This window comes from Glycine soja, chromosome 3 (genome assembly GCF_004193775.1).
Source record: "Glycine soja cultivar W05 chromosome 3, ASM419377v2, whole genome shotgun sequence".
Classification (NCBI taxonomy): domain Eukaryota; kingdom Viridiplantae; phylum Streptophyta; class Magnoliopsida; order Fabales; family Fabaceae; genus Glycine; species Glycine soja.
In genome coordinates this window covers 36,259,427-36,380,140 of record NC_041004.1, presented here as the reverse complement: position 1 = coordinate 36,380,140, position 120,714 = coordinate 36,259,427, and the positions used below count along the sequence as shown (strand labels likewise).

Below are 120,714 nucleotides of genomic sequence, written 5' to 3'. Positions count from 1 at the left end.
CATTTATTGTTATTTTGATTTTTTGTTTACTGTTGTTTTTTAGTGTTTACTCGTATCTCCTTTTATATTCTCTCTTATTTACCCAACTAACGGATGAAAGATATTATTTTCTATTTAAGTACCAAACAAAAAATAATGCTTCTTTACTTTAATGTATAGCCGTAACTTATTGTTTTCGTGTAAAATACTAAAATAAATAGATGTTTGTGTTTCGGTGTAAACCTGTTTTGAAAATTTGTGGTAATCAAATTTGGGGAGAAATCAAATAAATGCTTATTGAGTAAGCTTTTATCATATAAAGATTGAGTTTAATGCTTATAGACTTGCACTGATAGTCAATTAAAATTTCTATTTCGCAACTAGCTAGTCATATTTCCATTTGATTTAAAAAAAAAATACACTATTACCATTATAAAAAATATATATGACAGAAATGTGTATATGGAAACTGTATCAGTGGAAAAGTGGATAGTTAATTTAAAAGAATGGACAAAAATCAGAGTAAATTACGTACAAGAACTCCACTAAGGCAACAACTAGATTAGTATATGATGGATGAAAGGTATTGTTTTGGCTTTGTTATGGATATTTATTATTTTTACTATTGTGGTTAACAGTACGTATATCTCTTTTGCTTTCTCTCCTATTTATCAAACTGACGGAAGAATGATACTATTTTCTATTTTATTTGCCAAATAAAAATTTAATGTTTCTTATTCTATGGTGTATATCCATAACTTATTGCTTTTCATGGTAAAAAAATATGTTTATAGGTGTTTGTTTTTCGGTGTAAGCCGGTTTTGGAAATTTGCAGTAATCAAATTTTAAGTTGATTCAGATAAATAACTTAATTAAATAAGCTTTTATGTGAGTATTTGCATTATAAACTTGATCATAAAATTTATAATGATGAGTTAAAAAGTTTATTTTAATAAAATTTATTAAAAATATTATTCATGTAAGCTAAAAGAAACTTATCAACGCAAAAAAAGAAACTTATAAGAGTTATAAACTATTTTTGTAAAATCAAAGTTAGCCATAAGTTTTTTCAACGTCTTTTGTGGATCACATTGTTTGTGTTAAGACTCAAGAGGAGACGGAAATAGAGTAGGTGATCAATCAAAGGCAATTTAATGAGAGTGAATCCTCTCATAGAATTTTCACTTAGATTTTTCCAGTGAAATTCTTAAACTAAGATTCATTGGAGAGTAATGTCTCATGAGAGAATTTAAACCCTGATGTAACCTAGCTTAGACCAATTAATATATAAATAAGTTAGGACAAGAAATTTTTCTAAAGTTTTAAGTTTATATGAAATAATCTAAGTAAATGAAAAAAAATATAATCCTATTCATAAATAACAAATCATCTAGTCTTATATTACGAATTTGAATACATGCTTATATACAATTATATATTTACGGATTTACCAGTTATTTTATTTCTCATTATTTAACTTGGCTTCTTTTGTATTTAATACTTCAATATTTTTTATTTCTTCCAGATAATACTGCTTAAGTTTAATTTAAATTTTAAATCATGACACATCAGATCAAATTGAGTATATATCAATTTCTAAAATAAATTAAAATACTACTAATGCTATTATTATTATTTATGTTTGCTATTGAATAGCAACACCAATTTCTTCTTCCAAGTTTTTTTATTCACAATTCTTTGATTATATATATATATATATATATATATATATATATATATATATATATATATATATATATATATATATATATATATATATCACTTGGAAGACATACATTCATCTCTCTTAAAGCTTCTATTTATGCTTCACAAGAAAGCCTTAAAGATGAGTGCATATAACCTAAGTGGGAAATTTATAATCAATAGAGTTTGTGAAGCACAAGAGACAATACAAGGTAACTTGTTGAAAAGAGTTGGTGTTCTTATTAGATCAAGCAAAGACAAAGATAAAGTGCAAGCAATTTTTTGGCATGGGGATCCTTTTTTTTTTCACAGAAAAAGTATTAATATATTAATAGCAAGGCTTTGGCACAAGAAGTGCAAAGATCAAGTAGAGTATTACAGAGTTTTAGTTTTAGCAAGGTCCAAGAGTTGCATATCAATAACAACCACTCAAAAGTAATGTACCCTGTACCTAGGTGACACAAAACATACCTGAAAACTAATGATACTCATTCACATAATACAACACAAATACGTGACATCTAACAACAACCTGACCCACACCACAACTTAACTAACGAATTTGCATATGACAATTGGGTAAATCTAGGTGCCGTATATACAATGATAGCTTAAAGTCTTTCACGTAGGCATTACACCAGCTCCAGGCTTGATATTTAATAGAATCTAACGCCTTCTCAGCGTCCAGCCTTGCTTCGTTGAAGATGATATAGTTCCTACGATTCCACAACAACCATATCACTGCAACGCACATAACCCCCCACACACGTCTAGCCTTTGCCCCACGTAAAATTCTGAAATGTTGAGAGTAATGCTCCTTACACTCCGCATGTGACACCTTTATTTTCCCTAACCATACATAGCATCTTTGCCAATGTTCATGAGAGAAACAACATTCAAACAATAAGTGTTTTGCAGATTCCATGCTTAGGTTGCAGAAAACACAGTTAAGACTAGTTCCATCTTGTAGTACATTCCTTATCCTTAAGTTATCTTTAGTTTGAATCCTGTTATGTCGTACCCTCCATAACAACCCTTTAACCTTTGATGGAATAAGTAAGTTCCATATTTGGTTAAAAAAAGGAACATACATCCTCCAACCCATATGTAATTAATGATGCATAAACCTCTTTAACCATGAAGGTTTTCACATCATTATTCTTCCACAACCAACTATCTTCTTTGCCCACCTTTGGCTCCCAACCCTCCAAAGCCTCCTTCAATTGTTGCACAATGCGCATTTCCCATTGGAACCACGACCATCTCCATGAGAAGTGCCACGACCACATTCCACCACACCAATCACCAAGCTCCACAATATTCTTGCTTTTTTGTTCGGAATTAAGAAAGATCCTATTGAACTTAGAGCATAATCTCACGTCTCCTAATCATTTTGCTTCCCAAAAAGTCTCATTATTTCCACAACCCACTCCACTCCCTAGCCCGATTGGAACCACCCAAGCTCTCAATCTCATATTTTTGTATTAGGTCATTGATAACAGTTAATTATTAATTATGAGTATATTTTGATATTAAATTATATAAGAATTTATAATTTTTCTCTTCTAATTTTTTCTTTTTGATCAAATAATTGTTAAATTAATATCATTTAAGTTTTTATGTAGAAAATATTAAAAGTGATAGATTTATGAAGCTTAGTGAATAAAATAAAGTCCAAAAATACAGGAATAATTAAAGAAAACAAACTAATTGAGGAAAGAATGACTAATTAAGAAAATAAGACTAATTGAGGAAAGAATGACTAATTAAGAAAATAAGACTAATTGAGGAAAGAATAACTAATTAAGCAAAGAAGACTAATTGAGGAATGTAAGACTAATTAAGGAAAACATAATAATTAAGGAAAGAAGACTAATTAAGGAAAGAATAACTAATTATGGAAATCAGACTAATTAAGAAGTCCGCTAATTTGCACCTATAAAAGAAGAAAAGAAAAGAAGGAGTAAACACATAGTAATTCCAAGAGAATACAATTTCTTATAGAAAGCAAAGACTAGAAGAAGAAGAAACAAACAATGAGAGTCATTCCTTCCCTCCATTTCCTTTCTTATTCTTTCCCCCTTTATTAAATATTTTCCTCTTACAATTGTAAAATTTCCATGATAATGAGAGGCTAAACCCCCTTTGTTGGGAACTTGACAACCAATTATTCTTGATGTAATTTCTCTTCCTATCTATTTATGAATATTACATTTGCATTATCTTTTTCTGTGCTTAATATTATTGCTTGCGGCTTGATCACCCATTTGCATGGTAAGTTTTAGGAGTAGCATTGCGAAACGTTATTTTCTAATAGAACTGGGAAATAGTATCTAAATAAAGTCATCGCTAGGGATAAATTAATATTTGTTTAGTCTGTTATACATCTCTATTCTTAAAGCAATGTACTATTTTAACTCTGCAAAGGGATTTGAGAGAAAATAGATAAATTATGCTCTTTCATGTGGAAGACCAAAGTTAGAGTATATTGGTAGATGCATGTATAAATTGGAATAATTATAAATAGAGAAAAATCATTAACATTACATCAAAGAGTAGCTATGGTAGGCTAAGTTCTCAACATTTTCATCTTCTAAATTTCCTTCTATAATATTATTGGGTTTTCTCATCTTTTCTGTCTTTAATTAATTAATTTAAATTCATGTTTAATTCTTTTTCTTTTCATCTTCTATAACCTTTTCAAATTTTTTTTCTTAATCAAATATTCATCTACATAAATACAAATAAAGTCCATCTGGATACGATACTTGGACTTCCGTTTTAAATTTACTACTCATGACACATTGGTGCACTTGCCAATTCATCAACCGTCCTCTCTCAAAAGACCACTCTTCTCACTCAAAAGCCTCCATAACCATTTCCCCACTAAGACCCCTTAAAGATTTCTAAGTCTTTAATTCCTAAATCCCTATACTCTCTAGGTTTACACACCACTTCCCATTTAACCGAAGACACTTTTTGTTCCTCACCTTTAGTCCCCCAAAAAAAGTTCCTTTGAATCTATCCTATTTAAAATACTTAGAACCTTCTTGGGAATTTTGAAAAAAGATAAAAAAAAAGGATAAAGAAGATTAAACTGATTTTACCAAGCAAATGTTCCCACCAAATGATAGTTGCCTCCTCCTCCAAGTCGTCAACTTACTTCTCATTTTGTCAATCATCGGTTGCCATGTGCCAAGCTTCCTTGCATTCGCTCCAATTGGAAGGCTCGAGTAGTTGAATGGTGATAACTGCTAAATATGAGTTATTTTGATAATAAAAATATATTAATAATATCTTTAAAAATATTTATTTAGCATTATTTTTGACTTAAATATTAAGATTTGATATTTTTCTTATTTATGACTTGCAGATATGAAAATGAGAGATTAAATGAGAAAAAGATCCAGAAAATATACAAAATATCAAAAAATCTCAAGAAGATATGATTACAAGCAAACTAAATCCAAAAGATATCAAAAAGGAAGATTTTTAGTATCAAGCTCAAGTCCACTACAACAACTATATAAAAAGAGAGTCAAGCCAAACAGAAAAAACAACACCACAGAACCCCCTTTCTTAGGAGTTTCATTTACTCCCTTGCTTTCTTTCACTCCTCTTATCTCATCACTTCTTATACCTCATCCATTGTAAAGTCCTCAACGACCATAAGTGACTAAACTCCTAGTTAGGGTCTGACAGACCTAAAAGTCAATCGATGTATGATGTACTCACTATTTATCAATGCAAAGGTGTTTTCTATTCTATTATCTTTTCTGTTTTTATCTTGTATTATTCATCTTTATATTCTGTTAGGGGTTAGACCGTTCGAGAGAGGGTAACTTCTAAATAAGTTTCAGAATTAGAAAAATCCATTTCAGGTATAGTCTATCCATTGCCCCTTAATATTTACCAGAATTAATTTGGGAGAAATTAAAAACTTTTCAATGAATGTTATGCAGACTATCATGCGAGCGTATATATTATCAAATCAAGAAAGTTTAACTTAATTGATTACACATGAATATTCATGTAAATATTTTTTTTTCTAAATGTATCTATTTAAGAAACTCTATATGTAAAAAAACTGCACATAAGAAAATTTGTTTGAAATGAAATCACCCTCCAACAGTTTCCAAAGACTAATTGGTAACATCGCTTGTTATCCACAAAATTGTTAAAATGGTTGTACTATTAATCAATTATGATTAACATTTGAGATGAATTAAGTTACACTAAAAAATGAATAATAAAGATAAAAAATAATTTTCTTAAAGTTAATTTTGATATAACTTAATCCCTTCTCTTAAACATTTTTACTTAGAACTTAAGTGTCATTATCTAACTACGAAAAAAATGTTGTGGTCAAATGCCTCACTCTATTAGCTATAATGTAGCCTATAGATAGCCTAACACCATTATTTGTTTAAATTTTATTTAAACAGCATAATTTTTTCTTGAAATATGTGCTAAAATGTGATTGGGGGATAAAAAGTCAGTCATGACTTAACGCGCTTACTTAAGGACACGTTTTGTAGTGTAAGTTTGGAGAGGGAAACTAAAGATGTTTTTTTTTTTAGAGAATTATATAATATTTGGAAAAATAAATAAAGTATTAGAACATGTGCGTCTTAGTTAACCTCTTATAATTTGACATGAATTTTAATAGTTTTAAGAAACTATTAACAACCCTAGCAATTAATTAATTTTATAATATTGAAACATGAAACCTTATTTCCTAATTTTGTGAAACTTTGGAAAAAAAAAACATCTAGGAGTTGATTGAGATCGAAATTAAAACCTAAACCCATGAGAGTTGTTGAACCCCAACTTAGTGGTTGCCGTGAGATTTGCTTACCCATGGTGATTAAGATTAACACTAGAAAGACTTTTCACATGGTACACTCCATGGGGCCTCATAGTTTTAACTGAAAAAGGATCCATGAACCCAACCTTATATGATCCTAATTTCAACCACTGACAAATTAATTTCTTAGAAATTTTCTCCGCAATGCAACTGAAACAACAACAAAAAAATCAATGATAAAGAAAGACTTGAAACTAACTGAATCAACAACTCCAAACACTAAAAGGATCAAGGACATAAAGAATTAGCTTATCAGTGGCTTGGAGAGGGAGCTTTTGCGAAAACTAGACTCACAACATTGTTTTATGTAATTTATTTCTTAAGTTTTCTTTTCTTAAAACTTAGTATTTTTAATTCTCTCGAATCTTGCGCCAACTTGATAGGCAAGAGTTGTTGCTATAGAAAGCAATGCTAGTAGCTCTTCAATGAGTTAAAAGGATTTTTTGGAGAAAAATGTAAATTATATTAAACCCAAAATGATATAATAATAAACGGGGCATGTTAAAGAAAATCAAAAGTCTCCCTAATACAAGAAGACCTATATCAAGATGCTAAAACAACTGACACTTGATTTTATGATTTTATGTTTCGAATGTAATTTTTAAAGGGTAATAGTTATAACTTCCACACCAAAAATTGATTCTCTCCATCAATGAATTTGATTCCATGTCAAGTATGTACTAACATCGTTTATGACTTTATGTGTTTAGGATTTAATCAACAGTCAATGAAAGGTTCATCACGTAATTTCAATCTTCTTCTAAGATTTAACAAAACAAGGGAGTCAATTAGGGGTGAAACTGGGGGGCATGCCCCCCTGACTTTTTTGTAAATTTTAAATTCAATAGAATATGCCATTGGAAAGTTTCAACAGGAAAATGGTAGCATGCGTTAAATTTGTTAACCACAAAATATCAATAAAGTGAGGCACGTACTAAGCATGTTCTAAAGAGCAACAGTAACGTGGAATCATTGAATTGACATCTAATTTGGCTATAAAATAGTATATTATTATTTATTTTTTAAAAGAAATTTGATCTAAAAATTATATTTGGCTAAATTTTAGTTATTATATACTATCAAAATCAAAACCAATAATAATCTTATCTTTTTTTTAGAAATCTTATTTAAATATACTATTATATCAAATTTTAGTCACTGTACACACATTTTTTATCCCTGATTTTTTAAAATTATAAAATCGATAGTGATCTAATCTTTTTTCAAACAAGTTTTATTTGAAGATTATATTTAATTAATTTTAATTATATATAATTTTTTTTATCTCTAGACTTTTTTCACACTATAAAATCAACAACAATCATGTCTTTACTTTTGTTAAAAGAATTATTCAAATATTATATTCTATCAAATTTTAGTTATTAATCACTATACAAATGATTTTCCTTTCCTAACTTTTAAAATTATAAAACCAACAGTAATTTATCTTTTTGAAAAGAAATCTTATATAAATATTATATAATCCATTTTTATGAATATTTTGCATATAAATTAATGAAATATATTTTCTAAATGATTTTTTTATGATTGGTCCCATCATTAGAGTCTGTATTCGTACCTAGAGTCAATCTAATCTAAAAACATTTACTTAAACTAAAAAAGTTATTTTAAAAAAATTATGTGACATAATGAGATGACTAATTATCAAACACGTGTTGTATTATTGTTGGTTTACATAGTAAGGGTTTTGAAATCCTTCCAATTTTGAAGGCACATAGAATTTGTCCTTTTGAAAAAGGGAAAGCAGTGAAATTTGTGGAAGAAATCTCCCTAATTGGTATGTCTTACTTTGCGTTATTGTACGGTCATGTGATTTCATTGATCTTCAAGAATTGTCATGTTTGTTGTGAAGATATGCACGAGCTATGCACAATGTTCTTCAACTTCTTCTCCTTGTAGGCATGGCAATGAGATTCGAACTTGTGGGACGTGCCTCGGATTCATCCTGATTTTAACATAAAAAATCCGGGATTAGGTTTGGATTTTTTTTAATAGTTAAAGTTGGGTTCAGAGTTTGGGATGCGATTATTAATATTCAATCTGAACCTACCTTCGAATCTGTCCCGTTAATAATTAATTTACAAAAATATATCATTATATATATATATATATATATATATATATATATATATATATATATATATATATATGTTATTGTTGGATTGAATTTTATATTGTCATATACAATTTAAAAATATGCTTGCTATTTAAAATTGTATTTTCATTCTATGAAAAATTATATTTTTTATAAATTTTATAAGCATGTTCGTCATGGAAACTAGAGATAAATCTACATCCCATTTGGGGATAGAGGCGAGAAAGTGAGGAGTTGGATGTGGGGATGGAGTAAGCAAAATCCGTCCTCATCCACCCGTTTCCACCATCCACCCGTTTCCATGTCCATTGTGAGAGTTTATCAAATAGATCAAGAAAAAGGCAAAAAAAAAGAATATCTTTCAACATTGTGCCAATGGCAAATACAAAAAGAATACCGGTTAAGACTTTAATAAATAAAAAAAGCAACAATACAATTATACAAACTCAGAATTTTTGTGATTCATTTATGAAGATGATTAAACTCGAAAAAAAAAAGGAAACTGCATCAGTTCATAAACATCAAGTTCTAATCTTTAACCCCCTTTCTTTTGTTTTATCAACCAACAACAAAAATCACAACAACTCCCTTAACCCATATGACAAGCTGCCTGAATCGTTCCTCCATTGGGCTACACACATGCATTGGTTAAAGAGGAGTTTGGGCTCCGATTAGTTTGGGTTTTATAGTTGTTGGGCTTTAATACGAAATTTGTTTGCAGTTAAAAAAATCATAAAATGTGTCACCATAAAAATAATATCAATATTTTACGTAATAAATTAAAACGGGTCTTCATGACTTCTCTTTTTCACCATAAAAATAATATTACTCCCTCACATAATAATCATTCGGTAAGAAAACAAATTATTTCAAAATAATTATTATTTTAATTTTTTAATGTAATATTAATTATTTTGTTCAAGTATATCGCTTATAATATAAATGATATGATATCGGCTAAAAAATTAAAAATTAATTAACGATGATAAGATTAATTTTATAAAATTATTATTCTTTTTTTATTTATTTATTAATTTTTTTATGTGTGTAAAATAATTTATCTCGACCACTATAATTGGGGGCAGGCAATATCAATATTTTAAAGCCATCAGATAGCCAAACTAGCGATTAAAGCTGCCTTTTGACAAATGTATCACTCATAATTAGGCTTCACATGAATAAATATTTTTACACGTGTATTATTATATCTTTAATTAAATGTCAATTTTATTTTTAACATTCGTCCAGAATCAGTGTAGGCTAATTTATAGTCAGATTTGAGTAATAATGTTTTTTAATAAGCAGATTTGAGTAATTATTGATGTATCCAATGCTCTTATTGCTGTTAATACGTAGGCTTTGTACATCAATTTTGCCATCTATACATCTTGCTCAATATCTGTTTCGTAACTAGTGGGAGAGCTGAGGTTATTTTGGGCCGTTCTCCAGATATGACTAAAGCCCACACCAAAAACGAGTTGTGAGGTGGCAGTTATGTGTAGCAAAGATTTGGGCCATTTCTCAGTGGGGCTAATAAGAAGGCAAACGTGTTTTTGGACACGAGGGGGAGCAAACAACAATTAGGGTGTTGCTAGATGCACCCAGCATTATTATTGGTGCACCCATCACTTAAGGTGAAATGACGAAAATATCCTTGATCCGTAACCTATTTAAGTTGATCCGTAAAAGTCTTACGAATCAACTTGATCCATAATATTTTTACGGATCAACTTGATCTGTAGAAGTCTTACGGATCAACTTGATCCGTAAGCTTTTTATGGATCAAGTTGATCTGTAAGACTTCTACGGATTAAATTGATTCGTATTGTTCCGTAAAAGGTTTACGGATCAAGTTGATCCGTATCAACCTTACGGATCAACTTGATCCGAATGATTTATGGATCACCCTCACACACACCCATAACAAATGCGAAAAAAGCATAGAGGTAATTTTGGTATTTTAATAAAATGTTGGATCACCCCAACAATTAATAGATGCGGAAAATGTGCAGACATCCAAGTAGGTAAGTGAAAGTGTACCAATGGAGGAAAATGGGTTTTTTTATGGAGGAAAAGTGAGAGAGAAATGAGAAGGTATGGTGCGGGAGATGCACCATGTAAATTTTGAGTAAGATTAATCCAATGATTTAAAAAATTATACATCATACACAAATTTTTATACTACCACCCTAGTTTGCATCATTAATGAAACATGTGGTCATTTATCTTTTATCCTGTTGTTTTTCGGTTGGTTTTTACACTCCAGTGGGATGTTGTTATCAAATGGTTACATAACATTTATATATATATATATAGTATGGTATACAAATGTTCAATAACCTTTTGGGGGAAGGCTTGTACCGTTGTACGTTTCTCTCTCATTCTCTCTCTTTTTTTTTCTCTCTATGTTTGTAATTCTACATATATATTATATTGATTTTGCCGATAAAAAAAATTGACCTCGCTCATAATCAATTCGTGCAACTTATGTTAATTTTGCATGCGTTTCCAACTCTCAACTACGTGACATTTGCTATTAGATGACACCTACGTGTATTCTACACTGTTGAATGAACTCACAATTTGCGTGTATCATGTTTCAATCCAATCTCCACCGTCTTTTAAACACATATATCCACGTACCTCATTAATTACCTTGTAATTTAAGACTATCCCATCTTTTTTTTTCTTTCTATTTTTCTTAAATCAAATATCTCTCAATTCGCTTCATTTCACACTTATGAATTTTTCATCTATTTGCCAATTTTTTTAGTCTGTATAAAAACATTAATTATTATTATGAGATGGACTTATTTTCGCATGTAAAAATAAACTCCACATTCCAATGTAAAAGTTGATAAATGTTATGATTGAATACAAATAATTAATATATTTAAATTAAAGTTAAATAGTTAGATATTATTTTAGTTTAATTATTGGTAAAAATGACTATTGATCACGATTTTATTTAATTTCTTATCAAACTTTAAATTAGTAAGAATTTTTTTCTTTTCATGAATTAGAGAGTTAAAAAAGAGAGTAAGTAGACATTTATTTCATGAATAGATTTTTTTTTTGGTGTGACATATAATATTTATAATTTATTTGTTATTTATAGATTTTATAATAAAGTCGTTTGTATTATAAAAAAATTGAAGACTACGTGGTGGAATATGCTCGGCACTGTAACAAGTTGGTGTAGCGTAAAATTAAGCCACAGGCAGAAACACTTCTTCTCTCTTTCCGTAACCTCTGTCCTCGTCAGTTTTTAATTTTTCTCCATTGAAGGTCAACTTCCAATCCCTAATCTCTCTCTCAATTTACAACTGCAACTGCTTTTCCCTCCAACTTCACCACACATGCATGGGGATTCATTGATTTTCATCTTATCTCGCGTTTCCCGATTCTGATCATAGGGTTCCTCATCCCCCCAACTTGATTGTTTCCTCACGCCTCTTTTTTCTATTTTTTTATCTGCAAATATTAATTGTTAGTTAGTATTTTTTTGTTAGCAGGAAGGATCGAACTTGCAACTTTTTCTTCTTCTTAACCACTCAATCAACTTTATATCTCCCTCTTTTCGTTGATCCCACCTTTTCCGCTAAAGCTTCGATTATTTGCTTTTATTTTTTTAGCTTGTTTGTAGTTTGTTTATATCGTTGCGTTAGAGAATTAGGAATCTTCGATTTTCTCTGTTTGCTGTTAATTATAATGGTTCTGTCGTGTGTATGTGGGTGAAGTTTCGTGAGAATTTTGCTTCCTTTTTTCTGTCGTGGTAGTTTTTGTTTTGCAGTGAAACTGAAGCAGTGCAGTCAATGGTTGTTACTAATCTATTTTCCTGTGTTGTGATGTTTTCAGATAGTTGTTAACAGAGTGTTTTGGGAGCTTTTGATATGTCGAGTGGATCCGTGAGACGGGTTTCCCGTCAAGATATTCAGTTGGTAAGTTGGGATCTCACTCCCTCTGTTGTGGATTCTGAGGATGAAATGATGTTTGTGTAAATAACTTGCTGTCTAGGGCAAACTTGTTTAGGGATTATAAAGTTTGATGCACTCCCCTTGCATGTAAACAAGGTTTTAAATTGCGATCAAAGTCAGTTTTGTCGAGTTCCTTGTACTGGGGGAGATTGCAGACAACTACAGTCGCTGACACCCCCAAAAACCTTGACTTTGCGGCCAAAATTGTGTTCACGGACCTTTTTCTAAACCTTCATGTGAACATGTCATAATTTTATTTTTTTTTTGTTGACTCGGGAACGAACTGAATAGTTATTTTTTCATGCTTTCTTGTTACATTAATTTTGAGATTCATTTTCATTATTGAAGACTATAGGGATATCATTATTAAGGTGTTATTAGTTTAGGGTTTTTGGAAATATGTCGTATGTATGGATTGGGGATTTATTCTCGCTAGGCTATTAGTTTAGAGTCTTTTCAAATTGATGTCATCACTTGAGTTGTTCTGTTTGCCCTGTCTTCAAATCTTCCCCATCTCCCTCTTCCAAATCTCGTCACTTTTCCCTATACTGTTCAGTTCATCTTACAGCTACCAGAGTTTGCTGACCATAATTTCTGTTTGGTTTACTTGCCTGGTTACAGGTGCAAAATCTCATAGAACGATGTCTACAACTGTATATGAGCCAGAAAGAAGTTGTGGAAACACTACTAGCTCAAGCAAAAATAGAGCCTGGTTTCACTGAACTAGGTAAAGAAAACTTTTATTCTCTGCCACTGGCATTTTTTTTTCTTTTGTATTTTACTCCATCTTCACTTGGTCAGACTCTTTTGATGTGTTATACAGTATCTAACATGATTAAAAATTGTAATTGATGTACTTTTGTAATATTTTTCATTTCACTGTGGATGTTTTACTTTTATAATCTTGATTGTCAAACTTGCTTTTCAGAACACAACTTGGCTTATTGAAATCTGATTAAGGTTTGAATTTTGAAGCCTAGTTATAGTATAGCTATCCAAATGAGCATTTAATGATGCTTTTTTAATGGTTGGAATTGTTAGCATCACTTTGAAGGGGGTCTTGTTGCCATTACATATGTCTTGACGGGATTATGTTTACTTCTCTGTTATGTTTTGACATTTTAAAAGGGAAAACCCCTTTCTCGTATGCTGGAAATCTTATCCTCACTTGAGTTGTATTTTTCTCTTTTTATGATAGTAATGTTTTCTCTTATATCTTTTAAAAAATGAAGACATTCAGGTTCTGTCTTAAGTTTTATAAAATTCTTAGAGGCTTTGTCACATTGTTTGCACTTAATAATGGAGTTGTGAACTTATGGCATGAAGTGTAACAAACAACCAAAATGTTCTTAGGACTCAGGAGCATTGGTGATGATGCTGGTGTTCTGGTTCATATGGTTGCATTGGCAGTTCTTGAGATTTTTGTATCATCCTTTGTTGTATGGCTACCTTTTAAGTCAGCAGTTTTCAAACCACTAGTTTTTGGATTTGTTTTGTGCAAAAATGTCAAAGGACTTGATAGTTAGAATTTAGATAAGGGGCATGTTTTTGTTAGGGTATAACTGTTGTTCTTGATTGTTTGTTACGTATTCCCATTCTATTTATGATATTTAGATTTCTGTTAAAATGACAGAGAGGAATGATAAATTTCCAATAAAGTCGCATGGTTTGGTGTTTGAGAATCTGAATGGGACCATTATTTATTTACTTAACCTTATATGTATAAACTTTAGTATAGCCACCACCCTGCTATTGCCATTCCACTATAGTATTTTTGGGGTCACTCACTCTGTGCTGCAATTCAAGATTGATAACTATGATTGAGCTAAATGGAAGCTTAGGTCACTCAACTTGGTTAAACTTTAATACTCTATATTCTTTTTTCACCATAAAGAGGCCCCCCCTTCACTTAATTGTTTTCAACCTTGTCTTGCTCTGCCAATGGGAGTTGTATTGGTTATTTATATTCTATTTGTGACGCTATTCAATTTTTGTAGCATGTTCCAGCTGCTCTGCGACATGATTCAGCGATCGTGCCGCTACAATATGGTAGAAAAATTAGCTCGTTTGCTTTTTCTACTTAATTATACCAATAAGCTAAAAGAAGCATGCCTGTATAAGATACCTTTAGAGTTCCGATTCCTGAACTATCAGAAAAGTTTTCAATTCATTTTTTCTTATTATAACTCTTCTATTATTGTCTTCGAGCAATGTTGTCCAGATTGAGATCTTATTTAGGATCCAGAGGGGGGGTTGCAAGATCACAAAAAGTAGGATTGTAACAAGGAGTGTAAGATCCTACCAAAATGTAAAATTATACATTATATATATATATATATATATATATATATATATATATATATATATATATAAGAGGACAGAGAATATGAAAAAAAAAAACTACAACTAGAGATATGCAAAGATGTGTAGGCCACTGGGATTCAGGGAATCAGTGAGACAGCAGAAGAGAAGGTCAAGAGAGATGGGGATGGGATTTCAAAACCTGAAAGATGTCAGTTCAAAACTAGAGATGTAACTGCAAAGAGCTTGGGCGCAGCTGGAGAGGCTTGAATGAGAGTTGGGTTCTGTTTAGGGAAGGAAGAGTCACATTTTAGGGCACAAAAAGGATTAAAATCAAGGTTTATGTGAACCGGATTGTGCAACCCAACCAGGAAACCAGCAATTGCAGGATTGATAAACTTGCATGATCTCAATACGAGCTCTCTACATTCTTACTATGATCCTATGAAGTTATGATTTTAGGTGCAATCCAGATTGGGACAATGTAGCAAGATTGAAAGGTCCTGCAATCTTATGATCTAGATCGTGATTTTAACAAAATGGTGTCATTTATTCTTGCTGTAGTTAATTTACATTTGCTATGGTTTAATATTTAGAGTTCCCTTACAAGGAAGATAATTAAAGTTTTGATAAAATAAGCCAAAACTTGGAAGTTTGTGATATGTAAACTTCATGTGATTGCTTGTTTAGCTGCTGCTTCAATTAGTAGTATCATTTCACCTATGCTAATGTATAACCGATGCAGTGCATTTTCCATTTCTCTTCTTATAAAAGCCATGATAGTTTTGATACTTAAAATAATACTGGACTTGGGGATTTGAGTAAGATTTGGTAATTGATAGTTGCTGTTTACATTGCTATTTAGTTCTGCTTATTGGGCATTGGTGTAAAAGAACAACTGTCATCTATCATTTAGTGTTCTCTATTTTAAGTTTCTTTTCTTTTTTTCCCATCATTTTTTCAGTTTGGCAAAAGCTTGAAGAAGAAAATGAAGAATTCTTCAAGGCTTATTATGCAAGGTTGGTTTTGAAGCAGCAAATAATGCAATTCAACAAATTGCTGGATCAGCAAGTGCAATTAATGCAGTTACACTCAAGTGCTGTTGCATCACTACCTATGTCTAACGGGTCACATATCCCTGCAGTGACATCACTACCTAACTCTAATGGGTCACATATCCCTGCAAGTAAGTCTATCTCTGGATGTTTTTACCATCCCTTTTTGCTATAGATTGTTTTGTGCAGTTGAAGTCTTTTTTCTCACTGGATATTTCATGGGCTCAGTCATATGGTCTCTTTCTCACACTTAGATGCAACCCCCGCTACTTTCCTAATGTGTTATGTCCTGGTTGCTTCTAAGGCTTGATAAATATGGGATTGAATTGGAAAAAAAATTGTTGGATTTCATCATTTACTAGTTTCAAACTTGAAGAAGTAAAAGTTGAATATGCTTGAAAGTTTGTTCTCTAGTCATATATATTGTAGTTTTTCTTGTCTTGTTAGCATTTCCATTCATCTATATTGCAAGTTGAGAAGTTGGTTTAATGGTAACAATTTTTGTTTCTATGTACTAAGAGTATAGAAAACTATGAAAGAAAGATAATTAAGGTAGATTGCACCTGATGTAGAACTAATTAAGAACCACCTATTTTGGTTTTTTTTGTTAGTTTGGGGACTTTAGGGGGGAAATCTTTGTTGTAAGTGAAGAACAGGGACATAGTTCTCTCAAGTTTTAGGCTTTTTGGTTAAGGACTGAAGGTGGATGATGCATTCAGGTGCTGGGATTGGTTAGTGGAGATGTTTTGTTGATGATGATATTGATTGGCTGAGGATTGTGGTTGTTGGAGGCTTACAAGTAGATGGAGTTTAGGTTAAGAAAGCAAAAGGCTTAGAGGGAGATATATATGGATTTGATGGTAGGTTGGACATGTGTGTAGGAGTAGAGTTGGTCTCTGTCATTACGAAGCATGAATTTCCTGGAATATGAAAGAGACTCATGAAATAATTTTATGACTGTTTCTGCATATATTCTCTGTTTAATTTTTGTCATTGTAAATATTCAAATAACAGATTTTACTGTTCTATAGTGATTATGGAAATAAACAGATGAAAGTGGGAAACTAACCTGCTTTGTTATTCTATACATGTTATTGAATGTTTGATTCCGTCCATTTTTGTAATTTTACATCAAATATCTCTTTATGTTACAGTACCTGAGAATCCAGCATGCTACACTTCAGACCGAACCCAAACAAGTTTGAAGCCAGAAAATATGCAACATGCTGTTGATTCCAGATTATCTAATGTGTTTAATAATGGCGGTTCATCATTACATACAAGTATGCCTGCTGCAGTTGATATGTCTGTTCATGGCAATAGGATTAATGGCCCTGCTAGCGTGCTTTCTGCTCAAAGCGCAAACATGGGTCTGATACAAGGAATGAATGGTGGCGGAATGATCAAATCTGAGCCTGGATATTCTGGTTGTTCTCCTTATATGTTTAGTACTGAAGGAAATGTCCTGGAGACACGCCCAACTATTGGTGGTGCTTCAGTTACGTCATTCACTAATGTCGAGTCCAACTCACATTCTCTGAATGAGGCAGTCCTAGATCCAGACACTTCTTCATTTGGATTTCTGGGGCAGATTCCCAGAAATTTTAGCCTTTCAGATCTGACTGCTGATTTTTCTCAGAGTTCTGGTATGTCTTCTCTCATGTTTGTGTGGGTCCTTGTGTGCATCTGCATGCATGCATACTACTCCTCATCAGCAAAAGTGAATCTTTGCTGATGGTGATGTAAAAATGCCAGTAAAGCTTTGTTTCATGTTGATTTTTCAGTTTCAATCCATTTTTCATGCTATTACATACAAAGTGTATCCTCAAGTAACAACCTAGATTGGATAAATCATTAGCCCTAATAGTTTAGCTTCTTATTTGACAGATATACTGGAGACCTATTCTAGGTCACCCTTCCTAGCTACGGATAATGAGAACTTCCTTGACAGAGGAGAACAAGGTAAAAAACAATCTCACTCGCCTCACCTGTATTCTGTTGTTTTGTGCCTCAATGCTAATATCAATTGTTGTCTTGATTTTAAAGTAGACAACAATAGGCTGGACTCCATATCAGAAGGCTTGAGTTATGAAGACTTTGGGAGTGAGTGAATAGTTGAATACCATTTAGTCATCAAACTTTCAGGTGTGTTCTTCTATTGTTAAGGATCAAGTTGTTCGGAAACTACCATAAATGTGCAAAATTTGCAATTGAATCAAGCTATGATTTTTAATTTTGTTAGATGCACACGTAGTGACAAATATAACTGTTTTAAACTACAGAGCTGATAATTGTTTATTTTGTCTGCAGGTTGAACAAAATGCTTAAAATGTTGTACATAAAACTTTAGAGGTTTTGAAATTTTAACTGTTGGATGAACATATGCATTGGTGTGTAGAACGTGCATTCACCTCATTCTTGGTGATGGGAAATGAAAGTTGGAATGCTTGCATGGAAGGGAAAGACTTGGTGCAAATAAATAATAATCTTTTTTCCCTTGTGTGTTTGGCCTTTTGTACTAATAAGCTTATTCTACGTTGTGTTGATACTAGAATTAATATAATTGTGTTTTGTTGTTTGTCCGAGATTATACTGCATAAAATTTGTTTTTTAGGAAAATAGAAAACAGTATACTTGATCTGGTTGACTCTGGTAAAACTAGTCTGATTTTTTTTTTTTTTAAAGAAAAAAAAAACTCCCAATAGTCCAAGGATAAACTGTCAAATTTTAACAAGAAATTTGTTGAGAAGGGACCATCATGGGGTCAGGCAGACATCACCTGCTTGCTATTACAGTTTTCCCAAATATTGAATATTGACTTTTAAGCCTCCATACTATTCTATTAAAGAGTTTAATGGTCACATTAATATTGTAAAACATTTTTATATTATAATCAATTAAAAATTACTAAATTATTGATGTAATTTTTAAAATAGTTATTATAAAAGTCAATAAATTTTGGATGTATAGCCTAAAAGAGATTTCAAAATTGCGGTTTGATCCTGCAATAAAATTGCCAACTCTTTCCATCTGTGTAACATTATCAGAGCCAACTCTAGGAAATAATGCCGAATTAGAACTTGCTTCAAATGCTCAAATGGCTGAAACAAGACTTCCCGCAAATGTCTTCGATTCATCCTGTCTCTGATTAAAAACTTGTTAAACTCTTGTTATGTCAATTTTGTATTGCAAGTGCCCAAACCTGGTTTGTCAGCAACTCAGTTGCGCGGATGATGTTTGAGTTTGACTTGACAACTAACTTAGGTCGTATTTTACTATCATATCTCGGTTTTATGTTAATTATATACTAAAAATATATGCAATACGAGGTTTAATCAGTTTGACTTGTGGCATGTCCTGTTGATAGTGTCAACTCATCCCCTTCAACTATTTTGATTGAATTGATGAATATAATTGAAGAATTTAATTAAAATCCTAATGGATAATGTAAACCTTTTGCCCTATCATCCAATTGTGTATGCTATTTTTTTATTGATTTTTATAATAATTATTTTAAAAACTAAATATTTTTAGTTGACAATAGTATATAAAATTAACCTCATTTAAAATGTGTTACAATTAATCTTCGAGGAATTGATTCCGGATGTAAAACAAATAAAGCCTAACATATGTTTGAATGAGAGGAAAGAAAGAGAGAAAATGAAAGTTTGAATTTTTGTTTCTACAAGTCAATTTCTTATCATTTTTCATTTGCTTTTTCTCCAATCAAACGAATAAAAAGACATCCTATCTGTATTTTTTTTTTTATCTCACTTTCATCCCTTCCAAATTGCTGATAGTTTTGTGTTAACATAATCCAACCAAAACTAATAAAGGATATATTTCATGTAGCTTAATACCGTCAATTGAGTGTGACTTCATTGCCTAATATGCCTACGTTTGACATCACATGAGTATAATCAATTTATAGAACCAACATAATTTTTTCATTATCAAATTCTAACATACACCATACTGATACACAATCTTTTTTCAAAACTACTTCTAACATACACTATTGATAACTACAAAAATAGAATATGAAACACAGGCAAATGAATGTTTAATTCCAAAAGCAGTGAATGACCAAACCCAAGAGAACGTGAAAACCTGGAAAACAATGAACACAAATTCACAAACACAACTTATTTTTTGACTTTTTCTATTCCTCTACAGCTTTACTGAGAGGAATTCTTCTTTTTGAATTTTTTTTTCTTCCTCTCCAGCTTTATGAAAGGAATTCTTCTTTAATCAATCGTTATACTTTTTTTAATCGATTGGACACTGATTCTGGAAATTTCTACACAAAGTTCTACTTGGATTTATAAATGGAACCGGTTATTTTTGCAATGATTCATTTCAATACACTGTTGTTTCTATTTCATGATATGTAAGAGAGGATGTTATATACACTTAAACTCACCTAGTGGTTGAAATAATTCTTAAACAAGTTAATAGGTTTCCTTAAATTAGAGAACAAATGTAACCTAAACAAACCTATAGATCCTGTTAGTTTGATTGTGATTCGTGAATGAATTTAACAACTTGGACGACATGATCAAAGCAACGAATAAAGATTGAGAGATTGTTCAGCCTTTTCGGAGGTTAAATATTCGATCAAACATGATAACAGTAATAAAAAGAACATCACAACAAATAGAAAACGAGGCCAACATACTCTTCGATATTCTTTTCTATTAAAGGATGAACTCCTACACTGAATCCACATATAGAGAATAGACCATATAGTTATTTAATGAGCCAACATAACATTTCACTTGTTGATAGTAATAGAGTAAAAAAATGCCCTACTAAGTGTGTTCCCCACATACCTTATGCAATATATGAAAGGCAAAATTGATGATATATAACCAAATTCAAGTTCAATGACAGAATAAGGTATATGTAGTCCAGCTAAAAACAATTCAGCAACCATTAAACAATTATTTTTGCCATTTGGCCAAAATATTCAAGAGGTTGCGGGTTCGGGTTCGAATCCCCAAATGACATTTCTAACAAAACTAATAAACTAACATGCAGATAAAAAAAAAACTATGGATGAATCATGAATCTAAGCAGTCAATTTAACTGATATAACTCTACCATGACCTAATCAAATAACAACAGAGAACCAACCGATTGTGTTAGCATTCAAATTCATCTATCATCCCTAAACAAAGTGTGCTACGAAGCAATGAACAAGCTATACAACAACAAACAACCTTAAACAAGCAACCTCCCAATTCCTCAATTCAAGGAAATCCAATCAATCTCACAACAAACACATTCTCCTCCAACACCCAGAACCACCCGCTCCCCCCCAGCTCAAAACACACAAGCCAGACTATAAAAAAATAGATTTTGACTCATACCCAGTACATCAAATCAAGCCTATTTTGAAGGGCGATCGAAAATTACAAAACTTGCTGCATACCCAGTAAGTAAAGTACCCATCTTGGAGGAAATAGAGAGCGTAAATGGATCAACCCACATGAAAGGGGCCAATATCGCCAGAGCGTAGAGAAGAGGCGAATTCGTCAGCGACAGTTAAACAAGAAGAAATCCAGCCACTGAGAGCAATCCATGTCATCTTCACGATCCAGAGTGCTGCGTCTAGTGCCATTGCCATGGGGTTATGTGGCTTCAGGGAAGAGGGTGATGAAGGAAACCCATCCAAGAACAGAAGAGGGGATTCTGGAAGTGGGAACCGCGGTTGTGGTTAGTTGGTGTGGATTAATTCAGCATAAAAATAAAAGGACCTTCATACTAAACTATTATGGTAAAATATGTAAGGGTAAATAGCTAAATTTATATAAATTAGTCATAAAAATGAAAATATAAATTTAGTTTTTGAATCTGAAAAAAAATGTGTTAATTAATTCTCTAAGTTATATTTTTTAAAAATTAATTTAACATTAAATTATAATTTAAGAATTAATTTATCATTAAATTATTTATAAGATTTATTTATTATATTTTTTTAAAGTAAATTTGATTTTTGATCTTTTATCAACAAATTTATCATAATCTTATATTTTGGTAGACAAATTTAATTATTTTTATCCCTCAATTATTTAAGATTTTTATTTTTAGTCTATCAACTAAAAATTAATTAGTATTGATCTCCAAATTATATTTTTGTTTGTTTTTTTCATTAAATAATGGTAGATTTGTGATATTTTTTTTCACCCCCTTGATTAAATATTTAAAATGTATTGTACCGTTTTCTAGCCGCTAGAAACATCAGAAATTGAATCCGTAAGGCTTTAAACAGATATGAAAAAGTTGCTCCATTGCTACCGTTACAATCAATTTCCATTAAACATACATTCAATCACAAACCAACAGTTTATTTGAATACATTACAAACAGTAAGTTATTGTTTAGAAGGTTTACATGGAAGCATCAACTTTAAAATAGGAAATAAAATAAAAAAAATGTTTTTCAACACCCCAAAAGCATCATTTGATGTTTTAAAAATAAGATCGATTATCTCCGTTAAAATATTAAGTCAATGAAATCATTAATAAAATCAATGGATCAATAATTAAATTAGATGAATGGTATAAGTAATATAATATTTAAAAATATGTATATATTATTTGTTATATGTTAACTAAACAATCATTAGGGTCTTCTATTATTATCTTCAAATTGAAGACCATAATAAAAGAGTAAAAAGAGAATGAAAGAAGAGAATATAGTAAAAAAAAAATCAAAAGTGTCAATAATTAACTTTGGACACACACCTTCTTTTTTGTTTGGTTTGTTTCGCATCTTGATAGCTCTCTAGATGGATGCCTCTTTCTCTTTTCATGCATTTTGTATCTCAGATCATAATCCTTTTTGTTTTTAATATTACAATAATGTCATGAAAAATAGCCTATTTTTCACATCTTATTCTTTTCTCAATGGAGAAATAAAAAAAATACAAAATTAAACAGTTAAAAATTGCTTCTATTTTTAATTTTAAAAATTAAAAATAAATAACAATTTTATAAACTAACAAATTAAACAAATTTTTAAATTTGTGATTGCTAAAAATTAAAAAGTTTTTTTTTTAAATAGTACACAAACAAACACTCGTTTTCACAAAAACAAAAATAAGAAAAGAATAGTGAATAAACGAATGAATTTCCTAATAAATTCTTAGAAATCCCCCACAAGCCGAAATGGTGACCAAATGCAAAGGCGGCATTGAAATTGAACACAATCCATGACTAACACAAGCGCAGACGACAACATAACACTGCTCCAAACATATCAATTTCAATAATGTTTTCTTCTGCAATTTCTCCGAAGCCCTTCCTTCGGTCCCTCGTCATTGATCGTTACGCTCAGGTAAAAAAAACCTTTCCCATTTTCTTCTTTCTGCTCTTCATTTGCTGTGTATATTCCCATTGTATTTGTTTCCTGAGAGAGTACAAGAAAATACACTCTTGATTTTGGAGTAAAAATGCTAAAACGAGAAAAAAAATGCAGTCTTTTCTAGATATGAGAAGTGTGAACTTTCACCCCCATGATGTTTGGAAACTTGATTTCATTCCCCTTTTGCTTCAAGAGCTCAAAACATGCTTCAAAATCATTTTTTTTTCACTCAATGATGTAACCCATTTTCATTTGTATAATGATTCTCATTCTCTCCTTGGCATGGTGTGTTTCAGAGCACAACTACTGCAACCAGGTGTGAGTGCTTGGGGTTTAACAAGTCAGAAAATTTCAGTACCAAGAGAGAGTTGTGTGCTGAGGGGTTCAAGCTGAATTGCTTGGTTGAAAATAGAGAGATGGATGTGGAGTCATCATCATCATCATCTTTGGTGGATGATGCTTCCTTGAGCTTAAGTGGTATGTGCTGTGTTTCCTGGGCTGACACCAGATATATATGGTTTTTGTTGTGTGTAATTGCTAATTCTTTCTGTTTGCAGAAGAGGATTTAGGGGAGCCTAGTATTTCAACATTGGTGATGAATTTCGAGAGTAAGTTCGATCCTTTTGGAGCAATTAGTACCCCTCTTTACCAAACGGCTACTTTTAAGCAGGTGAAGCTTTGATTTTGTGTATTATTATGTGACAGAAGTCCCTATAGCTGGATTTGTTGATTTTGTGTATTATTATGATGAACAAATGGATATTTAGTGTATTTGGCATCCCTATTGAATACCTTTCTTTTAACTTCTTTATGTCTTATGCTCTTCCTCATGCAGCCTTCTGCAATAGAAAACGGCCCCTATGACTATACCAGAAGTGGAAATCCTACACGAGATGCTTTAGAAAGGTTTGATCATGATGTGAATGATTTGTGTTTTGTATTGCAACTATGGATGTTCCATATTATGTTTTTTTGTCTATCCTCTTTTAATTTGCATGTTTTATGTTCTCAGTTTACTAGCAAAGCTTGATAAAGCAGATAGAGCCCTGTGCTTCACCAGTGGAATGGCTGCTTTGAGTGCTGTTGTTCGTCTTGTTGGAACTGGTACCTTTTCTTTCTTCAGTGTGAAAAATTCTGATCCTTCTTCATTGTTAATTATTTGAATTTCGATTGACTTACTAAGCATCTACGACTACAAGGTGTAAGGTTACTTTTATTAAATGTGTGATTAGATTATAATTTTACTATGAAAATATTAAACTGGTGCACAATGTGACATAGTGTAACATTATTTTTAAGCTACTATGGGGCTTCAGCAGGGTGGTCTCGTTACTCTTACAATTTTCCCTTGATTGTTACTGTGTTGGATTCATAACTAAACTAGAACATAGAAAATTTACTAATCAACTGTGGGGCTGCAAGCAATGTATTCTTACAGGATAGCTTTTTGTTTTTCTTTTTGATATAACATGATAGTTCTTTGTTATTTACTCCTGACAATGTACATATAGGCGAGGAAATTGTCGCCGGAGATGATGTATATGGTGGCTCAGATAGGTTGCTGTCTCAAGTGGTTCCAAGGACTGGAATTGTGGTGAAGTTAGTCTGATTTGTTAGTTGTGCTTAGTTATTTACTATATATTGAGTAATTATATATACAAACAAACCAGCCAACTTTATTGGTTCTGTGGAGCATAAGTCTATTAGTGATCTTACTTCAATTCTTGTTTGTGCAGGCGGGCAAATACATGTGATCTAAATGAGGTTGCAGCAGCCATTGGACCCAAGACTAAGCTTGTGTGGCTTGAGAGTCCAACCAATCCTCGGCTACAAATTTCTGATATTCAAGTAAGGTGTCGTATTTTGTAGTTCTGATTTTCGGAGTGTCAATAATATTGATTAAGTTTTTCTATGGTGGTTGTTGTTGTCCATCTTCTTTTCCTAATTCAGTGTCACACGTTAGAAACTGTTAGGAAGTTTTGTAATTGGTATCTAAATTTGAAATCTCAAGTGCAAAGGAATATTTATGTCTTAGCATTCAGGAAATGGTGAAATGCCGTGGAATTTATGTCTTTCAATAATGCACTCTGATGCCCCTTCCCCCTCCCTTTTCTGAAAATATGAAAAGAAAATGATATATTGTTACTTCAGGAAACATGATGCTTTTTTTTTTCCTTTATGTTTGGAGTGTTACAATTATGAATAATCCCTAAATCATACCTTGGCTTTAATTTCAATCAGGTTGTATATCTATGATTACCAGCAATAAGTATTTTTTCCATCATTTTTTTTCCTACCAAGATACAAGGGTACTTATTGATTATTAATCATGTTTTCTCTCTTGGCAATAACTTACAATTTCAGATTATATTAGACACTTGTCCTTCATAAATATATAGGAGTTTTCTTTCCTGAATTACTATTAGCTTCTCTGCTTTGTCATTGTTGTGTGACTTATTTATTTGCAGATATCTAATATAAAACATCAAAATTCAAATCCTATGACATGAAGTTCTGATAAGAAATATTGTTAAAATGGTTCTCCTCTCAATAATATAAAATTTCTTTTTCTTTCTCCTTTCTTAATTTATGTCCAGAAAATATCAGAGATAGCTCATTCACATGGTGCTCTTGTGTTAGTGGACAATAGTATAATGTCACCTGTGTTGTCTCGGCCATTGGAACTTGGAGCAGGTATAAGTATTGTATGCTAATGACTACAAATATATTTACTCCTTTAAAACATGCTTGCTAACACAGACTGGAAATTAAGGATGGAATTTGGGGAGTGAATTATTGAAAACCATTTCCAATTCCTCAGTGACAGTGAAAAAAAAATGCAATATACTTCATCATTGGTGTACAGGCTTTTCTGCATTTGTGTCTCATACCAAAGTATATGTATGACAAAATTACGTATCCATTTTGATTGGTTGCTTAGCACTATATTTTCACTGTAATGTTTACTCCATTTTCATTTGAGTATAAATATTTGTAAAGGGTATGATGAAATGCAAACTCCATTTTTCATTCTTATTTTTTAATGTATAAAGGAATTTATTAAGAACACCTCAACATGCCTAGTTCTACTCAAAGTATACTCAGACTAGTACTTTTTGTGCTGCAGATATTGTCATGCACTCTGCTACAAAATTTATTGCTGGACATAGTGACATTATGGCTGGTGTGCTTGCTGTGAAGGGTGAAAAGTAGGTACCCTTTTAATGTTTCTCAGATTTTCAGATATTAAAGATGTGAATTTGTTGTTGTCATTTGAACTTGTCAGTCTATCTCATTTTCAGTAATACTGTGATTTATATTTAATTGAAGAGCATCTTTTTATTTATATTTTATGAGTAAATGCTTTTATCTGTTAATATAATAAATGGATCCGTAAATTTTGACAAGCTCTTCTACAAGATGGACTGATGCATATTTGAATTGCTTGTGAATTGTGTGAATTATTTTCGTAAGATTTATAGTGAAAAGTTCCATGAGCTTGGTTTTAAATCAAAGTTTAGATTATTATGATTTGAATTTTTTATTAGAAAAGTCCTTTCTTATTGCAAACCAAAGGGAGAAGGAAGTAATCCCTTTGCTTTGTTAAATTCAATGTGCTTGAGCTCCTTTAAAATTATTTAATGATACTTTTGTCACTATTTCTTTCATTCCTTTTTTAGTCTTTTATTTATAAGCTTTATTTAAGCCAAAGTTGAGTTAAAGATTTTATTCTTTCAAAAACTACTTGCAATTTTACTTCTAATGGAATTGTCATTTTTATATTTATTCTTTTTAATTACTGTGGTGTTGATCAGTACTCATTACTCATTTTGCATCCCCTCTCGGATGGTTACCTCCTTTTGTCAATCTTAAGGTTGGGAAAGGAATTGTATTTCTTGCAAAATGCAGAGGGTTCAGGCTTAGCACCATTTGACTGTTGGCTTTGTTTGCGAGGAATCAAGACAATGGCCCTGCGAATTGAAAAACAACAGGTGCTACTTTCTGCTATTTATATAATAATATTGGGGCCATGTCTTGCTTGTCACTATATTATTTGTGAGAGTAGTTAAAGATTTTTTAATGATTAGTCTAGTGAACAACTGAATGCAACTGGCTGAATAAGTTCATAAGAATGAAGAAGGTACATAAAAAGAATTCAGAGAGACAGTGACAGAGTGCTAGTTATTTTAATTAGGGATTCATCTCAGGAGTTTGATTGTACACAAGATGTTGGTGTGACACCTATCGGCAAAAGAGAGAACAAAAAATCTGTTAATTGCTTTTATTCCTGAGAGAAGGGGAGGGAAACCAGAAAGGCCATTGGAGGAATTGATTAAAAGGGATCTCATGGTAAATAATATACTTGATTATTTGGTTTTTAACCAAGCCAATGGTTTTGTTTGATCCATATAGCTCACTTTACCTAGTGGGATAAAGATATTGTAGTCGTTGAATACTTGTATTCATCTTGGGACTAGGGTTTGAAATATTCAGATTTTAAATTTTATCAGTTAGGAATTTTATCCTTTTTCTTAAAGAAAATTCCTTTTGCAGTCGATTTCTCATTTTGATATTATCTTATTTGTTAGAATTAGTTTTGTAGAGGGATATGAATATCCCTTTTTTCCAACTCACGAGTCATTTGCTTGAATATTTAATGAATTTTCAGAATTTGCTTGTGCTCGGTGAATTGGGTTATGCTTCACATTATCCATAATCTCTTATATGATTGGCTTTATACTTCTGATTTTGTGCAGGATAATGCACAGAAGATTGCTGAGTTCCTTGCCTCCCATCCTCGAGTGAAGAAAGTGAATTATGCTGGCTTGCCTGGTCATCCTGGTCGTGATTTACACTATTCTCAGGTATGGTATAAGTTGAAAATTTAAGATTGTTGTTACTATTTATTATCATGAGATTCATATAGTCTCATTGCAGGCAAAGGGTGCAGGATCTGTGCTTAGCTTCTTGACTGGTTCATTGGAACTTTCAAAGCATATTGTTGAAACTACCAAATACTTCAGTATAACCGTCAGCTTTGGTAATAATTCTTCCACATAATGCTCTAATGAGAGAATTGTCAACTTGTAATAATATAATTGTATTTGATAGATTCTCCAGGATAGCAGTTCTTAAATGACAATTCAGATTGTATGAAATTCTACAATTCTTTAAACAAACCTTTTGATTCAATTTAATATATGAACACTAGTTTTCTCTATTGCAATTTGCAAATATAATTTAGTTCGCAGAATAACTGTAAGTTAATATTTTATGTGGGGATTTTAATTTTCTGGCACTGAAATTAGTCAGAATTAAAATAAAAAATTGAGGGTAGGTTTCTAACATACATGTCCAAACATAATGGTAGACCCAAGGGTTTACTCACCTCATATTCTAGGTTCTTGAACAATGAGCACTTATCTTTCACAATTAGGTGTGTAAAATTTGAAATCTCAAACTTTATTTTTCTTTGGAGAAATTAACCCCTTAATTGTATGGAGGTTGACCCTGACCCTGTTGACCTTGTTATTTTATGTTATTGGCAGGGAGTGTGAAGTCCCTTATTAGCATGCCATGCTTTATGTCACATGCAAGCATACCTGCTGCAGTTCGTGAGGCCAGAGGTTTAACTGAAGATCTTGTACGTATATCTGTGGGAATTGAGGATGTGAATGATCTCATTGCTGATCTTGACAATGCACTTAGAACAGGGCCTCTTTAATGTTTTTTTTTGTCTAAATATTCATCCTTAGGAAGTTGCATTGGCAAGATGTTAGTTAGCATGTTGAGGATTTGAGAGCATGCATTGTTATCTTTTCTTTGGATTCTTGAGAGTGGAAATTTGATGTGTTTCTTACGTGCATGTAATAAAATCCGTATTTCCTGTAATTTTCTTGTTACAATTGTTATCCTCACCTTCAAATATCGGGTCATAAGTTATTAAAGAGTGGTAAAAGTATTGGCCTATGAAGATTGACAGAGCCTAGTACTAATTTGTTGTCTTAGTTCTATTTATCACTATCACTATATTAGGATTGAGGAAACTTGTATGGAAAATTTTAATTTGCAATGTCAATTTTTAAAAAATAAACAAGTACTTTCAAGATAATCAATTGATGAGAATGCTAAATTATTGACTTTACTCGAATCTTCGTATTTAAGAAAATAAGATTATACTACCACTGGTCAAATTTATAAGTAAGAAGTGTAGTGTATTTGTTAATAATTTATTAGCATGATATTCAAGGATGGATTAGTAATTCACCAATCAATAAAAAATGATTTTTTTATAAGTTGATTTTAATTTATTATTAAGGTTATTAGTTAAATTTTGAATTAAATACGTTTGAATTAGTAATCTGTAACTAGTACTCTTATTGGTTTAATTAATGATTCAGTTTAAAATATAGTTAAAACTAGAAGAAAATTGAGAGTGAAAAATGGTTAAAATTAACATTATGAAAGCTAGGGGCACATAGTTGCATTAGTGTCAGGGCACACATTTTTAATATTTTTTTTTCTTGTAAATATTGAAGCTCAAAATAATAAATTGTATTATCCTAGATATCAAAAAACATAGTATTAGTAATGAAATAGGACATATAAAAATTTGGTCAAACAAAAAAATGCTTTCATCGGTTTCATATTTTTTCCCCTCAAATAAGCAAAGCAAAACTGATTACAATAAAAAGAGGTTATTTAAGTCTGTCAGACAACCGTGTGACCATCCCAGGCACATGAAAGTGTCTAAGAACGATCCTCTACAGCACAAGATGAGACACCTTCAAAGAGAAGCACATCAGGCCGTTAATCACGCTCTGATCACACGGTCATGATTCTTCATCCACCAGACGTAGGTTCCTGTCTCCTTAGAACTCAAGGACACAGAGGTACGAGCCTATAGAACAGATCCTGTTCAAGTAAGGTCGTGACCAAAGGTCTCAGCGTCCAGTAATATATATGCGCCTGTTTTGTTAAAAACACTCGATGTGGGACTAGCATCACGGCCTTTGTGTCATTTTTCTAACAGAATTGGTCTGAGTATTGCACAAGGATACAAATACAATCTTCCTGCCACGGTGTTTCCTACATAACAGCAGCAGCATTGATCCCAAATATTCATCTTTTCTAGAAAAAGAAATACTCATTAGAGGCTTTGAAAGCTCTTATGATGCTTGATTCTATCACTACAAGATTATAAACACCCTTTCTCAGGCTAGCCCGCAGGGATAGATTACTTTCGGAGAATTAATGTGAACCATATCCATACTGCTGTATACTGTAGTAGAACGAGGGCCAAAACTTTGTGCATGAAAAGATAAACTCTAATTCCAGTACAGTACCCATTTCAAGCAAGAGCCACCTAAGTACACAGCTAGGTAGCTAAGCTATACTCTTTTCTTCCTTGTATTTTTTTTTCTTCTATTGGCTATGATCATTGTCGCAATAATTGCTTGATTACTTCATTAACTTCTCTGAATTCTTAGCAATTATTTTGATTATATTTCTATCATTTTATTGACGATTCTAGCCACCTAATTGTATTGACCTTTGAAGTTGCATTGCATGAATGAAGAATGCTAGCGATATTATCTACTCTCTATGACGTTCTCTTTTGAAAACTCTTTTTATGATTAGTATTTATTGAAAATTATTGATTTTTGTAGGTTTTGCTTATCATATAATGTATCTTTTTCCTGATTTATATTAAATGATAAACAAAATCTATTTTATATTAAATGATAAACAAAATCTATTAAAATTGATGATTTCTAATAAATTTTAATCAATCATAAAAAAGTATTTAAAATAATGTTTACGCTAGTATTTCTCTTGCATGAATTTGTAGTAGATGCTCATTTCAATGTTAGCTTTCCTTAAAATAGTGAATAAATTTTGTAAGCAGACTTGGGGTTATGTAAGAACAGAATATGACTTGCAAAAGTTATAAAGGAAAAATGAAAAACGTGGTTTTCACATGTGTAGCATCTCTATAACAAGTGCAGGGGAATTTAATTATGAGAGATGGTGGAGCATTTTTGGTGCACCATGAAGTAAACTACATGAAAAAGGAGCATTGCATAATAAATGAAACTGACTGAAGTTGGTTATTCTTGAACCATTTTTATTTTTTCTACTGTCATATTAACGTCCATTGCCACATTGTCTCCAGGATGTGCCTTTTTCTTATGGTTCCAAACAGGTTTTTGCACTTTTTGGTTTCCAAACAGGTTCCAAATCTCATGGTCATGTAAATATCAGTATAGTTGACCTTTTTGTCAACAACAATTTGAACAAATTTATTGGAACTTAAATAGGCTTTTTTCCTTGTATTTAAACTACTAAGAGGAATGAGTATATGTTATGCGCTTGCCTTGTATTTGAGGTCAAGGCTCCCTCCCAAGCGACAAAGTTACGAAAACGGAGTAATATGTATTTCTGCATCTTATTCATTACATTCAACCTATTTAATGCTACTGTCAGTCAATCATGGCAGCCTACGTGCACTCGCTGGAACCTTCCATAGTGGAAGTTAGCGCTAACAGAATTTGATTAAAAAAAAAACCCTAACAACTTGTAACAAATATCTTGGTGCATAACAACCAGCTTCACTCCCTACTCTAATTCGTAGTCCACGAGGTGCTTGGGCTTTTGGGTAGCTCTTTTGGGCTTGATTGGCGGGTTGCTAAGAGTATAGGCAACTGGTGGGCACTGTTACGCGCACCCAACAAAATTTCTGGTACACCCAGTAATTTCATATTTTTTCCATTTTGCCATTTCGTAAAAGGATCTGTATGAGCTGATCTGTATAAGTCCAATTCGAAAGTTTTTTTTTATTTTTTTTCAAAAAATATTTTTACAAATTAATGGCCTAAGCAAAAATCAAACATGTGTCTTTTAGGTTGTTAACACAACGCTCTAATCAACTAAGCTAATGAGTCAATTACATTATAAAATAAATAATGTTATACATAACACTAAAATTTATAATGTATATTTAATACCCGTGTAAATTTAAATAATAAATTTTGTGACAATTAATTTTGATATAACTTATACGAATTATTTAATCTATATATTTTTTAATAAATTAATTTATTAATATATTAAATTTTTAATAAATACGAAATGGCTGGGTGTACCAGCAATTGCTGCTAGGGGTAGAAATGAGCTGAGCAGTTTGTCGAGCGCCTTTGGCTCGGCCTATGTGAGGCTCGGCTCGGCTCAACTTGTTTACTATAAAGGTCAAGCTCAAGCTTTTGAAAAAGCCTTTTTTGATTAAAAGGCCAAGCTCAAACTATAAAAAAAACTTGTTAAGCTTGACAAGCCGGCATGTTTAACTAACAATAACAACAACAACAACAACAGCAATAATAATAATAATAATAATAATAATAATAATAATAACTTTATTTTATCAAATCTTATCTTATCCAGATTTTATTCCATCTAGATTTTATTTCGTCTAGATTTTATTTCATCCAATCTTATCTTATCTTGTCCAAATTTTATTTTATTTTGTTTATGGGCTTGGACTTAAAATATATTTGTGAGCATTGGGACTGATGACTTATATAACAGCACCAAGGTTTTAGTTTAGGGAGTTTTTTTTCGGATAGGAGAATAATTCTAGGATTTTAGGATTCCAGTTTTTATTACTGTTCATGCACACTGTTCACATAGAATAAAATTCATTTTCTGCAATTTCGTTTCGGCTTCAATCTAGAGTTTCATTTCTACTGATTAATGGAAGGCTAAGTCTCCAGCATTGTTTTCTCTTGAGGGTCAAGCACAACTCTCTTTGAGGTTTTGTTATTACTATTGAATACAGTTTTTCCTCTTCACCAATTACTTTTTGTATTTGTTGTTATTAATCCATGCATGCTTAGTGCTTGATTAATTATCTTTGCGCTTAATTTACGTTCATGCTTAATGATCAGTTTCGTTCACGATTAATTGGTGTATGTGTTGTTTAATCACATAATGACAGTCTTATGTTAATTTTCGCTTAGTAATTTAATTTAGGGTTGGATTAAGTGGTTGAACTGATTAAGGATAAATTCTCGTAACCTAATATAAGAGACTTGCTTGTGAATCAAGGGGAAACATGTTTTAATTCTGTTATTTTCTAATTCAAATTTGCTTGTTGTTTAATTTACAAAAACAAACAATCCCCCAATTTGTTACTGTTTGATTACTATCTGTTATGAACGTTTGGTTGATCATTGCTCGTTGGGAGACGACCTATGATCACTTCCTAGATATTAAATTTTTAATGTTCATTTGATTCGGGTACGGCCTCAATCAATAGTATATAAGATATGGCTTGAGTAGACTAAGATGAAATTATTGTAAATATATTTTTTAAAAAAATATTTAATATAATTATATATTCAAAAATTGGATTAAAAATTGTTACTTTAACTAATAATAATTTTTGTTTGGTTATATTAGTGTAAATCATGTCTAATTCATACATTTTTTAATATTATGCTCTTTTTATTTTCTTTTTATATACTTTCTGCTTTAACGACTTGAATTCAATATGATTTTGTTTATCAATTATTTTTGAATTTGTACATTACTTATACGAAATTTATAAGTTTTTTTTAGTTAGTATTTCACTAGGTTTTAAAATAATTAATTAATCAAAAACGTCTTTAAGCAAGCTTTTAAATAGGCTCGTGGACCAAGCCAGACTTTTATGTAAGCCGAGCCGAGTCTAAAAAAAAAGCCTATGACAGGTAATGAACCGAGCTCAAGTCTTACGTATTTAACTCAAGCCGAACTCAAGTCTAATAAAGCTTGACTTGGTTTGACTCAATTCCACCCCTAATTGCTGCCCAAAACAACTCCCCACAGTATATGCATTTGCAAGTTTTTTTTTTTAGTTGAATTATGCATTTTCGAGTTAATACAAGGGAATATGATCCGTGGCATGATGGAGCATTTTGGTGCACCATGAAGTAAACCACATGAAAGGGGACATTGCAAAAACGTATAATAATGATTATAATACATAACAAGATATTCATATGACATGGCACATCAATGTGTAAAGTTTAAAAATTATAGGGCCTAACATGATTAAACAGGAACTCTCCATGGGAAAGTCTTGAAACAATAAACAAATTTAATCGGAAGGACCAAGACTCCAAGAGGGTCTATCGGTTGGACGTGTGCAAGTGTTATAAATCCTTGATACTATCTTCGATTTCAGATTTTAAAAAATAGAATCAGAAAGAGAATTAAAAACATGAACACCTAATTGTAAATTTAAGGGACATGGAAGGCGGCATGGTCAGTTACAACATTCATAGCCCTTATGGTCTGGCAACAAGGATGAGGTTGGGTCTGTTTTTCAATGATGAAAGAATGTGCAAAAAATTTTAGGGTATAAAATGTTTCTTGGATCTGTCAGACATCTATGTCACCATCCCGGATAAGTGAAACTGTCTGAGAACGATCCTCTACAGCCCAAGATTGAGACCCCTCCACAGAAAAGCTCATCAGGCCGTTAATCACTCGCTCTGATCTCACCGTCATTGTTCATCCACCAGACGTAGGTTCCTGTCCTATGAAGCACGGACACTCCAACCCCTTGCCGTGTCCGACACGCGTCCGCGTCCGTGTCAGTATCCGACACTGACACGACACTCGTATTACGTTCTATATTTTGAACATTACAGGTGTTCACATGTCCGTGTTGTGTCCGATGTCGATGCTTCATAAATCCTTAGAACTCAAGGACACAGAGGTTCGAGCCTATAGAACAGATCATGTTCAAGAAAGGTCGTGACCAAAGGCCTCAGCGTTGAGTTATATAAACCTGTGTCTTAACCTAAACTTTTCCGACTACCAGTGTTAGTTACACGAGGAGCCATGGTTGTCATAAATGTTTGATCATTACTGGTAGATTGTAATATTATACAAATACATGACCAATCCGAAAATGAATGGAAAACAATTGTATTAGATTAATTGTAACAAGAAGCTGAACCCAACATGATTTAGCTATGGATCTGTTCCGTACCTTATGTCTGGTGGGTTGGGTTCTTTGAATTTAATCATCATTATACTTTTTCCAAATGCCATGTAATTTTGTCCCTTAATCGTTTATACGTTGTTTGGTTGGTCTATCTGCAGCTGTTAACTTTGACATATATTCAACAAGGTAGCATAACTACTGGTACTAATCAAATAATGGCTTCAATTTTGTTGCTTATCCAATAATGGCTTTCCAATCTCTTGACATGACAATGATCTGAATCAAGAGGAACGAATAGATGCATTTTTGCAACACATGGTTTCTGTACAAATGAAATAATAGTCTATAAAATGATGGAGCATTTATGATGCATCATGGTTCATTAAGAAAACTACATGAAAGATTAGTATTCTCTGTAGGGCATAAGCTGTATTGTGTCTAGGGAGGTGCCTTTTTCCTACTGTTCTTCCTCTTGGTTAAAAGTGTTTTTGTGCCTTTTCATTCCTACACATGTCAAAGTAATTTCATTTTTTCATTCCTACACATGATGCCTATTTCGTAACTTCTCAATTTGATGGGATACAACTGGTGAATTGGTTTTTTCAAATTGAATCATCTATATGCTTTCTTAGTGGTTTATACTGTTCTGCATAATGCTGGTCGCGTAAGTTATTGGTTGGTCTACCTGCAAGTACTAACTAGTTTTGGCATATTCAGTTAAGATAGTATAACTACTGCAAACAAGGTAGAATGCAACTAATCACTTCAAAGAATTTTATTTATTTGGACCTACAAGGTTGCAACTTGCAACTGTGTTGCTTTAATCGCTCCCGATCCGCTAATATGTCATGACATGACTTAAGAGAGGAACAAAGAAGATGCATTAATCAGTTCTTGACTTTCTTCTGTATTAAGGGAATATAATCTATTAGATGATGGAGCATTTTTGGTGTATCATAAAACAAACTGCAATTAAGCAGGCATTGCATACTAATCGTGAAGTATGCTAATATTCTCTCTCACACACTGTTGTCATTGTTGCTGCTTTCATACTAGCTTCCATTGTGTTGTCACATGATCTGGAATGTTTCCAGGGTGCCTTTTATTTACTGTTCCTCAGGGTTAACAAGTGCTTTTTATACTTTTTTGCTCCTAAACATGTTCAGGTGATTTAATTGTTTTTAAGAGATGGATAGAAGAGTTTTGAGGTCCATTGTCTTTATAAACTAAAGACAAACTTTTAGGTTCCAGCGAGTGTAGTCTGAGACTCCTAAATAAGTTGGTAATCAGCTATATATTTGTCTCATCTTTGATAAGTCCCACACCGCAAAAGCACAAAGCATGTTTGCAAAAGCTAACAATAAAAGATAATCATCTGTGAATGTCTGATTTGATATGTGTAGCTCAGCAACTTATTATTTTGGTGCTATTATCCTATGGATGCTCAAAGACTTAGACTCAAAGTACCATTATTTTGTACCCTATTAATTTGTTGGATTTAAATTCAGATAAACTTTCTTATTGCTGCTTTGGTTGTGAAGACGAGAGCATTTGGGAGATATGTTGAACCATATAGGTTCTGTGAAATAAGTACCATATCCAGAAAATTGAGTAATTTATCCTTGGCATTAGATTTCTCCTAAATGTGAATTTGGCAGTAGGAGAAAAAATTTGCAGTTTTTCTTATTTTGCTGTTATGTATTGTAATAATATTGCCTTTTAGTATGAGCATGTAGATATTAAGGTCCCTTTTCAGTTTAAAGACTGCTTCAACAACTGTACACAATGTGAAACTGCAGTGCTCTCAACAACTGTACCAATTGGAAACTACAGTGCTCTTGATAATCTTGAGATTATCAACTATCCAATCAGAACTTTAAGGGCTATCAAAATTAATAGCTCTACCAGATTGGCTCATTAAACATTAAAGGTCTGTCAAAAGTTAATAACCCTAGCAGATTAGTTGGAATTCTATGAAAGAACTCTGCCATGTCTGTCCAGGTGCATCAATATCATGGCACAACCTGAATGCCTAATTATGTGTTATGCAATTGGAATGTTACTGAGAATTTGCTAATTGCCCAAGATAGCTGTGATGTACCAGCAATTTATGTTAGCAGAACAACCCCCTCCCTAACTTTATTTTAGCTTACAAAAGTTTGTTAATTTACTAAAAGATCAATCTTCAATTTCAGGAAGGTAATATTCTTATTTATGAGACGAGATGAATTATGATGTTCAGATAATGATATACATAAAAAACTATTCTAAAAATATCCAAGCAAATTATTCTCTGTCCTCATTTTGTTCGTAAAGCTTAACTGGTGATCTGAAAGCTACTATGCCATTCGAATTTCACCTTCTCACAGGAAACATTCTCTAAAACAATGGCTGTAACATTTGGCCTTTTCTTTTTAAGTTTGAAAAGAGTTATGATTAAGCAACAATGTAGATGAGACAGCTACTTTAGCAGCTGAGAACCTCAGGGACAATGAAGTTGTGGCCTGTGGTCTCGGTGGTCCTTCTCAATTATGAAATGTCTGTTTCAATCTATTTTAAGAGTTGAAATATGATGGCAATATCCTTCAAATTCTTCAGTTTGTTTCGATCATTTCTTACCAGGCCACATTGTAATTTTGTCATTAGCCTGAACTATGAAATTGTAATTATTGATGTATGTTTTTTTCACAGTTTTAACGTCTGATTTTTCTAGTTTGTAACTCTACCTTATCCTTACCCCGGAAGAATCAAATTTGACATAATATCTATGGGCAACAATTTAATTTTCCCTTTTAGCTTTTTGTTTTTTTTCTTCTTTTCTTTATATGAAACACTGCGTAGTGTCACAAGGTCAAAATCAGTTGTTAACTGCCAGCTTATCTTGCCAAATTGCATCTGATTGGCATGCAGAGGATAACTCAACCAACAAATACGACAAATTAAGGAATGATTTTCAATAAATTAACTTCCATTTATAAAGTAAAGGCATGTGGATCGAAAGTCCAAACAAAGCATGCTAGCTAGACAATTGAACAATGTAGACTAAAACTGTTATGAACCAAAATCTTACTCAACTCAAATAGGGTTGTACTCCTACATGATATTTAAAAAATAAATTAGACCATACCACAATAAACCACTTTGTACAAGGTTTTCAATCCAAACTAGATTTTTTTTTGTGATGCCCAAACTAGTATATTATTTGACAAAATTGATTAGCTTTTTTACTAAACAATTTTGATCCAATTTAAAACCAATTCAGTGTAGAATCAGTTTTAATAATGAATGTGCAAAAAGGTATAGAATGGTTTAAAAGTTTAAATCTGTCAGACAACCGTGTGATCATCCTTGGCACATGGAAGTGTGTCTAAGAAAGATCCTCTACAGCCCAAGATGAGATTCCTCCAAAGACAAGCTCATCAGGCGGTTAATCACGCTCTGATCACACGGTCATGGTTCATCCAGCAGACGTAGGTTCCTGTCTCCTTAGAACTCAAGGACACAGAGGTACGAGTCTAATTGTGATTTTGTAGACAGTCTAATGTCTTACATTCTCATTAGACTGAAAATATCATAGATTTTCTAATTTTGCTTTTAGAGTATAGCATGGGATTTCCAATCTTTCCCTAATGTTATAGATGGAAAGATGCAAAGTAATGAAATTATTCATCTTGTCTGGTAAGAGCCAGTTTGACAAAACATTTTTTTTCCATCTATTTTACAAATAATGATAAAATGCCACCTTATTTTTCATTTTCTCTCCTATTTTTAAATTCAGACAGTTTTAATCAATCAATTTTACAGTTGCATCATCTAATGAGAAATTCCATGATGCAACTGTAAAATTGATTGATTAAAACTGTCTGAATTTAATTAGAGAAGTAACCAAAATATATTAAAAATCAGCATAAATTCGTAAATGGATATTTTCAACATCCTGATATTTAAACTGATCAATGTGGTGAAGATACTTTAAAAAATGGGGAGTGTGAGGGGAGGAAAAAGAGGTTCAACTTTTCAGGCATATAAGCCCACATGAGGTCCAAACCTAGCCAATGGCCATCGCCACCCTTTATTCTAGCTTCTTGAATATTACGAAGAATAAATCTTTCTCATTACTCGTTTTGTTTCTTTGGTGAGAACCCACTTTACCTTTACCATGTGCTTGTCAATAAAATGTATGAAGAGCTTTCACTTCAAAAAAAAAAAAGTATGAAGAGGTTCATCTTTGTTTTTTTTATTATTATTATTGTTGGCACTTGGCAGGGAGTGTGAAGTCCCTCAACAGCATGTCATTTCATTACTTAGGCCATGCTTAGATTGGTGAAAGAGGATGAAATGAAAGAAAATGGATAATGATATTATGTTCCATTGTTTGAATAAGTAAGATGAAGATGAAATATAATGAAAACTAGTGGAACTTATTTCATTGTTTACCTTCATTTTTATCTTTCCCCTCAATTTAGGAGAAATAAAATGGGATGGGAATTTTGTTTCATTCCATCATAACATATCCAAAGAATCAAATGGAGGTTTTATTCCATTCCATTCCATTTTAATCCCTTCCATTTAATATATTTCATTTTATTCCATTTCTTTCCTTCAATCCAAACAGAATTATCAAGTGGTACATCCACAATAGTTTCGAATTCAGCTAACCACAAGTACAAAATTTTCCTTTTTGGTTTTATATAAATAATATAAGGATTTTTTCTTACTAATTATACAAACTGTCCACAATCTCTTCCCATCTTTTTGTCTTAAATACGTTATATTAGATAGTTTGCATCAATTAGAATTATCTTATTGTTTTTGGCCTGAAACTAATTTTGATGGGTTCCAATTTTACAAATTAAACTCATTCTGTGTAAGTACCAACCTATAGAACAGACAGTGACACTATTCAAACAAACTGATATTTCTTAATTCTGAGTTTAGTCATAAAACACCTGTCTTTTTCAATGTTTCCTAATGTGGAACTCTAATTATATGTTGCTAACCGTTGCATCTTTTGACAAGGTAGTTATCATGGTCTGCCATATTCTTACAGGAATTTGTCCAACATGTTCCTGGCATATGGGGTTCTTAACTTTTCAAAATTTCCTAGATTAAAGATGAAATTTGAAATGTAAATGGTAAACCTCTGCCACAAGTGTTAGTTACAGCCTCACAGGTTCTGTCCTGAATAACAAATGAATGCCAAAAAAATATTTAAATTGTAATTAGAAAAAAGGTAGCCATGATACCAGATTACCAGTTTCATAACTCCTCAATTTGATGTACAGGTAGATAGAGTATTGCTGGTGAATTGGTTCTTTTGAATTCACTCATCTTTATACTTTCTTAATTTGTTTATACCATTCTGCTTAATGCTGGTCGTGTAAGTTATTAGGTTGGTCTACATGTAGCTACTAGTTTTGGCATACCCAACAAGATAGTAAAATTTTCAGCTAACAAGTTAGAGAGTGAGTGAGTAACCAATCACTTCCAAGAATTTTATTTATTTGGCCCTACAATGGCTGAAATTATGTTGCTTTAATCGCTCCTAAATCTCCTAATAAGTCAATGAAGTGAGTTAAGAGGGGAAAGGGGAAGATGCAAGAGTCATTTTTTGACATTGTGTACACAGGGAAACTAAGATGGAGCACTTTTGGTGTATCATAAAACAAACTGCAATAAAGTCATTGCTTAATACATAAAACTAATTGTGAAGTTGGTTAGTATTCTCACACACCATTGTCATTGGTTAATGAATGTTTTTTATACTTTTTTTTCTTTAACATGTCCAAGTGATTTCAATTTTGAAGATAAGGATAGAAGAGTTTTGTGGTCTATTGTCTTTGTAAGCTGAAGACAAGCTTTCCAGTTCCAACATGTGTAGTCCTAAACTCCTCAATAAGCTGTTAATCAGCTCTACAATTTATGTTGTGTATTTCTAACATCTTTGACAAGTCTCACACTGGACAAGCATCAACCACATGTGCAAAAGCCAACAAAAAAAGATCAAGTACAGCATCTATTTTTTTTTATCAATTTAATATTTGATATGTGAACTATTTGGTTATTAAATTTATTTTTTTAGGGAGAGGGCCCTTGACAGTAGCTTGCTACTTGGATTCTCATGTGTTGCCCATGCCTTACACTAAAGTAGTGGCCTGGCACATCCCACCCAAATCACTTTAAATCTTGAGTCAGAAAATGTAAAATTTCAGTGTGATGTTCAAAAACTTCTTCTGAAATTGCAAATGGTTAAAATAGATTTATTAAAAGAGGAGTGCTAGTAAAACTTTCTACTATTGGTTAAAATAGTTAGTTGGGTTTAAACGATTGAGATTTTGAAGATTGGAGCATTTGAAATTTCATTGCACATATTTGTTCTTAAGCTAAGCCATTATGTATTGTAAAAATCTTGCCTTTTATTCTGACAGCATGGTAGCAATTAAGGCCCCTTTTCAGTTAAAAAACTGCAAAGAACAACTGTACCAAATTTTAATTATTTGCTGAATGTGTGAAACTACAGTGCTCTTGATAATATGCGCAAGCAGAACATAAGGGCTGTCAAAATTAAGTATTTCTACATGATTGGCTCATTAAAAACATCAATGGTCTGTCAAAGTTAGTAGCTCTATCAGATTGGTTGGAATTCCATGAAAGAACTCTGCCATGTCTGATCAGGTGCATCAGTAGTATCATGGCATAGCTCTACCAGAATGCTTTAGTTATGTTATGCAATAAGAATGTTGCTGAGGATTTGCTAATTGCCCAAAATAGCTCATGTGACGTACCATCAATTTATGTTTGCAGAGCAACCCCCAATCCCCTAACTTTATTTTAGCTTACAAAAGTTTTTTAGTTTACTACAAGATCAATCTTCAATTTCAGGAATGTAGTATTTCTTATTTATGAGATAAAATAGTTAAATACTATGTGCAGATAATGCATCAAAGACTATTCTTAAAATATCCAAGCATATTATTCATATATTATAAGCACACTAACAAAAAACTAATAACAACAAACATTAGCTGATAAAAAAACTAATAAGCACACTTCAAGATAGTTTCAATGACCTCCCTTTTGTTGTTTTTAAAGCTCAATGAGTAGTCTGAAAGCCACTATTGCAATTCCAATTTCACCTTCTTACTAGAGATAACAAAGCCTGGTAAATAACGGATATGTATTTCATGCAGTTGGCAAATTTCCCCATTCACCCATTCAGTTGATCGGAACCTTTAAATATATAGATTGGACCACTCATAATTTATCTCGACAAATTTAATTCAAAATATCAATATTCATTCAAAGGTTCAAATTTAGGAATGTGTGAATGCAGAGAATCTATTTCCGTAAATAACACACAGGTAACAGTTTTTTAGAACATATAATAAAGGTTGTAACATTTCATTTCCCCTTTTCTTTTGAAATTTGAAAAGGGTTATGAGTAAAGCAACAAAGTAGATATGAGACAGCTACTATAGCAACTCAGACCCGCATATGAACAACGGAGTTGTGTTGTGGCCTGTGGTCTCGGTGTCACCTGCCCCGGGTTGGCTACCTTTTGTGGTCCTTCTCAATTATGATATGTCTGTTTCAATCTATTTTGAGGGTTGAAATGATGGCAATTTCATCCAATTTTTTTTTTTCAGTTTGCTTTCATCGTTTCTTACCACGCCACATTTCAATTTTGTCATTAAGCCTAAAAGCATTTGGTTGCTATAAAGGATGTAGTGTCACTTTAGAGATTGTAGTATGTAGTTATAATCATTGATGCATGTTTGTATCACAATTCTAACTTTTTGATTTTTCAAGGTTGTAACTCAACACTTTAATCCTTACTTAGGAAGAATCTAATTTTGCCAACATGCTTTTTAGTCATTTATATTTTATCATGCAATTTAATTTACTTATATTCTAATCATCTTTATATGCAAAGCTAATAGTGTCATAAGATTAAAAAAATCGTTTATTAACAACCAACCAGCTTAACTTGACATGACTCCCATAATATGACATGTGATATCCCCAGATGTTGGTAGGTGTTATCTGTTGATGATTACAATAATGATTTGACTTAAATCGACATGAGAATTATATCATTCACTATTAATTGGATTGGATGTGTATCAATAAGGACTATGACAGTTAGTTATGACCTGTGGCTCACGTTATAATCTTATCTGGATTTGCTATATTTATCTCATTTATATTTATTATCATGAAAAACACATTAATTGTTGCCAGGAGGCAGGACTCAACGAAGTAAATCGTTTTCGAGGAAAATGAAAATAAACAGGTACTAATCTATCTTTCTTTTTTCGATTTTTCTTTGAATAATGCCAACCTCATTAATGAATACTATCTGATATCTCTTGAAGTTATATTTATAACTTTGAATTAAGTAAGATGACCCAAAATACTATCTCATATCTCATCATTCGCTTCCCACTTTTATTTTGTACATTTTTATATTTTAATTTTACTGTGTTGCTGCAATATGAGGTGATATACATTTCCTAATTGCATCATTCAATTATTTTCTCCCCTTCTAGCTGCAGAAAATCGACGTCATTGTTTCACTTCCCTTCTTTCTCTTTCAGGTGAGGCATACCCTTTATCACCATAAAGGGATATCAAAAGATATTAAGACACTCACCCCCTCTCCACCAAAGGGATCTATTTTAGTCCCTATTCCAATTTAATAAGATCATTTATTTATATCAAAACACGACCCAATTTATCAAAATTAATATTATAAATAGTTAAATTATATAATTAAAATATATAAAATTAAAACTAAAGTGCATTTCATACATTTATTTTAAAATAAATAATACTAATATAAACACACTGAGATATTATGTGAAATTTTATTTTCATGTTAAGAATTCTTCCTATTAATATATAATTATTAAAATATAAAAATATAAAATATCAAGTCAGATTAGGACAATCTGAAACATTAAACAAACTTGTTCTCAAAATATATTATATCTAATTTTGTAAAATTCAAATATCAAAACTAACTTCAATGAGGAAAAAAATTAATAGTAAAAGACAGGTTTAGAACACCTTGATCATAAGGTTTCAGATGATGAACCAACCTTTTGTTGGTTGCTTGAATTGACCTGGTGAACATGCATTGGCTTTAAAGGTGAAGTTTCTAACTGCTTGCACTATCGACTTTATACTATATTGATATGCTTTTCTAGATCTCTTTGTTTTGAGAGAGGTTGGATAAGTCCAACCAAGTCAAGCTCTCCACCAAAATGAAAATCAATGCTTATGAATATGATATACAGCTTGTGAACTTACCGACCGATGAATATTTTATAATTCTCTTCACTTGAAAGTTGAAATTGACTCGTTTATGGCATTAAATAAAGAAAAATGTACACTTCACATGGGAACTGAAGGATAATGGGACTTTAGGTTAATTTCACCAATATTCATCTGTTCAAATAAGCAAAGTATACCAAAAAAAAAAAAGTGTAAGAGGAGATTTGTAATTGTAATTACACGTATTATAATGTGATTTTATTTCACACTCAAATTTTATTTTACATTACATCACATCATTGGAGTATTTATCATTTTCACTCTCTTTCCTTGTAAGATACATACAACCTTAACAAGCACCACTGCACCAGCTTTCTTTTCTAATTAATAACGAGGCAAAATACATCCAGTAAAATCCAAAGATTCAAGTTCCATTGATTGTCGGTTTCTCTTTTCTCTGGCAACAATTCAAAGGAATTTAAATGCACGGTAGGTCGCAAATAACGATGTGCATTATTAAATTTCGAACTAAACAAAAAAAAATGTTGCTACTAGCAACTTGCTAGATTTAATTTAACATCTGAAAAACCAGGGAGGTTGGCAGATCCAATTTAACCATGTTGTCTCTTCTTTGGTTCTTGAAAGTCAAATACGCTTGTGTTTTTACTTTTTACATGTTAAAAATAGGTTACATTACAATACTTAAAAGAGGCTTTAACTTGAGTAACCTTGATACGAAAAATGTGTATACCCTACAAAATTGCACAGGAATCTTCCAATGCCTAGTGTCCCTTTATATTTTCTTACCACTTTATTCTCCTAAAAAAAACAAAATGGTCCCTTATGACCTTATCAATATTCAATTCTCAGTAATTTTTAAAAAATGGTCCTAACCTAACCACTATTGGATGCTCATGCTCCCAATTTCATATAGCATTGAATATTGATGCTCATCAACCCTCCCCCCTCCAACCCAATTGAAAGCACCGTTCCACCACCTCTCACCACAATCATCCTTTGCATCTAAGCCTCCAAGACCCTCTCTCTCACACATCATAATAATACCTCAAAGGACAATCATTATTTCACAAAGGTCTTCCAAAGAAGAAGACTTTCTTCACAAAGCCAAAAAGTTTGGAGAGAGAAAGGAAGGAAAAAAAAAAAAGAAAAAAGTGTTCATTTTTTTTTTATCATTAAGCAAAGGTAGTAGGCAAGGCAAGCACACTACTTATTGTTGTTCATTGTGAAATCATCATCATCATGGGTTGCTCAGCCTCAAGAACCATCACCATAGTGGCCAACAACAATAACCAAGAGGATCCATCTCCTTCTGCTTCTCTTGCTTCTTCTTCTTCTTCCTTCTCTTCCTCTTCTGCTTCACACAAATCCATCAACTCTGCTTCTTCACCAGCAGCGGCACCAGTTAGAAGAAGAACTCTTTCTCTCCCAATGCCTCTCGTTCATCATCCTCCCATCAAAAAGGGTGACTCACACCACCTTGTCTCTCTCACCTCCACCACCTATGGCTCCCTTCTCCCCATTGACCAAAAAGACTCAAACTTTACCCAAAAAAACCAACCCCACATAACCAAAACCTCAAACCAAACTGACCCAGAACACTCACTCTCCCCGGACTCAGTCATCAACACTTGGGAACTCATGGATGGCTTAGATGAAGAACAAGAACAAGAACAAGAAATTGCAAATGCCAAGAAGCTTCCTTACGCTTCCATTTTGGACAAACCAAGTTCATGCAGGTACACAGCATTTGATGGTTCTGCAAGGAAGAAACTTCTAGATTCCTTTGAATCAATGAAAACTTCACAAACAGCAATGGAAAAGGACTTAAACTCTTCTTCTTCTACATCTCCTGCACCAACAACGAAGAAGCCACTTTGGCAGCACTTATCTGAGGAAGCTTTGCTTGCTAAGTTGGATCCAAGTGTGGCTTGGAGTTACAGAAGAGCATTATCATCAAGGAATCTAGATAGAAACATTCTATCTAGAGATGTTAGGTCAATGGGGTCTAGCCCTTTGATCTTTCATTCTTCTTCTTCTTGTTCTTCTTCTTCTTTTTCATTTGGTAAGAATAATAATATTAATAATAGTTTGTGCCGTTTGTCTGGCACTGAGGACAGAATAGTGCTTTATTGCACTAGTTTGAGAGGGATCCGAAAGACCTATGAGGATTGTTGTTCGGTTAGGATGATTCTGAGGGGCTTCAGAGTTGCGGTTGATGAGAGGGACATCTCAATGGATTCGTCCTATAGGAAGGAGTTGAAGGATTTGCTTGGTGGAAAAGCAGCAGTGACATTGCCTCAGGTCTTTATCAGAGGGAGGTATGTGGGGAATGCTGAGGAAATGAAGCATCTGAATGAGTCTGGGGAATTGGCAAGGCTTTTGGAGGGTTTTCCCACTCAGGATCCAGGGTTTGTGTGTGACAACTGTGGTGATGCCAGGTTTGTGCCATGCCCCAATTGCAGTGGTAGCAGGAAGGTGTTTGAGCATGAAGATGGAGGGTTGAGAAGGTGCCCTGAATGCAATGAGAATGGCTTGATAAGATGTCCAGGTTGCGGCTCATGATTCATGGAAATTAGTCATCTAAATCAGGTATACCCCGATTCACGAGGACTAATTTCTCTAAGTATTAAGATTCATTCAAGAGATTGTATGATATCTCTTAAAGCCTATGGATCGGATTCCTGACCACAAACTTAAGAGATGATTGGTTATCTGTCAACAGTGTTACGCAACATTGATCATGTTGGTCTTGTGTTTGTTTATTGGGGTAGAATTTGTCATTATAAATTTTTGACAACTACCAAGAATGCACATTTCAGTTTCGTCCTTTGTTTTTAGTTAGTACTACTTTCAGTTGTTATTTGTTTGTGTCAGACTTTTGCTTTATTAGCGTTCAATTACCCTTGTGAACGGCAGAAAATAAAAACTGACAAGGTTATGCGTACATGCTTAATTTTCTGTGAAGCTATGTTGCGTGTTTTTTAATGGCATAATATGCAATTATCAAGGAGGCTAGTAAAGGGTCACTGTTGAAAACAGTGAAACCAATAGAACAAACTACAAGGCCTTGAATGAACAACCGCACTTGTGCACACCATGGTTTTTAGCAGACACACACAGAAGCTGGGGTTACTGGTTTTGGCATTGTGTTTCCGTGTTTGTGCTTTGTCAGTTTGAGCTAAAATTGGTTTTTTTTATCATGGGGTCAATATCATAAGACTGAACCATGTTGCTGCAATTGGTGCAGTCTTCACGTTCACGGCATTTTGTGTGATTGGGTCTCTGGTTTCCTGTGTTTGATGAATTTAAGAAAATAATTTACTGCATCATAGGCTAGGTTAAACCATATCACTATTTGCCTATAATATATGAATATTTTGCTTGAAGCAATAGCTAAACATTTTAACTTGAATAGTATGACATTCACCTTTTCACACGGCACCTACAGGGGTTCTTTATACGACCATATTATGTTACATAGAATCAATTAATGTTAGGCTGATATTGTTGACATATGTAAGATTGATAAATGTTCGTAAGAAATCAATGAGTTAAACCATATTATTTGTCTATAAATACAATATATGAATATCTTGTTTGAAGCAATAGTTAAACATGTTGACTTCAATAGTATGACATTCACCTTTTCACATGGCACGTACAGGGGTCCTTTATAAGACCATCCTAATCCTAATGATGTTACATAGAATCAATTAATTAATGTTTGTCAGTGAGGCTGATATTATTGACATGTTTAAGATTGATCAGAAATGTTGGTGAAAAATCAATGAGTTAAATTAGTAGAAAAAGCTTGATAGGCTCTTACAATATGAGTCAAGAGAAAAAAAAAAGTTAAATAAATGTTATTAAGAAAAGGTACAAGAAGGTCACCTTCATATATGATTGATTTAAAAGCAAGTTTTCTCGTATGAGAAAAGAAAAAAGTACTAGCGTAAGTATGCCACATTATAAAAGAAAAACACCATCTTTTAGTAAAAAGTCTTGAGAAGAAAAAGATTCCTTATGTTTCTAATTATGAAGGATGTACCTTGGAATTTATAAGAATTTAATTGGCATATAAGTGATTTTAAAAATTAAGCTCTATTTATTGATTGATGTATTTTTTTTTGTTGAAATAGAATATTTCTTAGTTGAAAGTTAATGACTAATTATTTGAAGTATTGAGATTTATTAAAGAGGTTTCAACAAATATTTTATCATATATATGAGTTAGGAATTAAATTTATAATTGTATATTTAAGAAATAAAATTATCTATCAATCATATCACATTTTATTGATATTAATCAGTGTAATCTAACATCGAGGAAATTAAATCTAATAAAGCATAATTCACACATACAAAATTTCATTTATTTTTTTAAAGACAAAGGTGTAATTTAATATATATAGAAAGCAGATCAGTACAAGAAGTACATCTGCATGACTACATCAAAAAATGCCTACTTCATGGTGTGTGAGGTGTTAGATAATATGTACCCAATAAAAACCCTCAGCATCTACTATAAATTAAGACAGGGCAGAGAGTTGTTACACCAAGTAGAGAAGAAAATCAGAGTTGTTCTTTCTTTTGTATAAAAACCATTGCAAAAAAAATAGTTTTGATCTTTTTCAGGATTTGTGAGAGGTCGAATTGATGGTCCTGTTAGAAAGTGTATTAGTTTTTTTTTTTTTACGGGAGAAAGTGTATTAGTTTCATTTTAATATTTTTAAAAAAAATTGAGATTGTTTTGACCAACATTTATAATATTTATTAAAAAGTTTTTAGTTCCACAAAAATCATTGCCTCAACTTCTGGCCAGCCGAGTTTTACGCACCCTAGAGAGAATTAGAAAGTATAGCCCAAGTTTTTCCCAAGGAGAAAAAAAGAGGCCAAAGTCTCTTTTTCTTGTTTATGTGAATTGTTCTTTGTAATTTCAGTGTTATCCTGAATAAAAAAAAGTTGTTTTTTTTTTCCTTTCAATTCATATAACTATTTTGAATAATTTTTTTCTTAAAAATTCAAGAAGACATTATAGAGGATAAAATATAAAGTTATAATCATTGATTTATTAGTATATTTTTTAACCGTTAATTAAAAAGTGAAGTATCTCTTTGATTCATCTTTTGAAGTATATTCTTCAAATCACCTTTCTAACCTAAGAGTAAAACTAGGTACAGGACTCAGCACCTTGTTCTCTTGTTCCTCTCCATCTATTTTCTTCTTTTTATAATTCTTGGATGCCTTTGGTTGGTTATTGGCTTGTCACTCTTTTACGTTTAGTCTATTGCTAGAAATTTTCGTGTTAGTTACCCTTTTCTTAAAAAACAAACTATCAATCGTGGCAATATATTAAATTAAATCAAATGATAGATGTCAGTACATAACGAAGAGCAATATACTAGTAGCAAATAACAGCAAGAGCTTCTTCATCCCGAGTAGTTTATGCTTTTCATGGTTTAAATTACTCATTTTTTTTAAAAAAATTGTGTGTAAGACAATCGTTATAAAAACAAAAATTGTGATAGAATGAACAGAAACGACGAAAGTAACTTCCAACAATTGAATGTTCGAATTCTCTATCATAGATTGTCCCACATTCATTTACAATCACTGATGACTGATAATATGTACCTTAATCAAGAGGCAGCATAACAAAAAAAAATATTACAGAATTACGGAAAAGACAATCTTTTATCTTTTTCAGTTTTGTCTTCTCGCTTTGAAGAACAAAAAATAAATGTCCGTTGATTAAAAAATTTAAGAGAATAAATTAAATAAATTTATAACACATATACAAACAACATGGTTAAATTTTTTATCGTAAATTTGTTTTAGAAGAGCGTTTTCTTGGGTCGATTTTAAAAGAGCTCCATTTCATAATATAAACAAGCATGAGTACTACTTGCTGGGCTTGGGCCTATGGGCCCGGCCCATAAATTATGGAGTGGTGGTCCCAAAAAAGTGCAGTGCAATTTAAAGCAAAGCGTCTTTTTACGAGACACAAGATGTGAACGCCAACGATTTACTGTCGCATGTTGTCGGTAACTAGTTACTTGATGGTGATTTTGCTATGCTCACGCGTCATTCTTTTATAATTAAACTCACCCGCAGAAGTACTTCCAAATAACAAGTCGTCACAGCCGGTAACTCAATCAGTCTCTCCCTTCTCAATGTTAAACAATTCCCAACTTCGAGAATTTTTTGCCTTTCTGTACGGTAATTCATCTCAAGAAAAAAATTTGTAGGTTCGAGTTCTCACGGTTTATTATGGACACATATTGTGATTTCTGAAATACTCCTATGTTAAAGTTAATAACAAAAAGAAAATGTTAAATGGGTTGTTAATTGTGTGCAAGCAAAAAAATCTAGTAGTAATTTTTTTAAAGATTAATGTTATTTATTAATTTGTTAGTTTTTTTAATGAAAATAATCTAAACTCACAATTTTTTTCTCTTTTCTTTTATGGTTCGTATCGTTGGAAAAAAATTAAATTGAAAATGAAATATAAAAAAAGAAAATTTTAAATTTTTGTTTCTATGAGTAAATTTTTCTCTTTCTTTTTGTTTTATTTTCTCTCCAATCAAACTAAAAAAATATTTCTTCTGAGTTTTTTTTTCTACCAAATATATTAGGATAAGTTTGGAATGAGTGAAAGGGAAAAGAAATTAATAGAAAATAAAACACATATATTGAGGGATGGATTTAGGGGGGCAAGTAGGAGTCTTATCCTCTCTCCCTAAAGACTCTTTTGTATATGTATGAGAAAAATAAAAAATAAAAATGAAAAAATATTTATTGTGAAAAATGAATAAGAAAAATATGATATTTAAGTTTATAGTTGCTTAATTTTATCATAACAGTGGATCCTATTTAATAACAAATATTTTATAAAACTCATTATTTATTAAAAATTAATATTTAAATTATTGTGGAAAAAAAATCGGTCCCTTTAATACATTCCTAGATATGTCCTTGCATATAAAAATATCTTGTCTGGTTGAAGAAAACAATATCTTTTCATTTGTCTGGTTGAAGAAAAGATGAAAGAAAACTCAAAAGAAAATTTAACTTCAAGAAATAAAAAATTAAATTTTCTTTCCTTTCATTTTCCCTCTAATTTAAATTTTAAAATTTTCTTTTCTTCTTCAATTTCTTTCCTCTCTGTCAAACATAGGGTTAATCAAGTTAATCTTATAATTTCTAAAAAAAATAATTTATGATATTGAAGAAGATTAGTTAATTTTATTTAATTTTAGAAAAAATAAATTTTCGTCCTCCTATTTTTTTAAATTTGTACTTTTAGTTTTCTATTTTTTAATTAAGACATTTCAACTCTCATTTTAAAAAATTTGTAATTTTAGTCCCTCATTTTTTTAAATTGAGACATTTCATTCCTTGCTTTTAAAAAATTCACAATTTTAATCCTTTTGGTTAATTTCAAACATTTATCTAGTAACGTTGATTGACATATGTTTATTTATTATTCACATGATAAATGTTTTTTTAAAATTATTCAATTGTTAACAAGTTTAATTTATTAAAAAATAATTAAAAAGTATACAACCAATAAGTTTAAAATTGATCAAGGGGACTAAAATCACGTAATCTTTTAAAAGTGGGAAAAAATTTATCAATTAAAAATAAGAAAACTAAAATCGTGGATTTTTTAAATGTGAAGATAAAATTTCTTAATTAAAAAAATAGGGGACTAAAATCACAGATTTAGAAAAATAAGAGAACAAAAATTACATTTTAGCCTTTTAATTTTTAATCTTATTTAAAAATGAATTTTATTTTTCATATTAATTAACAAAAGCTGTTATTTTATGAGAATTTATTTTATATGGAAATACTCTTTTTCAATTTTGAAATTTATGTAGTTAATATCGCAATAATCAAATGGATCATTGAAAATATAATATAAATTAAATCAAACTTATTTTGAAAATGATCCATTAAACAAAATTAGCTAAGTTTTATTTAATTTGCTTAAATTTTATCAAATTAAGGTACTACAAAAGACAAAATTGATAGACAACAAATTATCGCCGGTGCTATATTGTTGGAATTGCTTAAATTATAGTACTAGTATTTAATATTTATGGTCATAGAGTGCATTAGAATTTACTATTTACCTATATTTTTCTATATTCTTTGAAACTACAAAAAAAAATTATCATGTATATTTTTCTTTCTCACAAAAGCTCTTAAATTTTTGTACAATTATCTCTACAATAACATGCATATAAGTGCTTTAAAACAAATAATTTTAAAATAAAATTAGCAGAAAAGAATATGTCATGTGACTATATTATAAACAAATAAACTAATCTCATAGTTTATCTAAACAATCGAAGCTTGTGCAGACATTTTAAGGTTCCACCAAAGAATCAATGACCCTAGATACGATAATTACCAAAAATAAATAAATAAAAATATAGAAATTGAGACGTTTTCATTGATTAACATCAGTTGTGTTAATTAATTATTCTTTCCTAATGAACATTAAGAGTATCTCACATACGTGAAACTCGTAGTTTTATGATGCAATAATTTATTGTAGAAGATAAATTATTAAAAGAAATTCCGTAAAAAAATTAACAAATATGTCAATTTTATATGGAATTAACTTTTTTATAGGAGAAATATTTTACTTGTTGCAAGTATTTGCAGAAAAAAGTGTTGATAGTATAAATATTTATTTAGTTGTTGACATCATTGTTGTAAGTAGCATTTGTTTATTGAAAAAAGGCAAAAATATGTAAATAATATTGAAAATAAGTAAGAATCAAAATTTTGAGAGTCATATACTATGGTTAGTGGTACCTGTATAAATTATTATACTAACACATGCAATAAAAAAATTATATTTGTTTAGTAATTATGGTAATTGGAGATTCTGATTTTTAAGTGGGATCCCTATAGGAATGAGCATAACCCAACTCAACCTACTAACATAGTCAGACCCAAAGTTAATTTGGATTTTGAAAATAGACCTGGTGTATTTTTTAAGACAATTCAAGTTGTGTTTTGAGTCATCCTAACTTGATTTAAGGTTAATATTCTCTCAAAAAGTTCAAGTCTATTTTAGCAATTTTGTATTACATAAAACTTTTTTATTTAACAGATAATGTTTTGTGTAACGTGCAATTACTTATTTTAAAATATAAATATACTATAATTTAAGTTACTTCTTTTGTTTTACGATTTAACTATACACAACGTTAAAATTGATGTATTACATTGAAGTGATCGAAGTCTTATTAATCTTCTCCACTCCACCGGCTTCTCAAATATACTTTGACCAAGCTTGCAAAAGTCTGCACCCACTACTTTCCATTGAAACCCATTTAAGCTCAAGATTTTATAACTACCCATATTTTAAACAATTTGATAGATTTTTTTTATAAAAAAAAAACTTTTATTTCAAGATCTTTTTTTTTCCTATCATCTTCCAAAACTATAAAGACATTAGTCAACTCAAAATGAAAGTAACCCATGATCTTGAAATAAGTTTTAATAATAACTAGTGACCATCTTTTCTAGAATGTCTCGATTTCCATCATCATATTTAAGCATTTCATATTTGTTCCTTTTCTCCTAATAGTTGTAACACCATGGATAAAAAAATCCATTTTATAGATTTTTGGAACCAAAATAAGTTTTCTTCAAACTAAAACCTTTTTATACTCTTTCTAAGTTTATTTATATTCACCTTCCAATCTTGAATCAAGAAACATACCATCTTGGGATCCAAATGATGAAGCTTATGCAAAAGCCTATGTTTCTTTTGATGGATACACTTATACACCTCTTTATTCAAAATTATCAAGTCATCAATAATATTAGAAATGTTACCAAATGAAGAAGAAAAATTAAAACCATTTTTCTAGTAAGTGTGGATAAATGAAGGAAAATCTTTGTGAATAGGCCAATGCACGTCAAACCACAAAGGTCTCTTCACTACTAAAAATGTCTTTTTTCGACGCATATTTTAAGACGATTATGCGAAATCGTCTTAGAATGTGACACAGTGACATTTTTATAATAAGGAAAAATTATTTTTCTTTTCACGACTTACATTCTAAGACAATTTTGTTAAACCGTCTTAAAATGTAGGATGGTGGCATTTGTGTAATTAGGTGGAACATAGACTACGACAGTTTTATCTAAAGGACCGTTGTCGATTTTGTACCCAAAATTTCTAAATATTATCCCTAGCTAGTTATCTAGTGTGCACCTTGCTCAACCTCACCCAGAGTCGCTGTCAATTTTGCCTTCCTCGCTCGCTTTGTGTCCTCGGTCCGTTCATCCACTCACTAGTTGTTGTACCTATGTCGTGCCGGCGTCGTGTGCGACCTTCGTCAACCAGGTAAGCAGCCATGCTCCAAATCGTTCCTCTATTTTGTTGGACAACTAATTTGTCTTTAACTAATTTGTTATTTGGGCAACTGATTTTTGGTAGAGTTGAATAATTAATTATGCCTCTATTTTGCTCTCTTTGTTACAATGGTGGGTCCATATGTTGTGATAATTTGTAGAAGTTCAGGCAGTGGGTATGTCTAGGCTTTGACAAAAAAATGCAGGACTTGTTTAGGAAGCAAATCCAATGAACATGGTTTATGAAGCAGTTTTCCCCAAAGCTAAAAATAGTCATGTTAGTGAAACATTGTGTTTTTAACCAAATACAAACAATCAGTAAAACTTTGAACTAGTGTCTAAAACACGTCGTGTTTGTGCCAATATAACACAAGAAATGGTAAAAGCATGTTGATTTCTAATCTTAGGCTTCTCAAGTTTAAATAGTAAAGGCATGTGATCAAAGTTCATCAATCCCAAATGAGAACCTCTTGCAAGACACTCTTGAAAGCCTTCATAATGATTATCCCAAAGAACCTAATGTCTAGGTACAAGTTGAGTCGAGTTACTAATCACATCAACCTTCCAATTAACTAGATTCCACAACACTATATACCCCTAGAATAATCATTGGCTTATTAAACAAAGCAACCTTGAAGCCTAGTCTTTTTTAATAATCCCTTTAGCTCTCACACCATTAGTATGAGTTTTTGTACCACGACAATTTCAACTGACTATATTCATAATGAACTGGTAACTTTTATAGCCAACTCACTACCCAACAACTCTTATGATATCACCTTTAATCCTGCTGAACATTTCAAAATCTCCAAAGTTATTTCCTCATTAGATTAAGAAATAGCCTTTAAAAACATTAATTCTTGTTTTCCTTTACACAAAGCTACCACATCTAGATCAACATGAACATGAACTAATGGTAAAGACTTAATACTTGGATCAACACATATTCCATTCACTTAAAGATACTTCATACTTTCTAAAAACTAAATCATCAAAGGCATTCACCCCTTCACACTTAAAAGTTCCTTCTTGTCCACCAAGGCTTAACTTGCTTGTGTCTTACATTTACTGAAGGAGTTGAAAATCTTTTTAAAACCTTTCTTCCTTACCACACAAATATCTCCTTTTTTTCATTTCCTTGAGGATTTTTACCATGCATTCATTACTCACAATCTATTTGGGACTAGAATCATGAGCAATCACATTTTTATTTAGACCCTCCAAATGACAAACATAAACATTTCCTTTATTTTCCATAACAGTTGCCCTTTTTGACTCAATCATGATTGATCCACTCTCATTAAGCATCAAACTTCCTTATTTAGAATACATTTATTCCCTTTTAACAAACCATTATAAACATTTCCAAAAATTGGTTCCACATTGTCCTTCTTTTGTAAAATCAAGAATCTCGTCCCTACTCCTCCTTTAATGGTAGCATCTTGTCTAACTTTTTTCTTCCATTCAATTTCTGAAATTCTTCCATGGATGCCACTTTTGCATTTTTTATTCCATCTATTATGTCAGACAATCATTCATGACCGCAATTGTTATTAGCATCATTAATGGATCGAGTAGCATTCTCAACGAGCGTGGGTAAATGAATAATAGGGCTGATGTCAGCCCTAATCTTCTACTGCAATGACTTATCATTCTTTACCTTTGATGTGTTAGAAACCATTGTCTTTTTCATCTGAGAATTTTTTGAGCCTCCTAAAAACTCCATGCATTGATATTTTTTTATGGCCATAACATCCACATCTAAAATAAATAACATGTAAAACTTTGTGCTCCAAATAAAGAGAATATCATTTAGGTATAATATGGGTAACCGAAGGCTTATCAAGATCAAAGTTCACACAAAAATGAGCAAATTTTCCTCATCAATGGATAGACATTAATCAATCCACTTTCAGAAAACTCCCAAGCGTTATACCAATCCTTTTAAGGAAAATCTCATTATAGAGGTCAACTGGAAGATGTTGAATACACGTCTAAACTGTGACCTTCTTTAACTCTATAGCATGCATCAGAAAGAAAGACTTCTAACGTTGAACAATGAGATAGTAATCCGCTACTATCCAAGGGCCTTGAACAAGGCAAATTTATAACCCTCCTTATTGGTAAAAATCACTTGCAAGTATCATCATGCATATCAATGATTTGAATCTTCTCATTCTTCATCCCTCCTCTAATGCTTCACCTCAATAGTCTGAAAATTAACCTTTTTCCCAAAACATTAACTACCAACATAATTCTCCATGGTGAAATCCAACTCACAAGTTCCTCTTCAGATAAAGGAATCATTTGACCATCACATAACTTACATAGGTTCAACACAACATCTTTAGGTATGCCTTCAAGCAAGTTCTCCTCCACATTCATTTCTACATCACCTATCCATAATATACTCCCTGTTAGAGGTTTCAAAAGTTTATCTTTATAAGCACACAGACCACCCTCCTCGTGTCCGACTACATAAACATTCTCCATGGTTACATTCTCAACCCCCACCTTACCCTTTTTCTTACTATGATGCAACAAATCTTCCTCTTGATTAAAAAAAGCTTTACAAATTTTTTTTCCTTCCAAAATCTTAATAGAGCTCACCATGTATTAATTTTTGTTTACACATAAAAAACATTAATACTATTTTCATAAGCAGCTTTATGTCATTCTTCAACATAAACACAATATTATAATAATTGTTATACACATTATATTTTTATTGATGACTTGTTACATTTTTTTGTCTAAATAATGTAAGTTATTTTTTTAAATATAAGGCTAAAATGAAATGTTGTCCTCCAATAATGTCTAATCCATAATTTGCACTATCATCTTAAATCTAGACATTTAGGGAAAGTTTGGGAAGTTTTTTCCCTTCATTTTCAATTGTTGCTAAGAAAAATAAGTTATTTATAAAATAAGTTAGATGTGTGGGACATAAGGTGATTTTTTTTTTTGAAAAATAAGTTATTTTCACGAATCTAAAAATTGTAGCTTATAATTATTTTTCAATACTTTTTTCCCTTTTAACACTTTTTCTTATGTAAAAGCTCATTTTTGTTGCATCTAATGTCGACCCTTCGTGATCAAACATTAACCATAATGTGGGCATGTGGCTTATTGATGATGAAAATATTTTTTATTAATAAATATTAATTATTAATTCATTAAATTTTGTTAATGATAAAATTTAAATTCACAGTTTTTTTCTTTTTTCGTTCATCATTAAATCAATCGTATATTTCCTAATAACATAACACTTAGTACATATGTTGGATGAGTTGTTTTTAAATGAAATTGACTTTCATTAAAATTTAATTTAAAATTTAATTTAAAGATTTATGTTTGAATGTCTTTAATATAAAATTAAGTTAAAAATAAAATTAAATATAAAATTTTAGACCAAACATAAAATCTACTCAAAATTACTTTAACATAAAATCAATTCTAAATGATAATCAAAATTTGAACTTTTATCCAAAAATAAAATTAAATATGTAAAAAATTATCTAAAATTAATTTTTCAAGTAAAATCAAACATACATTCAAACAATTTTTTGAAAAATAGAAAAAGTGAAATTTTGAAATCTCAAATAGTAAATGTTTTTCTTTATACGTATCATTTTAATTTAATGCTTATTAACCAGCAATCCATTAAAAAGACAACATAATTTGGAACAGAACCGAAGCGAAAGAGCAGCACTCACAGAGAGAGTGAGACAGAGAGATGGCAGCAACAGAGATTGGGTTGTTGGAGTGGGTGAGAGTGGGAGGGGAAGAAGAAGAAGCAGAACAAGCAAAAGGGTGTTTGAGCAAGTTCGTCGATAATGGCAGCGTGGAGAGTCACAGATACTACTTGTCTCGCAGAACCACTCTCGAAATGCTCAAAGACAGAGGCTACTCCATTCCCTCTCACGAAATCGACCTTTCTCTCTCCGATTTCCGCGACATGCACGGCCAATTCCCTGACCCTGATCGTCTTCGTCTCTCCCTCACTCATGCCACCAACTCCTCCAAAAGGGTATCTCTTTTTCTTCTTCTTTCTCTCGTTGTTTCAATGTCTTTCCCCTAGAATCTTAGGGAAAAAAACTAAACAGATACTTGGATCGCATTGGGATTAAGTGTGTGTTTGGCTTCCCGCCGAATTACCCAAAATCACTTTGAAATATCAGCTAATGTGATTTTAGGTAGATTTCACATGTTTGGTTTCGTGTTGAAAAATTGATTCTTGGTCCATGATTAATTTTGAGTTGAGGCAACTTTGTTAGCTTTTGCTTTGGATAAAAAAAAAAAAATACACTGAATTTTACTATTAACTTGTTTTTAAACATAAATCACATTACTTTAGAATCAATTTTAACCGAAATCAATTTTGTCAATGGCACCCAACACATGGGCACTGCTACTGAAATTTTTTGCATGCTTTGTGCTTGTTTTTGTGTAAATGTTATATAATATGGAGTCCTTGTCCTTGATTGTTGACGATTGCAGATTTTAGTCATATTCTGTGGGCCAGGTGTTGTGAAAGTTACTGCCATTCGGAACATTGCGGGGCAGATAATTAATAGAGATACTTTGACTGGCCTCATATTGATAGTGGAGAATCATATTACTAGCCAGGCCTTGAAAGCGGTCAATCTTTTCTCCTTCAAGGTTGAAATTTTCCAGGTTTGTAATTCTGTCTCACACATGCTTCTGATAGCTGCTCTAAAGATTGGTTTTGTCTGATTTGCTTCTTTTTTTTGTTGGATCACAATGAAATTGCATGTCGGATTTCTAACAGGATCAGTTGACACTAATTTTTTATTATTGACCTCTGCACTGCACAATTTGAAATAGTTGGGGTAACCAGGTTGAACATGTATCTGTCAAATATTTCATGGTATTTGAGTAATTGTAATATTCAGTTCAGTTATGCTTGCTTAGCTGTAGTGTTGTTAAATAATCGCTATAGCGCTATTGCGTAGCAGAATTTCTCGGATCCGCGATTTTGACTCTGTCTGCTATTGCAGCCACTATGAGTGTCGTGGTTGCAGCATGCATCCTCTTGTCATCTCTGGCAAGTCTCCAGCCAATTGAACTTTGGGGTTAATATTATGCTAATTTTTATGTATTCTATTTTTATATGCATACAACTTAATTTTTTTTTATACATATTGATATATATATCATATATTTTAACCATTATGAGACTGCCGCTATATGCCTGCGACTCTATCCACTATAAATTTTTTTTGGTGAATTCTCTATCCGCTATATAATATAAGTGGAACAGAATCTGAGGTCGATTTCTATGTCCCAACTATAAGTGTAACGGAATCTCCACATTTCAGTAAGTTCATTCAGTTAATGATTTCACGATAGAAGGTTTCTTTGATTCTCTCTCAGTTTTAATTCATTTTCTTTTGATTTCCATTGGTTTCTCACTGCTTCTTGATTTCTTCAAATTAAGAGCTTTTTCCTCAACCGAAAACCATGGCTTGCTCTCTTGATTTAGTCATTTTTAAGCCTGTCTAGTAATATGATCATAACTCGCTTATGCTTGGCTATCAATCTAACCCACAGACACTCTGAAACTATGTTGTTAGAACCGGACCGATCATTGACTTGGTCAAGGTACCAGGTTAATTGGTCATTGGTATAAATATTATGAACCAGTATAAATAACATAAATATTTAAATGTGTATAGATATTAATTTTTGCATATAAGGACTAAAGAATTGGGGTGGTTTAGTGGCAAGTTTCAGCATAGGGACCTCTCTTGTTCAGGCTTCGAATCATGCAGGCATTAGTTTTTCTGTATTCTTGGAAAATCTAGGCTTGCATGCAACAACCTCCCTTGAGAGTCAGTAGTTCACCTTGGGTTGCACATGCAAGAACACACCTTTCCACCTAGGGCTGCATCAGCATAAACCACCTTGGATCATGTGCAAGAACTGTTCTTCTCAGTATGGGTTACACCGGTTTAGTCTGATTTGATGATGTCATAACCTAGTCGGTAGCATATCTGATCCAATAAGTGACTCGACCTGGACATAGATCCGGTCCCGGTCGGTCTAAGCCGGGTTTTAAAACACTGCTCTGAAATCTGAATACTCTCAACATTTTTCATTTTGTTTTTCTTTTATTTATTTTTTAGTATTTTTACAAACACAAATGGAACTACTGTGTAGTATAATAATTAGATAAAATGATAGTAATTTACTTGCTGATGCTAACTTTCTAATCATTGATTCTCTCTTTTAAATGCTAATTTTATACTAAATTCATATGCTTCCATATTTTTGTCATACCTTGTCATTTTCAAATTCTCTGCATTTCTATGTTAATGCAGTAACATGTCTGTGTCTCACACCGTATCCAAGCTTCTTGGATAGGAGTTCGTCTTAGAGTATGTGTCTATAGTTGCATGAAGATGCAACTTCAAGTAATAGCTAGTACTATTTAAGTGGTAAAGAATAACAGCTGTAGTTGGAAATTGTTCCTCATGGAAGGGAAAGAAGAAAAAAGTGAAAATGATTCCTTATACTCTTTGAAGTCGGCAAATGTTTAAAATCAGATTAGAAGCCTGGAAACTTCCTAAGGATTCCATTAATTAGTTCATTATTGGGAGAGATCCAATCATTATATAGCATAAGTAGTGATACAATCTTCCCCATTTGAAAATTTCTTCATGTCATAGAAAACTCTTTTATTTGAACTGTTATGATAATTTAAAACAGATATCATAAATATGGATATATATGTTCTGAAATCCCTATTTGATCATTCTTCAAATATATCTAATATTGTGTCATGTATAAACTGGGAGTTTGTCAACAAAGAAACCTTTGACGTTCAATTTTTGTTAAAGACAACATCGAGTTTTGTGATGCTTATATATCTTGAGTAACTACGGAATCTCATCATAAATGGCTTCATTTTGTATCCAGATTTGCTTCAGTGGTGATCCACTAATTAATTATAGTTGCTACAACTTCGTTATGTTTTTTTTTTGTTTTTTTGTTTTATTGGCAAATGTTAGTTTGTTAGTTTTGTTCGAAATGTCAGTGGGGGGATTCGAACCCATGATCTCTCCCCCTCCCTTCACCCTTAAGCCTGTTATTTTTTTTATGTAATACTTACATCGTGAATCATGTGTCTGTAATTTTGTTTTTCCTCTAATATGAAACTTATTGACTGGTTTTCTTATCTGTGCTGACAAAAATAATCAATTTCATGCCCAACAACTCATGGAAACCTTTTTTTCCCTTCTGTTTAGATCACAGACTTGCTTGTTAATATTACAAAGCATGTATTGAAGCCAAAGCATCAGGTGCTGACTGATAAGCAGAAGATAAATCTCCTGAAGAAGTACAATATCGAAGAAAAGCAGGTCAGTTGATATAAATTGGGAAAAAAGCCTATATCTGGCACAGATTAAGTCTTTTGAACTGATTAAGATTGTGCACTTGAGATTTAGAGTCTTGCGTAGATAAAATAACTTGCATTTTTTAAATTACCAAAAGAAACCAATTTCTGTTGGGAATCAGCAGGAACAATTGATTTCACATTTAATTCATTGACTCAAATTTTGTGTAGAATAGATATGTGTTACATTACTGTGGTTACTTATATAGCATGCTAGTATAATGTAAACTTAATAATGGTAGTTGACTTGTCAGCATAAGCACACCATGCATGATTTAATATGATTTGTTAATCTGAAATGCTAACAAGTGAAAAGGTATAAGTTTTATGCGTGGAAACATGTTGGTTATGATTAAATGTGCTTTAGAATTTAGATCATCCAAGTATTGCTTTAAATTATTTACGGTTGATGACTGAACAAGATCTTACAGTAGCCATATGAAATACTGAGATTTTGTATTCATTCTTCTATTATGTTACATATTATAGTGTAATTTGTATTCTATGAATCTTAAATTTCAGGGTTATTTTTCATATTCCAACGCAAATTAAGTTTTGTTGTTCTAAGCTTCTCCATGCACTACAGACAAATTCGATTGTGTCATATTATGGACTTCAGAACATATTATATTATAACTTGTATTGCATGAGTCTTAAATTTCAGCATTAATGTTCATATTCCAAGAGAAGTATTCTTATATTAAGTTTTGTTGTTTTCAGCTTCCCCGCATGCTACAGACAGATGCAATTGCAAGATATTATGGACTTGAGAGGGGGCAAGTAGTTAAAGTTACCTATAGTGGTGAAGTCACCCAGATGCATGTCACATATCGATGTGTTTGGTGATAGTTTCTTGTGCTCTCTTGTATTTTGCTGGTTGAACTCGTAGTACTCAGCTTTTGTATTATGCTTAAGTTTATATTTGCATGAGTTCCAGATAATCAATCCTAATGATCTGAACTCTGTAAATTTGGTTCTGTTATTTCTCTCATAAACTTTTGAAGAACAATCCGCATTGAACAACTCCATTCACAAATGTTTCGTTTTTCTTTTCTTTCTCTTTTTACATTGACTGTGCAAGTTTAAGTTCAATGGTGTTGTGCAAATTATACTGTCGATCTCACCTAGTGAGATAAGGTTTTTGTTGTTGTTGACCGTATCCTACAACATTCACAGTGGCTGCCTCTGTAAAAGAAGCTCTAATTTTACACATGAAACCTCGTTAGTTATAATTTATTCAAGAAGTTCTTAAACCTGCCTTTCTTTTTTCTTTTTTTTATAAAAAAAGCCAATTCATTTATTGAGACTCTTATTAAACATGCCTAAGCAGCTTTATTATCCATCCACATTAGCTGGTGCATTATTTGTGAAGAAAATGTGTCAAGTAGCATTTTCATCTGCAATTAAGCCTAACATAGTAGTGTAGCATGCAGTTCTGATGCCTGCTATTGTTGATGGCTCTATTTTTACCATAGTCTCAATCCATATTAGAAATTAGCGCTAATAAACTAGCTTTTATATGGTCAAATTTCATTTTCATATCATTAGTCTAATGTCACAGGCAACAAGGCTTCACATTAATGGCTAAATAACTAAACGTGAAAGTGAGTAATCAATGAAAGCCCAAATTGTTAGTTAGCTTCAAAGATGGGGCTTTTGTCTCTTTCATTTTCATCTTTTATCTAATGTATTTCAGAAATCAAAGAAGCACAATAGTTCACAATGTTGATATGAACGATGAATATCGTGTGGATAATAATAATGCCTTTCATATTTATCATCCTATTCCAGTATCTATGTATTTTACATCAGTTACAATTTACGTTGCGTATTAACTCAAACGCACATTAAGCATCTCTACAAAAAGTATGTCTTCAATGGCAAATCGATAGACGAATTTTACTGAGTTCAATTGTTTAAGCTTCAAAAAGTGTTTTCAATAAAGTGTAATGTAGCTTTTTCTTTAAATCTTTAGATATTACTATTTACTTGTGAAAAAATATACTCCCTCCATTACTATTTTTAATATTCAAAATTAAAATGATGTTTATTTCTTTTTATAAGATTCAATCTATAATATTATTTGTATTAATTATTTTTAGATTAGAAATATTCATCAATGTATTAACAAATAATTAAAAGAGATGAGTATTAATGAGAAAGATAATTTTTAAAAAATTATAAATTCAAGTCAAATTTATTATTATCGATTAAATTAATTATTTTTCTTAATCTTGATGGATTAGGTAATTGAATCTTATGTATAATAAGAAAGGGAATATATAAAGTTCTTTCAATTCTTTTTCAAAAAGAACTTAACGATTGATGAAGGATTAAGAATGGATGCCTCAAATCCAGGCTGCGCCTGCCGCAGTCAGCCTGCAGCAAAAAAAACAAGGATTCGGCTTCTAAGTGATTTGTCGAAACGAGATGTACTATCAAACGTTACCATTTTATGCAAGATTCCCCCCCATTTATTAATTTATAGATATACATTTTTTTTTCTCAATAAACAGCAAATATATTTAACCATTTTCATATCCAGTGGCTTAAAGTTGGATTAAATTTCTCAGTTTGGTCCGTAAAATTTTTGGAAATTTTTAAATAGTTCTCTATATTATTTTTGTAGTTGAATCGCTAATCTAAAATAGGCCTGTGAAACTAGTTTGTGATTACAAGAAGAAAAAAACAGCCAGAGTTAAAAAAAAATATTGCATTTGAACAGGAAAATGAAATCAGCTCTTGAGTAAAATTGCTCCTTCAACAAACAAAAAAAAGAAAGTTGAAACTCTATTTGCCACTGACTTTAACATGTTTCCAGAAGAAAGTAAAATAAAAAAGAGGCTAAGCTCATGTTCGGTTGAGATTATTTTTGAGGAAATAACCATTTAAGATTCTCAATTCCTCCTGGCCAGTGCCGTAGCAATGCCACCAACTATAAGTCCCACAGCTGTTGCAGTGATGCCAATTCCTATTACACCATCTGCATTGATACATATTACATTTGCAATTCCTTAGTTAATGCAATAATGAAGGGATAAAAAGCTCAAGAAACAAAGAGTTATACCTTTAGCAATTCGATCTTCAACTATTTTCTTAAGGGATAGTGCCTGCCTCCAATCAGGTGCAATCTGCAAGAACAAGAGGTCAGAATAAAATTCAGAGAAATAAAAAAAAGGAAAAAGGCTGAAAGAGAATCGTTCATGTTAGACCATGGATGTATAAGTATAGTATCCCAAACATGCCATGGTGATAAAATTTTAATATGTTTATGATAGAGTTTAAATTTGACCCATTGTTTGTATAAGACTCTCTAGCTTTCAATATTCAAGAAAGTACCACATCATTGTAGCAACTAAGATATTTTACAAAAAAGATTATGTACATTAACTGATTAAAATTAAATCTGACGTCTGATGATGAATACTGGACTTATATATATATATAACCCACCAATTTGCAAATAATAACATATTAATAAGAAAAAACAGCCTCCTAATAGAATTTAAATTTTCAAAAAATGGAACAAAAACGAAAGTAATAGATAGATTAAGTATCACTATCAGCTAAATGAAAAGAAATTCAATTATTGTCGAAAAATAACTCCCAGCATAGAATCAAAACAATGGATACTGGATATCTTATAAGGACAAACAATGGGTCTTCACATTCCTAAGTTCCCACCAGACTAACACAATGATCCATTATCTATCTATATTCTATAAGATATGCAATGAACAAAATTACCATCTATCACTTGTGGACAGTATTATAAAAAGAAAAATAACTATGACAAGTTCTATGGTGGGTTGTTGATAAAAATCCACTATCTATAACAAGAAGCATTATATGAGATGGCCATCCAGCAGGAAAAGTAAGAAAATTAGTTTATAGATACTATCTATAAGTGAGAAAGACACACCTCCAAACATTGCTCCACAAGCTGCCGGCTCCTTCCATAGTCATTACTTCTATAGTAACCAACAGCCAGAAGATAAAGCTTCTCTCTTTGATGCAAAGGACTTTTATCATTGCCCAAGGAAGCTGCAAATCATAATTAAGGATGTAAAAGGTTAGCCATGCATATAAATGTCAGAGTACTTCAACATCAAACATCTCTGTGTAATGCTATACAAGGAAAGCAATAGAAAGAAGGGAAGAGGCTGTGGCCATAGTGGCAATTGCCAGAACTCAGTAACATAAGCATCTCAAGGCTATCCTTTTATAAAACAGAAAAGAAAAGAAAAGAAAATTTAAAAGGCAAAATATGCTGTCCTTTAATGAAGAAATCTCAATTTCATTGTTCAAGGCAGGTTAAACCACAGAACAATATTTTCAGTGATATTTATATGGAGTGAACAGAGATAGTTGTAGAAAATTTGAGAGATCTTAAAGGCCTTGTTTAGATACGAGCCTTGGAAATGCTAGTTTAGTAAATTCACTGTCTTACATTAAAGTTTGCATGCTAATCACAGAAACCGCAATGATCCCAGTGACAACTTCAGAGTGATTTTGGGGACCCAGTCAATAATTGCATTGCATATGCTATTTTGGTGAATTTCAAATTCTCCATCAGGCTGGCAGAATAATCAGATAACTCACAAATGGGTTGTTTTATGCTCACAGTGACATTACATTAATTTTGGCATAATGAGCCGAGAAATCCGAGCTAGTACCCAAGACTAGTACATTAATTATATATTATAGTTTTGAGATGTCATGACTCATGAGTGAAATCCAAGGGATAGAAAAAAATGGGGCATTCTGATAAGATGATTAAGCTCAATAAATGGAAAACATGAAATAACAAGATGCCTTTTAAACTGGTGTACCTATGCAGAACCTTTAGAATAGAATCTGAAAACATGCAACTGATTTTTGAAGCATCAGAAAAACAGAGAATATAACTTTTCTCAAAAGTTTATAAAAGGCTTAGTGCCAAAAGAATGAAACAAAAATATTAACTAAGTATTTTTTAAATAAAACAATTTTACAAAAGCAGATCAGAATGGCATACTACAAAAGACATATAATTAAACTAAAATTAGTTCTGTAAGTTACAGTACTTTCAAGCATGGCTATCCCGCGCTGAATATCTTCCTTTTGCCTTGAATGAACAAGAGCCCATGACAGCCTCATTATACTCTCATTCTTCCGCTCCTCAGAGTCACCATTAGCAGCCTCTGCAACTTCTCTCTCACAGCCCTTCAAAACATGCCAACTAGTTAAGAATGAAAGAAGGAAAACAAACTGCAGTACCGGCAAGCCCAATTCATCACAGCACACACAATAGCAAACCTATGGTAACAAGTCAAACAGTGCATTAGCCATCCCCGCAGCTACCATTACTACCACAAGGAGTGTTAGCAACATACTCTATAACACACTTTCCTATTTATTAAAATTTATTGAAAATAAAAGTATGGGACCCACACAATTTTAAACCAAAAGAAAAAGGGTTGCCAGCATTTCTCTTCATGCCTTAACTGATCAACAAGACAACAAGAGAATTTTCTCCACTTCCTTTACTTAATTTGCAGTTTGCTAAAATCTAATTACCAAAGATTAAATAATCCAGAAAACAAAGATCAAATCCAAGATCAATTTAAGAAAATGTCTAGGGCAAAAAAATCCATTGAAAGCATCCAATTAGAGATTAACGTAAAACAAATCAGCCACCAATTAACACACACACACACACAAAGCCGCCAATCGACTCAAGGCGCAATAATGTTGAGGTTCAAGAAAAACAAATCAGGATTCAAAAAAATCATCAATCTAACATATTCGAATTCCTGAAGGCAAAAACTAGGGTTTTAAAATACAGAAACAAATAATTAAAAGCAAAAATAATAAAAAAAAAAAAAGGAAGGAAAGTTTGGATTTGAGATTAATGGGAGAAAGGAAAGGGAAATGAATGTGAGTTACAGCGATGACGTCACGGTCACACCACGGGATCTGTTCACCGCCGGTGAAGAAGTTTCCGATGGATTCGAAGAGGCTTCCGAACTTGGCGTCCATTAACAGTTACTATCACTTGTTACAAGCATTAGCTTGTGAATTTATAGAGGTGCTTAGTATTTATAGGTTTGGGCTATTTTGGAATTTTGCAGCATTTTTAGACAGGTGGTACAAAGCTTGGAAAATGACAATCATACTACTACTACTACTACTATTATTATTATTATTATTAAGTTTTCATGTTAAATAAATGCTACTACTATTACTTAATTTAAAAATTTAATATGAAAATGTAAAATAAATACATTATTTCTTTTTCTACGATAATATGGTACCGATTATTTATTCTTCTTTAGTTTTTAGAAATTGATATTTCGAATCTACTAAAACAAAAAGGGAAAAAACAACTATGTAGAAGGATTTATTTTGGAATAAGTTAACTTAAGAATTTTGATAATATTTTTAAAACAAATTAGAAGTTTACATTGATAATTAGCACTATCAACCTTATATATGTTGAATTTTAATGTGCAGATTACTAAAGTTAAACTTAAATTTTGATTAAAAACAGAATTAAAAGTATTTAAATTATTACAAATAAAAAACATTGTGTCTACTGCACAATCCGATTTGGTCCAAAACAATTTTAAATCATTATTTTTTTAAGAAAAATAATGATAATTTCTCTTCAAGGATTCAATTTGTTTGTTTAAACTAGGCGCCAATTTCATTTCTTACTCATACTTTTATTCATATTTAACACAATTGTATATATAAAAATTAGTTTTTTCTGGTAGAATTTAAGTTTTTCATTTCATCCTTAACGGCTAACCTAAGGTTTTACATTACAGTTAACAATTACAATTATGATGACCCCTTAAAAAAACTGCAATTATGATGACGATATTATAATTTCAGTAGATATTTTCCAATTACAACCTCAATTTAAAACCTTAAATGCTTAATACAATGATTCATTTTTTTTGCTGAATAATACAATGATTCAAATAGTATCAATGAAACTAAACTATTTGATTATTAATGGATAAAAGTGTGTTACTTGTTCCTCCTCCACATTTGAATATATTTTCAGTCATTATTCCCTACTTCCAATCCTAAGATAAACTGGAAATTTTGGTAATCTTTTTATCATCTTCACCCCAACCAAGTTTATGCTTTTGAAGCACATCCTCCCCAAGAAGTTCCACTCCTTTCTCCTTAGTCGACTGACACTTTATGTAAGTAATTATTACAAAGGATGAAGTTGGTGTATCTATCAATTATTACAAACTGTTGGTATATGTAGATGTATATACAATTAAATTATCAGAAATAGTTATCCATTTTCGACAATCTTTATTAATAGTTAAGTCATCAGTCATTATTATTTTTAAAAAATATAAAAGTTTTAAATTTAATTGTAAATAATTTTCATTTTACATTATATTATATGTTATATTAGTAAATAAGATAAAATTATAAATGACAAAAAAATAAGAAATCAAAAAAATATAAAAATAACAAAATATTATTATAATATCTAAAAGTATATAATAATACAATAATAACAAAAAAAAACTGAGATTGATTGAAATTTACGGAAATGTGACTCACCAAATAAATAAGGAATGAGATTTATATATTTAATGGGCTCCATGTAATTTCATAAAATAAGAGGGATGTATCATAAACAAAATTTTGCAAATTGTGTTACTATATGTGGTTGGTTTGAATAAGAATTTGAATGTAAAATTAGATTTGGATGTAGATGAAGAAATAATACGGTTAAAGTGTATTTTTTTTTTAAAAAATAATTATTAATAAAATTAATGAATATTTCACACAAAAATATGATAAGAATAAAAGTGTTAGTTTTATTCTCAGATCATCAAATCAATTATGGTTGTGCATTCATGAGATGGTGGTGGTGTTGGTGGTACGTGTGGTTGCTAATACAATCCTTGCATTGTCTGCACTGTTGGATTTGTGGTTACCCCTTTATTCTATTGGCTGTGTATGAAGTTCAACGATCTTTGAGTACTAATCTTAATGGGTCTTGGAGTTAGAGCCTAGAGGTAGCGGATGCAACTTTCAAGTTCAATAATTGTTGCATAACAATATCTTTTAAATTTAGAGTATAATCAGCCATGGGTTAGAATAATAATCTTTCATTATTTCCTTCAACCAACTTCGAATCCCTTTGTTTTTTTGTGTAAAATACTTGCTTATATCCAACGGTACCTACTCATTATCCTTAGTTTTCTCCCTTATATTCATAAAATTATTTAATATGTTGTCAAATTTTTTCTGCATACATCACGTTAAGATTGTCTCAAAAGTTGTCTTTTCAATATGATAGATACCAAAATATGTTATTTTTATCCAATTGTGCTACTTTTTTAAAACCTGGTAATTTATCCACCAAAGTATACAGCATCCAGGCCTTACCATCGTATAAATTAATGGCATAAAACACATGCAAATCTTCTAGTTTTATATATAATTCCATATTATTTATTTTGTTGCTTCAACTTTCAAGTGATGTAAAAACAATCTTTATAATATGATATTGCTGGCGAATAAAATATTAATTTTACTATAACCTGAATCCAGCAAATACCTTAATTTAACATCATTAAAATAAATTATCAAGTATTTACTACAAGTACTTTTCTATCAAAATTTGGTTGACACACACAACAAAATTTATCAATACCAAATTACAAAATTAACATAGCAAACTAAGGCTCAACTCTTTCCAGATAAGTAGGAATTGTACCCTTCGAATTTAAAAGCTTTTGACTTAACATGAACGCAATTCAATAAAATTACATTATTCAATCAATGGATAAACTCATAAAAGTTGGTACTCGTCACATCTCCCACACAGTAAAAGCAACCATTTGCATATGTCTTTAGGAATCCCCTGTTCTTCCAATTCTCAAATAAATTGGAAACTTGACAACTTTTTTAGCATCTTCACCCCAAGCAAGCTTGAATTTTTCAACCACATCCTCCGCGAGAAGCTCCACTCCTTTCTCCTTAGCCGTCTGATATGCTGACCATGATCTTATGTAGGTCAAGAAATCATCCAAATCCATCATTGTTTCCGTCACAAACTCAAAGGGTCCTGTGTGATCAGCTCCATCCACGGGCTCAAATGGAAAATCAATGCTTCTATAATTGTCATCAACCCATTTACGAGCTGGGTCCCAATAAGGGCTTACATTAGTGGAATAGAATTGGTCAAAGACAGTGTCAAATGCATCACTAACTCTTGGCAAATAGTAACACCAAGCAGCAATGATTCCATGAGGTTTCTTGAGAACCCACTTCACTTGTTCGTAGAAGGTTGGGCGGTCAAACCAATGCAGGGCTTGTGCTATGGTCACAAGGTCTATGGTTCCCTTAGATGCCACCATTTGTTCAAGCTCGGCCGTCGACATGGTTGAAGGGGTGTGTTGGTATCTCACATTTGGGAGCTTGGCTGCAAATTCAAGTTGTTTGTCACTAGCATCTGTGGCTATCACATTCTTGTATATTGCAGCTAACTGAAATTCCAAAATAGTTTTGGTTAAGAGGCAGAGACAATGCTATATTTCTGAGATTAAAAGTTGTACACTATTTTTTGGTCTAGATGATAGGTGTTTTTCACTAGAGAAAGAGAATTTTATGTGAATCAGATAAAACCTCCTAGTATTTAAATTGAAACAATTTCATGTCAATTAATGCAAGTATTCAGTGGTAAAATATGGTTAGAATGTAAAAATAATGATATATTTCTGAGATTAAAAGTTGTATGTTATTTTTTTTAGTTTAGATCAGTGGTATTATCCACATGAAGTATTTTATTTGAGTCACGAATCTTTCTTTCCAATATTTAACACAGTTGCATATCAAATATTTAACAGAGCTGCAGCATATCAAGAACTTAAATTCGAAAATCTAGGTTAAGCAGGATCTCACGCCCGTGTAAAATATGTGAGAGTGCTTGTGGAAATTGACCAAGAAATATATATATATATATATATATAGGTGAAAGAATTAAGAAAGAGAAGGAGAAGAAAGAAAATTTACAGATTTGGCAGCTTGGCCGCTCCCAGTGCCGACGTCCCAAGCGAGGTTGTGAGAGGGAGTCTTGGAAGCAATGAATTGGAAGAGTTGTGGAGGATAGCTTGGTCTTGCATCTGCGTATTGCTTTGCCTGTTTCAAAAATAGCTTTGCCATCTCTATTGTATCTTAGGTCTTCAATTTCCTAGCAATAATAGTATGTATATATACAAACAAAAGCAAGAACCTTCCATCACTCTTCAATCATTTATTCTGTAATAACCATGATGCCATCACCCCCGTTGCGTCCTGAACATGGTCTACAAAACCAATTTCGATTCCTCTCTATATAAAGAGTGGTGAATAACAAACCATATTACTTAGTGGCTCAAATTATTGGTGCAGACTACCATGACTACTAGATTGTGATGAGAGTTAGTCGGAACCTTCTTAATTACTCTTACCACTTACTTTTATGGTGGTCCAGTTTGTAACGATTACTAGATATATTATTTAAGTTATTAATATGAGTTAGGTGGAACTTTTATGAATTATTTTTAAGAGTTTAATAACTATATTCTGTAAAATAATTTTATATTATTATTTGTATCACTTTTAACATAATAATTATAAAAGTTATCATCTATAATTCATCGTGGTTGAATAATTGTGTTAAACTATTTTTCATTTTGAATGCATAACTCTCTTTTTTTTCGCTATTTTTAATAAATAAAAAATAGTATTAAGGGAGTAGATAGAATTTATGCATTTGTCTTTGTCGGTATTATATTTTTAAAAAATTATAATGTATTATCCCTTAACGAATAGTGGCTCTGATATATTTTTTTTACGCAAATAATACAATATAATTACATAAATAATAGTCCTTCCAGATTATTTACACAACTAATATCAATACATCATTTACTGTTCAAGTAGCGAACTTGATTCTCCCAAATCCAATTTCTCACTCGGCTTTTTTTCGATGTCGTTGAGAAATTGGGATTAGTCAACTCGATTTCTCAGTGTGATTTTGTTTGTTTTATTTTTATTTTTCTGGTTTCTAAAAATAAAATAAAAACTCAATTCTAATTAATTATGTAATTATTTGTGTTAATTAATTTTAAGTTGTTAAAAATAAAAAAGTATGATTAAAAATTATATATTGAAATTAATTAAAATGAATATTACACAATTGACTTGAAAGTGAAATAAATTAATGAATTTTAAATGATGAACTAAATTCTTTTATAATTAAAAATATTTGACTGTTTGCTATTTGTGTTAGTTAAGTTACTATCAAGTTACTGGTGATGCGGGACTGAAGTTGTATGAGCCTCTACTCTCATCCCCTTAACTTTAGGGATTCACCCTTTAGAGTGTTGAGAAAAAAAAGAGCATATTTTCACCAACATATTACATTGGTTAAAATATATTTTTTATATCGATATGTATATTTCTTTCGCATCACTATAAAAATATCATGAAATAGATGAAAAAATTTAGATGATTGTCATTTGTGATATAGTCTTTTTTGAACAAACATTAAATCAATAATGTTGACATATAATGTATTGATAAATGCATTATATGTCAACATATAATGTATTATATTAACATATAATATATTGATAAATTAAGGTGAATAATGGTAGTATGATATATTATATTAACACATAATGTATTGATAAATACATTTCATATTTTGTATAGTAATTCTAGTTTCTATTATCAAAATAAAAAATGAAAAATATTAAAATAATAATATACATATTATATATTATTATCTGTAATTATAAATGCTATAATAATTGCAGTTTGGTTTCATAGATACCAATCACAAACTAAATCAAACTGCACAATTTAATAATAAAACAATTCAATTGAATAAAAAAAATATTAATTAGATTTGGTTTTTAACTGTAACAACCACAATTATATTTATTAAAGGGATTTAATTTAGTTACTTGAACATGATATGTGAATTATTGTAAATCCTAATACGATAAAAAAAATATAATTATGACCACACAACAACTAATATATTCATAAGTATAATAATCATTGCTAGTTTACTTATGGAAATGGAGCAATAGGAGTCTAATCTAATGATTTTTTTTGTTAAAGTTAATAGCTATAATTTTTTTTACGAGGTATATTGCATTATTATGTAAACTATTCAATATAGCATAGTAATAAGTGTTATGCATACCTAATTTGTAAACTTAAATAACATAGTAATCCTTTAATTTTTTTCTCTTTTAATGTTTTTTTTTACTTAAAAAGATAAGAATTTAGTTTCTCCTGAATTTTTAATTCGAGAATGCTAAAGTGAGTAATTTACGGTATTTTGTGTTATTTTTTTTGTAGAATTTTGATATATCAAAAGAGGATTGGAAGATGTTGAAAAATTGGAGAAGTGCGCTCAAATGCATGCTCAGCGCAAGAAGCCAAATAGGAAGCCAAGAAGCCAAATAGGAAGCCAACTGTATTGTGTGTGGGCGCTAAACGCGCATTTTGAAGCTTAACGCATGGTCACTTAAGTCAATTTTACTTTACATGTGTGCTTAAAGCGCATATGCAAGCTTAGTGCATAGTCATGTTTGAAAAACATAACTGCGCAACATTTTGAAGAATATAAAAAGGGTTGCATTGTGCTTTTGGAGGGAGTCGACAGCAAGGGCACATAGAAAAAGCAAAATACTCACTTTGGAGTTCTTTTTCTTCCATTTCTATGTTTATCTCTTGTTTTTGTGTCTCTCATGACTATAAGAGACTAAATTACCCATTGTTGAGGGATTTGGATACTAAACACTTTTTTATGTATGTAATGATCTTTAGTATTCATTTAATGTTTTTTCAATATAAATGCTTCTTTTCTAAGTTTATTGTCTTGTTTATGATTTGATCACTCATTCACTTGTATGTTATAGGATTTTAATCATTGAGAAATATTTTTACCCTAAGAACTTGAAGGAGCTTCTAGGTAATCCATGTCTAATGATAAAGTGATGTTATTCAACCTTATTTATGCATATTTAGTCTTAAAGCAAATGACTTGATTTAGCTCAGGAATTAGGAGTGAAATTAAGATATTTAGACTCTTTCACATGGAAGATCATAATTAGAGTAGTTTAATTGATGAAAGTAATAGTTAGAATAACTTTAAATGGTAAAAAATATTTAACATTGTATTAAGAGTAATTTTGGTAAGTCAAACACCCAACATTTCCACAAAAAATTACACCAAATATCATTTTCCATTTCCACCTCAAATGTTTGTTTGTATTGTCTATTGCATCTTGCTCTGCTTACCTATCCTTTGTTATGGTCTATGGTCGAAGTTTATATCTCTGCATTATCACTCCGAAAGATATTTAGTTTTAGTCATTTATTTGCTTAAAATTTGATATATACAAACTTTGAGTACAATCAAAGTCAATGTAGATTTGATACTGGGTCTTACCATTTAAATGTTACTTTGATAAATTAGTACACTTGACAAGGAGTTAACACACAACCAATTGTAACATACAATATTTTTAATTTTTTAGTGTAATAAAAAATTTGAGTATATCTTTTTTCTGAATTTTGATAACTTTTTTTGTCTTTGGTATAATAAATTGATATTTATAATAATTTTTAACATTTTATGATGATTTTTTTAATACTTTATGACAATTTTAAAATTTAAATTTATGCAGCTAAAAAATAAAAATTATTTTATAATGATTAAAAATCACTTCAAAGTGTTAAAGAGACTAAAAATAACTTGTCAAAATTCAAGGAAAAAAATAAAAGTTTTAAATTTTAGAGACTAAAAAACACACATTTTAAATTCAATGACTAAAAGATTAATTAATCCTAATTACATCATAAACATTTAATAAAAATAATAAATTATTATCTATAATAAAACAACAATATTTTTTTAAAAAAAAAAATACTATTATCACCTTATCGGAAGGAAAGAAAGCGCATCCAATGATGCATGATTTCATTGATTTGTTGTATTCAACAATGACAATAGAAATACTAATATATTATATATTGTTAAAATTAATGTTGCATCACACAGAATTAAATCACCGAAAACACAAATAAAAAATTAGAACTAGGATAAATACTCACGTGGGCTCGAATGTCTTTCAATGTCCGTCTATTTCAATTTTTATCATAGGTAGTACAAAAGAATAATAATACCAATTGTACTCCAATTTAAGATCACATCCAAATTAGAAAAACAGATACTAACAAAAAAAAAATCAACATATTATTGGTGCTAATGAAAATAAATTTAGATTAAAAGATCTCCGATTCAAATCTCATAAATAAATAAAAAAGACGTGGTTAAAAATAAAAATTTTACTAAAAATGATAAATCATTTATTAATAAAAATTAATCATCAATAAAATTAATAAATACTTTATATTAATAACCTAAAAATGATATAAAAAAATATATTTGTTTAGTATAAAAATTTGGATGACGTGTCAGACTTTCATCTAATAAAAGTTTAGGTGATATGTTTATCACTTTAGTATCTTAAGCAAACTATTAAAGTATAAATAATTCACTTTAATCTCTAAAAATTTTTCTCTTACATAAAACTGATTCTTTTTTTTTTTTTAATTTTATGTACTGACGATTTTAATTTTGACCAAAGTAACACCTCTCGATTTGTTAAGTAGTTTATAAATTTAATGTGATTAATTATAGAAGGACTAACTTTGAGGACTAATTTTGAAATAAAAAGTTTGAGAGATAAAATTATTATTTTTTATTAGTTAAAAGTTCATGTGAGTTAAGTTTTCGGGACTCACTAGTATGAAGATAGACATCAAATTTTTATTTTATTTTATTTAAATAACTTTTGATAAATAGTCTATTTAGTCTTTCAATTATGTATTTGCTAACAATTTAGTTTTTTTATTTTTAAAATGACCAATTTAATTTACAAATGTTAAGATAAATTACTTCAACCATTAAACAAATAACAATTTAGTCAAGTATCTATAACTATTAACAATGAGAATTATCCTATTTGGTGTCTATATTTTATTAGACAATTTTACTCTTAAATTCCTTTTTAAATTTTAAATTTTTCTAGATTAACTTTCTACTACTTTTATATTGTTAGTTTTTTTTTATTCATCCATTTTTTATTAATTGTACTTAATTTCATTTTTTTATTATTTAAATTTTTGAGACCTCTACCCCTAGTGTCACTTAACTTCAAAGTGGTCCTAAAATTATACTACAAATGTTACCAAAAATTAGCCTAGCTGATAAATATATTGACAATTTAATCCTTAAAATATACCACTTTTAATGTTAGAGTAATCCTCAAACTATGCTACTAATACTTACTAACTAATTAGTTCATAATATACATGACTTGTAATAAATGATTGAACTAATTTGTCACAAGATTTGAATATATACAGACTAAAATGATCATTTACAAAATGTAAAAACTAAATTCTCAATTAATAGATAATTCAGGAACTAAATAGCTATTTATCAAATTATTATTATTATTATTATTGACAAGAAAAGAGTTTGTTACGAGCACCTTTCCTTCACGTGATGCCAAGTTGAGTATGCAAGTGAAACAAACCACTGCAAGGGAAAAAGTGGCCAAACATTTCTGCGTGACTGCGCCACTTCTTTCTTTCTTTCTCTGCTTCCCTAACCAACTGAACCAGCAACAACATCAACACTTCCGCTAATCGAAATTGATTTCTCTGCTACGTAACCAAAAAAATGGAAATCGTTCCGATTCCCGCCGATTCCTACAATCTCGGCTTCATCGGCGCCGGAAAAATGGCCGAGTCCATTGCCAGAGGCGCCGTCCGCTCCGGCGTCTTGCCGCCTTCTCGCATTCGCACCGCCGTCCACTCCAACCCCGCCCGCCGCGACACATTCGAATCCTTCGGCGTCACCGTTCTCCCCTCAAACGACGACGTATTCATGTTCCCTCTCCTTTTTTATTTTTTTCTCACTGAAACAATAACAAACGCGACGCCGTTTTTACATTCTTTTTTTCCTCGCTCTCGAAGGTCGTTCGCGAAAGCAACGTCGTCGTTTTCTCGGTCAAACCTCAACTAGGTATTTTTTTTTTGCGTCAGTGTTCATTCATGTTTGACTTGCGTTTTCTCTTACGTGCTGTGTTGTTGCAGTGAAAGACGTGGTGTTCAAATTGACGCCGCTTCTGACGAAGAACAAGCTTTTGGTTTCGGTCGCTGCTGGTACCAAATTGAAAGATCTTCAGGTTATCGAATGCAGCATATTTTTTTTCCTTCCTTTTAATTTATGTATTTGTGCTGCTTTTGGACTACAATTTGAGTAAGAACAACATAAACAAAACAGAAAATAATAAAAGAATTTAATCAAACGCACTTATAGGGTGTGCATGATTCCCCGAAAAATAAGGGAGTTGATTGTACAAAAATATTTGTTCAACATTGATTTTAAAGAATACAATGATGGACATTACAAAATATAAGATTGATTTTAAAGAATACAATGATGGACTCATGGACATTACAAAATATATAAGAATGATGGAGGATAATGTCTAACAAAGTAAAAGTAAAATACAATATTATCCTTATTTTTTAACTTTTTATTATTTAATACTTTTTTTTATATGGGCTTTCTTCTCTAAACCTCTCTCACCAAACATTAACAACTTCACCGCCCTCCTCTCTACTGTGTCATGTCAGAGTTTTCCCAATTCACCTCCCTCCTCGCCTTCGCCACATCCCTTGCCGCGGATCTATTGGACCGCTCCTCCCTCTCCATTCTCGGCGTCCCCAACATCTACCTCGTCGCCGACAATCACCTCTCCCCGGCTGTCCTTGCCGACATCCTTCGCTACATTCCTCCGGTTCCTTTCCTGGTCCCCGACCTTTGCACTCTCTCCCCCTCTAGCAAGCTCATTACCATGCTCCTTCAAACCATTGGCCGCGCCACCAACAACTTCGGCTCGAACCTCATCCACGACTCCCAATCTGGTGTCATCTCGTTCCGCTCCCCTGCACCATACCCCCCTTCTAATGCCACCATCCTCTCCTTCATAAAGAAGTGCGATGGTGCCGGAAAACCACTAAGCACTGCTGTGCTGCGACAAATCGTGTTGAACTTCCTCCTCGCTGGCAGGGACATGTCGGTGGCGCTAAGCTGGTTCTTTTGGCTCGTCATGAACCACCCCACCATGGAAGAGAAGATCCTCGCGGGGTTAACGACAGTGCTTACTTTCACTCACAGCGGCAACCAACGGTGCTGGACGTAGGAGACAGTGGACTTCGAAGAAGCAAAGAAACTTATTTACTTAAAAGCAGCGTTAGCTGAAACACTACGTGATAATAAATTTATGTTAAATGATAAAATAATTTAAAAAGTTTCAAAATCTTGTTTTTTATCTTTTCTTAATGCAAACCAAACATTGCACGGTATATGAAGAGTATTATAGTAAAATTTACATTATTTTATCCTATACATAAAAACATTAAACAAGATACAAAAACAAATATTTTCTCAAATTGACATATTTAACATGGGCTCTGCATGTAGCTTTTCTCCTCTTTTTTAGCCTAGTAGACATAATTAGGTTGCATATTTTTTGTGGAAAATGGTTGTTTCATAAAATGTAGGAATGGGCTGGGAACGACAGATTTATAAGAGTGATGCCTAATACACCTGCTGCTGTAGGCGAGGCAGCATCAGGTATTATCTTTTTTTTTTTTTTACTTTTAAAAGCATATTGTAATTTGTTCCTCAGTTACTTTTTAAACGCAGAGCAGAATGAGAATGGATACTGCGTGAATTATTTGTTTAACTTGGAAATTCCATAATTGACTCTGAATTCTAAATTGTCAGTTATATTTTTATACTTAGTTGCTCTGTGTTCATGTTTTGAAGAGTTTCGATTGAAAAGTTATTTTGTGATTGTCAGAATTATCTGATAAAAGACTTATTTAATTTCATGATGCTAACTAAGGTCCTGTCTTGTGAAGTATACAGCTTATGTCGACAACTACATTTGGAATTCGATTGACCTTTAATATTTATATTGGATGGTTGTTATACGTTGTATTATTATGCATTTTTTATGGTTACTTTGAGAGGAAGATGATTATTAATTGACTTTGAGATTTGGGGTAGACGAATGAGGCTCTTTTATATACACATGATTTATTATAATAGTCTGTGATAGTGGTTTTGTTCTTCATTTTTATGAAGGGTGGGGTTGAAAGGCTCCCAAAAGTAGTCTCTGATATGTACACTTGTTACAGTTTGATCTTGTAGTCTCAGCATTTTATTTTTAATTTTTAGTTTGAATGCATGAACTGCATGGGCAAATAATCTCAATTATGAAGAAGGCCTTCCTTCCTAAATTGCAATGTCAAGAATGCCTTCTCTTACATATTATGGTCATTCGGTACCTTGTATGTTATTCTACAAAACAATGAATACTCCGTATTGCATTGCTCTCTGTATTAATTTGCATTGTTCTAAGATTACAGACTTGAATGAATAGACCACTAAAGTCAAACTTTGACAGTTATGAGCTTGGGGGGATCTGCAACAGAAGAAGATGGAAATATTATAGCCAAATTGTTAGGGTCAATTGGCAAAATATGGAAAGCTGAGGAAAAGTATTTTGATGCTATAACTGGCCTGAGGTATGTAGATCTCATTTTCTAAAATCACAGAACAATATTTAGATATTATCTGAAAAATCACACGAAATTGCACTTCATCTTTGATGAACATATATTTTCTTGGGAGGTAAGTGATGATACTATCAGAAGGTTAGAAGATAAGGATAAGTCTGCCATTTCCATGCAATTTTTTTTACATTTGGGAGAACAAAGGAAGAGTGTCTGGGCTCTGAATGTTCTATTGGGTGTTTATTGTTTAATGCCTTTTTTTTTTTTTGGTTTTGGGTGTACATGAAAATTGAACTCAGAACTCAGGCTTCTACCCTAGCTCCATACCTCTCATTCTCCTTCATGCAATGCTTGTACTTTCAGTCCCATTTAGCATTGTAAATTGATTCCACATGTTCAAGTGATTTGTGAACCATTCCCCTATTTTTCACATTTTGTCTTAGTGTAACGTCTGAGTGCTGCAACGGCTATTCATCATCATTCTTGAAAGCCTTATATATCCCTATAACTTATATTTCCTAAAGCTTGATTTGTTTACTAAAACTTATTTTATTTTTCCTAAATTGTTCAGTGGCAGTGGTCCTGCTTATGTTTATTTAGCAATAGAGGCTTTGGCTGATGGAGGAGTAGCAGCTGGTTTACCACGTGATCTTTCATTAAGTCTAGCTTCTCAAACTGTAAGTGAAGTGAAATACTATCCTTTGACCATTTAATGAAGGAAGTTCATACTTTATTTCTCCGAATGTTTATAAATCTGATGGTTGCTTTTGCATTGTCTTATACTGCCATTTTGCCATAAATCCAGATATATAATAATAAAAACATATTTAAGACGAGTCAAGTATGTTGCAATTAGTGCATTTTAAATTTCATGTTTCTATGGCACGGTATTTCCAGTTTGCCAGGATAAGAACTTCTGGCTTTATAACGAAGTTGAAGATTGTTTGAGTTTCAGCGTTATTATTAGCTTTAGTGTGTATAAGTCCAATAAACAGACTTCCATCTATACCAAGTGTCTAACAACGAATCAAAAATTGGATTCAAGTAATTTACCAAGTGTACCTCTTTGTTGCAATGTTACTAAACAGGTTGAGCAAATTAATCCACCATCTCCGGTTTTAGAAAATTCAGCTACTACTACACTAGTGCATCCCAATTGCGTTGATCCATCCTTACATTTGGCCCCAATTTTTTTACTAGTTTTAGTTAACCAACACGTATCTGCACATAGGCATGATATACTAGTATTGCAAAAGCTTGAATATGGAAGCAAATATCCTACAGATATTTTACCTTACCTACATTTGAAATCTCGTTTTTATAGTTGTTTTCTTGACTTGTCTATTCGTGTATTTTGCAGGTATTAGGAGCAGCATCAATGGTCATCCAGACTGGGAAACACCCAGGACAGCTCAAAGATGACGTTACTTCTCCGGGTGGGACAACAATTACGGGCATTCATGAGTTAGAAAATGGCGGGTTCCGTGGGACACTGATGAATGCTGTTGTTGCTGCTACTAAGCGCAGCAGAGAGCTTTCCTGAATCAAGAGATTAGGATTCTACTTTTTTAGGCCAAAATCTGATTTCGGTAGAATTTTCAGTTGCTATTATGAGAACTTGGGACTTTTCTTCGAGATGAATTTTTTTTCGGAAAAAATGTAAATTATATTAAACTCAAAATGATACAACAATAAATAGGGCATATCCTGCGGCTAGAGAAAATCAAAAGTCTCTTTAATACAAGAAGACCTATATCAAGAAGTTAAAACAAATGCAACAGGTGCGCTTGTCTATACATAAGAAACTTAATCTTGTTAATAACCTCTATTACAGAAAATTGATAATCTTCAAAAATTAGTTTGTTCCTAGATAGCTAGGTGCAGTAGACTGTAATTGCTATAGTCAGACAACAAAATTTTCCTTGAACACCTGATGTGGATCTGTCCCTAATTAAAGAGTCAATAATGCGCTGCAAAGAAGTGAAACGCCTGTGAAAATAAGTCAAATCTAAAAAAAGTAGCTTTGTCAAGAGTAAGCAGCCGGTTCTTTTTAACAAGTCTGAAAGACATTTTAGGAGAAATTGTTGGGTTTCACATAACAGAACACCAACTAACAGTATAGTAGATTTGACACTTCTAATGTATTCATAGACTTTGAGATGAATCTTGCGATAATGTTTGATCATAGCAGTCATTTCGGGCTAGCCTAGCATTATGAATGGGTGTTTACGAATGTCAAGGATTGATGTTTCTTTGCAATGCAAAAGAGGAGTACTAAAAGTAAAATAAAACACTTGGCCACTAAGAGTTGAATTCGTGTCTATATGCATTGTTCCTAATCTTTCCACATTTCTTTTGTTTACACGCCGAACATGATATGGTTGAAAGGTCATGAAGATGCCGCTCTCAAATCAGATGTCAAACCATGTAATAACAGCCACGAGATGATTTTGTTTTATGTAGAATATAATTTAGGTTATGTTTAGTGAAAACAGCTGATAAATTAGTCAAAAATTAAAATGTTATTTGAAAGTTGGTAAGTTAATTTTTTGAATTAGGAGTGGTTGGTAAAAATAAAATTAACTATTAAATTAGCTTATAGATATAAAATGGTGTGAAAAATATATGTATGTGATTTTTATGTATTTTTAAATTTTAGACAAAAATATATTTTGATATTTATAATTTTAAGTTTTTTGAAAATTTAGGACTCTTATTTTTATTTAAGATAAATTATTTTATAATAAATTATAAATAAATAGTTTAAGTAGTGTAATAATTAAAATAATAATAATAATGTAATATAAAAGACATTTTTTATATTTTAATAGTGTGATATCAAAAGAGAAAGCAAAAGAAGATCTTTATTAAAATATTGAGGATAAAAATATAAGTTATAAGGTCAAGCATTATTTCAAATGGTATGCAAAAAAAAAAAATTGTTACAAGCTAACAAGATAAATTCATTTATTAAACACTTATTTTGGCCAAATAAGTTTAGCTAATCAACCAACTGAGTTAAATCTCTTCAATTTTTAAATTTTAATTTAATTTAACATGGTCTTAATTCATTTGACAATTTAAGGGCGAGTACACTTAATTTAGAGATGATTTCACTTTAAATGCTTAACCTCTTTATTTACCAATAGTATTATACCTATTTCCGATCCCCTACAGTGCTAGTGCCTAGTACTTGTTTAATCTACTCTTTTATCCGATGTTATTTAGAAGCTCCATGCCATGAGACAAGTCTAGCTCTGCTTCATCTAAGTAAAATGTTGCTAGTTGAGTTCACTAACCGAATCTGCTGTGCTGATTGTAAATACCAATAAAGGATGATGGTTTCTTGGAAAGCAGACAAGATTGAAGACCGCTGTTCCTAATAAAGAAAGAGGGGTCAACGGCAAAGGTTAGAAATGGTGTCCACATCTTGAGGTGGAAGCTTAAATTTCAAGAATGAGGTATATACCACTATTTCCTTCGCACCATCGTTCTTGGAAGCCAATCTGAATAGACTAATTTGAGAGAAAGGCCATGAATAAGCAGGATCAACATTTGAAAACATGGATCACATAGGTTCATCAAAATGAATCACAGTAATCACTTGTCATTGATCACAGTTATAGTTTATTAAGACATTAATACGTAGAGGGTAAGGCAACTTGGTCGTGCTGAAGTGAAGAAACCTCATCCAATTAATAAAAGATTTCGCCCAACAGCATTCCTTAACAAGATAAACATTAACCAACAATAGCCAACCAGTTCTTTTCCTCTTATCCATTGCAAATGCAAACAATGATAGGCTTAAAATAGAGAAAGTTTGGGAACTTTTTCTCCAAAGTGAATTAAGGTGAGCAAAGAATAAATAAATATACACAATTATACATTATCAGAAATCTATAACATGAGTAGAAGGAAGTCGTCTTATTCTGTATCTTTTACCATAGGTAGCATACACAACAGAATAGAATGAAGTCTATTATTCTGTATCTTTTACCAAGTTGTTGATCATGTTTACCAAAGGAAGAGTTCCCTTTGCCATAATCTCTACCCTAGATGTATTAGAAGCATAAGAAAATAGAGAGAGTCCAAAAAATAAGAGCTCATGAAGAAACAGTCTTGATGATAAGAATCCATGCCAGTAATGAGGTTCCAGATCAAAAAACGCATCAAAAAATCTCTTTGTGCCTGGTAAATCAAGCTTGAGTAAGATGTCCATACCAAAACAGAAGAACTCCCTTTGTCGCCTCCTTTGGATAGGCCATAAATCTTTCCACACTTGTGCAGATATTTCATCTCCTGAAAAACCTCTATCAGAACCAAGGCACTGAACAATAGAATTAGCAACAATAGGAGCCGCAGCTAGGGTCCTTGCTACCATATACCCTGTTGAAGGATGCACCATTCCTGCGGTACCGCCAATTCCAACAACTCTTTGGGGGAGAACTGGGAGGGGGCCACCCATTGGAATGACACAATGCTCATCTTCTTCAATGCTTTTCACTCTAATACCCAAGTGTTTCAACCTAGCAGCCATTCTTTCTTGTATATCATCCATTCGCAACCCAGGGCGTGCCACAAGAGAAGTTTCTTCAAGAAATATCTTAGTGGATGAAAAGGGCATCGCATATAGAAAAGTGGGTATTCTACTATTTCTCTGCTTCAGTTCCATGTCATTGTCCAGATGTGAATCTCTCCAGTCCATAAAAAGCATTTTATCTACATCAAATGGGTGTTCATCAACCTCGGCCAAAATCCCATAAGCAACTTGGTATCCCGGATTATACGGTTTATCATACTGAACAAGGCATCTCGAAAAGCCAGTTGCATCGAGAACCACAGTGGCATGAACAGTGACACCATCATTACAAATCAACAAAGATTTGGCCTCCTCATGAATAACCTTGATAACTTTCGCTTGGTGAAACTTGACGCCATTCGATATGCATTTCTGCAGCATCTTGGACTTCAGCAGCTTCCTGTTGACCCTCCCATAAGGCCTATCTAGATCCTTCTTTGTTTTGTCGTCAATGAAGACAACCGCGCCAGACCAAATGGTGTCAAGGCAATCAAGCAAATCCATGGCCTCAAACTCATCCACCCAAACCCCATAATTATTGGGCCAAATCAATCTAGGGTTTGGATCAATGGCACAAACCGAAAGCCCCGCCTCAGAAACCTGCTGTGCAACTGCAAGCCCTGCAGGGCCCCCTCCCACAACAGCAAGATCAACCATAGCACCCTTTGAGGAATCATACAAAGGAAGTTCAAAATCCAGATTCTCCTTCTTGAATTCAGGAACAAGCTCCAAAAGGGCACTGCTACTAGCCCTCAAGTTACCACATTTACCCCATCTCACAGTTGGTTTCTTGGAACCAAACCCAAAATACTGATTTTGCACCCTAGAGGAACCTGAACTGCTCAATTTTTCCGAGTAACCGTGAAGTGGGTGCAAAAACTCAAGCTTGTTGGGTGTTTTGAGCAAAGTATCCATATTTATCATACAAATCTCTCAAAATACTGAATGAATCTCAAAACAAATACTCAAAACACCATCTGGGTCACACTAATTAACAAGCAACAGGGAAGTCACAAAATGGAATTGCAATAATAATAATTACAAGAACCAGCAATTGTTGTTATTCATGCTCACCGTGGAGAAAAGGAAGCATTGCAAGAATTCACTTCACATGCAGAAGCTAAGAACAGTGGTTTTGCCGCTCTAGTAGTGGTAAAGCTCGTGTGGCCACGAGACACTCCTCGTCAGCGACAATTCCAAGTGGGTCATTTTTTATTTTCTTATAAAAATGGAAATTGGTGGTGTTGGTTTATCCAATGGTCACCATACTTTACAACTACAGATGCCAAATAGCAATTGGTTCAACCATCAACGTTGTCATTATAAAGTTTGCACTCTTCTGAAGACTCTATTCTTTATTTTTTCTTTCAGTTTTTTTAAGTACCCATTTATATATATATATATATTATTCTTATAATTATATTCATAAATTATTATTTTATTTTTATAACTTTTCTCACAAATTATCTATTAACTTTTATTATCTTTCTTATAAGTAAATATATAATATCAATAATTATATATAAAGAAAATTGGATATTTTAATGTGTATATTTTTATATTTATTTTATTCTTATAACTACATTCATAAATTATTATTTTATTCTTATAATTTCCTTCCTAAATCATCCATTAACTTTTATTATTTTTTTATTAAAAAAAATCATGAAAAAAAATTAAGCACGAAGTGCCTGTTTCTCCTATTGACAAGAACTGAAATTAATATAAATAAATGAGATTAGTCAAAGTTAATATACAATATTTATTTTATACAACCTTTCAAAAACAATATTTTATACAATGCACATAATAAAATACTAATTAATTATATTTATGCCAAAAATATCAATCTGTGATTATGCCAGGAGCAACAGACTCTAATTCTAATGTTCAAGTCCTACAATATTTTGGTATTAACAATTCTAATTAAAAAGAAAATCTTCATCGAATCATGCACTATGAAATATCACAGCACAAGGGTAACCTTTCTGCCATGACCCAATTATACGGCTAACACAATTTGTAGGTTGGACCACTCATTCGTAAGAATTTTAGAAAATGAAAACAACTCAAGGGTAAATTTAAGTCACGAATTTAATTTATATATATTTGACAAGTCTATTTTAAGTATAACTTGATTTTAAAAAAAACTTAATTTCTCATAAAAGCATATTTTGTAATATAATCTTTAAATTAATAAATTAGATTTAAATAAGTTAATTGGTCTAAATTTTGTGAGAGACAATAAACTAAGCGTATATTTAAAATGATGCTACATTAAAAAAATATTATATTTCTCAATAATTGACTTGAATTGAACATTGAATATTCAAGTTTAATATTATTTTTTTGAGAAAAAATGTTATCACATGAAATTATCTTTTTGAGAAAAAATATTGAGGTAGTCCTATGTTACATGAAACTTAAATGAATAAAGTTTTTTTTATTATATTAAACCATATTAGAATTAATAAACTCGGTTTTATCTAGTCTATTCATGATCTATTCTCATGACTTGTTATTTATTGTAATACCAATGAATGGTCTTAGGTTCGAGACATCACAAAATTAGAAAACTTAATAAATATAACTCAATTGATATTGAGTTTATTAGAAAATATATATGTTTAATATCTGCAAAATACATTATTAAAGAGAGGTAATAAACTTAAATAAGGTGAGAAGAACCAAATGTCCTAATTAATTATCTTGGTTAAAAAATGTATCAGAATTAGGAGAGAAAGAGTGATTCTATATCAATCTAATTCTCAAATACTAATATGCTTTTAAAACAATTACTATTTATTGTGTAAAAAAAATTATATTTATTACACGTGGTTTATCAGGCATGACCGTGTTATTGAAGAGTAGGGATAATAGAATCCGTATCGTAGCAAAACGCACGAGTTAGGGGCGGCGATGGGAGGTTCATCGGAGGATTTCTCGGTGGTGGTGCTGGCGTCGGACCTCGGCGTCGATGCGCGACCTTTCCTCGAACACGATCAACAGCAAGAAGAAGAGAATTGGCACGACTGTTCCCAGTACCTCTCCCCCGACGAGGACTTCTCCGATCTCGATCAGTTGCAATTCCTCCGCCTCCAAGGCTCCGACAAGAACTCCAATCGCATTCTCCGCATCGTCGGCAAGTACTTTCCCGGTACTCCTTCCACTCCTTCCTCTACTCAACCAATACTCGTAATTTCATGTGTTCTCGATTTTGCTTCTCATACACACTTTTGGATGCTCTTCAGAGTAGTTTTCGCAATTTTGCTGCAAAAACATCAGGTTTCAATACTTCAATTATGCTGAATCACTTATGTATAATCTGTTATGCAATAACCCTATCATTTCACCTTCTTTTAGTGTCCTCTCTGCCTGGGGAAAAAACAAAACAAAACTCTAGCTAGGTCACAAAAAAAAAAAAGAGTGAGTAATTGAAGTTCCGGTGATAAATAAAAGAGTTTAATGGTCATGACACTGATAGTCTAAAACACTTTTACACTGGCGTTGAACCACAAATCATCGTTAATATAACTTTTGAAGTAATTATCATAAAAGTCAACAAACTTATCATACATAATGGATTGTGATTGGATGATAGTGTAAAAGGGATAACCTTTTTTCTCTAAAAGAATTCATGTACTCTTCTGAGGAGCTGTTTTGCAGCAACTGTTGTGAGTGCGGAGCGGCTCAAGCGGTATGTGTTCAACAAAATTTGCAGTGAGTTGCCTGAGGGGCCCTTCTGTATTGCTTACATGCACAGCACTGTTCAGAAGGAGGATAATTCCCCTGGCATCACCTGTAAAAATTTTTGAGGGTTTCCTAGATTATCAATTATAGAAAACCAACAGGATCTTGAGATTTATGGTTCTCACAAAACAATCAATAAAGAATAATAGATAATTATGTGTACCTTTCTCCATAGGATCTTCTCTGGTGCACTTGAAAATGAGAGAAATAGGATTTCACTTCCTTTGGCCTTTCTTTTCTGTCTCTCTCCGTTCGTGATGGCTATGGGTGAGAAAAGAGCACTTTCTGGTCAGGAAGGGGACCTTATTTCACATTAATGGGTATTAAGCCCCTTTTATAACCACTACTCCCATCAAGTAGCAGTTAATCTAGAAACTTCTCCTATTAAGCCCAATTACAATTTAGCCCTTAATTGTTAATTATTTATTTATTAGTCCCTACTAAGTCATATGCCTCTCACATGAGACATTAATTCTAACATTCTCCCACTTGGCTCATGTGACATTAATAAACATTATGGACTAAATAAATAAATAGATTAACTAACATAATGCGCATTAAAAATTGACTAAATTGTTTTACACATTGGGTACATCATAATTTCATGATTAAGAATAGGAACCAATTCGAGTCATGGCGGTTGTACATCATCTAATCGACATAGTCCCTTCCATGTACTACAAATTAGTCTTCTCCTTAATATGACCATTAGTTAGGAGTACATAATTGGTCCAACATAATGTCTTCATTCAAGACAAAACCTGTTAACATTACTTTAACACAAACATGCATGCAAACATAGAGAACAGGTAATCAGAAACATATCATAATTGAGCTCAGAGTGTCAGCAAAATTACATAAGGTAAATTACACTTAATGATCATCAATAACAATAATGCCCATACTTTCAACATGTTCTATAAATGTCTTGGGCGGTAATCCCTTTGTCAAAGGGTCAGCTATCATAAGCTTTGTGTTAATATGTTCTATTGACACTCTTTGTTTTTGAACTTCTTCTTTCACGGCAAAGTACTTCAATTCCATATGCTTAGCACCCGTAGAGTACTTGTCGTTCTTAGAAAAGAATACTGCTGCGGAGTTATCACAATACATTTTCAGCGGCCTAGCAATACTGTCGACAATTCCAAGCCCTGAAATAAAGTTCCGCAGCCAATTAGCCTGAATTGTAGCCTCAAAACATGCTACAAATTCAGCTTCCATGGTGGATGCAGCAACAACTGATTGTTTTGCACTCTTCCATGATATTGCTCCTCCGGCTAAGAGAAATACAAAGCCAAGAGTGGATTTTCTTGTATCCACACATCCAGCAAAGTCTGAGTCTGAATATCCAATCACCTCTAGGTGATCAGACCTCTTATATGTAAGCATGTGGTCTTTTGTTCCCTGTAAGTATCTCAGAACTTTCTTTGCAGCTTTCCAATGTTCCATTCCTGGATTACTTTGATATCTTCCCAACATTCCGGTTGCAAAGCTTATATCTGGTCGAGTGCAGGTCTGAGCATACATAATACTCCCAACAACTGATGCATACGGAATTGCTTCCATTTGCTTCCGTTCCAGATCATTTTTAGGACATTGTGCGAGACTAAATTTGTCTCCTTTCTGAATTGGAACGGGAGATGCTGAGCACTTTTCCATCCTAAATCTCTCTAGTACTTTATTGATATATGCCTTTTGAGACAAGCCTAACAATCCTTGTGATCTATTTCGGAATATTTCTATCCCTATCACATAGCTTGCCTCACCCATATCCTTCATTTCAAAGTTACTAGAAAGAAACTTTTTAGTCTCATGAAGAAGACCAAGATCATTAGTTGCAAGCAATATATCATCAACATACAGGACTAGAAACATAACCTTACTCCCACTGACCTTCAGATATACACACCGATCAACAGTGTTTTCCTTAAATCCAAAGGAAACAATGGTATCATTAAATTTCAAATACCATTGGCGGGAAGCTTGCTTAAGACCGTATATTGATTTCTTTAATTTGCACACCATGTGTTCCTTCCCTTCAACTGAGAATCCCATTGGTTGGTCCATATAAACATCCTCCTCTAAATCTCCATTCAAAAAGGCAGTTTTCACATCCATCTGATGTAGCTCCAAGTCATAATGGGCTACTAATGCCATGATAATCCTGAAAGAATCCTTTCGTGAGACTGGTGAAAACGTCTCTTTATAATCAATGCCATCTTTCTGAGTAAATCCCTTAGCAACAAGTCTAGCCTTGTAACGTTCAAGGTTGCCATGAGAGTCACGTTTAGTCTTGAAGACCCACTTACAACCAACTCTCTTACAACCCTTTGGTAATTCTACAAGGTCCCAAACATCATTATGTTTCATGGAATCTATCTCTTCTTTCATGGCATTTAACCACTTCTCAGAATTATCACAACTTATAGCTTGTGAAAATGAAACTGGATCATTATCATTAATGCTTAAGTTTGTTTCTGTTTCATGTAAGTATACTACATAGTCATTCGAAATAGCTGGTCTTCTTTCTCTTTGAGACTTCCTTAATGCTACTTCCTGTGGTTCTTCCATAATGGGTTCATTATGTATCATGGGCTCATCATTGTGTTGTACTTCTTCATTACTGTTTGTAGCAGTAACTGAAGTAGTAATCACCTTACTGCTAGAGGCAAAAGATAAAGGGACTTGCACTCTAACTTCTTTAATTTCCACTTCTCGTGGAACTGTACTCCCACTGATTTCACCGTTTTCAATGAACCTTGCATTTCCAGTTTCGACAATTCTCGTACTATGATTAGGACAATAAAACATGTACCCCTTTGACTTTTCTGGATAACCAATGAAATATCCACTGATTGTTCTTGCATCCAATTTTCTTTCTTGCGGATTGTAAATTCTTATTTCTGCCTGGCAACCCCAAACGTGCAGGTGCCTCATACTAGGTGTCCTATTTGTCCACAGTTCAAAAGGTGTCTTTGGAACTGCCTTACTAGGAACCCTATTTAACAAATACATGGCAGTTTTCAAAGCATACATCCACAAAGATACGGGCAAGGTTGAATTGATTAACATACTCCTAACCATATCCATTAAAGTTCTGTTACGCCTTTCTGATACACCATTTTGTTGTGGCGTACCAGGCATTGTGTATTGCGCACAAATGCCTCGTTTCTGAAGGAGCTTAGCAAATGGACCTGGGTGTTGCCCAGTTTCATCATATCTTCCGTAATACTCACCACCTCTATCAGATCTAATAATTTTCACCTTTCTGTCTAATTGTCTTTCTACTTCATTCAAGTAAATTTCCAAAGCATTCACTGCCTGAGATTTCTCATGCAGTAAGTAGACATAACCATAACGTGAATAATCATCAATAAAGGTGATAAAGTATCTTTCCCTTCCGAAAGAACTAACATCAAAAGGTCCACAAATATCTGTATGCACAATTTCAAGAAGCTGAGTGCTTCTTGTGGCTCCTTTCTTTGTGTGTTTTGTTTGTTTTCCCTTGATACAATCCACACAAATATTTAGATCCGTAAAATCTAGATCAGGAAGAATTTCATTCTTTATTAATCTTTCTATCCTCTCTCTAGAAATGTGACCTAAACGTTTATGCCACAAGAAAGCAGATCGTTCATTCACTAAACTGCGTTTAGTGCCAACATTATGATGCAGAGTTAAAACGGTTTCAACATACAAACCATCCAATTTCAATTTATATAAACCATCACAAAGAACACCAGTACCAATGAGATGATTATACTTAAATAAACTGAAACATCCATTACCAAAATTAAAAGAGTATCCAGTAATATCAAGTTTAGATAATGAAACCAAATTCCTAGATAAACTAGGTACATAAAGAGTTTCCAGTAAATCTAAATGATGTCCAGTGTCGAGTTTTAAACGATAAGTCCCGACCGCTTCCACTGGAGCTTTCACTCTATTCCCCATGAAAACAAACTTCTCATTTGGGCTTATGGTCTGGATTGTAAGGAATCCCTGCATAGTATTAGAAACATGAGTTGTACATCCAGAATCAATCCACCATGTATTATGGGGAACTTCAGTTAAGTTTGATTCAAAACATACAAGAGCATTGAGCTCACCTTTCTTTTCGAACCAAGACTTACGCTTTGGGCAATCTTTCTGGAAGTGTCCAGATTTTCCACAAAAATGACAATTATTGTTCTTTGATGCTTTCTTCTGGATTTGCACAGGACCGTCCTTGATCTTTAATGGTCCTTTGCCTTTATCATGTTTCTTTACAAATTTTTTTCCAGCTCCTTGATTCCCTCGGTGGCTTACATAATGGATTGAGTGACTTCCTTGATTCTTAAGCCTCGTTTCTTCCTGAACTAACATACTGTGCAATTCATGCACATTCCATTTATCTTTCATGGTATTATAGCTCATTTGAAACGGGCCATACTCAGACGGTAATGAGTTTAGAATAAACTGAACAAGGAAGTTCTCATTCACAGCCATTCCCAAGGTCTTAAGTCTTGCTGCAATGTTTGTCATCTCAATGACATGTTCATGCATAGTACGTGAACCATCAAACTTCATGGTGGTTAGTGTACTCATTAATGTCCCAGCAAGAGACTTATCAGCTGTTTGAGAGCGCTCTCCCACTAACCCCATAAACTCTTTAGCATTATCGGTTTTAGGGAGCGCTGTCTTAATACTGTCTGCAACAGTCATTCTCATGAACATTAGGCTGAGTCTATTAGATCTTTCCCAAGCTTTATAATGAGCTTTCTGTTCATTGCTACTAGCATCAGTAATAGTAGCAGGCTTCTCTTCCAATATAGCAAGGTCAAGATCCAAAACACCGAGATGAAATTGGACTTGCTCATTCCAATCAGAGAAGTTAAGCCCATTAAAAATTGGTACAGATGATACATGAGAATTCAATGAGTTGGGAACAGGTACTGCATAATAAAACTTCACATAAGCATTTTGGTACATGAAACACAAGTCATACATATAATTTACTCAGATAAAAATCAATGTATATTGATGTTCTCCTTTGGGTGACACACCAACACACAACATACAAACATGATGATGCTAATAAAATTTTAACATTATTTGACAATTAAATATGCACCAATTAGTAGTATCTATTTCCTTTGGGTATATAAATAAAACTAATGATACACACAAATCGCCTACAATAATATTCATTAATTATAAGAACAACTAATCAACCTTTGGGCGATCCATAAATGCCTTATAACAATGAATTTCAATTACCCATAAGCCAACAATCATATAATTTAGCATCCATTATTCTATGAGTAATTGAAATAATTATTAATTTAGAATTAAATAACCTTACAAATTTGGCCACTTTGGTGACTAACAAATTTAACATACATTTAATTCCAACCAAATATATATGGCCTGCACATACTTATTGCTATTAACAATTCATAGCCATTCCATTAATTCCATTCTAGGCCATAAAATAATATTTGCATTTATTTGTGTTTTACATTCTAATACGTTCAAGCAAATATATAGTATATACATATATTTTAATGCTACCAATAATTGCAAAACATTCACATTAATTTAATTATAGAACATAAACTTTCAATCCTTTAATCATGTTTAATGATCATTTTTTTTTGAAAAAAAAAAATAGGCAAGTGGGATTGTAAATAGCAGAAAGGGGTTTGCAAATAGAAATTCGAAAAAGAATCCTTCCTTACGGCCAAATTGCAACGTACATGGCAGCACTCTTCAAAATTGGAATTAACAATAGGCACTTTCTCCATAACATGAAACTTGCGGTTACGTAGCGGTATATGGCTTTCTCCAAAACGTAATTAGTATTTATTATTATTATTATTATAATATATAATTTTCATCTCTAATTCCAATAAAATACATGAATTGGAAGTCCAGTAAAGATCACTCTGGCTTTCTTTCTCAAAAACAAAATTTCCAAAAATTATACCGCTTTCATGGCTTTCCTTCTCATGAAATTTTATATATCTAGAATTTCATACTTTGCAGCGGAAAATATAATTAACACGAAAGACACGTTATCAAAAACATGTAATTGAAAATACATGTAACATAAATTAAAAATCCCTAAATTTCATAATTAGGGTTTATGCATGATTGGGAGAAATTAAATCATTCTAGGAGAATCATAAATTTCATAACACACGCTCTGATACCACATGTAAAAATTTTTGAGGGTTTCCTAGATTATCAATTATAGAAAACCAACAGGATCTTGAGATTTATGGTTCTCACAAAACAATCAATAAAGAATAATAGATAATTATGTGTACCTTTCTCCATAGGATCTTCTCTGGTGCACTTGAAAATGAGAGAAATAGGATTTCACTTCCTTTGGCCTTTCTTTTCTGTCTCTCTCCGTTCGTGATGGCTATGGGTGAGAAAAGAGCACTTTCTGGTCAGGAAGGGGACCTTATTTCACATTAATGGGTATTAAGCCCCTTTTATAACCACTACTCCCATCAAGTAGCAGTTAATCTAGAAACTTCTCCTATTAAGCCCAATTACAATTTAGCCCTTAATTGTTAATTATTTATTTATTAGTCCCTACTAAGTCATATGCCTCTCACATGAGACATTAATTCTAACATCACCATCTTGAGGTGGATCTATGAAGAACTTCCTGCTGATTTCAAGGACAGGCTTCAGACTGTGTATTTCGTCCACCCTGGCTTTCGGTCCCGGCTAGTCATCGCTACTCTTGGCCGCTTTTTCTTGAGTGGAGGGTAACTCATCTATCAATTATTCTTAACAGAAATGAACATCCAAAAGCATTCTATTTAGGAGTATAATTTAGGTCGTGTTTGGATAAACTTCTTTCAAGAGAAGAAGAATAAAAAAGTAAAATGAATAAAGCTTCTATAAGTTTAAATCAATTTATGCACTTCAGCCTTTGAAGAAGTTAGATGAAAGAGTTAATGTAAAAATTGAAGTGCATAAGTTGATTTTAAATTCTGAGAAATCTTGTTTTCTTAATCTATCAGCACAGTTATTAGAAGTTTATCCTAGTAGGACTATAGTCATCTTGTTGTGGCTATGATTTTCATCAATAAGCGCATGTTTGGATTGCCATTAGGACAATCCCAACCTCGGATTCCAAAAGTATGACCTTTGATACTTTGTGCTGCCGAGTCCACCGTCAATACAAAGTAACATGCGCTAAATTGGCTGACAATTGACCCATTGTATCACTTTTTTGCACTTAATCCTTTGGGTTTGTTGACTTTGTTGTTGGTTTAGATTATATTGGAAGATCAAGTATGTAAGCCGGCTTCAGTACCTTTGGGATGACATAAAGAAAGGAGAGATTGAGATACCGGATTTTGTGAAAAGTCATGATGATATTCTGGAGAATAGACCACTCACTGATTATGGCATTGAACCTGACCCCTTTCACTTGACTGGGATGCCTTCAACTACCTACTCATTTGGAAAGTACGAGGAGAGATGGGCGGGAAGGAATTATGTGTCTTAGTATGTGTATTGTCTTATTACATGATGAACCCAAACCTTTTGTACAGAATGACTCTAGTATTGTATTTGTATTTCCTATACTCTCATCTTTGAGTTTCTTTGTTTGTTTAGTTAAACTTGACTGTGTACGAATAGGAGGACTACATGTTTTCTATGCCATAAGAAACTTTTATGTAAGTTGTATGCTGTGTACTGCACGATTATCACCTTCCTGTGAGCTTTTGAAATAAGAAACATGCAGCTTGTTTTTACTGGAAACTGGTTTGGCAGGACACTACATACATAATCCTTGTTTTCTGTCACTGGAATATGTATGTATTTTGAGTTATTAGCTTTACTTGACTACAGTAGTCTTTAAACATGATTCTAAAGCCTAAGATGCTTAAAATATCATTGTTTCAAAAACTAGACCGGACAGGTCAATTTTTTTTTCCATCGCTGGCAGGTCAATTTAACTGGTTGGATCAGAATTCAGCAACCAGTTTGGTCACTACCATGGACTACTAAAAAAATTGTGAGCAAAAAAATGGTGTAAAATTAGTTGAATTAGTAACAATCTGTTTCAAATTGGGCAATAATTTTTAATAAGAAAATTGGTTTTAAGAGTTTTTTTTAGCAATTTTTTTAGTTTTTAATTTTTTAAAATGTTAATTCTAACACATTTTTGAATAAAAAGTTTTAAAAATTATTATTATTATTATTATTTAACTATTTATTTTGAAATTTTCATCTTGTACAATATAAAATGATATTTTTTTGTTTATTTTAATTTGTATATAACGTATTTTTTAAATAATTGTATTAGTTTATTACTAAATATATTATATAATATTAAAAATATATTTAATTATCGTAACCAATAGCCTAATACCTTCATTGGGAAGAATTAAAAATATTATAAAATTAACAAGAAGGAAGTACCTCTTTTTTTTTTTTACGGTAAGTACCTCTCTGTTTTAAAAAAAGAAAATACAACAATGGTTCTTAAATATTAATTTAATCCTTGAATAATACGAAACAGAAAGGAAAGCAGAGGAATATAGTTTTATTAAGAATAGATGATCAGTAAATAGATGAGGTATATATTACAACAACGCGATTACAGGGATAGGTAGTAATAATACAACATATGCCTGGTGAAAGCCACTAAAATCAAACGCTAACAACCTAAGAAAGAACTAGCAACAGTTGCTGTTTATATGCCAATATAGCTCTCTTATCTTGAATTGTAGTTCAGCAGCATTCTTCACAAAGCCAGCAGCAACACATAGCAAAGAGGCTGCATCATCAATAACAGTTGCAACAGGAAAAATAAAAAGGAGATATTAGTGTTTCTGCAAAAAAATTTGTTTAGAAGCTTTCTGATAGATTATGCTGATCTGATCCAACTCCAAGTCATTGTCTAGTATTCCAGTGACTAGTTTTTGGTGTATGTGGAAACTTTTGTCCATATCTATCAATAGCTAAATAATAAATAAAAAAAGCATTGAATTTGTGTTTTGTAACTTATGCTGGTTCATGTCTTAGTTAAACAATTATAAATTATGGTACATATCGTTATATTCCATGCTTTTCATGCAGGATATATAGCATATGCATGTGTGCATTAATAATGACTACATATGCAATTCAATATAGAAGCTTACCATCCCTCAATGAAGCTCCTATCCCCACTGGTCTTCGTACCAGAAAAAACTTTCTTTTGGACGGGGGATTCTCAGTTGGGTATCCTGAAATCATCAGAAAATGAAAAGTGAGTTCACTAAGAACTTCAAATTAAGTAGCTTGTGTTTTTATCATATTATTTGTGTGTGAGAGAGAAGCGTTGTGTATAGAGGAGCCCGGGGGAGGCTGGTTTCCCTGGGTCTCTCTCTGGCTTCTGCATTCTGGAGAAAGGTATGTGTCTGTAGTGAATTATACTGTATAATGGTGATCTTATACTCGTCAATAAATATATATACATATATATACACATGTATATATACCTCGACAAGTGACACAATATATAACATGGGGGAGAGAGGATTTACAATGTGAAAGGACACCACACCTCCATATTATAAACATCGATTTGATGCGTTTTATATTTTTCTTTTTTTAATCATGTGTTACTTATTATATATATTTTTAGGTCACTTAATATTAAAGATCAATATAAGGTGACACAAGTGATTAAAGATTCAGCATCAATTTTTATTTTTCTTTTGAGTGTGAGTTTGAATTTTTCATGTCACTTTCTTTACGGTCATTCCCAAATACATCTTTTAGAGCTTAAGAGTTAGTTAAACATTTATATTAAATGGAACTGGTTTTAATTTCAACTTGTAAAATAGTCTTCTAAATGATCTTTATTAGTAATCTCATTGCAACATATCATTGGTATCTGCCTAATAATATTAAAGTGTCTCCATTTTACTATTTTTTAGTAATAAAATAAATAAATTTATTAAAGTGTCCACCAATTTTTTCCTTTCCTATACAGGCTATGATTTTTTTTTGGTGAATCTATATAGGCTATGTAGGTACTAGGTGACTGTCATAAAACACCCTGTTTCATTTTTTGCCTTATATGGTTTTGGTGGCACATCCTAAGTACTCTTTTCTTGTAGCTACAAATTAATGCATAATCTTTTATAAATTTAAAGAAGTGTTACTAACATATTCTCTAACACACTTCTCTTAACACATTCTATCTTGAATAAAATTTATTGAAAATTACGTCATTAAATAACAAATAAAATTTAAAAAAATTATAATTTCTAATAAAATTTTAAAAAAAAATTAAACTGCCTTAAAACCAAGAGTTTATTCAACAATTTTATATTAGGATAAAGTTATATAGACATTTTTTAGCTAGTTGACACTTGAGAGAGAAGTATAAATATGATATATGATATGATTAGATAGAGAGAAAATAAAGTTGTCAAATATGTATATATTATTATGTGTGTGTCCATATGTAATTACTCTTTATATATATTTTTTATTTTTAATTACTTTTTATATTAAAAGCCCAACATATGGACCGTCATAAAAGTCTACAACCCGATGAACGAACATATGAAAGCCCAAAATAAATGCACGGGCTTTTTCTAACCAAAATAGAATGGTAATAAAAAAGGAATTTGGGTCTGTCAGACAACCGTGTGACCATCCCAGGCACATGGAAGTGCCTAAGAACGATCCTCTACAGCCCAAGATGAGACACCTCCAAAGAGAAGCACATCAGGCCATTAATCACGCTCTGATCACACGGTCATGGTTCATCCACCAGACGTAGGTTCCTGTCTCCTTAGAACTCAAGGACACAGAGGTACGAGCCTATAGAACAGATCCTGTTCAAGTAAGGTCGTGACCAAACATCTCAGCGTTTAGTTATATAAAGACTGTGTTTTATTAAAACTGTTCAATGTGGGACTACATTTGTGTTTTATTAAAACTCTCTATGTCGGACTACCAGAGTAACGCCTGTCATGGTTTCAAACACTTCGCCATCTGAGTTCATAAAAAAATGTCTCTTACTCTTATTGCATGAAAAGGAACAGCTCTGGTGCCTGGTGTGGTATCAATTGCATGCAAGGGGCACCTGAGTTTACAAAGAAGTAGCTAAGTAGTAATTAACTTTTTCTTTTCTTTTCTTGAAACTTTTTTTTTTCTCTAATAGCCATGAGTGATTTGTGGCAATGATTCCTCGATCACTTTGTTAATTTTTCTGCATTCTTGGCTTCTACTATGATTATACTTCCTTTTGGAATTGTAACATTGCATTTTTAAGGACCTAAGTGTGCTTTGAAATATTAGGCTTCTTGTTATGTTAGGATCATTACTCATTAGACTAGGCTTCTACTAGCTGAACTACACTTGATATTAGACATTTTCCTGTTTGGATCTGTTTATTATTATTATTATGTTTTGTTGGTGGGATTTTGCTGAAAGAGGTGATTCACCACCTACTTCAGCCTTTCTTTTTTACTCATCGCCTGCTGATAATATAGAAAGGATAAAGACTATTTATCCCATCATCTTGGAATAAGTTGTTGAATTTGACTATATCAAAATTATGCTTGAGATTTAAGATTCAGTTCTGGAAAATTCAGTTATATGGGTCCACAAAAATAATTAGTTATGTCTCCTGTGATGCTGTTGATGATTCTAAACCTTCAATTCAATATCCCTCTTAGGATTTGTGTACTAGTATTAATTTTGAAACAGACTCCTACAAGTCCTTGATGACCTGAGCCTGAAGAAGATAGGTCCTATACAAGAATGTGTATACACACTGCAGAGAAATTTCTGCCCACACCATGGTTTTTTTGTTAAGTGGTCTTTAGTAGTGCTCTTGGTTCCGGATCCCAGACAGCAAATTATAACCTTTCTCATGCTTTTAGTGCAATGGACTAATTTCAATAACATGATAATAACATTTGGAGATAACCACAAAGCTACGTGTTTTGCCAGAGGATGAGATTGCAAACTTGAGTTCTCTTCAGACTCTCAGGATCGAATTTTGCAACCATGTGGAGTCTTTGTTTGGAGGGATTGAACTCCCTACTCTTAAAAGTATTGTGTATTGCCAATTGCAAGAGTCTAAAGTTTTTGCCACTTGATATTGAACATTTTTCTGTATTAGAGACCTTGTTAGTTGACAAATGTGATGTATTGGAATTTTCAAAGGAACATAACCGAAGTTCCAACTTGAGGTTGAAGATTGTAAATTTTATTTCATTGCCACAGTTGGTGACCTTGCCTCATTGGCTTCAAGGGTCCGTGGACACATTGCAATACTTGTTAATTTCAAGCTGCAACAATCTTGTGGGGCTTCCTAAATGGCTATCAGCTATGAATAGTCTGAAAACACTGTGTCACAAGTTGTCTTAATATGCACTCTCCTTAATGACATCCATCACCTCACCACCCTTGAACGATTAGAAATTGATGGTTATCCTGAATTCTTCCAACACTTAACCATTGATGAACCGGAAGAAGTGGAGGAAGAGGTAGAAGAATTGGAGTAAGGGCAAAAGGCAGAGGTAAGCTTTAAAAACAAAGATAAATATTGGTTTTTCCATGTTTTTAGTTGACATAATGTATGTTGTTTGTTCTTGAGGACTTGTTTAATCTTCTAACAATGCTTTTTATGAGTATGCCACTTCACTAGAAATTGAACTTGGATTATTTGCTTGAATTGAACAGAGAATGGAGCAAAAAATTCAGATTCAGATAGCCCACCTTCAACCAGGTGAAATCCAATTTTTTTTTACTGGGTACTTTCCTGTGTGCTTAAATTAATTCTTTGGATTGAATGCGTTTGATTTGTTATTTGGTACTCAGCAACATTATTTCGGTACAAATAACTTTTTATGAAAATGTTACAAATGACATTTTAACCAATTAGGGGAGGGATAGTATGAGTGAGGAGCAAAAAAGACGTTTAAATACTGAGAATATTGTTTCGCCAAAGAAAAGTTTTGTAATTATTTCGTATTTATTAATAATTTCTTTTAAGTGTTTCGATTATTTTAAAGAGATGTTCTTATTCATGGTTTACACCAGCACACTTGGAGTTTGTTAATTTGCCTTAGTGGGTAGGTAGAGGAATTCAAGTGCTAAATGAAATGGATTTCCTTTCACAACACACAAGTGCATACACTCAGTTTGAAAATTATATTTATCTTATGATTTAACTAGAACATAATGAAAATTATATTTTTATATTATGATAACTTTTTGTTTATATTTTTCTATAATATATCCTGCCATGCTCATATTTTTAATTTTTTAATATGTTATCGTAACTCATGCTCATACTGGTATATCATATATGTACTCGGAAGCTGCATGAGCTTGACAGCAAACTGTTCCCGTTCCACATATTAGTGAAATTTACAAAACAAATATGCTGCAATTTGGTAATAATTGTGGAGTGTCCTTGTCTCCTAAACATCTCAATTTTGATTTCAAACATTTCATCGTTAAGTTGTTATAAGCTGAGCATGTGTAGAATGGTAAATTCTGAAGGATTATTGGTTGATGTACATGAGTATGACCCGCATTTGAACTTAAAAAAAAAGCACTTATCTTTCTCATTTAGGGGTGCAAAGTTTTCTAGAACATTCCTTTACACAGTTTTGATGTGTGCTTGTGAATAATTAATTCTATGGAGAAGTTCAGTGTGACCCTGTTGAGTATTGACCTTGTTATTTTTGTTTTTGGCAGGTTATCCAGTTCGAGGCCAGAGGTTTTAACAAAAAAAGATCTTGTTGATCTAGACAATGCACTTGGAACTTTGTCTCCCAAAATTTTCTTTATTTTTTATTTTTTTTCTAACATATTCAACCTTAAGAAGTTGGATTATCATGTTGAGGATTTGGGAGCATTGTATCTTTGGAGCCTCTTAGGCTGAAATTTGAAGTGTCTTGTGTGCATGTAACACAATCCATCTTTCCTGTATTTTTGTTATAGAAAATTGACTGGGCTTATTATAATTTTTCTATCTGGGTTCTATTTATCACTAAATTAGGATTGAAGATTTTTTTCCCTCAAAAATAAATTAGCAAAGCAAAAAATAATTAAAAAAAGGTTTATCTGTCAGACAACCGTGCGACCATCCTAGGCACATGGAAGTGTCTAAGAACGATCCTCTACAGCCAAAGATGAGACTCCTTACAGAGAGAAGTTCATCAGGCCGTTAATCACGCTCTGATCACACGTTCATGGTTCATCCACCAGACGTAGGTTCCTGTCTCCTTAGAACTCAAGGACACAGAGGTACGAGCCTATAGAACAGATCCTGTTCAAGTAAGGTCGTGACCAAACACCTCAGCATTTAGTTATATAAAGACTGTGTTATATTAAAACCGTTCAATGTGGGACTATATTGGTGTTTTATTAAAACTCAGTCGTACTGCCAGAGTAACGTAAGTCATGGTTTCTAACACTTGGCAATTTCAGTTCGTATCAAAATGTTTTTAATTGTTATTGCATCAAAAGGAACACATCTGGTGCCTGGTGTGGTATCACTTCCAAGCAAGGGGCACCTGAGTTTATAAAGAGGTTCTCTTTATAAGGAGGTAGAGAACCCGTTTGCTTAAAAAACCAGTTCAGTTCGAACTAGTTTATATGCACACCCTACAACACTCATGGTCGTGAGAAAGGATTGAGTTCGATTCTTGTATAATCCACTCTTGATGAGGAACGAGAAATTTTGAGTATGATTAAATCTCGTAGGACTCAACTTTAATAGTTACAGTGAATTTTATTCAATTCATTTCCCACACGGAGCCCCACAATTTTAGTATTACCATCCTAGAATGACAACAATCAATCAAGCATCTGGCTATTGAGTATTCTTCGTTATTTTGAAAGAATTAAGCTTTGCTCCATTATTCTACATATATAAATCTAAAACTACTGACCAGGTCACAAAAATGGCATATACTATAAATACCAACAAGGACATCTATATGTCTAAGAATTAAATGATATTAAGCCCGTTGTTAATTGCAGATGAAAATGATGGAGAATACAAAACAGTAAGGAAAACCGGAATCTAGTTTTATTGAGAATAGATGATTAGTAAATAGATGAAGTATATATTACAACAACGCGATTACAGGGATAGGTAGTAATGATACAACATATGCCTGGTGAAAGCCACTAAAATCAAACGCTAACAACCTAAGAAAGAAGCAGTAACAGTCGTTGTTAATATGCCGATATAGCTCTCTTATCTTGAACTGTAGTTCAGCAGCATTCTTCACAAAGCCAACAGCAACACAGAGCAAAGAGGCTGCATCATCAATAACAATCGCAACAGGAAAAAATAAAAGAGATATTAGTGCTTTATTCAAATAAATTTGTTTATAAGAAGCTTTCTGATAGAAGCTTTCTGGTGTATATGGAAACTTTTGTGCATATCTATCAATAACTTGATAAAAAGAAGCACTGAATTTGTGTTTTGTAACTTTTGTTGGTTCATGTCTTAGTTAAACAATTATAAATTATAGTACATATCGTTATATTCCATGTTTTTCATGCAGGATATATAGCATATGCATGTGTGCATTAATAATGACTATATATGCAATTCAATATAGAAGCTTACCATCCCTCAATGAAGCCCCTATCTCCTCTCTTCTTCGTACCAGAAAAAAACTTTCTTTTGGCCGGGGGATTCTCAGTTGGGTATCCTGAAAATCATAGGAAAATGAAAAGTGAGTTCTCTAAGAACTTTCTTTTCATGTTTGTTAGAGACAAGCGTTGTGTATAGAGGAACCTGGGGGAGGCTGGTTTCCCTGGGTCTCTGGCTTCTGCATTCTGAAGAATCAAGGTATGTGTCTGAATTGAATGATACTGTGGAATGGTAATCTTATACTCGTCAATACATGTATATATCCCTCGTGCAGTGACACTATATATAATATGGGGGGAGAGGATTTAAAATGTTAAAGGACACCTACATATTATAAACAAGATTTGATAATTTTTTTTTATAAGTTTTTTTTTATTACATCATATAACTTATTATATATGTGTTTGTATTTTTTTATTCTGTTTTTAGTTACATTAAGAGCTAATACAGGTTTATATGATCTATATATGAACTTCCATTTTTCTCATGGATGTAGATTTGAATTTTCGTGATGTTATTTTCCTTACATGGTTGATAATTCTTTCCAAAGAGATCTTTTAGTGTAGTTAGTTGAGCCGTTACTATTAGTTGAAATTGTTTGCAATTTAAACTTGTGTTATAATTTTTTAAGCGAACCTTTATTAGCAATCTTAACATATCATTGGTATTTGTCTAACAATATTAAAAGTGACTCTTTTTTTTTACAATTTAGTAAACAAAAAACCACTTTTAATAAACAAAAAATAAATATATGAAAGTGTCCACCCATTTTTTACTTTACTATATAGGCTATGCAGGTGACTGTCATAAAACACCCTCTTTTATTTATTTTTTTCCTATATGGTTTTGGTGGCACCTTGTGAGTAATCTTTTTTTTGAGCTACGGGTTACTGCATAATCTTTCATAAAGTTTAATATTAATGTAGAATTTTTTTTTCAATTGTCAACTACTTAGAATTTAGACTAAAACTTAATTAAACTTAATTTTCGTGATGCTATTTTCTTAAACTTGTATTTTTAGTTTCTCATTTTTTAATTGAGACATTTCATCTTTAGCTTTTAAAAAGTTTACAATTTTAGTTTCTTATTTTTTAATTAAAATATTTTATTTCCCACTTTAAAAAATCCATAATTTTAATTCTTGTAACTAATTTGAAATGTTAATTTATGTATTTTGTAAACATTGACCGACAATTGTTTATTTATTATTGATAATTGTGAAATCTGAGTCAATTTGATAGTTAATTTTGGTTAATAATTATTGTAATTTCTTCACTTTACTATTGTTTTTAATGAAATAATGAAAAAATTAATATCTTTGTAATTTTTTATTAGCAGAAGTCAAAAGAAAAATATTTTGAATACTTTAGAAAAAAATTGATGCAAAAAATGAAAAAAAAATCTTGAAGAAAAGTTGAAAGAATTGAACGGTTCGTTCAGCATGTAATCCAAGCTTAGGGGGCAAGTCTAGGCTTAGCGAGCACTCTAGGCATAGTGTGCACTCCAAGCTTAATGCGCAAAAAGCCCACAGCAAAGCTCAAAGGCGTGTTTAGCGTGAAAGCCTGTGCTAAGCGTGAAGTTAGCGTGAAAAGTAAGTTACCTAGAACTAAAAGGAGTAGGAAGGAGAAAGAAAAGACATACCGAGTCTCAGAGCTATCCAAAGTCAGAGCTTATCCCTTAGGGGAAACCCTCCTTCTTTAGTTATTCCTCCCTTTCTTTCTATTAGTCATCCAGTCCCTTCTTCCATCCACATGAGTCCCTGAAGTGTAAAGTCTCTCACAACTATGAGAGGATAAACCCTCATTATTGGGAACCTAGCACGCCAACACCTTTGTAATGTAACTGTTTATCTATTAAATGCAATTTATATTTCTATTGTTTCTTTTCTGCTCTTCATCTTTATTGTATGGTCCGATCATCCATGTATTAGTTTTAGAGATTATACATTGGAAAATGGTAATTTCTAAAGAACTGAGAAAGAGTATTTAAACAATTCATTGCTAGAGATAGAGTGACTTTGTTTTGCCTGTGCATACATCTTCATGCTTAATGCAATTTACTATTCAATCTTTCCAAAGGGATTTGGGAGAGATAATAGATAAATTAGGCTCTTCATCATCATGAGGGATCAGGATTGAGTGTCTTAGTAAATATGGGTGGAAATTGGAAAAGCAATTAATAGAGAAAAAAAATTAATATTGCATCAAAGGTAGTTAGACATGCTAGTCCCCGACATATTTAAATTCTGAAGTTATCTTTTGCATTAAATCTTGTTTATTTTATTGTTCTTGCCTTTTTAGTTTCAAATTCTTTCTTTCTTCTAATCCATTGTAATTCCTTATCTCTTGTTTATAAATTGGGTATTCATCAACGCAAGTACAAACAAAGTCCATGTTGATTCGACACTCAGACTTCCGTTTTAAACTTTATTACTTATGACAAATTGGTACATTTGCCAATAAGTTAACAATTATATACATGACAAATGTTTTTCAAAATTAATTAATCGCTAACAAGTTTAATCTATTAATTTTTTTTTTAAAAAGTACACAATCAACAAATGGGAAATTGATCAAGAAGACTAAAATCACATATTTTTTTAAAGTGGAAGACAAAATATCTGAATTAAAAAATAAGAAGACTAAAATTACAATTTTTTTAAAATAAAGACAAATATCTCAATTAAAAAATAAAAAGACTAAAATCATAAATTTAAAAAAATAAGAAAACAAAAATTATATTTTAACCTAAAATTAAATTGATTATTATAAAACTAATCAAACTTATTTTGAATTCTTTACTCTTATCAGTTTATATAATATTTACTTTCTAAATATAGAAACATTTATCTTTTGAAAGTCGGTTGGCTAACTGTTCAGACGATCTTTTGTGAACTTTACTTGACTTAGTGTTTGTGGAGTGATTATATTTACATAAAACTTTTTAAAGGCCACTTTCAATTTCAATTGGAGGCTTTCCTTTGAACTTTTCAGTTTCCACTACATCTTTCTGGGCCATAATTCGACTACTCCTAATAGAAAAGAAAAAAAAGAGGCAGAGAACACACGTTGGGACTGGATTGAAAGACAAATCGGATTTTTCACTCTATTAGATTAGGAAACAAAATAAAAGGAGCCCTCTTATTCTTTTTTTCTAATTCTTAATTTCATACTTTGGATCCTTTGCTTAGCCAGAGGACAAAAAGAAGCAGTGTAGCGCACGTTATTGAAGAATAAAGGCACATATAAATACCTAATAGACGAAATATTGGCTTGCTTTGTCAAACATTATACTTATTTGCGTATCAAACCCACTTAGATGGGCAATCAATTTTTATGAAGAATATATTCCTTACATCGATGGGGAAGAATTCTTTTACTTTGTCTTTATGATTAAATTTTCTGTGGGCAGAACATGTCAATAATTAAGACATGATGTTAGGAGTTAATTGGTGGAGTAGAGGGTGTTTTGAGGATGGGCCAATTGAGATGGAACAGATTTGGGAATTGAGATTGGTACCAATGTACCATGTATTGTAATATCATCATTTACAGGGCAGATGTAATGCAAACGTCTGCATATCCAATTACTACAAATTTTGTTTTGATTTAATTTTAACATTGATATCGTTCTCTTATGTCCAATGCATGTCATGGAAGATCTTAATAAATGAAATAATTATTTGATATTGTTTCCGTTTGAATCGGGTAAGTATTTAAGTCAGTAGTATATATAGGGTTCGAATTTAAGATGAAAATGAAATCATCAGGGTGTCAATTAAATTTATGATCAAATAATATTATATATAACAATTAAATTTAAATTTAGCGTAAAAAGACAATTAAATTTGAATTCATAGGATTTTTTTTCTTTTTAATTTCAACTAACTTTTATGGAAAGAACTAAAAAATTATGTTTGAATTTGGATATTTTTTGTTTTACTAATTGGAGTCAATGTCAAGTTCAGATATGCAAATCCTCTTTTCCAAATCTATCCTTCATTGTATATTATAGATAACCATACTCTTATTTTTTTATAACTGTTAAAAGTATAAATTAATTAATATAATAATTAATTAATTTAAATTATAAAATTGAAATTATGCAATTTATTAAAAATTTAATTTAATTCTTAATTTTTTATAATTTATTAATTTTGCATATAATTTAAATAGAAACATACTGAACAACCTAATATATAATTTATTTACAATTATATATAAGTAAACTATTTTTTTTTATAAAAAGAAACTGGTGATCGAGATTCCTCCAAATTTTCCGAATCTTGATTTAAATTTGAATTTTTTAAATCATTTTTATTATATTTTTCTAATTTTTTTTTCAAACCCATCTAAGTTTTGTTGAAGACAGAAATAGGAATAGTCAAACTCAATTCAAATACGTCTAAGTTTTTTTCTTTCTTTCTTTTATGTTTTTTCAAGGGTTTGCTACCTGAAGAGCTTAGACACTTGGTAAAGTACTACACTGTATGTGTTCCTCGATGTGGTCCACACCTTCTTTTTGTGTGGGCTAGACAATTGGGTGGTATAAAACCCAGCTTAGTGTTTGACAAGTATGGACCTCTCAACTGAATTATCAAGTTTGGGGGGTTTTGCTTTGGGCACCAGCACTATTGCTAGTATACCCAACAAATTATGTGAAGTGGTAAAAATGTCATTTACTTAATTTTTAAAAGCGTTTTCGTTTTCTTCTCTCGTTACAGTACTCTTTGCGTCTTCTTCTCCCAATATCTGTGTCTCTTCTTCATCGCGCCTCTATTGTTGTTGTTCATGTTGTCGTTCGCACCACCAGTGACCGCCACCAAAGTCATTGTGTTGTTGTCAATCATCGCCGTAAGTGTTTTTGCCTCTCCTCTCCATCGGATTTATTGCGCAGGCATGGTTGGAGGGATTGGGGATCCATATGCTTGTTTTTAATTTTAATTTATTAATTAATAAATTAATAATATAATAACTTATTAATTTAAGATTAATTTAATAATTTAGTTTAAATAATATTTATTTAATAAATATATATTTTTGTGTTTTTTAAATATGTATTTTTTTAATTTGTTTTTGTAAGTTGGTTTTTAATAATGAATTAATTCAATAAATAATGATTGTATGTTTTTTGTTTAAGAAACTAAACTATATTTGAAATTTGAAATATTATTTGTAAAATATTTAAATATGACTAATTCAAAATTTTTATAAGTATATATTGTACAAATTAGTGTAAGAAGAAAACGTATATATGTAAATGATAATTTTTTTATTGATGTAGTCGTATAAGTATTTTGCCAAGTAATAAATTTTTATATAAATGGTATTGGGTAGTGCAAAAAATACCCATTTATTGGAAATTTAAAAATTTGTCGTAAGATTTTTATAATATATTTAAGTGTACAACAATTAGTGTTATGCAATTTAAAAAAATTTGTGTATTGATTTATGAATATATATAAAAGTATTCAAAAAGTTAAATAAAAAAATTAGAAAATATATATTTATGAAAGTGTACTATTATTTGAATGATGTCATTAATTGTTAATGATGCTATTAATGTGCAAATTATGGTTAAAATCAGAGGCTTGGGTCGGACTTTAGGCAGGATTCTAAGAAGAGCCTTATGGAGAGAAGTAAGTCGTGATGCCGATGAAGGCCCCAACAGCGAAGGCTCGCAGCATCCGCACGTAGGTAACAAGAAGTTACAGCTATTAGTGAGGATGTTCAACATGTGGATCATATAGATGATGAGGTCCATGAACAGTCTGAAGAAACAGTTGTTGATGATGTAGTTCCTGATGTTGAGGGTTTTCAGGTGGACCCCACGACACATCAGTGTTGATAGACTATATTTATCATGTGGCACCGACTGTTTGGAATGGATAAGTATTTATATTTTTAAATAAATCATATTTTCATAAGTATTTATTATTATTGTTGAAATGATTTAAATTATGATTTTCAAGAACATCATGTGCTGAAGTTATCCTCCCATGGAAGGGAAGGTTGAGAAATTCGGCAGGCCTACTCTAGAGATTGAAGGCTTAGTGGCTAGCACATGATTAAGTCCTCTGATCGCTTGTTTGCTGGACATTGATGATCTGAGACTTGTTCGCGAAACAGTCTGCACTACTGCGAAATTTATCAACAAGTGTACTGAGTCACAAGTAATATAAAACGGTAAGAATCGAGTATTGAATCATAGAGAGTTTGTTTCATTCAGAAAAATGTCCATTCAATAAGTAGACATTTGTATAAAATCAGGAAATAGAAATACGCAAAGATATTTTCTGTAATCCTAAAGTTAACTACAAAATTAACTACCTAAATGTGAGAGATTAGCAGATGATTAAAATGTTGGGTCCTTCTACTGAGTAACTTGATGTAATTAGGTATTTTTCTCTATTTAAGGTTGTTTTTGTGTTCTATGTTGAGGGCAACTACCCCAAACCACGATTCCTCGCATGAATGAGCTAATTCTATTTAAATCTCGTTCTCGGATCCCTCGTCGAACTTAGCCTAAACGAATTGCAGTAAGATTACAGCATATTGGAAACTAAGTCCCTGCACTTCGTGTATAGACATACAGTTCTCTAGCTTGCCCTATCAAGTTCTAAGGATTTAAAATACTTTCCAATGCTAAAAATCCTAACTTTACACACAAATGGGTGATCAGTCCACAAGCATGTAAGAATTAAATGCAGATAAAAGTAATGAACACATAAAAATAACTTTAAATAAATAGTAAAGAGTTTTACATCAAGGCTCAGCAGAAATTCCCAACAAGAGCTTTAGTCTTCCATGACAAGTTATCACCTTTCAGCTACAATATGGGGTTTTGGAAACAAAATTCAGATTACACAGTGGTGGGGATGTCTCCTCCACCTCTAGGAACCTAGAAATCACTCTAAAACCTAGAATCCTCTTGAAAGCTGAGGTTTTTGGTACTCCCTTGCCCTGTTTTCCTCTGTTGCGCCTCTCACGTATATCTCTATTGCTTTCTTCCAAAAAGCTCTTTCGTTTTTTTGCCAACTTCATCTTTTAAGGGCTTTCTGATCCTGAAGGCTCGCTTAGCGTCATTTTCTCGCTAAACACGAGTTAGTGGATTTTCGCTTAGCGAGCTGGACGCGCTTAGCGTCAGAAGAGACAAATGACTCACTGGGGGCGTTGATGGCACGTTGAGCGGGTGCATGTTTGACAGATTCTCTTCTAGATTCTCCTAACTCACTAAGCTCGCTAAGTGCCTCACTTAGCGGATGTTGTTCACTAAGCGCATATGTCTCACTTAGCGAGATACCAACTGTTGCAACCTTTTTCTTCTTCATCTTTTCACCTGAAACTGAAGTTGAACCACATTAATTCATAATGAAGGGAATATCTACTGAATAAAAACAAAACTAAACATAAAAATATGTACAAACCTACAAAAAGAACCATAAATTGGGGAAAAGACATAATTTTATAAAGCTTTTCAATACAAATGTTAGTCGTAAATAACGACTAACAAGACTTATGTCTACTTTTAAGGAGAGGTGGCATAAGGAAACTAGTAGTTTCCATCTTTTGGTAGGAGAGGTAACTATTACCTTTGATGATGTGGCATCATTGCTACATCTGCCCATTACAGGCGCATTTGTGAGCTTTAAGCCTCTTCATGTGGACGATGTCGTCTTCCTCTTAGTCGAATTGCTTGAAGTAAGTTCTAAAGAGGCAAGAGCTGAGACAGTACAATGCCATGGGGCATATGTTCGACTATCCTGGTTGCGAGACATATATCGGAGCAAATGTGACGCAGCACAGTGGACTGTAGTAGGTCGAACATATTTGTTGCATCTGGTAGGTTGCACACTCTTTGCTAACAAGAGTGTCACAAACATTCATGTGGTATTCTTGGACGCATTTTGTGACCTCACACAGAGTGGAAGCTACGCATGGGAAGCTGCTGCACCGATGCATATGTATGAGAATTTGAATGATGCGTCAAAGGGCACCGCCAGACAACTTTAAGGATATATCATACTTTTACAGGTAATTTGATTTTTTTAATTTATTTTTAGTTGTTTACTTTATATTGAGAATTGTTTTGAATTTATTTTTTTTTAAAATATGTCCAGTGTTAGATCTACGAGCACTTTTCTTTTGTTACTTCTTTTATTGTTGCTGAGGATTATGATGAGAGGAAATCACATGCTTGCCGTTGGAAGTCTAGGAAACCACATGTCTGTCGTTGCTTGAAGTGAGTTATGAAGAGGCAAGAGCTGAGATAGTACAATGCCATTAATTAGAAGTGAAATGTTAGTAGGAATCTTGAAATAGTGAAAAGGCCAAGGTTGTAAAAACAATTACACAAATATTCTGTATAGACCATATTTGTCAATCACCAACAAAAAGACTATTGGTTTCATAAATTTAGTGCATGTGTGTCTTAATAAACTTTAATTTACTTTCAACATTTTGATTCTCTCTTTCTTTCTGGTTCATTATTCTTATTTTAATCTTAGTTGATTGCTTTACTTTTTTTTCCTTCTCATTCCTTATTTTTTCTGCAAAGTTTTATATTAAAAAATGTTAATTAGTGTCTTTGGGCCAATGATTAAGAAATTAAAAAGAGAAATATTTTTATTGAGATGCGTAAAATTGTATTGTCCATAACTTTATTTATAATTTCCCCCACAAAAATAATTTTTTTAATTTCTTAATCAATTCCCTAAGATTATTAGTTAACAACACCTTTTTATATTCTTTATCTTTTCATTTTAGTATATTATATGATAGGAGAGATTCATTTACTCAAAAAATAATTCTTTTAAGTTATTTTTATTTTCATCATTCATTTTCTTAAAATATAATGATTAAAATCAATTACTTACGTTTTAGTATATTATATTATAGGAGAAATTCACTTACTAAAAAAATAACTCTTTTAAGTTATTTTTCATTTTCATCGTTCATTTTCTTAAAATGTAATGATTAAAATCAGTTACTTATTACAATCATTAAATCTTAAGAAAATAAATGATAAAAATAAGAAATAACTCTAAAAGAATTTCTTGAAATAAGTAGATCTCTCTTCATTATATTATGTATATTTCTTAATTATTTTAGTTATTTCAAACATCTTTTATTTTCCTCGAATTCTCAATTTTACAATGTCTTTTTTTTTTATTTTATAATAGTTATTCGATGATTTCTTGTAGTGTAAATGTTTCATTTTCAGTTTCATTGATTGCTTTTTGTTTTCAAGTTTATATTAAGGTACAATTATTGTTAATGAATCTCATTTAGAGGATTTGATTCTAAGTCTCAAATTTCATTTGAAATCAACAGTAAAATAATTTAATTAGCACTTAAAACTTATTTCACTGTCAACATGCATGGTGTCAAGTACTTGGTTTAAAATAAACTTAGAAAATATACCAATCTAGGTGAAGAAGGATAAATGGAAGGGATACAATGTTTTTGAAAGATAACTGTGATTTAAAAGAATTTTTCAGCTAGCAATAGATAAAGAAGTAGCGGTAGAACTGATGGGGGATTGGAGTAATGGCATTTGGAAATAAAAACGTTTGGTTGATCGAAATATATTATATCATTCAGAATATATATGGTTTTATGCATTGCTGAGATAGGTGTATCAGAACGCTCTAGAGACTCTTCCAACATGCTACGCAGTCAAATATGCTTATACAGATTTACAGTTAAAAGAAGCTCAAACGGGTATGATACGATAATTATTCCGAACCGTTCTTTGTATTTCATGAAATAAAACATCTTTGACTTTTCAAGAAAAAAATAAATATACCCTTTTCACCCTTCTTACATAGAAGCACAGTTGGTTTTACTTTTAAAAAAAAGAAGATATTTTTGCACTAATTATTACAAATAAGAAACTGGAGTTATATTTTAAAGAAAGAACAACAAGATCGAATTATATCAAATTTAAAACGTAGTAACTTCTTATAACAAATATTGTTGGTGACTAACAAATACTACATCATTTTTCTTATTTCTGGCAGACAAACCCATTAAATAAATAATTTTGAAGATATCTTGTTGGAGGAAAAGAAAAGTAGTGGACACCACTAATTTAAGGCAAACTAACACCAACACGATAATATAGATTACGGACGATAATTATGAACCAAAGGACATCCTGTTGCATTTACAGATCAGCATTAATCAAACCCAATTAAAATTGTTACATATTTTTTGCGGAGAATTATTGAAAGAGATATGTGGAGGTGGGAAAACCACATCTTTTGCTTTGCAGGGAATAAAAGGGCACCCCGGGGAAGAAGGGAGAATAACGTAGAAAAAAAATGGGTATATAAGAGAAGATATTGATTATATGCTTTCGACTTGTTACTACTTTCGGTGACCATCCAGGACAAGCTGTTACTTAAGCCAAGACCTAGAAATATCCATCTATCCGGGCATATCCATGTATTTTAGGTCATTGATGGTCATTGTCTGCTTCACTACACTTAACTAGCAAATTATAGTTGGAAATTATGTATGTATTTGATTTCACGTTGAATTCTTTAGAATTAATCACGCTTGCATGTTTGGTTTAATATTGAATGATTAATTCTAGGTTCAAGATTAATTTTAAGTTTAAGTAATTTTAAATAATTTTTACATCGAGTTGTTATTAAATTTAAAATCAATTTTGTTATGGTTTATTCAAATACACATTATATTTATTTTTAACGGGAAAAAACTTTGTTAAATATTGAGAAATGCTAATAATATACAACTCTACATAAGTCTAACACATTATTAAGCGAAATTATATTTATTCGAAATCATAAAATTTACATGGGTCTCAATTCATATAATAAGCCTTATTAATTTTTTTAGTTTCAAATAAATTTTAACAAGCAGTAAATAGTGTTAAAAGAATATGATATAGAGTGTGTTAGTGGCACCTTTTTTTATAAAAAGCTTTTATATAAATAAGTCAAGGCGAAGAATTTTTACTGAAAGAAAATAAAAAGAAGAGAGATCTTAACATCGACGTACAACTGTAATTAAGTAGTCTGATTGTAGATGCTCATATATATATTGATCGAAAAGCAAACACAGTAAAAGACCTAGTTAATTAGTAGGCCATAGTAGTAATAACGGGTTATATGCGACAGATAAACTTCAAAAATACTAATTAACATTGTCAATTTTCTATAATTTGCATAATATTCTGCAATAAGTATATCCTCAATCGTCAAATAAGAATGTACTTTTGTAATTTCGATTGGAGAGAATCATGACTTTATTGAATTTGTAGCTAAGATGAAGTCTCTCTCATGGAATAAGGGTCAAATTTCCAATCAAGTATATATATATATTGTGTGCAAGAACAAATGAATCGAAATAATGCACAAAAATATATATTTATATTATGTTATAATAAAAAGAGGGTGAAAAGGACAGGCATTTTGGAAGGAGGAACGACCTTAGAATCTCTTTCTTTCTAGCATTGATAAGTTCCATCATATATCTTCATCACCAGCAAAGCAAAGATTAGTTCTCCAAATTATCCCACGCCTCATGGCAACTAGACAAAGGAGTTAATTTCTTTACCTTTTGGACATCAGCCAGCAAAATATTTGGGCTTTCTGCAGGTGAATCACTACGACTAGCTAAAAACTCAGACACAGCACAGTATCATAACGAGTAGTCACTTCCTTACTTTTCATGTACAACAATATAAACAAAAGGTTATGATATTTAAACATATAATTCTAAATAAGGTACTTGATATTGTACTACATATTTAATTTTATCTCTCACTTATTTTTTTTATCATATATACACATCTCAAAATTATGTTTTACGAAAATTAAGGAAATAATAAATGCTATTTCAAAATGGTTCTACAAAAAACATTTGATATTTTTTAACTACTGTAATAAACAAGATTGGGAGAAAAATGTTACTATTTTACTACAACAGTTACTCTTTTCCAATTATCAAAGCATGGACAAGTACCAGTTGCATAAATAAAATACTATGCATTTAATTACCAAAGGAATTGAAACTGCATACTATTATTGCATCATAAAAAGAGTATACGTAATGGAGGGTAACAAGATACTAAGATGTACGTTATGCACGACTGGTGCACGTACGTGTTATTTGCACAGGAATCTCAATCTATTTCCCTTCTCCTTTGATATTTCCGTATGGACTTCTCATTAAAGACAATAACTTATAAATTTTGAGGCCATTTGTTTTAAATATAACTCAAGTAGAATAGGAACAAGGATGACGGGAACTAACTGTCATATTCTATTGTTTGAAAAACATGAGGATTTATGGAGAACTAGTCCAAAACTGCGGCCTGAGTATATATGTAATTGATTTCTTATTTTCGTAATTTGTTGTTAAATGCGTATTTTGGAATTATTTCTACCATCTAACGCTAAGTGCATAGTAAAACTTCTATTTATAACTTGAAATGAAAAATAGTATTGTTTATGTCACAATTTATGGGCTAATATTAGTCGTATATGATGCATTCTATGTTTACTAATCTTATTTAGACTTGGCAATCAAGAACATGTATTAGTGTATAAATAACATAAATATTATTGGATCATAACTAGATGGTGAGGTCTTATTAGTGGCATGTGATAAATGAGATAAATGAGAAAGGTTAATCTTAGTTATATAATTAAATCATATATGAATTGTTAAGATTGATTAAGTGCGGATTTAACTAGCTTTTTATATATGCACAAGTAGAAATTTGTCAACCTCTCAATAAAGGCATAAATACGTATATAATATTGTCACATTAATCTTTAAAAATAAGAAAATTTTAAATAAATTACTGAAATTTTCAATTGTTCCAACTAAGTCCTTAAATTTAATCATTTATTGTCATTTTGATCCTTAATATATGTTAGTATTATCACTTTAAGCCACTTCTTTTAAAAAAAAAAAAAGGACGAATATGAGAGTTTTATATACTTTCATGGACTAAAATAGCTACTCTATTAAATTAGCAATCAATTAAAGGAGGGTTTGGAAGAGTTTATTTACAATTTTGAGTATATATATATTACAATACATATACTTGTATAAACATTTAAGTATTTTTATGAAAATTGTTTATGATATATTTCTCAGTTATTTTCAACTTGTTTCAGTCATCTCTTTAGGATAACTTTTAATTAAAAAAAGTTTATCACCTATATAAAAAATAGAAATATTTCTATTTTGATTATAAAAACAACTTATACGTGAATGTTTGTAGGATACACATTTATCTAATGAAAACTTCTTTGAGGTTTTAACTCAAACACATCTAAGTGCATATTTGGTTCATTTTATTTTAAAAAATAATCACTTATTAACAACTTTGTAAAGGACTTCTAAAAAAACAAGCTATTAATTTCTAAAAATTAATGATTTCTAAACATAAATTAAGCTATTTGTATAAATGTACTCATAATTAGATAACAAAGATTTACGAATATTTGATATAATAAGTTAAAATGAAGTGGTTTGACTAAATATAAATAATTTGAATTGTAAATAAAAAAATCAATCAAACGTTTTAAGAGTAATAAAATTAATCATTTATAAAAACTTGTTTTTGTTGTACTCTCAAGACTTACATCTGAACACATCTTACCTATAGATACACATTGTATATATATTCCGTTAGAGCATTAAAGTATTAAATACACATTAACATTAGAGATGCTGGGCATTAATTTTTCAAATATTAATGGGTTTTATTTGGGACAAATGACTTTTATGTAACATGCAGTTAAGACCCTGGATATACAACATACGTTCAAGCAGAAAATTATAGAGTAATCCCCAAGAATCTTCTGCATCCAACATCCGATGAATTTAGACAGAACATATAGTAATAATTAAAGAAATTATTAGTAATATAATATGCTTTTAGCTGTAAGTTTTATATTTTTGTTTTGTCTAAAGAGACCTAAAAAAGGCAAGGGGGGACAAGAAGAGGATTACATGGAAGGTGATAGTGCCAATTTTTTAACTTGACATGTGTGGTCACACTCATTGTTGCATTCATGCAAGACAACAAATCAATTTGTCCACAGCCACATGATTTTTATTAGAATAATTAACCCCCAAAACACTAGCCAATGGATCACTCCAAAGGACTACAAAATGCTATAAGGAAAAGAACATAATATATTAGGTGGGAGCAGAAGGGAAGGGACAGCCCTCTATGATCAGCTAACTAACTAGAAAATATATACTATGAAGGAAGAGAAATTCAAACAAATTATAAACCTTTTGAAAAATATTAAATCAGAGAAAAAACTAAAGAAATAAAAATAAAATTAAAGAAACTCCCCAGACCACAGGAAGAATAGAAGCAAAACAAAAGCATAATATAATGTAAATAAAATAATTGAGAGGGGTTATGAGAAAGTGCGGGTAGGACAAGATAATCTGAAATTGTAAAGCGATCACAATAAATAGACCGTGATATTAGCTACGGATCAGTAAATACAAATTAAGGAGTTGACAGGTGAAGGAGGATTTGAAAAGAATGACCTGCGTCTCCTCCATGCACCCTTTCGATCGTTTCACAGAAAAACAAGAATAAGAAGAAAAGAAAAAAAAAATTGAACCGATTAGATTCTCCCTGTCTCTTATCCCAATCTCCCATGAAACCGCACTTCAAATGGTGACCATTTGAAAAGCCTAAACCCCAAAAAACTAAAAAAGAGAAAAAAGAAAGAAAACCCAACAAAATACCAGAGATCCAAGGCAGAAAAATCAGAAGGGCAGTGGATACCATCTATTCCAAGTGACCAAAGAAGAGTCTTTTCTGCTCCATCCATCATCCAAATCCAATAGGGTCCCTCCATATTAATCAATTCTCCTCCTTCAAATTTTTCATATTCTCCATCGTCCGTGGCAATTGAAATAACCTTAGCTCATATATATATCAGTGATGTATGTGAAAACCTCTGATGCAGCAGCAGCAGCAGCTACTAGAAGTCATGAGAGTGGTGATGATGGTACATGTTTTGGTTCATGGCTTCTCTCTCGTCCTCAGCGTTATCCAGTCTCGAACTCATTGAGGCAGTGGCACCAAGGTTGAGATACACCAACCTAGAATCCAAGTTAAGGTTACCAATGTTGTTGTTGCCGCTGCTGCTACTGCTGTTGTTGTTGTTGTTGTGATCCTCGTTCATTGGAGGAGGGTATATAGGCGCTGCTGATGAAGAACTATGAGGACCATTGTTGTTGTTGTTAGCATTATTTCCTTCTTCCCGCGACATGACGAGAGCCGCGGATTGAACAAGCTCCAAGCACAGCCTCAGCTTATTGGGCTCAATGTGGGTCAATCCCGGGACAGCACCCTTAAAGAGAAAATCCGAGGTTAGGGTTCTGAGGATGTCTAGAGGGGTGACCCCATCGACTGTTCTAACGTTCGGGTCCGCGTGGTGGTCCAGCAGGACCGCCACCATGTCGGGAGACACCATCTCCGCCGCAATGTGGAGCGGCGTCTTCCCGGCGGGACCCGACGGGTAGTTAACGTCGGCTGCACCAAGCTCCAGTAAGGCCTTCACCACTTCCCTGCTGCAA

At 32.0% G+C, this 120,714-nt stretch overlaps 12 protein-coding genes and 5 non-coding genes across 21 annotated transcripts in view; 8 read left to right on the top strand and 9 right to left on the bottom strand.

Annotated features, from left to right (window-relative positions):
• Nucleotides 1-11,839: 11,839 nt before the first annotated feature.
• LOC114406655 lies at nucleotides 11,840-18,586 on the top strand. 5 transcript variants are annotated; one of them, XM_028369421.1, is made up of 8 exons: nucleotides 11,840-11,954; nucleotides 12,525-12,607; nucleotides 13,265-13,370; nucleotides 15,909-16,130; nucleotides 17,154-17,645; nucleotides 17,887-17,961; nucleotides 18,049-18,144; nucleotides 18,310-18,586. In XM_028369421.1, the coding sequence occupies exons 2-7, from the start codon at nucleotides 12,560-12,562 to the stop codon at nucleotides 18,108-18,110; spliced, it is 1,005 nt and encodes a 334-aa protein (XP_028225222.1). In that variant the 5' UTR covers nucleotides 11,840-11,954; nucleotides 12,525-12,559; the 3' UTR covers nucleotides 18,111-18,144; nucleotides 18,310-18,586. The 5 variants fall into 5 exon arrangements, with proteins under 5 accessions (XP_028225222.1, XP_028225221.1, XP_028225220.1 ...); XM_028369420.1 differs by having other exon boundaries at nucleotides 11,841-11,954; nucleotides 18,046-18,144; XM_028369419.1 differs by having other exon boundaries at nucleotides 11,841-11,954; nucleotides 17,872-17,961.
• A 2,476-nt stretch (nucleotides 18,587-21,062) lies between these two features.
• LOC114406654 lies at nucleotides 21,063-21,751 on the bottom strand. Its single transcript, XM_028369416.1, has one exon. The coding sequence runs from the start codon at nucleotides 21,626-21,628 to the stop codon at nucleotides 21,482-21,484; it is 147 nt and encodes a 48-aa protein (XP_028225217.1). The 5' UTR covers nucleotides 21,629-21,751; the 3' UTR covers nucleotides 21,063-21,481.
• Nucleotides 21,752-23,163: 1,412 nt separating this feature from the next.
• Nucleotides 23,164-29,351, top strand: LOC114406653 (cystathionine beta-lyase, chloroplastic-like). Its single transcript, XM_028369415.1, has 13 exons — nucleotides 23,164-23,340; nucleotides 23,664-23,844; nucleotides 23,925-24,037; nucleotides 24,203-24,273; nucleotides 24,380-24,471; nucleotides 24,879-24,966; nucleotides 25,104-25,215; nucleotides 25,965-26,061; nucleotides 26,495-26,576; nucleotides 27,242-27,359; nucleotides 28,125-28,232; nucleotides 28,306-28,408; nucleotides 28,917-29,351. Exons 1-13 carry the CDS (start codon nucleotides 23,275-23,277, stop codon nucleotides 29,090-29,092), a joined length of 1,407 nt encoding a protein of 468 aa, XP_028225216.1. The 5' UTR covers nucleotides 23,164-23,274; the 3' UTR covers nucleotides 29,093-29,351.
• Nucleotides 29,352-30,072: 721 nt separating this feature from the next.
• Nucleotides 30,073-30,300, bottom strand: LOC114407952. The gene has a single exon (XR_003665758.1). It is a non-coding gene; the product is annotated as a small nucleolar RNA U3 (small nucleolar RNA).
• Nucleotides 30,301-38,679: 8,379 nt separating this feature from the next.
• On the bottom strand, nucleotides 38,680-38,882 carry LOC114407954. The gene has a single exon (XR_003665760.1). It is a non-coding gene; the product is annotated as a small nucleolar RNA U3 (small nucleolar RNA).
• A 2,450-nt stretch (nucleotides 38,883-41,332) lies between these two features.
• Nucleotides 41,333-41,528, top strand: LOC114407931. Its single transcript, XR_003665741.1, has one exon. It is a non-coding gene; the product is annotated as a U2 spliceosomal RNA (small nuclear RNA).
• Nucleotides 41,529-45,513: 3,985 nt separating this feature from the next.
• LOC114406652 (uncharacterized protein At3g28850-like) lies at nucleotides 45,514-47,602 on the top strand. The gene has a single exon (XM_028369413.1). It carries the CDS (start codon nucleotides 45,896-45,898, stop codon nucleotides 47,216-47,218), a length of 1,323 nt encoding a protein of 440 aa, XP_028225214.1. The 5' UTR covers nucleotides 45,514-45,895; the 3' UTR covers nucleotides 47,219-47,602.
• Nucleotides 47,603-58,689: 11,087 nt separating this feature from the next.
• Nucleotides 58,690-63,525, top strand: LOC114406651 (DNA-directed RNA polymerase V subunit 5A-like). The gene is made up of 4 exons (XM_028369412.1): nucleotides 58,690-59,069; nucleotides 59,540-59,716; nucleotides 62,311-62,424; nucleotides 63,180-63,525. The coding sequence occupies exons 1-4, from the start codon at nucleotides 58,776-58,778 to the stop codon at nucleotides 63,303-63,305; spliced, it is 711 nt and encodes a 236-aa protein (XP_028225213.1). The 5' UTR covers nucleotides 58,690-58,775; the 3' UTR covers nucleotides 63,306-63,525.
• Nucleotides 63,526-65,157: 1,632 nt separating this feature from the next.
• Nucleotides 65,158-68,531, bottom strand: LOC114406650 (mitochondrial fission 1 protein A-like). Its single transcript, XM_028369411.1, has 5 exons — nucleotides 68,388-68,531; nucleotides 67,526-67,664; nucleotides 66,382-66,503; nucleotides 65,527-65,590; nucleotides 65,158-65,442 (listed from the first exon to the last, which is right to left on the bottom strand). Exons 1-5 carry the CDS (start codon nucleotides 68,478-68,480, stop codon nucleotides 65,357-65,359), a joined length of 504 nt encoding a protein of 167 aa, XP_028225212.1. The 5' UTR covers nucleotides 68,481-68,531; the 3' UTR covers nucleotides 65,158-65,356.
• Nucleotides 68,532-71,055: 2,524 nt separating this feature from the next.
• Nucleotides 71,056-72,818, bottom strand: LOC114406648 (putative methyltransferase DDB_G0268948). Its single transcript, XM_028369410.1, has 2 exons — nucleotides 72,498-72,818; nucleotides 71,056-71,971 (listed from the first exon to the last, which is right to left on the bottom strand). The coding sequence occupies exons 1-2, from the start codon at nucleotides 72,645-72,647 to the stop codon at nucleotides 71,336-71,338; spliced, it is 786 nt and encodes a 261-aa protein (XP_028225211.1). The 5' UTR covers nucleotides 72,648-72,818; the 3' UTR covers nucleotides 71,056-71,335.
• A 5,246-nt stretch (nucleotides 72,819-78,064) lies between these two features.
• LOC114406647 (pyrroline-5-carboxylate reductase-like) lies at nucleotides 78,065-82,830 on the top strand. Its single transcript, XM_028369409.1, has 7 exons — nucleotides 78,065-78,438; nucleotides 78,534-78,582; nucleotides 78,654-78,745; nucleotides 80,130-80,202; nucleotides 81,041-81,161; nucleotides 81,721-81,826; nucleotides 82,510-82,830. Exons 1-7 carry the CDS (start codon nucleotides 78,238-78,240, stop codon nucleotides 82,690-82,692), a joined length of 825 nt encoding a protein of 274 aa, XP_028225210.1. The 5' UTR covers nucleotides 78,065-78,237; the 3' UTR covers nucleotides 82,693-82,830.
• A 2,138-nt stretch (nucleotides 82,831-84,968) lies between these two features.
• Nucleotides 84,969-86,953, bottom strand: LOC114406646 (lycopene beta cyclase, chloroplastic-like). Its single transcript, XM_028369408.1, has 2 exons — nucleotides 86,803-86,953; nucleotides 84,969-86,715 (listed from the first exon to the last, which is right to left on the bottom strand). The coding sequence occupies exon 2, from the start codon at nucleotides 86,650-86,652 to the stop codon at nucleotides 85,129-85,131; it is 1,524 nt and encodes a 507-aa protein (XP_028225209.1). The 5' UTR covers nucleotides 86,653-86,715; nucleotides 86,803-86,953; the 3' UTR covers nucleotides 84,969-85,128.
• Nucleotides 86,954-88,563: 1,610 nt separating this feature from the next.
• On the top strand, nucleotides 88,564-97,248 carry LOC114406645 (ganglioside-induced differentiation-associated protein 2-like). The gene is made up of 4 exons (XM_028369407.1): nucleotides 88,564-88,885; nucleotides 89,395-89,522; nucleotides 96,106-96,242; nucleotides 96,757-97,248. Exons 1-4 carry the CDS (start codon nucleotides 88,648-88,650, stop codon nucleotides 96,989-96,991), a joined length of 738 nt encoding a protein of 245 aa, XP_028225208.1. The 5' UTR covers nucleotides 88,564-88,647; the 3' UTR covers nucleotides 96,992-97,248.
• Nucleotides 97,249-100,118: 2,870 nt separating this feature from the next.
• LOC114407949 lies at nucleotides 100,119-100,343 on the bottom strand. Its single transcript, XR_003665756.1, has one exon. It is a non-coding gene; the product is annotated as a small nucleolar RNA U3 (small nucleolar RNA).
• A 3,229-nt stretch (nucleotides 100,344-103,572) lies between these two features.
• On the bottom strand, nucleotides 103,573-103,798 carry LOC114407953. Its single transcript, XR_003665759.1, has one exon. It is a non-coding gene; the product is annotated as a small nucleolar RNA U3 (small nucleolar RNA).
• An 8,840-nt stretch (nucleotides 103,799-112,638) lies between these two features.
• On the top strand, nucleotides 112,639-113,133 carry LOC114405223 (protein MAIN-LIKE 1-like). Its single transcript, XM_028367848.1, has one exon. It carries the CDS (start codon nucleotides 112,639-112,641, stop codon nucleotides 113,131-113,133), a length of 495 nt encoding a protein of 164 aa, XP_028223649.1.
• A 6,431-nt stretch (nucleotides 113,134-119,564) lies between these two features.
• The window catches only part of LOC114406644 (BTB/POZ domain and ankyrin repeat-containing protein COCH-like), a 3,679-nt gene continuing 2,529 nt past the window's right edge, over nucleotides 119,565-120,714 (bottom strand). The window contains exon 2 of the mRNA XM_028369406.1: nucleotides 119,565-120,714. This exon is cut by the window's right edge and continues 413 nt beyond it. Coding sequence (XP_028225207.1) covers nucleotides 120,117-120,714 — 598 coding nt within the window. The 3' untranslated portion in view covers nucleotides 119,565-120,116.

Excerpts from the sequence above, each read along its gene's own strand:
- LOC114406655 (XM_028369417.1), top strand. The coding sequence starts at position 12,560 with ATGTCGAGTGGATCCGTGAGACGGGTTTCCCGTCAAGATATTCAGTTG. Across the intron at positions 12,608-13,264 it reads CCCGTCAAGATATTCAGTTG|GTGCAAAATCTCATAGAACG; the intron begins GTAAGTTGGGAT and ends GCCTGGTTACAG. Across the intron at positions 17,962-18,045 it reads CCTTGACAGAGGAGAACAAG|TAGACAACAATAGGCTGGAC; the intron begins GTAAAAAACAAT and ends TTGATTTTAAAG.
- LOC114406654 (XM_028369416.1), bottom strand. The coding sequence starts at position 21,628 with ATGGCAATGGCACTAGACGCAGCACTCTGGATCGTGAAGATGACATGG.
- LOC114406653 (XM_028369415.1), top strand. The coding sequence starts at position 23,275 with ATGTTTTCTTCTGCAATTTCTCCGAAGCCCTTCCTTCGGTCCCTCGTC. Across the intron at positions 23,845-23,924 it reads TGCTTCCTTGAGCTTAAGTG|AAGAGGATTTAGGGGAGCCT; the intron begins GTATGTGCTGTG and ends TTCTGTTTGCAG. Across the intron at positions 24,967-25,103 it reads AGGACTGGAATTGTGGTGAA|GCGGGCAAATACATGTGATC; the intron begins GTTAGTCTGATT and ends TTGTTTGTGCAG.
- LOC114406652 (XM_028369413.1), top strand. The coding sequence starts at position 45,896 with ATGGGTTGCTCAGCCTCAAGAACCATCACCATAGTGGCCAACAACAAT.
- LOC114406651 (XM_028369412.1), top strand. The coding sequence starts at position 58,776 with ATGGCAGCAACAGAGATTGGGTTGTTGGAGTGGGTGAGAGTGGGAGGG. Across the intron at positions 59,070-59,539 it reads CCACCAACTCCTCCAAAAGG|ATTTTAGTCATATTCTGTGG; the intron begins GTATCTCTTTTT and ends TGACGATTGCAG. Across the intron at positions 59,717-62,310 it reads TCAAGGTTGAAATTTTCCAG|ATCACAGACTTGCTTGTTAA; the intron begins GTTTGTAATTCT and ends CCTTCTGTTTAG.
- LOC114406650 (XM_028369411.1), bottom strand. The coding sequence starts at position 68,480 with ATGGACGCCAAGTTCGGAAGCCTCTTCGAATCCATCGGAAACTTCTTC. Across the intron at positions 67,665-68,387 it reads GTGACCGTGACGTCATCGCT|GGCTGTGAGAGAGAAGTTGC; the intron begins GTAACTCACATT and ends CATGTTTTGAAG. Across the intron at positions 66,504-67,525 it reads CGGGATAGCCATGCTTGAAA|CTTCCTTGGGCAATGATAAA; the intron begins GTACTGTAACTT and ends TATGATTTGCAG.
- LOC114406648 (XM_028369410.1), bottom strand. The coding sequence starts at position 72,647 with ATGGCAAAGCTATTTTTGAAACAGGCAAAGCAATACGCAGATGCAAGA. Across the intron at positions 71,972-72,497 it reads GCGGCCAAGCTGCCAAATCT|TTAGCTGCAATATACAAGAA; the intron begins GTAAATTTTCTT and ends TTGGAATTTCAG.
- LOC114406647 (XM_028369409.1), top strand. The coding sequence starts at position 78,238 with ATGGAAATCGTTCCGATTCCCGCCGATTCCTACAATCTCGGCTTCATC. Across the intron at positions 78,439-78,533 it reads TTCTCCCCTCAAACGACGAC|GTCGTTCGCGAAAGCAACGT; the intron begins GTATTCATGTTC and ends TCGCTCTCGAAG. Across the intron at positions 81,827-82,509 it reads TAAGTCTAGCTTCTCAAACT|GTATTAGGAGCAGCATCAAT; the intron begins GTAAGTGAAGTG and ends TGTATTTTGCAG.
- LOC114406646 (XM_028369408.1), bottom strand. The coding sequence starts at position 86,652 with ATGATAAATATGGATACTTTGCTCAAAACACCCAACAAGCTTGAGTTT.
- LOC114406645 (XM_028369407.1), top strand. The coding sequence starts at position 88,648 with ATGGGAGGTTCATCGGAGGATTTCTCGGTGGTGGTGCTGGCGTCGGAC. Across the intron at positions 88,886-89,394 it reads CGTCGGCAAGTACTTTCCCG|CAACTGTTGTGAGTGCGGAG; the intron begins GTACTCCTTCCA and ends GCTGTTTTGCAG. Across the intron at positions 96,243-96,756 it reads CGCTTTTTCTTGAGTGGAGG|ATTATATTGGAAGATCAAGT; the intron begins GTAACTCATCTA and ends TTGTTGGTTTAG.
- LOC114405223 (XM_028367848.1), top strand. The coding sequence starts at position 112,639 with ATGTCTACTTTTAAGGAGAGGTGGCATAAGGAAACTAGTAGTTTCCAT.